Source organism: Capra hircus, chromosome 2, assembly GCF_001704415.2.
Source record: "Capra hircus breed San Clemente chromosome 2, ASM170441v1, whole genome shotgun sequence".
In the NCBI taxonomy this organism is placed as follows: Eukaryota; Metazoa; Chordata; class Mammalia; order Artiodactyla; family Bovidae; genus Capra; species Capra hircus.
The window spans coordinates 574,749-715,803 of NC_030809.1; the positions used below are offsets into that span (position 1 = coordinate 574,749).

The 141,055-nt window shown below is 53.2% G+C and overlaps 2 protein-coding genes across 3 annotated transcripts; both read right to left on the reverse strand.

Moving 5' to 3' along the window:
• On the reverse strand, positions 4,456-36,353 carry SDHB (succinate dehydrogenase complex iron sulfur subunit B). 2 transcript variants are annotated; one of them, XM_018054682.1, is made up of 9 exons: positions 36,084-36,353; positions 28,601-28,669; positions 22,800-22,927; positions 13,820-13,905; positions 11,444-11,580; positions 10,763-10,879; positions 8,279-8,380; positions 6,880-7,002; positions 4,456-4,677 (listed from the first exon to the last, which is right to left on the reverse strand). In XM_018054682.1, exons 1-9 carry the CDS (start codon positions 36,153-36,155, stop codon positions 4,600-4,602), a joined length of 912 nt encoding a protein of 303 aa, XP_017910171.1. In that variant the 5' UTR covers positions 36,156-36,353; the 3' UTR covers positions 4,456-4,599. The 2 variants fall into 2 exon arrangements, with proteins under 2 accessions (XP_017910171.1, XP_017910172.1); XM_018054683.1 differs by lacking the exon at positions 28,601-28,669.
• Positions 55,122-110,037, reverse strand: PADI2 (peptidyl arginine deiminase 2). The gene is made up of 16 exons (XM_018054662.1): positions 109,871-110,037; positions 92,823-93,006; positions 91,714-91,786; positions 83,250-83,311; positions 76,981-77,098; positions 76,137-76,262; positions 70,755-70,933; positions 68,533-68,636; positions 67,668-67,779; positions 67,058-67,165; positions 64,760-64,911; positions 63,223-63,367; positions 62,391-62,484; positions 60,684-60,769; positions 58,778-58,906; positions 55,122-58,155 (listed from the first exon to the last, which is right to left on the reverse strand). Exons 1-16 carry the CDS (start codon positions 109,960-109,962, stop codon positions 57,922-57,924), a joined length of 1,998 nt encoding a protein of 665 aa, XP_017910151.1. The 5' UTR covers positions 109,963-110,037; the 3' UTR covers positions 55,122-57,921.

The window sequence follows — 141,055 nt, forward strand, 5'->3', positions numbered from 1 at the left end:
ACCCAGTTGTCGGGACTGCTTTCCTCTAGAGCATTGCCAAACTTCTCAATTCCCCTGGTTTCACTACATCTTTGCAATAAAAGGGATTTTCTCAAACCCCGTGACAAAATGATGGCTGTCTAGACAGATCAGGCGGAGTTTCAGCAGTCAGTCTGGTAGTTTCCTGGGCAGGGAGGAGGCGGGTGTCAGTGGCACACTCTCCTGGCACCCAGCCGTCAGGGCGACGTGGGCGATGAGGAGGGAGTGTTGTTAGTCTTGCACAGACAGCCCGCCCTCTGCACAGGGGGTCTCCCACTCTGGCTACGTTGGAAATACACCAGCTGTGGCAGTCCTGAGGGGCTGGTGCCCAAATCTTGCAGGATCTCAGTTTCCGAATCCAGGGATCTAACCTGGGCCCTCTGCTGTGAAAGTGGCGTCCAAACCACTGAATTCCCAGGGAGTTAATCACCTTGGAAATGTGATTCAGTCTTCCACACAGTAGGTGTTTGAGACAAACCAGTTGCTTGAGTTTACAGAGCATTTGCTCAGCTGCAAGCTAGAAGCTTTCTTTACATTATTAGTTTTTAAACTCATATGTGTTAGGTATTTAATTTTGAAGTTTTTTTCAGCGTAACTAAGTGTAACTGAAAACAGTGTGAAATATTTAAAGTGTATGATGTGATGATTTGATATACATTGTGAAGGGGTTTTTCCCTCATCAATTCAGTGAACACATTCATACCTCACAAACGTTTTTGGGGGGATGGTAAGAACTCATATATTTATTCTTTTTTTAAAAGATGCTTATTTATCTGGTTTTGGCTGTACTGGGTCTTGTTGCTGGGCCAGGATTTCTCTGCTGTGGCGAGCAGCGGCCGCTCTCGAAGGCACACAGGCTCCCCTGCAGTGGGGTCTCTGGCCGTGGAGCACTGGCTCAGGGGGCTTCAGTGACTGCAGCTCACGGGCTCGAGAGCGCAGGCTCAGCGGTCGTGGTGCCCGGGGACCTGCGGCGTGCGGGCTCTTCCTGGACCAGGGACTGAACCAGCCTCCTTTGCATTGCAAGGCAGATTCTTAACCACTGGACCACTAGGGAAGCCCCCCATTTATTCTTATGGAGGCTTTACCCACAATTCTGAGAGGCGAATGCTCTTAATTCCCATTTTACAGATAGGAAAATAGAGGCTCAGAGGTTCAACAACTTGCCCAAAGATGGGGTAAGAAGAGGTGGCTGGCTTCAGCCCTTAGGGAAACTCAAAGCATTCCACAGGATGCCTTTCTGAGCATGAAAGCACATCGTCTGGACACAACTAGGGCACAGAAGTAGCACGAAGGACAAAACACCGTCCCTGTTCACGTCTGCAGCTTTACTAGAAAAGTCTTTGTGACTTAAAATAGAACATTCGCCTTCAGTCCAATTGAAGATTAGATAAGCAGTAAATTAAACAATCAGTTGATAACGTATTCTAATTTAGCTCAAGTTTAAATGGGGTGAGAGAGTGATCTATGCTTGTAAACTTGACGTCTGACAAAGCCGATTTGAAGTGGCAACTCCCCTGCTTCTCGTCAGTAGCTGGCTGGTGCAGAACTCATCTTTAAAGCCATTAAATTAGTCCCAAGAAAGCCCATCTTTCCCTACAGGTCTAGAGATTAGAAGCAAAATAAAATTACCCCGGAATGTGACCTCCCCCCGAGGCTGTCAGAAATCAGTTAAGTGTGAACAGATCTGGAAGGCAGTTTTTGCCCCACTGCCGCCCAGCCAGGGATACGGAGGGCTGTCTGAGGTTTTCCTAACTCTCACTTCCAAACCTGGGGCTTGAGCATCTGAAGACCGTGTACCGCGTGTTCTTACTGAGGTGGTCGACAATTCTGAGATGCGGATGTCGGGGCTTCCCTGGTGGCTTAGACGATAAAGAACCTGCCTGCAGTGCAGCAGGCCGGGGTTGATCCCTAGGTTGGCGAGATCCCCCGAGAAGGAAATGGCCACCCACTCCAGTATTCTTGCCTGGAAAATCCCGGACAGAGGAGCCTGGCGGGCGACAATCCATGGGGTCGCAGTTGAGTGTGAGGGCAGGGGGCGACAGAGGATGAGGTGGTTGGATGGTGTCACTGACTCAGTGGACCTGAGTGTGAGCAGGCTCCGGGAGACAGTCAAGGACAGAGGGGCCTGGCGCGCTGCCGTCCACGGGGGAGCAGATATGGGCACGAGCGAGTGAGTAACAGCAGCAAGTGGGGCGAGGACGGCGCTTCCTGAATCTCCAGTGATTGAAGGTTTGTTCCTTTTCTCTCCTAGGCAGGAGGGGACAAGCCTTGCCCCTCACCTCTTACCAGACGAGTGCCTTTGAACTGTCCCTTTTATTTATGGCCTGTGCTTTATTTATGGGCTTGGTCTTCGTGCTGCACATGGGTTTCCTCTAGTTGCAGGAGCCTGGGGCCTCCCTGTGGTGACGTTCCTGGTTGGGGGCGCAGGCTCTCGGGGAGCGGGCTCTCGAGCACAGGCTCAGTAGCTGTGGTGTTTGGGAGTGACTCCCCCTCGGTCTGTGGGATCTTCCTGGATCTGGGATTGAAATTGTGTTCCCTTCACCTGCAGGCGGTCTCTTTATTTCCTGCATGACATGTGGGGTCTTAGTTCCCCACCAGGGATCAAACCCATGCCCCCGCATTGCAAGTGCAGAGTCTTAACCACTAGACCCCAGGGACGTCCCACGGCTGGCTGACTATTAACCAGCGGACCACCAGCGGAGTCCAAACTGTCTATTAAAGCCAGAAATGCCCGTTAAGGTTCATTCTCAGTGACTTGGACATTTTTCTTAGCCTCTTGATACAAGAAGCCTTTGTTTCCAGGATCTCAGTGCTACAACTCGAAAAGCAGCCTTGGAGTATTCCTCAGAGTGAATGCTCCGGAAAGTGTGTTGGAAATGGTGGAAATGTAAATAAGTTACATCCTTGCCAAAGAGCAGAGAACCAGCGGGTAAATAAGCTGAAGTTGAAGGTAAATTTCACACACACACACACGCACACGCACACGCACACACACAGCTCTTTAAGAGCAGAGAACCAGCGGGTAAATAAGCTGAAGTTGAAGGTAAATTACACACACACACACACACACACGCACACACTCACACACACAGCTCTTTAAGAGCAGAGAACCAGCGGGTAAATAAGCTGAAGTTGAAGGTAAATTTCACACACACACACACGCACACGCACACGCACACACACAGCTCTTTAAGAGCAGAGAACCAGCGGGTAAATAAGCTGAAGTTGAAGGTAAATTACACACACACACACACACACACGCACACACTCACACACACAGCTCTTTAAGAGCAGAGAACCAGCGGGTAAATAAGCTGAAGTTGAAGGTAAATTTCACACACACACACACGCACACACTCACACTCACACACACACACACAGCTCTTTAGTAGCACCATGGACCTTATATGTCCTAAGGGTTAAAGTAGAAAGCTGCTGTTCACAGTAGCTAAAACGTGGAAGCAACCAAAACGTACATTAACAGATTGGATAAACAAAATGTGCTGTGTACATACAATGGGATTCTTCAGTCTTAGGAAGGGATTCTGACGCTCGCTGGAGTGTTCACAGGGGTCAGCCTGCAGAACTCTATGCTGACTGAAAGGTGTTACAAAGACAAACCCCGCCGAATGCCACTTCTGTAAGGTAGAGTAGTCGGAGTCACAGAAACACAAAGTCGAATGACGGTGGCTAGGCGCTATGGACGGAGAACTTTTAAGTGTTCAACAGGCAGAGTCTGAGCTTTTCAAGAGGAAAGTAGTTCTGGAGACAGAGGCTGTGCAGTAACGCGGATGCGCTTAATACCACTGAGCCGCCCACTGAGAAACGGCCGAGGTGGTCGGTTTGTTATGTGCGTGTTACCGCAAGGAGGAAAAACAATAGAAACTTGCTAATATTTTGTACCTCATTTTTGGAGGGAATGAAGAACTCCACACACCTGAGAGGACAAAGCTCTGGAGGAACAACGTGGACAGGCAGCAGGGGTGTGAAAGCCCTCGACAAGCTGCCACTTTCTTCTCAGCGTTGCCACTCGGGGCAGCAGAGCCAGGGCGGCCGCGGCGGGAATCCATGCTTCCCGCTGAGGCTGAGGGCTCTGGCGGGCCGCTGCGGAGCGGGAGCTCACAGCTGTGCCGGGGGACTCTGACGCTGTCTGCACGAGACAGAGACGTGGCTTTAAGTAACTCCAACACTGCGAGCTGCAGACGCCAGGACGCTGCGCCCCACGGGCCAGTGCTTGCCGAGCGCCCGCGCCTCCCGAGGGGGCCCTCCCAGATGGGCACACGGGGCAGCAGAGATGGGGAGCGAGCCCCCGGGCCCCGCGGCACCGGCTCTGCGCCTGTCCCCAGGCACTCCCCACGGTGGCTCAGCTCTGGAGCCGGGGCCCCTCCTCACGGCACCTGTGCCTCCCGCTGCAGCACGTGTAAGGAACAGGCCTGCTTTTTGTTAATAAACTAGAATAACGTTTATTTATTTCTTAGACCGTTTATTGTACATGCAGTATTTGTGGGAAAGCACGACCTCTGAAGGAGCTCGGAGGTGAACTGCATTCTGAGCTGGCTACAATCAGGTTGAGCACAGCAGTTAAGCAGAAGCCTGCTTCTCTTTATAGGTTGCCATCATCTTCTTGATTTCAGCAATAGCTTTCCCAGGATTCAGCCCCTTGAAAAAAGGAGAAGAGCATCAATATGAAACATTAAGTGAAACTGAACGAAGAGCCCAATGACCTTGGGTGAGACTCCCGCCGTTGCTGGTGCCAGGTCCAAGCCTCGTGACTGCAGACCCAGGCCTCTGACTCCTCGGGGCTGGCTGGGGCGGAGAGGCCCCCGTCCCCACTCCTGAGACGGCCGCTGTCTCTGCAGGAGCCGGTCTCACTGAACGCCTGCGAGTGAGGTTCCCTGTGGCTGGTCAGAACCCAGGAAGAGCTCCTCCTCCTGTGCCCACACTGTCAGAAGCAGGCAGGTGTCTCTAAAGGCTTCATATGATACTATCATCATTAAATCACCACCACCGAAAACCAGCATTTACAAGCCCTCAGAATGACGTGGGAGGAAGGACCCTGTTACCCCTTCCTGAGCCCCGTGAGTTAAGTGGCGGCGACCCTGGGACGAGCTGCAGCCTGGCCCGCGGCTGGTACAGCTGCCCTGTAGGAGGCACAGGAATGAAGGCCAGTGAGCGCCAGCCTCCCGAGACAGCGAGGGGCAGCCCAGCGCTTGGTGGAGCCAGACTCTCATCCGAGGCGAGCGGCGGGCTCCTCAGCTTACAAGGACAACTCTCGACTGTGAAACTGAAGCGTGTAGGAAAAAAGAGATCTTCAGAAAGAAAGAGAGGGAGAGAGAAGTCAGTCTTCAAAAGACTGGTCCCTGAAAGCTTATGGATCACAAGTGTATCCCTCTGAACTGATCCTTCAAAAGGAAGTTCCCTGGACTATCGCTACACAACATGAGAAGAGGCAGACACTGGCAGAGGAGCTGGCAGAGGGCACGCAATCACCGTGTGCAGCGGCCCCCACCCCGCAGGGCGCCCGGGAGCACGCATTCCCGGAGGGCTGGGGGAGGACCTCCCGCCGCTCTGACCCACCGAGCTGCGCATACCGCCTGCCCAAACGGTTGAGACTCGGACGGGCAGTAAGAGGGCCTGATGTGGCGCCAGGAAGGAGGGCAGCCCTGGGCTGGGAGGTGTGTGGCGGGCCTCTAGCCCTGCCCCAGCCCGACCGTGACTGTCGCGGGCTCAGCTTCCCCATGTGTAAGAGGGGTTGTGCTGGGCAGTTTTCAGGGACCATTCCAGCTCAATCACCCTGGGCCTGTGTGCAGCCTCAGAGCCCAGTGCCCGCCCCTCTTTACCAAGGGGCGGGCGGGACATGCAAGTCAGCCCCTGGCTGGTTCATCTGCTGCCCTCCGCAGCGCACAGGCTCACGCCCAGGAAGGCACCTCAGGAGGCTGTGTGGAACTTTTAGGAAAGGTGAGGACCCGAGCCAGGCCTCCTTGGGGCAGCTGGTTTCTGACTGACCGGCTCCAGCAGGGCCAGGATCTATTTTGTTCCAAATAACAGAAGGTCCCCTGTGCTGAGTGCTCACTCTGTGCCAGGCCCTGTCCTGAGAAGGTCAGCGGCGTGAGCTGCCTCCGGGCCACACGGCTCACTGGGTGGAGCCTGGGTAAGGGCTGGCAGCGCTGCCTGCGGCCGGCAGCACCCAGCTGCCCCGCTGACCCCCGGACCGACACCCGCCGGGCAGACAGCACCGTGGCCCAGTCTGGATTTCACGACTGCTGAGATATGGTGCCTTTTCTTTTTTAAGCGGCTAACTGGCTGGGTGTGAGTCTTCCATCTTGCTGCCTGTCCCCTAAAACAACACTGCTCCATCCACAGTCCTGCGCAGAGGGCGGTCCTGGTGGCTCCCCGCCCACGGGCCGGACCACAGCTGCTGGCCGACTCTGACGTGGGCTGTGCCAGGAGAGCTGAGCTGGGCCACAAGCCTCCCTCCAGGGAACGTAAGCCGAGAAATGAGGAGCCAGGCAGCTGCTGAGGCTGCGGCAGGGTGAGCCCAGGAGCAGCAGCAGAAAGAGGGGGTGAAAGCTGAGCAGAGCCCCGAGGCCGAGAACAGACACACAGAGCGCGCAAGCCTGCCCTGGGGCAGAGCGCGGCGGGAGGGGCCCTCGGGCCAGCGGGGCTGCAGCCCCCACGGCCGCCTGTGCTCGGGTGCTTCCGGCCCGTGGTTCCTGCAGCCAGAGCGAGCCCAGCGGATCCGAGGGCAGGAACCCGCGTCCGAGCCCACGGGACCCGCCTCACGCCCACACCCCCGGGCCCACGCTGAGGCGGCTGCGCGCTCTGCCCCCGGGGCCCACGCCGGCGGGCCGCGGGCCGTACCTTGGGGCAGGTCCGCGTGCAGTTCATGATGGTGTGGCAGCGGTAGAGAGAGAAGGGGTCCTGCAGCTTGGCCAGGCGCTCCTCCGTGAAGTCGTCTCTGGAGTCGATCATCCAGCGATAGGCCTGGGGGAGCGGGCACTGGTGAGCCAAACCGAGCCCTAACTGGCCGGAGCAGCCCTCTGACTGACCGCAAGGCTCCTGGCGTGCAGAGCGCCGCGCCCACCCAGCTTAGAGGTCGTCTCCACACCCTTTATTTCTCGTCCCCTTTCAGAGAAAGGCTTCCCACCCTTTCATAACATCTTCTGATCACCTTGACCAATGGTCCCCACAAACCTCTGAGCCACAGCACCTGGTCCCTGGTGCCTAGTTATACACCAAGGGCGTCGTGTCTTCAACTACTGATCTCACGCCCTCACTAGCCTCCTCCCTAGATCACCAAAGAGCAAAGGCAGGCATGCTGGGCTTGACTCTCTCAACTGCCTCCCCAGCACCTACTCACCGTCTCTGAGTAAACGGAGGACTTAACATTCAATCTACTTATTGATTCTCTTAATGAGCACGGCCATCTAGCACGCCTGAGCTCAGCCAGCTGAACACGGACTCAGCTCCTGAGCAGCAGGCTTGCTCCAGCAGTGTGGCCGGGAGGCCCTCTACGCTTCCCAACAACACAGATGCCGGTGTAAGTGCCAACTATGAACACACCTCACTATTCAGTCTTTAACTTGGCCAGCATCAGTACTGCAAACTGGTCACAGAACCACAGAACTTCTCTTTTTGTGGGAAAATGAAAACAAGAAGTTGTTTTTTGAGTTGCTTAAGGCTTTATGAAAAGCGCTGACCACAAATATAACTATGAGCTTTCTGGGAACAAAGACAGTGACTCTTGGCTGTGAACTACACACCCGGTCAGAGGCGACGGAAAGCAACACGCCTTTCTTTCTAAGCAACCTCTCAAGCCTGCACTGCAGGCTTTCATTAGCCGGGAAACAATCTCCAACATTTCACTGTTAACTGCCCCTCAGTGAAATTTCTCTCTGCCCTGCCTGCATGTTGAAAATCCCTGGAAGGGAGGTGGGGAGCTTTCTGACAGATGGAGTCAGGGAAAGCGGGCAAGTGGGCAGCGAAGAGCCAGCTACACAGGAAAACATCCGCACGGCACGGCCTGCCAACCTGCAGCCACCAGCCCCTGGTGTGGCCCTTGCCACACTGAAAGGAAGCATTCTGCAGATGGAGCCCCAGATTTACCGCAGCCAAGTGAAGGTGATGTGACCAATTACCCTGTTTGTCGCGGGTGCCAGGAAGGACACCACCCCTCAGAACAGCGAGTTTCCAGCACACTGTCCTTCTGGAGTCCTGCAAGCCCGTCTCGGCTTCCCTCCCGATAACGAAGGCGCCTCACCTGCATGAGGACCGCGGGGCCCAGGTACTTGTCTCCGTTCCACCAGTAGCTCGGGCAGCTGGTGCTGCAGCAGGCGCAGAGAATGCACTCATAGAGCCCGTCCTGTGGGGGGAAAGGTGGTCAGGAGCCCATCGCGCAGGAGGCAGCTGTGCCCTGAGCTGACCGAGCGTAACGTGTGGGACAAAGCGCACTGAGCTTTGCTGCGTTTCTGGCAAAATCCCAGCAGTGGCTGCAGAGATTCACCACGTTCATAAAAAGATCTTGGAACTGATCTTCAGACATGTGCTGGGTCAGAGCCCAAAGTTCTTAAGTCCAGACGTACTTATTCTTTAATAAATAACCCCTTGCTGCTGCTAAGTCACTTCAGTCGTGTCCGACTCTTCACGACCCCATGGACTGCAACCTACTAGGCTCCTCCACCCATGAGATTTTCCAGGCAAGAGTATTGGAGTGGATTGCCACTGCCTTCTCCAAAATAACCCCTTACTTATCTTAAAAAAAAAAAAAACCCACACACATGAAAAGAACTTACCACCTCAAATGCAGTCTAGCAGAAATTAAAAAGCCCCCAAGTGCTGAGGCATCCAGAGTCTACACCACCTTCTGCCCAGGGTCAGCAGGGATCTCAAGGTTTCCAGGGGGAACATTAACACTGTCCCAAATAGCCAACCCACACTGAGCACTGGGTGCCTTACTGACCTCACTGAAGTGGCACAATAACCCTGGGGTGTTACTAGATTCCCATGTTACAGGTGAGGCACAGGGGCTCCGAGGAGTCAGGTCCCTTGCCGAGCATCACACAGCTGCAACAAGAGAGCTGAGACGGGCCGCCGGGCGGCCTGCTTTGGAATCCCTCCTCTAACACTGCCGCACTCACAGGCTCAACCTGCCCAACAGGTTCTAACAAACCGGACTGATTTGGGGAACAACAGAAACTGCTTACAATAAGTGGCAAAACAGAAGGGTGTGCTGACTCTGCAGTGACAGCCACACGCAGATGGCAGAGCCGACGGTTGCCACCGTGAGCACAGGCCCCCAACAAAACCTGTGTTCTCAGCTGGTGAGCGTCCAAGCCGGCCCCACTGTCCAGAAGGCATGAGGTCACAGCTTTTACAACCTTTTATTTACATCAAAGCCTTAGTAAGAGTCGTATTATTTAGTCTACTTGATATGGTAGACTCCCTGGAGTTAGAAATTAGGGGTAGAGCCACGTCCGGAGAATAAGAAAGTCTTGAAGGAGAAGTTGGCTGCTTGCTCTGACTCACAGTATCACCATGCTGACCCTCAGCATCCCCACGGTGACAGAGCTGGGCATCCCTACCATGACTTTCTATTTGCTTTTTGAGCTGTACCATGTGGCACAGGGAATTTAGTTTCCTGACCAGGGATCGAACCCACGCCCCTCACAGGGAGCTTGGAGTCTTAACCACTAGACCACTGGGGAAGTCCCAAAGACTTTCCTTTCTTAATGTTTTCTGGGGAAGAGGAAGGTGTGAGTGTGGGCTCGGCTGCCTGACTCTACACGACCCCCTGGACTGCGGCCTGTCAGGCTCCTCTGTTGGTGGGATTTCCCAGGCAAGAATACGGAGCGGGTTTGCCACTTCCTTCTCCAACAGGGAAGAGAGGACATGCTACATATTCCCTAGGACCTAAAAAGGCAAAATGCATTTATTCACTCACACAACTGTATTTGCTGGTAAGACAGCTCACACCACGGGACCCGGAAAAGGCAGGGTGTGGCCCGCCGCCAAGGCGCACCTGGCCTGCTGGCGGGCTGCCCCGTAAATGAATGCGGCGGTGGCCCGAGGCAGCGTGAGTCCCTGCCTCACATAGGCAGCGCTGGCACCTGTCTGCTCTGGCCCCCTTCCCGCCTCTTCCTCTCCAGAGGAGCGTGCTGGGAGTGTGCAAGCCAGAGTCTCCTTAAAGGGGGTAAAAGTGTGCAAGGGAGAGAGACCAAAGCCTCAATAATGCCCCCTCACTCTCAGAGACTCCACAGCCTGTGCCCAGGCGTGGCACCTCCAAGAGTGAGCTGGCCCACACGGCGTCACCAGACGCGCGGCATCAGGAGAGCAGCAGGTGCTAGCCCTGGTTCTGCCATCACCTCTCACTCCCGTCTGTAACTAGAGCGGCGGCAGCCGGGCCGCAGCCGGCCAGCACATGCTTTACTGGCCTGCACTGTTAGCAACTGACGCAGCCCTCAGGCCTCTGGAGGCCCTGGCGCCGAGGCAGCGCCGCGCCACCCCAGGCAGGGCCCTCTAGCCCTTGGGCCTCTGGAGGCCCTCACTACCCGCCGGGCTCTGATAGGCTGGGTGACAACCCCGGACAGTTAGTTCTGAAGGTCCTTTCCGGAAGATGCTGAACGGTCCACATCGTCTCCTGCAGCCCCTGCCACCAGCCTCCCCATCCCCGCCCCAGCCCCAGCCCCCAGGGTAAACATCTCTGGCACAAAATCCTCAAGTCAGATAATAAACGGGGACTAATGACCAGTTTCTCACGGTCTTCTATGGACTGCAGATACTGCTCCTTGCCTCCCTGGGACTCATCCTTCTTCTTCAAGTAAGGCTCGATGGACTTGTACTGAGCATAGAAGTTGCTCAAATCCTGCGGTTAAGAGGAAGAGGAAGGAACGGGTCAGGCCACACTGTCACGCTGAGTGCCCTGATTCGCCCACTCTTGGACACTGCGCATCCCGCCCCGTGACAGGCAGCAGCCAGCCTCTCTTCCTTCGGACCAGACACATGCAAAGACCGTGAAAGGAGAAGTGGTCGATGCAAGCGTGCTCAGGAACTCTCTCCTTTGGCCACGTGAGAAACGTTCCCATCCTGCAGTACTTTCTCCTGATGCCCTTGAAAGCACCCAGTGAGGGAAAGGAAAGGCGGTCAGCTATCAGGGGGTAGAAATTAAAGCTTTCCCAACGGAGATTTTCCACATGAATTCTTTGATGTTAGGGCTAAATTCATTTCTGAAACTGTCCCAAGTCTAAAGTTCTGTGTCTTGTTATTCCCAGACAATCCTCCCCAAAGGAGTGGCTGGAGGTCCTCTAGGCCGTTTGTCTCCTGCCGCTCACATCCCTTAATTAAACTCAGGACAGGAAAGAGACCTGCCCTGAAGAACGACACCATCACACACACACCTCCCGACCCACTTAAAACACAGGGAACTTACAGGAACAAGGTCCTTTATCACATACATGTGTGGCAGGGGGTAGATTTTGGAAACTTTGCTGAGGTTGGTGTCGATCCTGCGGGTGCACGCCAGAGTGTTGCCTCCGTTGATGTTCATGGCACAGGAGCCGCAGATGCCTGGAGAGGGAACGGGGCGCCCCGACCCGCTGCGTCGGCTCCTTGCCAGGCCCCGACACGGACACTCCGTGCGGAGGCGCCCGCTGCCTTTGCCTCCCTTCCTTCCTGAACAGAGACGCTGAAAGCTGGAGACCCAAAACCCTGCTGTGAAACCAGGGGCGACCCTGAGGCTGGAAGGTGCCCGCCCAGGATGGCGCTGCCGGCGCCTGAGGGCCCCCCAACCCTAGCTCCTCGCTCCATGTCTTCTGAGAGGAAAAACAGCCTTTTCTGTGTGTGTGTTTTTAAAGTAACTGTTACTTGAATTATTCTGAAAAACTTAAAAAAAAAAAATCATTTATTTTTGATTGAAGGATAATTGCTTTACAGGGCTGTGTTGGCTCCTAATGAACTGAACTTTTTTTTTGGTTTGGCCATGCCACATTGCTTGTGGGATCTCAGTTCCTCAACCAGGGATTGAACCTGGACCCTTGGCAGCCTGGACTACATCGAACCTGGACTGCCTCGGAATACACTGGACTCAAGCCCTCAACAGATTAGGGCCCAACAAATCAGCACTGTCTTGGTCATCTTAAAGCTGAGGCCTGGACACGGGCGGCCCGGAGGTCGCCCTGATTCTCCTGTCTCCACAAAGCAGCTCGGTGCCTACACTCTGGACGTGAAGCCCACACGAGCTGCCTCAGCGCCGACTTCCCAAGGAGGATGAACTCATGGGAAACCAAAACAAGCACAAGAAGGCGCTGAGCAAGCACCTCGAAATGAGGCTTCCTTAGCTTGCACTCACTTCCCGCCTATGGAGTTTCCTAGGTATTTCAGGGTTACAAATGACTACCCGATCTAACCCCTGCTACCACGTTTCTAAAAAAAAAAAAAAAAACAATGAAACCTCCCTTAAAATGGCTCGCCTGGAAATTCTCTTTACAAACAAGGGAAACAGCGGCAGCCAAAGCTAATATCACTCTGCCTTTTTTATTTTTAGCTCACATGGGCCACGCCTGGTGTTTGGCTCAGAAAGGTTACTGAAAAGTGTCTTTACTTCCTGTGTGCTCAGGTTGGTATTTGATTACAGCAGGATGTTCCCTCAACAGCAGGATTCAGCCAAACTATCATATGTGTCAGCAGCATCGGCTACATTAAATCCAACCCTGTAAGATTAGCTGAATCAAAACAGACGTCTTAGCAGGACTGGAAACACCTGAGCCCACAGGACATGTGTGAAGTGCAGTGGGCCGGCAGCTCTGACGACCTTTCCTTGTACGGAAGGCATTTTAGGGACAAAGTCAACCACGGCCCGTGGTCTTGGCCCCAGCAACCCTGTTCTGGTTTCATCCCAGGCTGCCAAGCCAGGCTAAGCACGTGTACCGCCCGAGGGAACGACTCCAGAATCAGAATCCGAAAGCTCTGCCCGAGTCCTGGCTCCCAGCTCACCGGCTCCGGGTCCTCCCGGAAGCCCGGGCCCTCCCCGTGCCTCCGCCTCCGCACAAGCCCGCCGAGGGTGAATGGCAGCAGCGCCCGCCTGCCTCACGGGAAGCGCCCAGCACGGAGTGTGCGCAGCCTGCGCTCCACAGCCGGCAGGATCGTCAGCCCTCCCGGCACCCCGTGGTTTTCCCACACTGGAGAACTCTCTGGATGATTACTTAGGAGTTTTCTTTAAATCAGCTCCTTTTACTTAAATGCTTATTTAAAAAATCATTCCTATCACCGTCCCACTGCCGTAACTATTTTTTCCTATGAAAGTGAACAGTGTCGGTCTGCACAGCCTGGAGTCAGCAGCGCAACGCAGCAGTCGCTGTTCCCACCCAGAGCACCCCGCCGCCCACCTGGTCTGTGCATGCGTGGCGCTGGGAGCTGGCAGGGCGAGCCCACCCTGCTGGGCAAGTGGTGAGTGAGTGTCTAGACGTTCCCCACCACCGCCCGAGCGAAGGGGCTCTGTGGCCACCAGGCAGAGTATCTGAGCTGGTCCCCAAAGGGTGCAGCCGCTCACGGGGGCCACCAGACGCAGTAACCACACAAGTGAAAGCTCCTCAAAGGAAACGAACTCCGAAACCTGGATGTGTATCTGGAGTTCAAACTCCCAGCACCTCTGCCCAGGAAAAGCAAGTGTGACTCGTGGCGGGGCTACCTGGCGGAGCGCTGCAGCCACTGTCCAGGTCGCCCCAGACACAGCTCTGGCCAGCCCAGGCCTCTTTTGGGAACCAGGACAAAAGTGTCCGAGCCCAGCGACAGGGAGGCAGAGGCTCACCTTCTCTGCAGGATCTCCGGAAGGTCAGGGTGGAATCGATTTCATTCTTGATCTTGATTAAAGCATCCAGCACCATAGGACCACAGCTGACCGAGAGAAAAAAAAATCACAGAAATGACAGACCCAGCTGTGTTTATGTGACGCCCAATCTCCCTGCACGTCGCCATGACGTAGCCTCAGACAGCGGCAGAGGTCATCTGCTCTGCTTACCCATCTGGCCTCTCAGGCCACCTTCAACCTTTCCCCAGGTTTCACTGTGCGCACAGTAGAACACGCACACTCTTACACAGTTAAGGGCCCCTGGGCTCTGCTCTGACGCCCACACTGCGTGCACACGTCCCGGAAGCGCAGCGTACAGAAAGGGAGACGCGTTTAGATGAGGGAGCAACCTCCACACACTGGCGGCTTGTTTCTTCTGAAGCTCCCTGAAAAGTTTTCCCAAATAATCTATTTAAAATTTCAGGTTTATCTTTTTGGATGAAAACAGTAAGTAGCTTTAACTGGTTGGTTAACAGCTTCTCAGCTCTGAAGCACAGCGAGCAACGTCCACGTCACATAGGACTGCTGTAGGTGGGTCAGCACACAGGAAAATGGAACACGTGAGAGCGTGTCTGCCACACACATTCAGTCTAAGAGCGACTGCAGAGACTCTGATTCAGTGAGAATGGCCGATTCTCTGAGCCTCAGTTTCTTCATCTGTAAAATGGAATTAATATTTATATAAAATTATGAAGATTAAATAAAAACATGTAACAAGGTCCTACTGAACTATATTCAATATCCTGTAATAAGCCATAGTGGAAAAGAAATGAAAAATAATATGTGTAACTGAGTCATTTTGCTCTACAGAAATTAACACTGTAGATCAACCACACAGCACTTCAATTAAAAAGCAGTGCAGCTTTCAGAGTCCTGGCGCAGATACGTGCTTGGCAAGTCTGCTTCCTGGCTGACTCCTCCACCCTATTCTGAGCATTTCTCTACGCATGGGGTTTAATTGCCCCTCTCGATTCTCTATATGCTCCCTCTCCTCCCCCCGACCCAGCTCTGAGACTGCTGACAAACACTATAACCTTAGGGCACGCCACTGTTCAGTTGCTCAGCGTGTCCGACTCTGCGACCCCATGGACGGCAGCACGCCAAGCTTCCTGTCCTTCACCATCTCCCAAATTTGCTCAAACTCACGTCCATTGAGTCAGGGATGCTCTCTGACCATCTCATCCTCTGTCGTCCCTTCTCCTCTGCCTTCAATCCTGCCCAGCATCAGGGTCTTTTCTGGTGAGTCAGTTCTCTGCATCAGGCGGCCAAAGTATTGGAGCTTAAGCATCAGTCCTTTCAATGAATATTCAGGACTGATCTCCTTTAGGATTGACTGGTTTGACCTCTTTGTTGTCCAGGGGACTCTCAAGAGTCTTCTCCAACACCACAGTTCGAAAGCATCAATTCTTCAATGCTCAGCCTTCTCTATGGCCCAACTCTTATATCCAAACATGACTACTGGAAAAATCACAGCTTTGAGTAGATGGACCTTTGTTGGCAAAGTGATGTCTTTGCTTTCTAATACCGTCTAGGTTTGTCATAGCTTTCCTTCCAAGGAGTAAGCGTCTTTTAATTTCATGGCTATAGTCACCATTTGAATGATTTTGGAGCCCAAGAAAATAAAATCTGTCAGCTTCCACTTTTTCCCTTTCTTAAAGTGTTCAGTTCAGTCTTTCAGTCGTGTCCGACTCTTTGCAACCCCATGAACTGCAGCACGCCAGGCCTCCCTGTCTATCACCAACTTCCGGAGTTCACTCAGACTCACGTCCATCGAGTCCGTGATGCCATCCAGCCATCTCATCCTCTGTCGTCCCCTTCTCCTCCTGCCCCCAATCCCTCCCAGCATCAGAGTCTTTTCCAATGAGTCAACTCTTTGCATGAGGTGGCCAAAGTACTGGAGCTTCAGCTTTAGCATCATTCCTTCCAAAGAAATCCCAGGGTTGACCTCCTTCAGAATGGACTGGTTGGGTCTCCTTGCAGTCCAAGGGTCTCTCTAGAGTCTTCTCCAACACCACAGTTCAAACGCATCAATTCTTTGGCGCTCAGCCTTCTTCACAGTCCAACTCTCACGTCCATACACGAGCAAGGAAAAACCATAGCCTTGACTAGATGGACCTTCGTCGGCAAAGTAATGCCTCTGCTTTTGAACATGCTATCTAGGTTGGCCATAACTTTCCTTCCAAGGAGTCAGCGTCGTTTAATTTCATGGCTGCAGGCACCGTCTTAAAGTGTGTAACGTGATAATCTGATATCTAGTGGAAGGACTGCCGTGATACGGGTGGTTGGCTAACACATCTGCTCTCTCTGTAAGTGTCTCTACCAACAGTGTTGTACCCTTTCCACCGTACCTCTGCCGACACTGGGAATTGGAACCTTCACATCCATTACTTCTCGGAAGTCTGCTCTGCACCAGGCTCTGTTCTGGGTGTTAGGCACCCACCAGGGGACAGAGCAGACACAAACCCCTGCCCACAGGCAGCACGCACGCTAGTGGACTAAGCTCGCGGGCTCCGCCTCTCCATGCTCCTTGCCTCTGTGTGTACCGAAGTCTGGGGAATTTTCTTTGTTAAGGTCTCAACTACCACCTTCTGGAAGAGAAACTCTCCTGCTTTTGTCCACTGCTCCTCACTCCCAGGACCTCGCTTCCGGTCACCAACTGTGTGGGTGCTGCCTCCACGCCAAGCGACTCTGCAGCAGCAAGTGGGCGCCCCACAGCGGAACTCAGCGCTGACACTATCAGCTCGAGATCCTGAAGACCCCCTCCTCCAGTTTGCTAGAGTGGCTCTCAGAATTAAAAAAAGAAAAGTTCATTGATTAGAACACTGCTTATTATAGAAGGACACAGTCCTGCAACGGGCAGACAGGAGAGATGCACAGGGTAAAGGGATCTGGGAAGGGAGGAGGGCTTCCACACCCTCTCCTGAAGGCCTCTCTCTCCTCGCACCCCCGGGCTTTACCGAATCACACTCTCTGAACCCTGGAATCAAGGACTTTTATGGAGGTTTACCTATGCAGGGAAGACTGATTATATCACTGGTCACAGATAAGCGATTAAACCTGTAGCCCCGCTCCCCTCCTGGGAGACCTGGAAGTTCCAGCCCTCGACTCCTATGTTCTCCTAGCAACCAGCCCTAATCGAGTGGATTTAGGGGCTTTTAAGAAATCACTTAATATAAACCCAGGTGTGGTTGAAACGAGCTTGCTGTAACAAAAGATGCCCACTTCACCTCTATTATTTATCTGAAGCTATCTCAGGAACTGAGAAGGGAAACAAAACATCACAAAAGATGGCCCTATAGTTCTTTGGGATTACAAGCGTTTTAGAAGCCAGAAACCCAAGACCAAATACATACCTCAGTATCACCCATCTAATAAATCCGATCCTAATCCTGCTTCCACCCTCAACCAGCAACTGGCTATCTGACTTCTGATTTTGAAAGTCAAAATTTTGAAACATGCAAAAATTTTAAACGTTCACACTGTTAAAAGGCGACCACTTTTTCTTTTATGATACTGTCCCCTTTTAAGTCTAAAAACCCGGGCTCCTTCCTGAGGCCAGATGAGTATTTTGGGTTTTCTTCTATTCCTTAACATTTTCAAAGTGTGTGCGTGTGTGCAGTCGTTTCAGCCGTGTCCGACTCTCGCGACACGATGCACTGTGGCCCCCAGGCCCTCTGTTCATGAGCTTCTCCAGGCAGATTACTGGAATGGCTGCCACGCTCTGGTCCAGGGGAGCCTCCGACCCGGAGGTTGAACGGCGTCCCTTACGCCCGTGGTCGGCAGGTGGGTGCTTACCACTACCGCCACCTGGGAAGCCCTCGTTTCTGCCTTCCTTTAAGCAGTAGTTTTACATTAGTATTTTAAAAATTCCATTTTGATATATATTTAATTTATATATTCCAATTCCATTTTACCTATGTCTCTTGGCATTAGAAACAGTCGTCTGTGGGTGTGTTCAGTTACTAAGCTGTGTCCGACTCTGCAAGCCCATGGACTGCAGTGTACCACACTCGCCTCTCCTCCACCGCCTCCGGGAATTACTCTGATTCACGTCCACTGAGTCAGTGATGCTATCCAACCATCTCATCCTCTGCCGCCCCCTTCTTCTTTTGCCTTCAACCTTTCCCAGCATCAGGGTCTTTTCCAGTGAGCTGGCTCTTCACATCATGTGGCCAAAGTATTAGAGCTTAAGCATCAGTCTTCCCAATGAATAATCAGGGTTGATTTCCTTTAGAACTGACAGGCTTGACCTCTGTGCTGTCCAAGGGACTCTGAATAGTCCTCTTCAGCACCACAGTTTGAAACCATTGATTCTTTGGCGCTCAGCCTTCGAGGTCCAACTCTCACATCTCCATGACTACTGGAAAAACCGTGTGTGCGCCAAGAAGCTTCCGTCGTGTTCGGCTCTTTACGATCCTATGGACCACAGCCCACCAGGCTCCTCTGTCCATGGGATTCTCCAAGCAAAAATACTGGAGTAGGGTGCCCTCCTTCAGGATCTTACTGACCCAGGGATCGAACCCAGGTCTCTTGGGTCCCCTGCCTTGGCAGGCGGGCTCCTTACCACTAGCGCCACCTGGGAAGCCACCGCTTTGACTATACAGACCTTTGTGGGCAAAGTCTGCTTTTTATACGCTTTTCATTTTGTGGCTGCAGTCACCATCTGAACTGATTTTGGAGCCCAGGAAAACTAAACTCTGTCATGTGCCCACTTCTTCCCCTCTGTTTGAAGTGATGGGACAGGATGCCATGACCTTAGTTTTTGCATGCAGAGCTTTAAGCCAGCTTCACCACTCTCCTCTTTCACCTCTCTCTCCTCTTTCACCCTCATCAAGAGGCCCTTTAGTTCTTTGCTCTCTGCCATTAGAGTGATATCACCTCCATACCTGAGGCTGCTGTTACTTCTCCTGGCAATCTTCATTCCGACTTGTGACTCCCCCAGCCTGGCATTCTGCATGATGTACTCTGCATGTAAGTTAAATGAACAGAGTGACAATATACAGCCTTGTCATACTCCTTTCTCAGGTTTGAACCAGTTACTCTAAACTACACGTCCTTAACTTCTCAATGGATCGAGAGTTAATACTGTATCACTTCAGGTAACCACCTTCCAACTTCACAGGCGAACCTGCTCTCAGCTCCCGTGATGGCGATCAGTTGTCAGGACTCCCCCGTAGTTCAGCGCCGAGAGCCTGCCTGTCCCAGTGCAGGGGACGTGGGTCTGGGAAGACCCCACCTGCCGGGGACAACTAAGCCCGAGCGCCACGGCCCTGGAGCCTGTGCCCCACAGGGCCCAGGAGCCACAGCTGCTGACGCCTGTGCGCCCAGAGCCCGAGCTCTGGAGGGAGAAGCCCACGCACCAGGCGAGAGCACCCACCACCCGCGGCGACCGCAGCAGACGCAGCGCCGCCAGAAGCAAGGCGCCAGGGGCCCCGCAGCACGGCCGTGAGAGCCGCGCTGGTGCGACACGCTGCAGGCGGCTGCAGGGCCATCGTCTACGTTAACAGGCAAGAGGAGAAGGGGTCACAGTTATCGTAGCTGGTGCTCTTTATTATTTCCTGAGAAGTGAGATCCCACAAGGTAGTATTTTTCTTCAGCTTGAAAAACTTCCTCTCCCATGTGGCACAGGCCGCTGGCTATTACTCCTTTCACTTTTTGTTACCTGGAAATGTCTTGATTTCATCTTCATCCTGAAGGATCCTTTGCTGAATGCAGAATCCAGTTCACAGAGCTTTCCTTTCAGTAGGCTAGAGAAGGCACTCGCTGCGCTTCAGCCTCTGCCATTTCTGACGAGCAGTGAACAGTCATTCACATCTCTGCATGCAATGTCTGTTTTTTCTCATGGCTTTCAAGATTTTCTCTGAATTTTTATCTTTAGTAACTTGACCATGATGTGCTTGGTGGCTTTCTATGTATTACCCTGCTTGGAATTCATTAAGGTTCTTGAATATGTAAATCATGCTTTTCACAAGCCTGAGTAATTTTTGGCCATTACCTCTTCGGATATTTTTTGCTTCTTTTTCCACTGCACTTCTTCTGGGACTCCAATTACACGTGTGTTAGAGCTTCTAACTGTTCCATGCATCAGTGAAATGCTTCTTTAAAAAGCTCTTTTTTCCTTTTTGTCTTAAGAACAGACAATTTCTAGTATTTTTTAAAAAAATTTCTACTTTCAGGTTCACCAAAGCTTCCCACCGTCAGTTCCCACCTGCTCTTAAGCTAAGCCCATCCAGTGAATTCTCTGCTCCAGAGACTGTACTTTTCAGTTCCAGAGCTTCCACTGGTTCTTCAAGTTCCTAACTCTCTGCTGAGATTTCCTGTCCTACTGTGAGCATATCTTCCTTTATCTAAGAACACAATTACAACTGCTTAAAATCCCTTCTGCTAGTTCCCACAAGTGGGTTGCTTCAAGGCTGGTCTCTGTCGAGTGTCTTTTCCCTTGAGTATGTACCATGCTGCACTGCTTCTGTGTATGAGTAATTCTGCGCTGTATGTTGGACCATGTAAATAACACGACGCAGTAACGCTAGACTGTACTGTGCTTCTCAGAATAGTGATGATTTTTTGTTGTTGTTAAATCAACAATCAGTTTGACTGAACTCAAGATCTGGGCAGTTCATAAACCGAATCTGGGACTCCCCCCTGTACCTCGTTCCAGGACTTCCCCCTCAGTTCCTGGTTACCATGCTGGCTTCCAAATGCATATTCTGGTTATGTAAGCTAGCGACCACAGTGAGACTGTGGTTTTTTTAATTGAGTTTTAGCCCTTGCACTCCCACATCAATGGGGGCTTGCCTGCAGTTAAAGAACATGCAAAGAGAGTTTATTTTTGCAAGTAACATCCTGTCCTTCCAACTGCCAGCTCTCTCTGTCGGCCTGTGTCTGCCTGCCCGGATCCTCTCCTGCGCCTCTGGCCGCTGCTGCTGTTTTCTGGGTCTCTAGGGATCCCGCCTGTGCTGGCCCTTGGCTGCAGTGCACGGGCCTCTCGCGCACGGGCTCCCCTGCTGTGGGGCACAGGCTCGGGCACACGGGGTCAGTACTTGCAGCATGCAGGCTCTTCCCGAACCAGGGATCAAACCTGCCCCGTGTTGGCAGGCAGATTCTTAACCAGCAGACCCCCAGGGAAGCCCCACTGCTTCTTATGTGTATTTTATAAACCAGAGTGTACAGTTATCATTTGCGGAAGGGTTAGGGCTGCCCTCGTGGCTCTGATGGTAAAGAGTCTGCCTGCAATGCAGGAGACTCGGGTTCGATACCTGGGTCAGGAAGATCCCCCGGAGAAGGAAATGGCAACCCACTCCAGTGTTCCTGCCTGAAAAATCCCATGGGCAGAGGAGCCTGGCGGGCTACAGTTTATGCAGTTGCAAAGAGTCGGACACGACTGAGCGACTTTCAATTTCACTTTCAATCTAATGAAAGCTGTTCTGCCATTACTGGAAGTAAATGCAATTGATCTTTAAATTTTTTATCATTAAAAATGTTATAAATTCAACTCTTTCAGTTTTAATCACATCCTGCAGTTTTAATTTGCAAAGTTTTTATTAAGTATTTGATAACATTTTTATTATTCCTTAATCAAGTAGTTATTTTAAAAGAGTGCTTTTTTAATTTCCAAGTAATTATGGTTTTTTGCTCTTAATATGCATTTTTAGTTTTATTGTGTTATGGTCAGAAAGTGTGCTCTATACAATTTTCCTTTATTTGGATTTTATTAATAATTTTCAGCTGCTAAATATCTGATAATTTTGTCTGAGAAAATCATATATCAATTAACTCTATTAAAAGAGTTTATGGGTTGACAGAGTTAAAAAAAAAGCATTCAGAATACTAGTTGTTTTCAAACTTTTTTTTTGGTGCCATGGAAGCTTTTGTTCAAAGGAAATACTCACTTATAAATAAAACAGACCACAAAACAGAGCAGTGCTGGTGTTACTGGGGAGGCAGAGGTAGCCGGCAGCGGGAAGCTACAGCCCAGCTCGCTAGACTCGTCCTTCCTCCTGGCTCTCCGCGGAGCGCCTTTAAAGATGCCGGAGGAGTAGTTCAGAGACGCGACATGAGGGACTCGGCCTGCTGCTGCTGCTCTGAAGGCACGGGCTGGGAGCCGAGAGCTGTGCTGGCCTCTGAACGCTGGGTGTGGCCCTCAGCTGGCTTCTGCCAACAGCTTGAAGGGACAGAAGAGGCTCTCGTCTCCAGAAGGAACGCAGCCTGCGGACACCCTGAGCTTAGTCATGAGACCTTTACTGAACTGCTAACCTACAGAACTCCAAGAGAATAATTCGATGTTGCTCTAAGCCACTAAATTTGTGGCAATTACTACTACAGAAACAGAAAGCTAACAAGCAGGGATGCATCACTTTTAATATTTTAACTCCATCCCTGTCTTGGCCCATCACCATTCTGGACAAGTTTATAGTGTTACCATTACTGTAGAACACACAGGCCCCCATTCACAAATTAGCATAAAACAGTGAGTATGTTTAAGCTGTTAATGTGCTGATGACTTCAGATATATGCCTAAAACCGTCTCTACTGTTATGCTGTGAGATTCCTAGAAACAGTTACACTTTGATTTGGAAGAAGGGAAGGAATTTCATGAAAGCTGTTCTTGGTATTATCGTTTTTAAATCTAAAATCCCGGATGATTTTTTTAATTCAACTTTGACTGAAGGAGCATCGCAACGCTGTGTTGGTGTCCGCCCTGCATCAACACGGGTGAGCCGTAGGCATGCATATGTCCCCTTCCTCTCGAGCCTCTCTCCTGGTATCATCCTTTTGAATCAGGTATCTATGTCATTCTTGCTTTAAAATCAGATGATAAATCCCTCAGCCACTGGATACTCTCAGTTTTAAAACCGTCCAAGGATGGGAAAAATGTGTCCCTGAATCAGATCAAGAGCTCACCTTCATCTATCAAATACCTAGCTTTCACAGAGATACTCACTTATTCAAATCAATCTCGTAAGTTTGCATATGAGGTTTGTCTCCTGTCTTGTCTGGGTCCCATCGATAGATGGCAAACTTCTTGATTCGGGGTGCTGCGACTGCAGCTGTCTGGGCCCCACGGCAGGCCTGAAATTTAAAAAGTTCCCAAGAAGGGGAAAAAAAGAATCATTAAAAATGCAAGGTAAATCATTCTACTTAGTTGGCACTATAAACTGCAATACTGGATACAAACTCGCCTATTCCTGACACAGTCTTTCAAGATCCAACAGACGGCACCAAGCAACTGTGACATGCCAGCGATGGCACTGGGGGCTGGTGAAATGGCGCTGAATAAGCACACAGCCTTCGCCCTCACAGAAACCAGTGCGCAGCAAGCAAGACAAGAGACAGAACACTCATAATGGAACACAGCGAGGGAGGCCTGGCAGCGGAGATTCACACTGCTCTAAGTGGCCGGGGAGGCCTCCATAAAGGATACTTAGGCTGAGGCTTGATGACTAGGGGTGCAGGGCAGGGAGAAGGGGCATTGGAAGCTGAAGGAGCATGTGCAGAGGCCTGGGTGGGAGGGCACAGACTCCTGTGAGGACCGAGAGACGTCCACTGTGCAGAGGCTAACCTGAGACGGGATGAGACGGGGCAGGCTCCAGGAAGGCAAGAAAGACTTCTAAGTTTTGATCTTATCCTAACAGCAACGAGAAGCTAACAAAAATTTATCAGGTGGATGACATTTTATTTTTGAGAAGACCACCACTGGCTTACAAAGGAAGACTCGTCAGATGACATCTAGGGAAACCAGTTAGAAAGCGACTGCGGTGATCGAAGAGAGACGCTGGTGTTTCGGTTAGGCATTTTAGCCTGAGCCACTGTAAAAAACACACACACCGAAGACTAGGCGGCTAACACAGCAGACATTTACTTCTCATGGTTCTGGAGGCTAGAAGTCCAAGAGCCAGGTGTCAGCAGGTCTGCTTTGGTGTCCAAGTGAGGACAGAAGGCTGCATCCTGCTCCACTTCCACTTGCTGCAGAGACCTCAGGTCTCTCCTCTCCATAAGGGCAGTCACCCACCACACAGGTCCTGCCCTCATGACCTCATCTAACCCTAATTTCCTCTCAAAGGCCCCAGGTTCAGGTACCATCACACTGGGGATCAGGGGTCCTACGTATGAATTCTGGGGGAACACAAACAATCCGCCCGCAACAGGACGGCTATGTACAGCAGCAGAGGAAACCAGGTAACGCATACTGTATCTTAAAACAAGGTAAAGCCTGGGCACTAACAGCAGCAGAGACCTGCGCTCTGAACACAGCTCCTGGGCATCCACGGTCTGTGCCAGTCGGCCTCACACGCACCACGGGGCCCTGGAGCGCCGCCGGGGGCTGCTGGGAGACGACAATGGTAAGGGGGACCGGCTTCCCGCCCTCCTTCCAACAGAGCAGCCTCCCCACAAAAACGCATTTGCAAAAAGGGCGCTTTGCGCAGGAGTTTTCTGTTCAAATTTACCCTCATCTTAAAAGCCACTATTTATTACTGCCAGGCACTGTATTAAATGCTTTATATTAATGACTCCACTGGATCTTCATTTTTTAAAGACGAGCAAATGAGGCTCAGAGGTCAAGTGATGGGCCCACGATCAAGAGCTGGTGAGTGGAGCCAGGACTGGAACCCAGGTCTGGCTCCAGAGCCCACGTTCCCGAACACGGTTCTGTTCATCTGGGCGTCTTCTCAGGCCTCTTCTCGGTGCCGTTTCCTTCTCCTCACATCCTGACTCCTCCAGGGGATGTGTATCAGCCAGGCTCTCCAGAGAACCAGGACCAATGGTGTGTGCCCGCACACACACACACATGCGCGTGTGAAAAGAGGGTTACTATGCAGAACTGGCCCACGTGCCTATGGGGAACTGGCTCGTGTGGTTATGGGGATAACAACCCCCAAGATCCGCAACTGGCAAGCTGGAGAGCCGATGACGCAGCCCCAGTTCAAATGCCAGCACGCTCAAGACCCAGGAAGAGCTGTTACTTCAAGTCCAAAGGTGAGAAGAAGAATCAATATCCCAGCCTGACAGACAGGCTTCCTCTGATTTGAAGGAGGGCCAGTTTTTTGTTCTATCGGTATCTTCAATCGACCGGATACGGCCGCCCGTGTTAGAAAGCGCAATATGCTTCACTCAGTCTATCCTATTTTCTAAAACGTAATTAACAACTTTTAAACAATTTAAATTTTTTTAAAAAGTATATTTTCTGGCCACATTGTGCAGCTTGTAGGATCTTAGTTCCCTAACCAAGGGCTGAATCCGGGTCCTCAGCAGTGAAAGCCTTAAGTCTTAACCACTGGACCACCGAGAATTCCCCCAAATATTCTGATACAATCTTAAGGCTTACTTCGCATCTACAGTTATTACAAGAGACTGGCTACAGTCCCCGTGCTGTCCTGCGCCTCCCTGAGCCCATCTCCCGCCCAGCAGACTGTGCCCCCCGCCTGCCCGCCCCTCCCCCCGCTGGCAGCCATGTTTGTTCTGCTTCCTTTTTGGTTCTGTTCAGCATTTTGCTGTATTTTTAAGACTCCACATATAAATTGTATCATATAATAATTGTATTCCTCTGTCAATCTACCAATTAAAATGCTAAACTCATTCAAAAACACTCTCACTGAAACACCCAGAGAAACATCTGACCAAGGGTCTGGGCCCAGTCAAGTCGACACAGAGCGCGTGACAGCATGGAGCCCTACACGTCACGTCTCCCAGCAGACCTGGTCCAGGCCCCTGCATATAGCAGTTCAATGCATGGTTAGGAACGATTGAAGAAAAGAGCAAAACCTGAGCATTAGAATAATGCAAAAATGTGGTTTATTCTGAATGTACCTTAAAAGGCTGAACAGTGCAACCTACATCAAGCCATTAAGAAATAAAAGTACCCCTCTGTCTGTGGCATTCCCGTACAATGAATGCCAAGCCGCCGCCGCCCCCTCGTCCTTGAAGCCCTTTTGCATTTAGGCAGACAAAACAAGGCAGAGGCCACACAAGTCCTGCGGGCTTCTCCTGCGGCTGTGAGGAGGGGAGGGTCTCGCCAGTCCAGAGAGTACTTGGCAAGATTCAAGCTACATTCCAGGCCAGCTCATTCTCTTATAAACTGCTGAAGAAAGCAAAAACTCTTAAGGTTCACTCAGTAATTACAAGAAATGCACTGGAGTTTACTACTAGCTGGCGAAAACCAGCCCAAATTAAACAAAGCTGAAGATACCGACCCTCAGTGCGGGAAGAAAACCTATAAAGAAAATGAAGGTGAAGGTGAAGAGGAAAGCTGTATTTCATCAAATCACCAAGCTGTGAGGTCACTGAACAAGGAAAGTCACTTCTGCAAACGAACACTGTCCCACTAGAGACTCCATTTTGTGAAATGTCAGGAATGCTTGGCTAACGCCACCTTGTGGTGACTGAGAGGAGGTGAACAGACTCTTGAAGACATTTTTGGCGGTGTCCTGCCAGCGCGCAGGACCTCAGTAGCCCAGAACCTCTGCTCTCAGCAGTGAAAAGGGGCATCCTAACCACTAGACTGCAGAGAATTCCCGGTTGCAGGTGTTAGCTCCAGCAAGCTTTTGCTTGCTTAACTGCCCTACCCCCACCCTTTCTGGGGACTGCCCTGGTGGCTCAGACAGTAAAGCGTCTGGCTACAATGGGGGAGACCTGGGTTCGATCCCTGGTCAGGAAGATCCCCTGGAGAAGGAAATGGCAACCCACTCCAGTATCCTTGCCTGGAAAATCCCCTGGACGGAGGAACCTGGTGGGCTACAGTCCATGGGGTTGCAAAGAGTCGGACACGAATGAGCAACTTCACTTCACTTCTTCACTCTTTTTTGTGAGATTTAATGAGGTATATTCATTATAATTCACCAATTTTAAGTGCACAGTTTGACGAGTTTTGATGAAATTGTATAACCACTACCACAATCACAGCAGAACATCCCCATTAAGAAAGCCTGCTATTGTTTCTCTGCAGTCAGCGCCCTCTCCCTCCCCCCGCAACTGACTGGCTTTCTATCACTGCAGATCTATCTGCCTCTGACAGAACTCCATATAAACACCATGAGATCACACACTGTGGGCCTGGCTTCTCTTGCTCCACAAAATGCTTCTGAGATTCATTCATGTTGCTGCATATACTCATAGACTGCTGCTCTTTAAGTTAACACCTTTCATTTGGAAATAACTGTAGAATCCCATGCATTTATAAGAAATAATACTGAGCTCCCATCTGTCCTTTACTTGATTTCCCTCAGTGATGACAATGTACGAAACTACAGCACGATATAACCCCGATATAGTCAAGGTATGGCCTCCCTGTGGCTCAGCTGGTAAAGCATCTGCCTGCAATGCGGGAGACCTGGGTTCGATCCCTGCGTTGGGAAGATCCCCTGGAGAGGGGAACGGCTGCCCACTCCAGTATTCTGGCCTGGAGAATCCCATGGACTGTGTGGTCCACGGGGCCGCAGGGTCGGCCGCGAGTGCAGAGCATCGCATCTATCATCACAGGGACCTGCTCCTTTACAGTCACAGTCAGGCCCCGCAGCCCTCCCGTCCCCGCTCCTCCACCCCCGGCAATTACTAACCTGCTACATTTTTATAAGCCTGTCACTGAACAAAAGTTATATAATGTAATCATCTCTTCTCTAACTTGGGGGGGGGCGCTTCATTCAGCGTAGCTCTCTGGAGACTCAGCCACGTCAGACGCCTACACACATTCCTTCTTACTGCCCGGCAGCGCTCCCCGGTGCACCGCAGTTAAGCCACTCAACCACTAGAAGGCTGTTTCCACGTTGGAGGCTATTATGAATAAGGCTGTAATGAGCAGTTGTGGACAAATCTCTACATGAACAGAAGTCTCCATTTCTCAGGGGTAAATGCCCAGGAGTGGGACTGCTGGGTTTAGAAAACGCAGAGGAACCAGAGATCAATTCGCCAACATTCACTGGATCATAGAGAAAGCAAGGGAATTCCCGAAAAACATCTATCTCTGTTTGTTCGACTACGTTAAAGCTTTTGACTGTGTCGATCATAACAAACTGTGGCAAACTGTTAAAGAGATGGGAATACCAGACCACCTTACCTGCCTGAGAAACCTGTATGCAGGTCAAGAAGCAACAATTAGAACCAGACATGGGAACAATGGACTGGTTCAGGACAAAGAAAGGAGTATGAAAAGGCTGTTTGTTGTCACCCCGTTTATTTAACTTACACGCTGAGCACATCATGAGAAATGCCAGGCTGGATGAGTTACAAGCTGGTATCAAGCTTGGCAGGAGAAACATCAATAACCTCAGATATACGGATGATACCACTCTAACGGCAGAAAGTGAAGAGGAGCTCAAGAACCACTTGATGAGGGTGAGGAAGGAGAGTGAAAAGACAGCTTAAAACTCAACATTTAAAACACTAAGATCATAGCATCTGGTCCCGTCACTTCCTGGCAAGTCAAGGGGGAAACGGTGGGCGCGGCGGCAGCTTTCTTTCCCCTGGGCTCTGGAATCACGGCAGTGTCTACAGCAGTCATGGAACCAGAAGGCGATTGCTTTTTGGCAGGGAAGCTACAACAAACCCAGACTGTAATTAAAAGCAAAGACATCACCTTGCCAACAAAGGTCCATGCAGTGGAGACTACAGTCTTTCCAGCAGTCTCACACAGTTGTCAGAGGTGGAACATAAAGAAGCTGAGCGCTGAAGAACGGATGCCTTTGAACTGTGGTGCTGGAGAAGACTCTTGACAGTCCTTTGGACAGCAAGGAGATCAACCCTGAAACTCACCGGAAGGCCTGATGGTGAAACTGCTGTGAACAGCCAACTGCTGAGAGAAGAGCCTGATGCTGGGAAAGCCTGAGGGCAGAAGGAGAGGGGGAAGCGCTGGGTGAGACGGCTGGAGGGCATTCCCAGTGCACTGGACATGAATCTGGGCAAACTGCAGGAGCTGGTGGGGGACAGGAGGCCTGCTGTGCTGTAGTCCACCGGGTCTCAGAGAGTCAGACATGACTGGGCGACTGGACAACAGCAACAAGTGGTAGCAGACTGTTTACCTTTCACTAAGCTGTGCTCCAAAGTAGGGAGCTGCTGCGCCTGAGTCAGGTAGTAGGGGGAGAGGGACAAAATGCCTTTAAAAATTAACTTCTACAAATTCAAAACCATTGGTCAACCTTGGAATTTAAAAGAGTCTGGGACTCTGCGGCCGTCAGCTGGTTTCAAAGCCTGATTTAACAGTGCTGTCGATGGGCACAGGCATCTGGCTCTCCTAAGCTCAGTTTACCTCCCACAAAGGCCGGTCAAAAATGACCGTGGTTACGGCAATGAGCCCGCACTCGAACACCTCTAATACTTATGTATTTGCTTCCTGTCCACTTTACAAAGGGCCGAAGCTCTAAACTTGATCATGAAGATCGTCCCCAAAGAAACTGTGTTTGCTCAGAAATCATTAAAAACTCTCTCTTATCGTAAGGATGATGCAAGACAAACCAAAACAAGCGCGACTGCAATAGGCACAAGGCGGCGGCCCCGCCGAAGTTCTGACAACAGCACACTGGAGCCTCACAAGGCGGCGGCCCCGCCGAAGTTCTGAGGCACCCCAAGGTGTCGCTGATTTTTTTCCCCAAACAACGACTTTAAATTAATTTTGAGTTAAAACCATATTTTATACAACACTTGATACAGTAGGGGGGAGGCTAACAGGAACGAGGACAGAAGACACTGACATCAAAAAGAACAGAGCAGGTCGTGGCTCTGAAAGTGGAGGAGCTGTGCTCGTCTTGAGGACTGCGTAAGAGTTAATCCACAGGGTCATGGGGGAAGTGACTGGAAACACTCCCTGAAGGGAAATCTAAACATCTGTTCTGCAGGTGTTTGTTGCAGAAGTAAAAGTGAAAATAACAGCTTTCGTCATTGAGCCCTTTACCATGTGCCTGACACCATACTCAAGTATCTCTAATCTTTACATCTCTATCAGAAAAGCTTTTCCATTCTTAATTAAACAAAAAGAATAAGGTCATAAAACAAAAGAGCCAGGATTCAAACACAGGTCATCTAACCCCGAAGCCCACCCTGTAGCTGCTGTATACAGTGGTGAAAATGCAAATCCAGAACACAGCAGCTCAGAAAGAGGACCCCTTTCCCCAAACAACAGAAGATGTTTTACTCACATAATCAGCAAAACTTCAGGCAGCAGTTGGTCCAGATAGCCAAATTTGGCCTCAGAGTACAGAAGGAAGCAGGGCAAAGGCTAATAGAGTTTTGCCAAGAGAACGCACTGGCCACAGCAAACACCCTCTTCCAACAACACAAGAGAAGACTCTATACATAGACATCACCAGACGGTGAACACCGAAATCAGACTGATTATTTTCTTTGCAGCCAAAGATGGAGAAGCTCTATACAGTCAGCAAAAACAAGCCCGGGAGCTGACTGTGGCTCAGATCATGAACTTCTTATTGCCAAATTCAGACTTAAATTGAAGAAAGTGGGGAAAACCACTAGACCATTCAGGTATGACCTAAATCAAATCCCTTACGATTATACAATGGAAGTGAGAAATAGATTCAAGGGATTAGATAGAGTGTCTGAAGAACTATGGACAGAGGTTCGTGACACTGTACAGGAGACAGGGAGCAAGACCATCCCCAAGAAAAAGAAATGCAAAAAGGCAAAATGGCTGTCTGGAGAGGCCTTAAAATAGCTGGGAAAAGAAGAGAAGTGAAAAGCAAAGGAGAAAAGGAAAGACATGCTCATTTAAATGCAGAGTTTCAAAGAATAGCAAGGAGACAGAAAGCCTTCCTCAGCGATCAATGCAAAGAAATAGAGAAAAACAATAGAATGGGAAAAGACTAGAGATCTCTTCAAGAAAATTAGAGATACCAAGGGAACATTTCATGCAAAGATGGGCTCCATAAAGGACAGAAATGGTCTGGACCTAACAGAAGCAGAAGATATTAAGAAGAGGTGCCAACAATACACAAGAGAACTGTACAAAAAAGATCTTCACGACCCAGATAGTCACGATGGTGTGATCACTCACCTAGAGCCAGACATCCTGGAATGTGAAGTCAAGTGGGCCTTAGAAAGCATCACTATGAACAAAGCTAGTGGAGGTGATGGAATTCCAGTTGAGCTATTTCAAATCCTGAAAGATGATGCTGTGAAAGTGCTGCACTCAATATGCCAGCAAATTTGGAAAACTCAGCAGTGGCCACAGGACTGGAAAAGGTCAGTTTTCATTCCAATCACAAAGAAAGGCAATGCAAAAGAATGCTCAAACTACCACACAATTGCACTCATCTCACATGCTAGTAAAGTAATGCTCAAAATTCTCCAAGCCAGGCTTCAGCAATATGTGAACTGTGAACTTCTAGATGTTCAAGCTGGTTTTAGAAAAGGCAGAGGAACCAGAGATCAAAATCCCAACATCCGTTGGATCATGGAAAAAGCAAGACAGTTACAGAAAAGCATCTATTTCTACTTTGTTGACTATGCCAAAGCCTTTGTGTGGATCACAACAAACTGTGGAAAATTCTTAGAGATGGGAATACCAGACCACCTGACCTGCCTCCTGAGAAATCTGTATGCAGGTCAAGAAGCACCAGAAGTTAGAACTGAAAATGGAACAACAGACTGGTTCCAAATAGGAAAAGGAGTACGTCAAGGCTGTATATTGTCACCGTGCTTATTTAACTTATATGCAGAGTACATCATGAGAAACGCTGAGCTGGAAGAAGCATAAGCTGGAATCAAGATTGCCAGGAGAAATATCAATAACCTCAGATATGCAGATGACACCACCCTTATGGCAGAAAGTGAAGAAGAACTAAAGAGCCTCTTGATGAAAGTGAAAGAGTGAAAAAGTTGGCTGAAAACTCAACATTCAAAAAACTAAGATCATGGTATCTGGTCCCATCATTTCATGGCAAATAGACGGGGAAATAGTGGAAACAGTGACAGACTATTTTTTGGGGCACTAAAATCACTGCAGATGGTGACTGCAGCCATGAAATTAAAAGACGCTTGTTCCTGGGAAGAAAAGTTATGACCATCCTCAAAGTGAAAGTGAAGTCGCTCAGTCGTGTCCAACTCTTTGGGACCTCATGGACTGTGGTCTACCAGGTTTCTCCGTCCATGGGATCTTCCAGGCAAAAGTATTGGAGTGGGTTGCCATTTCCTTCTCCAGGGGATCTTCCCAACCCAGGGATCGAACCCGGGTGTCCCGCATTGCAGGCAGACGCTTTACCGGCTGAGCCAACAGGGAAGTCCTACCTACACAGCATATTAATAATAAAAGCAAAGACATTATTTTGCCAACAAAGGTCTGTCTAGTGAAAGGTATGATTTTTCCGGTAGTCATGTATGGATGTGAGAGTTGGACTATAAAGAAAGCTGAGCGCCGAAGAATCGATGCTATTGAACTGTGGTGTTGGAGTAGACTCTTGAGAGTCCCTTGGACTGCAAGGAGATCCAACGAGTCCATCCTAAAGGAGATCAGTCCTGGGTGTTCATTGGAAGGACTGATGTTGAAGCTTAAACTCTCAATACTTTGGCCACCTGATGTGAAGAGGCAACTCACTGGAAAAGACCCTGATGCTGGGAAAGATTGAAGGCAGGAGGAGAAAGGGATGACAGAGGATGAGATGGCTGGATGGCATCACTGACTCAATGGACATGAATCTGAGTAAACTCTGGGAGTTGCTGATGGACAGGGAGGCCTGGTGTGCTGCAGTCCACGGGGTCACAAAGAGTCGGACACGACTGAGTGACTGAACTGAAGCAACGTGAAGGATGGAGCTACCATCAGGTGAGACGGGAGGAGAAGGCTGGTGTGTGTGTCTCAGGGTTTTGGTTTTGTGCCAGCAAAGTTTATTAAACACCCATGTGGAAATTCTGAGAATATGGCTGAGTGGCCATCTGAGTCTGAAGATTTGGGGTGATGTCTTGGCTGGAGACATAAATTTAGGAGGCATCTAAAGCCGGAGTGTCTATAAAGACGAGACCTAAGGAGAGACTCCCTAGAGTTTGGGGCAATGAGAAGAAATCAGCAAGGGGAGAGAGAAAGGACTGTCAACACGAGAGGAGGACCACCTGGAGCCTGGCAGGCAGGCCAAAAACATGTTTTGAGGAGGGAGTTAACAGCATGCTTCAGGGAGCAAAGCCCCGTGAGAACTGACGTTGGAGCTAACAAAGCCACAGTGCCCGGTGGCCCTGACCCAAGTATCTCCCGTCAAGTGCTAAGGGTGAAAAGTCTGAGTGGAATAAGTTCCTGAGAAGATGTGGACAGACAACTGGTTGGTGAGTTCAGACACCTCCTGGGAAATTTTTCTATAAAGGTGAGTGGAGACCTGGGGTGGGGGCTGGACATGGCTTTTTCTGAGATGAGAAGAATACCGTGTTTGTGTGCGGCTGCTGATTGCGAGGGGAAGAGGAGAATCTCTGGAAAGCTGTCTTTCAACAAGCGATGGGGGGAGAGCAAGAGTGAAGGGTGGCTAGAGGAGCGCTGCCAGTTTTCTCACAGTAACAGGCAGAAGAGGGCAATATATGGGCAGACATGAAGAGGTGAGCAAATAGTTGAGGTTTTTTTTTTGTAGCCTACCGAGCAATTCATACTCCAAAGCCAAGAGCAAGGGCGGGGGGAGGTCCTTCAAAAGCATTTCTACCTCAATGTACAAAATTAAAGAGTGTTCAAGGCTGAGTGCACCTTTGCAGGACATCTTAGACAAGATGAAATCCAGTTTATAATTTAAGGGGAGAAGCAAGATCACCACCAACTGGGCTGAAATGGAACTGAGGATAAGAAGGGTGGATCCTCCATCATGCTGAAGGCAGCCTGTTTGTTCTCTAGGAAAGCTTCCTTAAGGGGCAGGTTTGGAGCTAGATGGAGACAGGTTTGACCCTGATGCTGGGAAAGATTGAGGGCAGGAAGAGAAGGGGACGACAGAGGATGAGATGGCTGGATGGCATCACCAACTCGATGGACATGGGTTTGGGTAGACTCTGGGAGTTGGTGATGGACAGGGAGGCCTGGCATCCCGTGGTTCATGGGGTCGCACAGTCGGACACGACTGAGCGACTGGACTGAACTGAGAGGCAGGTTTGGAGGTGGGACAGGAAGGTGAGAGATGGAGGGGAGGAAGGCAGGGAGGCCCCTGCAAGCCTGGGAAGAACAAGAGGTCAGGCTTGCTTCTGAAATGTGTGAGCGGCACTGCCGCAAATCACAGCTCTACCACTTGAGAGCTGAATGTTCTTCGGCAAATTACACAACCTTTCTGATTTTAGCTCCTCTTTTGTAAGAAGGTGGGGAGTATTAACACCTGCCTTAGAGGATTAAGTGGAAGGCCAAGCTCCTAGAATTGTTCAGAAAATAATTTCTGCTTTTCAATATTGTCAACCGTATCAGTTCCTGTTTTATTTTGATTGGCAGACAGATGCCCTAACCCTGCCAGTGCTGGGAGCAAAGATACACAAATAGAAGTAGGCAGTAACTGCCCTCAAGGAATACATAGTCTAGACGAGAAAACGAAGCAACATCACAGGCAACAATACATTACAGTTAAATACTTACAGGCAGAACTGTGGTTCGGTGGTGCAAACTAAAGTATAAAGGGAATTCAGAAGAGAAATCCCACCATGTTCTAGACCCCTAGAATCTGAATAAGCCCAAACGTAATACACCACACTCATTAGTTTTCAGGTGGCTTTTGAGGGTATGAATGCATATTCCTAGAAAACGGTAAGCGAGAGGGTGGAATCTTCTATTCTCTGCCCTCAGGGCCCTAGGATGGCCTCACCAGGAATTACAACACTGACCTATGAAACCAGCCCTCTCTATAATTCATTCTTGGAAGAGGGACCTGAGCTTTAGAACTCACTCTCATTGGCGGGGCTCTCACAACTTGACTGCTTGCTCAGCAACTATAAAAGGAACTGGTAAACAAGGTCATTATCAATCACCAATTTAATGCTCAGAGGGCACCAGCTTGAGGCTCTGGTAGGCAGGCCTCACTCCCATCCCTGCTTCTCAGAATGACTGTAAAATGACTTGTCCAAGTTCACGGACAGCATATTGGAAAGAATTAGCATTAGAAGATGGGCCATAGGCACCGCGTTGTAAAACCACAGCAATTCCTTAATACTAGATGTATTTTCACATGAGTGCAAGAAGAGGAGAGAGACGAATATATGTTGTACACCTATCACGTGTCTTGATCTGTGCTACGAGTTTTCCACACATTATGTTCAAAACAGTGAGTTTAAGCCCTAGATCAACTGGTTCTTGGCTGTGATATTTTGGGCAAGTGAAAAAAAATCTTTTGGGGCAGGGGGCTCAGTTTTCAAAGGAAGAAAATGGCAACCCACTCAAGTGCTCTTGCTTGGAGAATCCCAGGGACAGAGGAGCCTGGTGGGCTGCTGTCTATGGGGTCGCACAGAGTCGGACACGACTGAAGCGACTTAGCAGCTGCACCAGTTTTCAAATCTCTAAAAAGGAGGTTAGAATTCCTGCTCACCCACCTCACGGGACTTTTTTCCCAGAGGGAAAGGATTCGAAAGCGATGTGTAAAGCCTTAGTCTTGGATGTACACAGACTGCGATGGCAGTTTCCCTTCCCCTTCTCCATGTTCCCATTTTCCTGACAATACAAGGGATGTGGAGAAAAACTATCAACGCACCCTGAACGATACGAATAGGAGCAGCGCCAACCTCCAGATCCGATCCGGGGCCAACCTGTGAGGTCGGTACTGCGACACCGAGGAGACCACGGTGTTTCGCGGGCGCCCGGGTCCCCCCGGGGGCTGAGCGGACCCCCCGCCTCGCCCTTCTCCTGCGCTTTCCGTCCTGCCCGAGTTCCCAACCGTGCGCCCGGCAGGGCTGCCTCCCCGGCCCTGCCCTTCACGGCCCGGCGGGTCTGTCTGTCCCAGGGGTGACGGTGTGCGGGCGGCACAAGGACCTGGCGTCCGAACGCTCGGATTCGCGCTCCGCTTGCACCAGGCAGTCGTCACCCGCTCGCCATGTGACCTTGGACGGTCCAGGCGCCCTCCCTATCCTTTTCCCCCCTGTGTCTAAAAGTGCCCCTCCGCCCTGACCACCTCGCAGGTGGCGGGGAGGAGCAGCAAGAAACCGGCATCAGGACGCCGCGCGGCGGGAGCGGGTCGCGCTCCTCCCCGGGCCCGCGCCGCCGCCCCTCAACCTCCGCCGCCGCCCCCTCGCGTGCAGGCCGTCTCCGCGACCTTCAAGCCAGCGCTGACCCCCGCCCCGCGCCGCGGCGCACCTGCAGGCGGGCCCCGCCGAGGGCGGCGGCCGGGAACCCGCGCCTCAAGGAGAGAGCGACCACCGCCGCCATCTTGGCTCCTGACGTCGAGCCCCGCCCCTCGAGCCCGAGGTCGCGCTCCGCCGGCGTCCCGCCGAGCACCGCGGCGCGGCGCCAGGGCCCACCGAGGCCCCGCGAGCTGCGCAGGCGCCGCCGAGTGGGCGGGGCTTCCGGCCCCCGAGGGGGCGGAGGGAAGGCGGGGGAACCAACGCGAGCGCCGCAGGGCCAAGGGCCGGCGCAGGCCCACTCGGCTTCCCGGGGTGGAAGGTGACCTTCCCAGAGGAAGGGGGCGGGGCTTTAGGGTGGGCCGCGGGAAGGGGCGGGGCTACGTGCGCGAGGGGCGGGGCCGTCCGATCCAAGTCCTGTCCCGGTTTTAACCCCTTCTTTCTGATCACTTTAGTTCAGTTCGGTCGCTCAGTCGTGTCCAGTTCTTTGCGACCCCATGGACTGCAGCACGCCAGGCCTCCCTGTCCATCACCAACTCCTGGAATTTACTCAAACTCATGTCCATCTAGTTGGTGATGCCATCCATCCATCTCATCCTCTGTCGTCCCCTCTTCTCCCGCTTTCAATCTTTCCCAGCATCAGCGTCTTTTCAAATGAGTCAGTTCTTCGCATCAGGTGGCCAAAGGATTGCAGTGTCGGCTCAGCATCAGTCCTTCCAATGAATACTCAGGACTGATTTCCTTTAGGATGGACTGTTTGGATCTCCTTGCAGCCCAAGGGACTCTCGAGAGTCTTCTCCAGCACTGCAGTTCTTTCTTGTAAAGTTTATCAATCATAACACCGTCTGAGTCATTTCTGTGAGACACAGTGCAGTTTGCCTGAGACTTTCCAGGTTTCAGCACTCCTGGGTTCCGAGAAACTCCTCGTGCCTGCTAAGTCGCTCAGTCCTGTGTGACTCTTTGTGACCCTGTGGACTGTGGCGTGCCAGGCTCCTCTGTCCATGGGATTCTCCAGGCAAGAATACTGGAGTAGGTGCCATTTCCTCCTCCAGGGGATCAGTTCCAGGCAAATCAGGAGAGCTGATGAATGAACCAAGGGGACTTAAGGACGGTGGGCAAAGGTGTAATTTATTCACTCATTATTCATTTTTTCGTCATTTGTTCAAAAATATGTATGGGGCGCCTACTATGTGCCAGGCGCTAGGATGCTACAATGAGTGAGCGAGCCAGGTGAGGTTGTGCCCTCACTGATTTTACTTTCAAATCGGCAAGTAACTGGACAATTGCAATACAGTCAGCTCTGCTCTGTAAAAGTGGGCCACGAGGGACACCGGCCCTCCACAGTTTAGTCATCTAGTGTCAGCAACCATTATTTGAACTCCTGCTCTGTACCGTGCGCTATGATCTATCATCTTAATCTACTTTTGTTGTAACTTTTTTGCTGGCGTAGCGTTGCTTCAGACGCTGTGTTAGTCTCTGCTGTGTAGCAAAGTGAATCGGCTGTGCGTGTATGTATGTTCACTCTTTCAGATTTCTTTCCTGGTTAGGTCACCAGAGAGAGTCTCCTGTGCTGTACAACAGGCTGTGCGAGTGTGTTTTGAGTTCCGTTCCAGTTGCCTCAGCGGCCTTTCCAGACCCCTGTCCCATTTCAGACCTGGGACCTGGGACCCTTTGCTGCAGCGTTTGCATGGAGACAAACACCTTCTGGAGCAATAGAATACAAAGAATTGTCCAGGCAAGAATACTGGCGTGGGTTGCCATTTTCTCCTCCAGGGGATATTCCTGACTCAGGGATCCGGAACTGGGTCTCCTGCATGGCAGGCAGATTGTTTACCAACTGAGCTACCAGGGAAGCCCCAAAGAAACTGTACGGGACTAAAAATGACTCCATGCATGCTGCAGTTGGGGCAAATTATGGACAACATGATACAAAAAGACCAAAAACCCAACTGCCACTCCTGCGGAGCAATACCAGGGTATTGGGAGCAACAGCAGGGTTCCGTGCGTGCCCCTGCACATAACACCGCCAAAGGGTGGGCAGACCACCTGAGCCACCCCCCTGGGCACACCTGTGCCCTCTCCACTGGTAAGGAACCAGCTCAGCGAACCCTGCCCTCCGACCCCTCCCCCACCAGGAGTGAGCAAGGCTCGCCGGGTCTCACTCTGTCACTTGCTCTCACTCCGCCTGCTGCGGCAGGATCCCCAGTAACGCCTTGCCTGAACTTCTTGTCTGGCCTCTTGTCAATTTCTGTACCGGTTCCAGTGGCTTGATTACGCTGGGCAGGTGTGGCCTGTGTCCTCCAAGTCCCTTGGTCTCGTCAGTCACCTCTGGCAGTCTATGTGCGTAGCTAACTTTACAGGTACCTGTGTTTCCCAGAATAATTCCTTCCTTCTCTGCCTACTTGTTTTTTGACACATGAAAGCCACCTTTTTAAAACACGGGCTTCCCTTGTGGCTCAGCTGGTGAAGAATCTGCCTGCAATGTGGGAGACCTGGGCTCGATCCCCTGGAGAAGGGAAAGGCTACCCACTGCAGTATTCTGGCCTGGAGAATTCCATGGACTGTAGAGACCGTGGGGTTGCTTAAGAGTCGGACATGACTGAGCAACGTTCACATTTCACTTTTTAAAACCCTGACGGAGCTCCCTGGTGGCCTAGTGGTCAGGATTTGGTACTTTCACCACAGAGGCTGAGCTTCAGCCCCTGTCGCCGCGGAGGCCGGCCTCGGCCCCTGGTCAGGGAGCTGAAATCCTGCAAGCTGCATGGTGCTGCCAAAAGAAAAAAAAATTGAAGTTTTAGTTTATTATATAAGTTTCGGTGTATGATTCACAAAATCTAAAGGTTAGGTTTCATTTACAGTTATTATAAAATATTGGGTATGTTCCCTCTGCTGCACTACATATCTTATGTTTTTCACTTAGTAGTTCGTACCTCTTAATCCCTTACCCTTGTGAAAGGCACCATTTTATAGGCTTTGGCTTCCTCGTTCGCATAATTTAAATGCTACTGGAGAAATTAAGATGGTCAAATGAATTGGTGGATGAGGCTTAGTTTGTGGAGTCCTGGGCTTCCCGGGCGGTGCTAGTGGTAAAGAACTCGCCTGCCAATTCGGGAGATGTAAGAGACGTGAGTTCAATCCCTGGGTCAGGAAGATCCCCTGGAGGCGGGCACGGCAATCCATCCCACTATTCTTGCCTGGAGAATCTCATGGACAGAGGAGCCTGGCAGGCTGTGGTCCATAGGGTTGCAAAAAGTCAGATACAACTGAAGCCACTTAGCAGAGCAGCTCAGGCTAGAACTACCACACGGCCTCATTAGAGGAGGCGTGTAGTGAGGTCACAAGGAATAACCGGGACCCCTGGTCTAACCTTGACTCTTACCCTGGAGGCTGCGTGACCTTGGACTAGTCTTCCCGCCCCCATCTCTGGCCTCCCTTGCCTGTATCATCGGCGTGTTGGGCAAGCTGATTTAGGATTCTGTGAGTCACATGGCTGCCTCGGGGGGCTGCTTTGAGGAGCTGGCCTAGGGTAACAGGTGACAGGGCTGAGGTCACTTTGACTTTTCACTGGGGCTGACCCAGCATTGAAATAGAACTCCTCCATGTCTGTCCCAAGGGGCTGCCCAAATTGGATGCAATTGTGGAAAGACTGTCACTTTCCCTTGAAGTCTTCCTAGCTGCCTTACCTTCTGAGACGAAGGAAGAGTGACCTCTCCCTCCTAGGGATATGTTTCTAGGAAACTGACCCTATAGGCATTTTTAGGTTCTCTCATCTCGAATGCAGATGCTACTCCTAGGTTAGCGACTACCCTTTTGCTTTGTCCAGGTCACCTTGGACAGAGCAGTCTGAGGCCAACGGCAGTGAGACCTTGATTTATGGAGGGGCTCTTGGTGCCAATGGACCCACGTGCCCTGCAGTCACATCATTCCTGGGCTTCATAGGGATTTGGGGAGCTCAAATTTATGGAGAAATAAATTCCTGGGTGGCTGTACCTCCGCCCTGAACTTTAGGATTCCAGAGAGGCACAGCTGCAGGAGAGATTTTCATGGCCTGCTCCTGACGTATCTTCCGAAGGTGTGTTTGTTATAAGACCCAAAGTTTCTTGGCCTGTTTCCATTTGTCTAGCTAGTGAAGTATTGCTTTTCGCCAGTCAGCTAGATGCTTTATGCTTATCCTGAATCTTATCACTCACAAATATGTTTACATAAGCAGTCTCCTTTCCTCCTCATAACAACCCTTTGGGGTTGGCATGACTAACTCCAGTTTACAGACTTTAGTCTTTGGATAATGAAAAAGCTTGAGCAATCTTGGGTGTGAATCTTGCTTTAGGACCTCTTTCTTCTCCAAGGGCTAAAAATTAAAAATTTAAACCGAGAAGCCTAGAATCAATTGTCTTTTGTAAACTCAACTATATTTTGAGTGTCCTGTGATTTAGAACAACCTGACTGCCCACCCCGCCAGGCAGAGGCTCAGGCAGGTTGGATTTAGCGGGGAAAAGCTTGATGATTTTACCGCCTGGGAGATCTGTCTGCCTCAGAGAGAACCTCACTTCACCCCAGTAGACCCCTGTGGTGGGACTCAGGGGTCTTCTCATCGAAAATTCAGGGTTTTCTTTGCCTTTGACCGATCGGCCTTTGTCTTCCGTCTGTCTGGAGGATGCTTTCCCATTTCCAGCCATCTTCCGAACATCTCCATGGGGGTCCAGTGGCCGCCGAGACGGCCCTCTCCTGCCTCATCCCTCTGATAAAACCAGCTCTGTCCCCTCCTTGCCCCTCGCCTCCACGTCTTCGCTCACATCTGTGCTGGGATCGGAGTGATTGTTCTTCCTTTTCCACGTGGCCAGTTTAAGGTTCAGCTTCAGCTGTCTCCTCTCTAGGAAATCACCTCTCCACCACCCCCGTCAAAGCATCCCTTGCATCTGCCATCCAGGCACATCACTCCTGGTTTCACAATTACCCCCTTAGATGTCTGTCTCCCCAAACTGTGGGCATCTTGAGGGCCTGGATCTTTCCCTTTTTTTTCTTTGTAGCACTGATTGCTATCTGCAAGTTTGTTTTTAATTCTTTTGAATATATTTTTCATCTCAGCTTCTCATGCCAGGGGTCAAGAACCACGTCTTTCTTGTTCACTGTTCTCTGTCCCCAGAGTCTGGCACAGTGGCTGGTACCCAAATGGTGGCCAGTAAGCACTTAGTGAATGAACAAATTTGTCTTTGTTTCTGAAGTGCCTGGCTTGGGACCTAGGGCACAGTAGGTATATAGTCGATATTGGTTGAATGGAATAAATAAAAACAGCATGAGCTGTTCCTGTTCTTCATAGAAGGTGGAAAGAGAGGCTGGGGTTGAGGGTGGGTGGCTGGGGGAGGAGGGAGCCCCCCGGAGACCTAGGCAGCTTTTATCTCTGGGGCAGGACTCGGGCAAAGTGAGTGCATGGCATTTAAGGTGGTAAAACAAAACAACTCAGTCATTAAGATATATTTTAATGCACTATTAAAAATGCCAAAATGTCATGACTGAAACATCAACATGTTAAGTGCAGACAGCGTTCTTCAAGAAAAACCAGTAACTGAGTCAGTCAAGGGAGCTGGGAGCGGTTCACCCTGGCTCCTTTTTGCCCTGGTGAAGACCAGAACCCACGCTTTCTCGACTTATTTTCAGTAACGTCTCCATCGTGTCTTAGTCTTGCTGACCCCTGTTTGTTTCCTTGTGGTTAGCATCAGAGAACTTTTAGGATGCATCAAGGCGGTTGGGTGCTTTTTCAGGGGCCAGGGTGAAGGAAGGAGTGGGCCTGGGTGGGCAGGAATGGGGGCAGAAAGTGGTGGTGGCCATCACAGCCCAGGCCTTCAGCTGGACCAGCTGTCTCGTCTACAGGGGTCTGCTGGGTCCCCGGGGACGGCAGGACAGCCTTACAGAGAGGCTGGGGGCTGAGATGGTAGGAGAGTGTTGCCGTCATTCCCTTCAGCTGAGGAAGGGGTCCCTCCCGCGGAGCCCCGCGAGCAGGTCTGCCACCACTGAGATTTGCAAACATCTGGGCTCCTCCAAGTATACCCCAGCTCTCTGCCCGGGCTCTTTTTCTTCCAGGAAGCAGCTTGATTTGTCACTGTGGGGCTATGAGGAGAAGAAGAGGCAAAAACTGTCCCCCAGAAGTGGAACAGACGTAGCAGGGAAAACAAAATGCCATCGGGGGGACTTCCCCAGCGGTCCAGTGGTTCAGGACCTGCCTTTCAGTGCGGGGGATGCGGAGCCACCTCTTGTTGGGGGACTGAGATCCCAGGCGCCCGGAGCAGCTAAGCCTGAGCGCCGCAACTGCTGAGCCCGCGCGCCGCAGCGGAGACTCAACGCAGACAGGCAGACGACTAAAAATTTAAAAATAAAGTTAGAAAGGATTATGATTCGCTGAAGGCTCAGATGATGGTTAACGTTAAAGAAAATGCTATTGGCCACCTGGCCCTGGTCTCCGGCCCCTGCCCCTGCCTGCCTGCGCTTACTCTCCGAGGAGCCCTTCTCTCTCCGCCAGCTCACTCAGGGGTCATCCTCACTGCCGCTGAGGATGCCAGGGACGGCGATGAGGGGGCTGCTGCTGCCGCCGCTGCTGACCGTCGCTGCTGCAGAGGACACGGACCTTTATAGAGCAGTTCAGGTGCGTTCTCTCTCTTTGATCATGAAGTAGGGATTTTTTGTCCTAAACAGTTGAGGCAGCTGAATCCCAGAGAGGGTCACCAACTCACCCTGAGTCATACAGCTGGGAGGCGAGCACAGTTGTTGGGAGCTGGGTGGGCTGTGGACGTGCCCCCGCGGCCCTCGGGAGCCCAGCGGTTGCAGCCCTCTGATTGACCTGCAGAGGGCGCTCTTGTCACACAGGCCGGCCCCGGGCTCCCCCCAGCCCCTTCCAGTCTGCCCTTAGAAAGGGCTCATCTCAGCCCTCTTCCCTTCAACCCTCACGGTGTAATTAGCCTTCTCAGAATATTCTCTCTGAGTGGGATGGGGACAATCATATGCTACAGACTTCTCCAGTTTCATGAGCAGACTCTACGGAACTCCCGGAGCAAAAGTCACAGCCACCCCCACTCCAGATGGGGCTGTTTTGCACAGCTGAAGTCAGCTCAGCTGCTGGACTTAGCAAGTGGCCCGAGGGCTTCTGGGGACTGTCACGTTGTGGGGTCCTGCTGCACCACACGTGTGCACGCGCACGGGCACACACGCGCACAGGCACACACACGCACAGGCGCGCGCACACAATGAGAGCTCGTTCACTCTGCTACCTCGGTCTGGCTCTCATCTGCCTGCCATATCACCAGCATACTCTCAGATTAGCCGTGAACTTGATCCTCTGGATGTGTGTGCCTGCGTGCTTTTTAAACGTGGTATATGATGAAACTCCCTTTCCAGCTGATTCTGAATTTTGAACACCCCTCACGTGGCGCAGAGACAGCGCCGAGTAATTGAAACGCAAAGGAGGAGCGGTGATGAACCGGGGTTTGCTGTGGCTGAAGACCGGCTCGCTGAAAGCAGATCGAGTCGGGAGAGCGCAGAATGTCAAACGCAAGTCGAGCGAATCCCTGGCCGTCCAGTGGTTAAGACTCTGCTCCCGATGCAGGGGTGTGGGCTTGGTCCCTGGTGGTGGAGCTGCCCACATGCTGTGCGATGTGGCCAGAAAAAAGAAAAGGCAAGAAAAGCAGGAAGGCCGCCGGTGACATGGTCATGTGTGAGGCCTTTGGGAGATTCAGCTCCTGTTGTGTCAGGCATCACTATGTGACCTTCAGCAGGTCACCTGACCTCTCTGTGCAGTCGTTTCCTATAGTGCAAAATGGGGGTAAGAATAATACTCTCCTCTCAGGGCGGAGAGTAAGTGAATTAGTACCAGTAAGGAGCCATCAGTCTTAAACTGGTGGGGCAGAAAAAAGTAAAAGGGAACTGGGAATTATTAGGGGGAAGACATTGCTAGTCAGGATGGGAAGATTTCAGCATAAACAAGATGCCAAGGGTTTTAGGCAGCTTTAAAAATATTTTTAAATACCTGTGTAGTTAAATTCTCACTATGTAAGAATTTCAAGCAACATGAAGTTTCAATCCCCTCTGCCACACTTCTTTTTCCCAAAAGTGAAGACGATTGTCAGTTTCACGTGATTGCTCCCATATCTTTTCCTTTGCATGTGTATACACATGTATGTTTCTACAGAAATCATGGCTTTGCTTGACTTTGAAGAAACATATCTATGTGTTTATTTTTGCCTGGGCTTGGTCTTCGTTGCTGTGTATGCACTTTCTCCAGATGTGGCGAGCGGCAACCACTGTCCAGTCATGGTGTGCGGGCTGCTCACTGCCGTGGCTCCATCTTTGCTCCTTTTTTCCTTTTGCAGAACACGGCCTCTAGGTCGCGTGGCTGAGGCGCCCAGGCTTACCTGCCGTGCGGCACGTCGGATCTTAGTTCCAGACCAGGGATCAATCCTGTGTCCCCTGCGTTGGCAGGTGGATACTCAACCCCTGGGCCACCACGAAAGTCCCAGACCTTTTTTTTTTTAAATACCAACATCAAGTGTTCTGTCTTGGAGCTCTTTCCTTGTTAGTACGCATAGTACTCATTTTAAGTGCTGCGAAATATGTAAATGTGGGGATGTACAATGGTTTAATCATTCCTCAGGAAGTTTCTTAATAGCAACGAAGATATATATGTTACTGTATTCTTCATGGAATACAGAATCGGTCTAGTGACCGCAGCTGCCCCAAAGCTTCAGGGGGCTCCCATCGCTCAAAGCCTAGTATTTCCAGGGTGACTTCAGTCTACATCTCGGCCGTTCTCTGTGATCACCGCTTCTTAACCTGTCATCCCTCCACCTTTGTGTTCCTGTTCAGCTTGGCGGCCTCCCCTTCCTGCCCTGCCCAGTCATTCCTCCCTACAATCACGGATTCAGCTCAGGTGAGTGTCAGGGCTGCCCTCGGTCACTCCCCCAGTTGGAAATGATTGTGAGTGAGTGCGAGTGTGTATGTGTGTGTGAGAGTGTGAGTGTGAGTGTGTGTGTGTGAGTGTGTGTGTGTGTGAGAGTGTGTCTGTGAGTGTGACTGTGTGTGACTGTGTCTGTTGTGTGACTGTGTGTGTGTCTGAGTGTGTGTGAGTGTGAGTGTGTGTGAGTGTGTGTGAGTGTGTGTGAGTGAGAGTGTGTGTGTGAGAGTGTGTGAGTGTGTGTGAGCGTGAGTGTGTGTGTGAGTGTGTGAGTGTGTGTGAGTGTGATTGTGTGTGTGTGAGTGTGATTGTGTGTGTGTGAGTGTGTGTGTGTGAGTGTGAGTGTGTGTGTGTGTGAGTGTGAGTGTGTGTGAGTGTGTGAGTGAGTGTGAGTGTGTGAGTGTGAGTGTGTGAGTGTGTGTGTGTGAGTGTGTGTGTGTGTGATTCCGCAGCCTTTGCGCCTTGGTCATTCCTCCATTCAGCAAGTACCTATCACGTGTCTACTTTACCATTTGTCTCTTTGCTCTGCTGTCTCCGCTGACTCTGTCAGCTCCCTGAGGGATGAGATCATGTCTCAGACACAGGGTTTCCAGGGGGAACAGACATTCTGGTTTGCTCAGCATGGTTCCAATTTTCGCCTGTTAAACTGGTAGGACTATTATGTTGTTGTTGTTCAGTGGCTACCTCGTGTGTAATTCTTTGCCACCCCGCAGACTGCAGCCCACCAGCCTCCTCTTTCCTCCGCTGTCTCCTGGAATTTGCTCAAATCCATGTCCACTGAGTCAGCAATGCTATCTAACCATCTCATCCTCTGCCGCCCCCTTCTCCTTTTGCCTTCAGTCTTTCCCAGCACCAGGGTCTTTTCCAATGAGTCCACTCTTTGAATCAGGCAGTCAAAGTATTGGAGCTTCAGCTTCAGCCACAGATCTCCCAGTGAATACTCAGGATTGACTGGTTTGATCTCCTTTCAGTCCAAGGGATTCTCAAGCGTCTTCTCCAGCACCCCAGTTTGAAAGCCTCAATTCTTCAGCGCGTGGTACTCTTTACGGTCCAGCTGTCATTCTGGTTTAGGTGAAAATCGTCTGGTCACTCTAGTCTACACACACTGGATGCATACGGTCAACAGCAACAAAGAAATGAAAGAGTGGGTGAATGGGTACAGTTTGTTTTCCGTGATGTTGAGGTGCCGCTCGGCCGAGTGGAAGACTCGAGAGCACGTTCTCTATCGTCAGTCTCCCAGCTGTCATTGCGACCCCGTGGACCGCAGCGCCAGGCCTCTCTGTCCCTCCCCATCTCCCAGAGTTTGCCCAAGTTCATGTCCATTGCATCGGTGATGCCGTCCAACCATCTCATCCTCTTACGCCCTCTTCTCCTTCTGCCCTTGATCTTTCCCAGCATCAGGGGCTTTTCCGCTGAGTCAGCTGCTTCCATCAGCTGATCAAAATGTTAGAGTTTCAGCTTCAGCATCGTCCTTCCAACGAGTATGCAGGGTTGATTTCCCTTAAGATTGACCGGTTGGATCTCCTTGCAGTCCAAGGGACTCTCAGGAGTCGTTTCCAGCACCACAGTCCAAAGGCATCAGTTCTTCGGTGCTCTCCCAACTGTATGTGACCACTGGGAAGACCGTGGCCTTGACGACATGGGCCATGACCCATCCTGTGTTATATAGAGGTTGTTTCACCCCCGACTCTACTGTCTTTGAAGGGGTTCTGTTGTTGTCCAGTCGCTCAGTCGTGTCCAACTCTTTGCCACCCCATGCACTGCAGCACGCCAGGCTTCCCTGTCCATCACCAGCTCCCGGAGCTCGCTCAAACTCATGTCCATGGAGTCAGTGATGCCATCTAGGAGTCCTATTATCTGCAGACACTTGTTTGCAGGTGTTCTTGTTATAAGATTCTAATAGTTTCTCTAGTATGCTGAAAAATGACGGGTGCAAAGGCAACCTTTATTAATTAAAAGGATGGTGACGCTACTGAGTGAAGTAAGCCAGAGAGAGGAGGAGAAATATTGTAAGACACCGCTTAGGTGGCATCCAAAAAGAAACGAGGCAGATGAACTTACTAAACAGAAACAGACTCACAGGCTTAGAGAAGGAACTTATGGTTGTCAGGGTGTGGGAAGGGATAGTTAGGGAGTTAGTGATGGTCCCGTACACACTGCTATATCTACAGTGGATCACCCACAAGGACCTGCTGAACAGCACATGGAACTCGGCTCAGTGTGATGTGGCAGCCGGGATGGGAGGGGCGTCTGCGGAGAAATGGATACATGTGTATGTATGGCTGCTGCCGCTGCTGAGTCGCTTCAGTCGTGCCCGACTCTGTGCGGCCCCAGAGACAGCAGCCCACCAGGCTCCCCGTCCCTGGGATTCTCCAGGCAATAGCACCGGAGTGGGCTGCCATTTCCTTCTCCAGTGCATGAAAGTGAAAAGTGAAAGTGAAGTCGCTCAGTCGTGTCCGACTCCTAGCAACCCCATGGACTGCAGCCCACCAGGCTCCTCCACCCGTGGGATTTTCCAGGCAAGAGCACTGGAGTGGGGCGCCACTGCCTTCTCCAATATGTATGGCAGAATCCCTTAACTGTTTACTTGAAATTATCACAGCATTGTTAATAGGTTCTTCCCCAATACAAAATTAAAAAGTTTTTTTTTTTTTTTTAAAGAATGACTCATTGAACTTCAGTTAGAAAGTTGTTCCTAAGATGCGAGAGGCAAGTGCAGCGGTTCAGCCTGTGGGCTCTGGAGTCAGACACCTGAGTGCGTCAGGGTTCAGCTGCTTCCTGCTGTGTAGACTGGAACAAGCCACTTCTTCGCTGAGCCTCAGTTTCCTCGTCTATAAAGTGGGGATAATAACCTTGCTGCAGCACAAATAGAAATGAGACTTTTCTTTAAATGAGGAAACAATGAACCAGCTGGGGAACAGCATGAACAGGCCCGAGAGTCAGGCGATCTGGGTTACTGTTCAGCTGCTGCTGCCAACAGGAGATCGGCCAGCCCGTCCTGAAGGAGAGCAGTCCTGAGTGCTCACTGGAAGGGCTGATGCTGAAGCTGAAGCTCCGGTTCTTTGGCCTCCCGATGCAAAGAGCCAGCCGCTCGGAAAAGACCCTCATGCTGGGAAAGACTGAAGGCAAGGGAGAAGGGGGCCTCAGAGGATGAGATGGTTGGGTGACTTCATCAACTTAATGAACACGAGTTTGAGCAAATTCCAGGAGATAGTGAAGGACAGGGAAGCCTGCTGCGCTGCAGTCCATGGGGTCACATGGAGCTGGGCATGAGTGAATGACCGCACAGCAGCAACTAACAAGCGCTTCCTGCTGGACTCGCCCCTCCCAAAGCTGATTACTCTGACCCCACCTGAGTGGAGCTCTGCACCTGACATTCTTCTCGGCCTGCACTCTCTTGCAGCAGGCTTCATTTCAGAAAGACCACAGGCCGCTAACTTCAGAAAAGACCAGCTCCAGTTACCAAGCTGCCCGATGCCAACCATGGCTGTTTTGAAATTTTGCAAAAGAAAAAAAATGCAAGACCTTCATGAGGATATGAAACCAGGGAGTGGGGGCAGAGTCGTTGAGGTGCGAGCCGGCTGTGTTTCCCTTTTGCCTGGAAAAGAATAAAGTTGCTACTCTTCTTTTCTCCAAACTCCATCTCTGTGTTTCTGTTTGGCATCGGTGGACAGTGAACCAAGATTCTGGCATCAACCTCACAGCTTTGTTGTGAGAATTAGACGAGGTAATGAATGTGAACTATTAGGCTGACCCGTATGAAACCATCTCTATTTGACCCTTATCAGCTTTAAAATGGCATGTCACATAGTTTAACATGGCGGGTACCTGGCAGGCAATCAGCATGTGAGAAATGGTGGCTAATACCGCGAGCCTGGGACCTGGGACCCTTTACTGTAAAGCTTGCACCTGGACACACCTCTCTTCCAGTTATAAAAAACAAAGCAACGGGATGGAACTAAAAATTGTGTGCGCGTGCAGCTGGGGGAAATTCTGTACCAAAAGATACAAAACCCCCCAAAAAACCCAGCTGCCATTCCTGAAGAACAAGGAACAGAAGCTGAGTGTCGGGAACCAAAGCAGGATTCCGAGCATGCCCCCAACTCAGCGCCACAAAGGGGTGGGCGAGCCACCTGAGCTGCGCCCCAGGCCCACCCCTGGACACACCCAGCCCTCACACCACTGTGCAAGGAAGAGCTCGGCCCCTCGGGGGGCAAGGAAGGCGCTTCTGTTCACTCCCTGTTGCAGTCAGCACCCGCGTCGCAGTAAAGCCTTGCCTGCATTTCTCCTCTGACTTCTATCGATTGGAAAAGGCCAAGAACCCTGGTCGTTATCAATCTGATTGGACTGATATTTCGGCTTCCGTGGCCTAACTGAACAGGCATTTCAGTCTTTCATTCAAAACATTTTCTGAGCACTGACTATTAAGAGACACTTGCTCCTTGGAAGAAAAGCTCTGACAAACCTAGACAGCATATTAAAAAGCAGAGACGTCACTTTGCTGACAAAGGTCCATCTAGTCAAAGCTATGGGTTTTCCAGTGGTCATGTATGGATGTGAATCAATGCCTAGGCAGGTTGATAAGAAGTCCGGGGTCCCCAAGGAGGCGAAAGGGGTCTGTGGTTCTCTAGGAGGAGATAGGGGTCTGGAATTCTCAAGGAGGAGGAAAGGAGAAACTCTTTTTTTCTCTACATTCCTTAGTCTTAGCCACATAAAACCTTTTTTTTTTCATTAAGCCTGAAACTGATGATTACACACTTGGTTTAAACTCTGTGCTAGGGATTATACAACAATGCTTGAGGACAGTCTCTCCTTCCTGAAAGCCTTAGACTAATCCTGTTGTCTTAGAATGTATATTATGGGAGTGGGTCTGGTAGGATCTTTCTGTTGTCAAGTTCTAATCCTGTTATCCTAAAATGTAAATTGTGGGAGTGGGTCTCGTAAAATTTTTACAGACTTGAAACATTCTTTTGATTTATCGTGATAACTAATTTAAAAGTATACAGCTCGCTTGCTAACACTAGTGAGGGGGGCACTCTCCATCCCCCCTCTGATGTCTGTGTCAGAAGCTTCCTCTGTCCATTTTCTTACTTTAATAAAACTCTGCTACACAAAAGCTCTTGAGTGATCAAACCGCGGGTCCCTGGTCCCAAACAGTGGGTCCCTGGTCCCAAAGCTGAATCTTCTTTGGAGGTCACGGGTCGGCCACCGTCCACCGTAAGCTGTCCTCTGGGGGCTCGTCCAGGACCTTCAGGACAAGGTGAACACTCAGAGCTCTAGCCTCTTTGCCTTCTCAGTGCACACATGGTCTGCTCTACTTGTTAGCTCTTCGGTGTCCTTGTGTGAATGAATGGCACGCCCTGTGTGAAGCAGGTGATGAGCCCTGCTCTGCGCTTTTGTGGTGCCTCATAATGACTGAAGGCAGCTCCCAAAGGGGAGCCTTGTCGGGGGTTTGTGCCAACCTGCCAAGGCCAAGAGACACCCAAGGTCCCTGCGAGGGGAGCGGCCAGAGATGGGCAAAGCGTGTGCACCGAACTCTCCTTTCTCGGTCAGCCTTTCCTGGTCTCTTTGACCACTTTGTAATTGCGTGGGGAATTAGAACTATTAACCTAATCTGTCGGACCACAGACTCTCTCGGGACTTGTGATCCGCGCTGTTACTGCGCACGTTTACTCGGACTCCACGTACGGAAGCGCCCGGCCTTGCTAGGAGCCGCAAGTTGCAGGTGCACGTATGGAGCGAGGAGGAGCTCCGGCTCCTGGAACCTCTCTCAGCCTAGATGTCACCCTCCGGACTGCCTGCCCCGGGGGCCAGAGGCCTGAGAGGGAGTCTTTGTCGCGGCCGAGTCTCCTGCCTGTGTGGAGAGAAGCACCACTGGCGACCATGAGGCTTTTGAGGACACAGCTCGGGAACTGCAGGGTCTGGTCAGGCTGGAAGTGCAATGGGCTTCCTCCTTCGGTAGCGCTAGCTCTTAGTGGGCCGGGGGAGGCTCTGTGACGGCTTTTGTCTCGACTCCTTAGATAGTCCTTTTGTGGAATCTGTGAAAATGAACTGGAAGGATTAGCCCTAATAGTTCGAAAACAAAAATCGCTTTTCCCTTGCTGGCCAGTCCTGCATCACCTCTTTGCTCTCACGTACGCTGGCGTGGTGACACTCAGGAGGGACATCCTGGCTGTTGTGCGTCCCTTTACGACTCACACGCCTCCCCTAGGAGTCCTAGCTTGGGAAACGTTCTGGGAAAGCTACTCTGCTCCACCCCGGGAGGCATCAGAAGAAAAGGGCAAATCAAACCAAGGTCTTGGTGTTATGGAACTCAGTCCGTCTGGGTTGCCATCAGGGCTACCCCGGGGGCATCTCCACCCCGCCTCGGAGGTAGAACTGGGAGGGCAGACAGAATGAAAACCACAGTCACAGAAAATTAACCAATCTCATCACATGGACCACAGCCTTCTCTAACAGTGAAACTATGAGCCATGCCGTGTAGGGCCACCCTCTGATGGAGCAGGATAAGAGGCTTACGGAAGCTTCCTGATGGGAGAGACTGACTGAGGGGGAAACTGGGTCTTGTTCTGATGGGCGGGGCCGTGCCCAGTAAATCTTTAATCCGATTTTCTGCTGATGGGCGGGGCTGTGTTCCCTCCCTGTTATTTACCTGAGGCCAAACTATGGGCTTTCCTGGTGGCTCAGAGGTTAAAGCGTCTGCCTCCAATGCGGGAGACCTGGGTTTGATCCCTGGGTCGGGAAGATCCCCTGGAGAAGGAAATGGCAACCCACTCCAGTATTCTTGCCTGGAGAATCCCTTGGGGGGAGGAGCCTGGTAGGCTACAGTCCACGGGGTCGCAAAGAGTTGGACACGACTGAGCGACTTCACGTTTCAAACTATGGTGGAGACAATGAAGACACTGGCGACTCCTTCAGAAGGTCCCACGGAGGCACTGCAGTGCTCAGTGCCCCCGACCCTGCAGCAGCCACCGTCACCCACGCCTCCGCCGGAGACTCCTGGGCACTCCTGGGCAAGCCTGGGTCAGTCTCTTGCGGGGTCACTGCTCCTTTCTCCTGGGTCCTGGTGCACACAGGGTTCTGTTCGTGCCCTCTAAGAGTCTGTGTCCCCAGTCCTGTGTAAGTTCTGGCGGCTCTATGGTGGGGTTTCTGGCGACGACAAGAGGGCTTATGCCACGCCCAGGTCTGCTGTGCCCAGGGCCCCTGCCCCTGCAGCAGGCTACTGCTGACCCGCACCTCCTCAGGAGACACTCACACTCAGTTCTGGCTCAGTCTCTGTGGGGTCTCTGGGTCCTGGTGCGCACAAGGTCAGGGCTGAACAGGAACCCAGCTGGCTGGGGAGTGAGCCACAGGTGAAAACCACATTGCTCACATCATCCAGGCTTGAGAGAAGGCTGCAGAGCTGGGCTTTCTGCCTGAATATGTCTTTTATCTGGTTGTCCAGCTGGAGGAGAGATACCACATGCTATCATTTGGTATCACCTTTCACAATGTATTGAATTATCAGTAACATTGCCATCAGCCCCTTGGAGCTGATGCCCCTTGGACGAGGATCCTGGATAAGTCCTCCTGGGCAGGCGGAGTTTATCCCTGGCTGCTCTTTCACTTGGGGAGGAGGGATTCCACTTCCACAGGCTTCTGGCTATGCCAGGGTATGGATCAGATCCCATCTGGAATGAAGAGGCTGATATAATGAGGACCCCAATGCCCCTTACCTGGGAACAGAAGACATATTAAAATGCAGAATCAAGTTGTATCCCAGGGAATGGTGACAGGAAGGAGGCTGGAGGTGAGGGAGTTCTGTTTTCCCTTTCCATGGTGCCGATGGGGATTCTCTTCCTGAAGTGAGCAGAGGGGACTTGGCCAAAGGCACTCCCTTTGCCAAGAGGCCAGTCCTGGCAACGCGGCGGCAGCCACGACTCGGGCAAGAGAGCCTCTGGAGGGGCGAGGTGCTGCACATCAGGGCCGAGGAGGGGGACAGCTACCCCCTCTTCCTCCTTTCGGTGTTATGCAGTCGACTTTTGTCAGCCATTGCCGTCAGTCTAGCTGGATTCTGAGGGTGTAAGGAGTGCACCTATTTCTACAGCTGGGACTCAGCCTGGTAGAGAGGACTCGATAACTCTGCCATCCTGTGTGGTGGCTGTGCCCAAGTTTGTTCTCCGTCACCTCAGTCATGTACGACCCTTTGCAAACCTATGGACTGTAGCCCACCACGCTCCTCTATCCATGGGATTTTCCTGGCAAGAATAATGGAGTGGGTTGCCATGCCCTCCTCCAGGGATCTTCCCCACCTAGGGATCAAATCCGCATCTCTTGCATTGCAGGCAGACTCTTTATCCCCAGCTACCAAGGAAGCCCAATATGGTAGCCACTTGTGGCTACTGAATGCTTAAAATGTGGCTAGTCTTAAGAGATGTGATTTAAATATAAAATATATATCAGCTTTCAAGGACTTACTACCAAAAAAGAGAATGTGAAATATTAATATTTTAAAATTTTGATTACTTATTGAAGTAATAATTTGGATATACTGCTATAAAGAAGACATCATTAAGTTAACTGCACCTGTTTTTCACTTTTAAAAGTGTGGCTACCAGGAAATTTAAAATTACATATGTGGCTTGCACTGTGTTTCTATTGGAAGGTGCTGTTCCAGAAGCGTCTGGATAACTTTCAGAAATTCTGAGGTGAGTGAGTGGCCAAGATGTGAAAACACCAGCAGGATGGATTCAGCACACTAGTGTCCCTTGGGAAGTTCCAGACATAGGTGAGTCGGGAAACCCCCACCAAGGATGGGCTCAGGCCATGTTAGTTGGGTATAAAAGGGAAGAATGACCTCAGAGGGCTGGACTTGTGGGTAAAGTCCAGGAGTAAGAGAACTGGAGATTTTAATTTTGCACCAGAACAGCTGTCCAGAAACCCAAGATGGGGCTGAGAGGTAAGAAACTCCCAGGTGCATCCCAAAGAGCTTGAAAGTGGCTTCTAGTTTCAGCAACCGACCAGGTGATTCTATTTTAGGGCCTTAGGAGCTTATTCACAAAGACCTTGTTGATCACGGCTATGGATTTTATGTGTGTGCTTAGTTGCTCAGTCATGTCTGACTCTGCGACTCCACAGACTGTAGCCTGCCAGGCTCCTCTGTTCATGGGATTCTTCAGGCAAGAATACTGGAGTGGGTGGCCGTGCCCTCCTCCAGGGGATCTTCCCGACCCAGGGATCGAACCCAGGCCTCCCCCATTGCAGGAAGATTCTTTACCATCTGAGTCACCAGGGAAGCCTATGGGTTTTATGCCACGGGTTAAATCATACATCCCGTGCGGCAGCTCCACGCTATGAGAAGATGCTATCACTCAGAGCAGTGGGCACACCGGTGCTTTGCCCAGATCCCTTTCTGGTTCTGGGAACCCATTCCCCAGCTCCCGGGACTCTTCTGCTAATAAGCACAAGCTGCGGGGAATTCCCTGGCCATCCAGGGTTTGGGACCCTATGCTTTTACAGCCACTGGGGCTGCGGGTTCAATCTCTGGTCAGGGAACTAAGATCCCACAAGCCGAGAGGACGGCCAAACACAGAGCTACAGCTGTGATCCCTTTAGACGATGCCTGTGGGTTACAGGTATCCCTTGCCTGTTCAGAGTTCAAGTCCCCACAGCCAGCGACTGGCTGCTGCAGGTCATGAGACTTGGCCCCAGACGGAATGGCTGAGCTGCCACTTCTGCTCAGAGCGCTCCTGCGACCAGGCTGAGGCCGCGTCTGAAATCACACTCTTGAGCTTCTTCCCTTTTCTGGTCCTGCTCCCTGCACTCCCTTCCTGGTTTCTCCTGGAGCCACTTCCTTAAATAAGTCACTTGTTCCCAAAAGCTCACCTTCGGTTTTCCTTCTAGAGAACCCCACCAGAAAACAGTCAGGCTTTATTGTGGCTGTTGGTCTTGACCCTGGGCGGTGGCCAGGTAATGCACATCCATTGACTGTGTGGGATTCCACACCCTCTTGCTGAGAGCCCCGGTTGTGTGTGCAGAAGGGCAGGGACTGCAGGGCCAGGAGAGGGCCTCTCTGTGGCCTGCCTCACTCCAGGCCATGGCTCTGAAGCAACCATGAACACCACACCAACAGCCACATGACTTCCCTCCGACCTTTTATTTTGTCGCTGTTTAACAGGCTCTTTCCCAAACATGTTGTGATCTCCAGCATTGCTTCTCGCCCAGAAAGTTGAAACCATGCCCCGCTTCTCGTCGTCTTCACAATACCCTCTGCTCTCTTATTTAAAATATTTCATAGTAAAGATCGAAACAGGACCTTGGCTGAGTTTTGCAACACGGAAGTGTATTCTAGGCCTACGTTTATAGAAAGTGGTGGGTGGGAAAGAATGATGAGTCCAGGGATACTGGGGGGATATCCACGGCAAGGGTAGTCACATGGGTGGGCGAGCAAGATGGGGAAGGCTGTCTGAGGCCTGGGGGCTTCAGAATCATCAGAAACTGCTGACTTATTGATGGAGAGAGCCTTAGAAAATTATAGAAATACACACCATCTCCACATGGGAAGTGCTCACTTCCCCTTAAGGCAGACTAAAAAAAAAAAAAAGAAAAAATGAAAGAAAGCCCCCAAACACACATTAGCCAAGCACAAAAGCACACAGCAAACTCTAAGCCTCCAGATGAACATTCACAAAGAGGCACTTGGTGTCTTCAGCTCTGGGGTTGGAGAAACCTGGGGCTTGGGTCCCCAAAGGCAGGAGCCGCTGTTCCCAAAGCGGGAACAGCAGCTTCTGAAGGCACTGGGGTCCCATCTGCTGGGGGGCACTGGCCCAGCTGGACGGGCAGGAGGCTTCTTTAAAGAAGACCCACCCCCCTCATCTCACTGCGACAGCGACTTGTGAAGCTCTGCACCCTGTGCATTCCCTGAATATAGTGAACTGGTATTTCTAAAGAGTGCATCCCCAAAAGGGCCAACGCTGGCCATTTAAATACGGGTGGCTGCCTCCTGGAGGCAAGGGCAAGGGCCAGACCCCATTTGCTACTGGGCCCTGTACCCTCAGAGCCCACCACCGTGGCTGGCAGTCAGGCACACAAGGCAGGTTTGTTGAATGAGTGAATAACCCAAGATCATCTCATTCTTCAGGAATCCAAACTTACAAACTTTTCATTGGTTATAAATCAGTTCCTTTTTAACCCTCGAAGTGCAATTATAATTCACTTATTCTCTGAAGTCAGCTGCCCTTAAAGGAAATTTTAAAGCTGAAACTCTTTTCAGTGGGAGCCAGAGAATGAATCTGATTATGTCCAAATGAGAGGATTTTCAGCAAATGTACTAAGAAACTTCGGTGGGGCTCATCGGTCCATCTCTAAGGCCAGCAGCTGGCCCAGAACTGGCTGTTGGGGCTGGAGGTTAAGGCAGGGTCTTTATGTCTTGTGCCTGACTTCTGGAGAGGAGAGGTGGGTCTTAATTGTGTCCTGCAGCGGGGAGGTCTGAGTGTGGCTGGTGGGGAAGAAGTCCTTGTCTAGCTGCCTGGAGAGATGGCACCAGAGCAGGAAGTAGAGGCCGTTGAGAGGAGAGGGGTCGGGGCAGCCAGAGAATCGAGAACCCGGCAGAGAAGATGGATAACACAGCTCACCCTGGGGCATCTTTGCACACGGAACTCTCGGGTCACAAGGATGCTGGTGTGTGTGTGGGGGGGACTCCCGAACATCTGGGAGAGCCTGGGTCCACAAGAAAGATGAGGCAGAAGGAGCATCTCAGAAGTGGAGATGGGTGTGCTGATAAAATCTGCTGCCAGCGAAGCGTCTAAGCTCAATGACTGGACCCTCAGGGAGCGGGGAGCCGCCAGTGCTGTCTACACTGCAGGGGGCAAGCCAAGGGGCTCTGCGGCAGGCTGGAGAGGAATGGATAAATGGCGAGGCCCCCTGGACAAAGGGCAGTGAATTTCAAAGGATGAAGGCAGTTCTAGGTACACCTGGAGCCCAGAATTCCCCTCCATGCCGGCTGCCTTGACCCTCGGGGCATTGCTACTGGGCAAACTGATCATCCCAGAGCCTCCTTCCCGTCCCCTCTCTTTCCGTTTTGGACAACAGACTAAAGCCTTTGGGGGAAGGTTCTGGGTCCTGGGGTTTTGTTTTGCTTCTACCATCAGGGCTATACAGACTCTGGCCAAATGTTCAGCTATTTTCAGGGAGGGCAGCGTGGAGGCTCACAGAGGGAGGTGACACTGTGGATGCTGAGGCCCTTCTGAGGGAGGGCAAGGCACGGATACCCCACATCCCTCCCCAGTGCTTGGAGGCCCTCAGTGGTGGCCCGCAGTCCAGTTCAGGCAGCGGGGTGCTCTGGGGGTACAGAGAGTCTGGAGAAGTCAGGGAGGGAGGGAGGCACCCAGGCCCCTGTGGTGTCAGCCCCGACAGCTGGGTTTTCTCCTTTTTGTTATACAAGCGCCTGACTCAGCTTTGGTTGCTGAGCACTCACTTCAAACATGGCGACTGAGTAAATACAGTGCCAGCTATGCAACTCGGTAAGGGGCCAGGCCGCCTCCCCTCACTGAGGCCCTTTCTTCTAGAGATCTTAGTTGATTCTGATAACTGACAATTGGGGCCACCTCTCCCTCCCCCTTCCCTTGCTTTAAATTTCCACTCTTCCATTTAAAATTCATCAAGGAAGAGAAAGCCCTCGAAAAACCAGACCCCCCCCCCACCCTCCGCCAACTCCCATACAAGCAGAGGCCCAGTTTCCTGGGTTCTCTCTCTCTTCCTGACCTCGCTGTGTGGCCCAGGTGTGCCAGGCAACTTCCAGGTCCTGTAAGTAAAAGTAAAATTGAAAGTAGAAACGTTTTTCCCCAAGCTTCCTGATGGCTATGGCTGAAGGGCCCCCTGCAACCACACTAAGAACCGCAGAGGCTGGCCCGGCCCCAGCACGGCAGCCCCGGGCGGCTCAGGGCTCCATGTGCCACCACTTGAAGGCGAAGGGCTGCCGGCGCACGTTGGTGCCGCAGTGCACCTCGCCCAGAAACTTGTGGTAGGCGGAGATGTCGTCCACGAAGGTGCAGCAGAGGCCCAGGGGCTCCAGCAGGGAGCGGACGTGCGTCTCCAGGCAGCACACCTCCTCCACCTGGGGCCCGAACGGCTTGGGGATGCCCAGGTCCTTGTCGAGCACAATCATGTTCACCTGGGACAGGCAGGCGGGGCCGCAGTTACCTTTACTGAGCGCCCGCTCTGCCCGCCCTGTTCCAAACCCTCCAACCGCCCTGCGATCTAGCGACTGCGACTATCCCCACTTTACAGATGAGGAAACTGAGGCTCAGAGGGGGCTAAGCACTCCACACACGGCAGAGCTAAGCAGAAAACCTAGCAACCCGCCCCGTATGTATGTGTGTGGACACACACGTGCACGCAGCTGTGTACGCATGCATCGGGGTGCGCACTGCACGCACGCACGTCCATGTGTTTTCATGTGCGCATATACTCATCTATGTTTCTTGTATGTGTTCTGTCCTCTTTCTAGCTCATAGGAGGCTCTCCTCTGTAACAAGAATCTCTCCTGTCTCTAACGGCCTTTTGAATTTACAAAGCACTTTCCACTGTGTTAAGGTGAAGGCTCCCCCAGGATCCCAGGGGGCAACCAGGATGAGCAGTTCTCCTGGCAGGGTGAGCGCCGGGGTGGGAGGCCGCATGGCAGCTGGGCCCGCGGCCTGGGCCTCCCGCTCGGCCAGCTTCAGCTGAGGGGCCCCTCCGGGTCTGGCCCGCCCCCCTGATGGTCTGGGTGAGGCCCAGAGCCCAGAACGCCTCACCATGTTTGGGAAGAAGGCCCTGGCCTGGCGGCTCTTGTCCATCTGGAACAGGGCAGGCAGGTCGATGATGTCCTGTTCCGCCAGCCCCAGCTCCTTCTTGAGGATGTCGCGGTTCCAGTCCAGGCAGCGCTGGGCGACACGGAAGAAGGGAGGGCGGGAGAGTGAGGGGCACCCCGACACCTCTGCCCACCTCACCCCTGCCTGAGGCATCAGACCTGGGCCCAGCACCCCAGGGAGCTGGCAGGGCCCCTCCCGTGCGGGGCCGCCTCTCCCGTGCCCTCCCACCCGCACTGGAGTATCAGAGAGTGAGGGAGAAAGGGACAGGACCCCTGCCAGAAGCTCACAGAAATGATGCCCATGCTCACTCACTGACCACCAACTACGAGTCAGACCCCAGGTGCTCGCCATGCAGCGCCCCACCGAATCCTCAGGCCGCCCCGGTGGGAGCAATATCAGTGACACTTTATTAATAATAATGAAAGCTAATATGTACGAGTACCCTGCGTGTGTGGTTCTGAGTGCTGGACGTACGTTCCTTGCTTCAACCTCAACCTCATGAGGTGGACACTCGGTGTCCCCTTATTAGAGACCAGGGGGCTCGGTGGTAAAGCACCTGCCTAACAAGGCAGGAGACTTGCGTTCAGTCTCCAGGTCGGGAAGATCCCCTGGAGAAGGAAATGGCAACCTACTCCGGCACTCTTGCCTGGGAAATCGCATGGACGGAGAAGCCGTTGGACCAGTCCACGGGGTCACAAAAGAGCCGAACACGGCTGAGCAGACACGTCTTGAGTATCAGAGACGAGGGAAGCTAAGACAGAGTCCTTAGTGAGTGGCCCAAAGCCCCAGTGCGGAAAGCGAGGGGTCACGGTCTGACCTCTGATCTACCTGACGCCAAAAAGTGAAACAGAGAGGAGTCGTGATAAAGTCAACTTTCAACCAGCCATGAGACGGTCGGGGAACTCGGGGGAACTCGGGGTTGCTTCTCCAGCATCCACTCCACTCCTCCCCCTGAAATGCAGCAGCCAGTTGCGGGGCTGAGCTGTCACCTCCTGGAGACAGCCGGTGCCACTGCCTCTTTGATCCAGGGGTCAGTTCAGGGGTGGGCAACAGACCAGGATTAAGGCAGTCAGCATATGAAATTCCTCTGGCTACAAGAATTGGCTCAGTTTGGCACAATCAGAGTGAAATGCAAGGCTTTAATTGGTGGTGGCATGTAAGACCTCTCTGTGGATGGTATGGGGGGGTAGATGGAAGACCTTGAGCTGTTGCAACTAAGCTCCTGCCATGAGGGTGCCTGCAGAGCCCAAGAAGCGCAGAGATGGAGCCAGAGCCCGGACTGGCCTATGCCTGGAATCCACGCCTCTGCTGAACCTTCCACTTTACGAGCCAGTCATGCCCTTTTGTTTAAATATGTCTGGTTTTTTTTTTTTTTTTTTTAAACTTGGTGCTTTAAATATGCCCATGCAAACAAAGAGAGATCTAATTCAACTAAATAGGACCCTGTTGACTGGTTTCTACTTCTGGATATAACTTTGAGATTTAGGGATTCAGAAAGTAGGATTCATCCATAGATAGAAAACTTCAGGAAGCTGTGACCGCTAAAAAATAGAACTTCAGGGCTTATCTTCATGGAAGAGTTTTCCTGGAAGAAGGTCTGTAGTTTTCATATTTTGGTGTCTGTGGGTCTCCCCCAAATGTTGCAGGCTCTAGCCTTACAGGAACTTCGGCTCTTGAGCACCGCTTGATACATCTTCCTTCCCAGGTCTGTCTGCTTCCAGCCTCTGCTGGCCTGCACGTCCCCCACTGTCACACCGTTCAGCTTCCAGTACAGGAGTAAGTCAGGAAGGCCGGGCCGCCATCCCCCAGGGCGCAGCCTCCTCCCTCCCAGGAGGCCCGGCCTGCTCACCTGGAAGTACTGGTTCTCCTGCACGAGGCTCTCATTGGACAGAATCTTGTTGATGGTGATACGCTTGCTGCTCATCCCGCCCAGGCCTGTGGGGGTCAGAGGACAAGGGATGGTCTATGTCCAGCCTGGTGCTCCTCTTTGCCAAGACTCTCGGCTTCTGGGCTGCCTCTCAGAACGAGGCCGCTGGAGCAGGGACAGGCAGGAGCGTGGGAGGGCAGCCCGCGCGGACGCTCCTTTCCCCAGGGCTGGTCATGTCACCGGGGCCAGGGAAGCGGGGGGCCACTGCCTCACTCTCTCTCTGCCCGGAGGGTGGGGTCGCACAGGAGGCCTGCTTCCAAGGACGAGCAGCGGGCCAGGGGGAGGGTGGCAGAAGCAGGGGGCCAGGCGGCGACACCCTCCTGCTTCAGGCCCGCCTCACGCCCGGCCCCCGTGCCGTGCTGGGCCTGCATCTACCCCGTGCCCTCACGCTGGCCCGTGTGGCTTCTGACTGGTGACCCCCAGCGCTGAGGGAGCACCCGCTATGTAGCAGGAGTCTCCTGGAAATTCACTGCGTTAGCTCAGTAGTCTCTCCCCTTTTCTATCAGGTAGCTTCCAGCATCAAAGACGAAGGAGCGGAGGCGCAGAGAAGCTCCCTGACTCACCCGAGGCCTTACAGCTGGTGGCTGAGCCCGTAAGCAGACCGGGAAGTCAGACTCCAGAGCCTAGCTGTTACCTCTTCCTCCGTGTCTGATGCTGGTCCATTGTGCTTCCTAGTTTTGCAGCTTTTTAGTGGCAAACAGATGGGGGCTGTCGCTGAGCTGGCTCCAACCCTTTGGACGTATTTGTACAAAGACAATAGCTCCTGTACCCTATGAGTAGCTTTGAGGGGTTAATAAAGAAAGACACTTTCAGAAAGTTGAGACTCATGCCTGCCAACCTAAAAAATTCCTATCGGTGGGAATTAAAAAAGGATAGCGGTCTTAAGTTTATCTTGTCCGTCCCAGACACTGGTCACTATCAGGAACACTGCCTTTGGACATGGAGGGTGGTCATGTATGTAAGTATCAACCAGTCTGAGGGAGTCAGACTCCTGGGATTAGGTGGATTAGAGATGCCAACCTGAAAAGTGACAAAAACTGATTTACAAAAAACACTTAAGAAATTGTCACACATCTCTAACGTGGGTCACTGAATCCTCCTGATCAGCTTCCTTTGTTTCCATGATTCATTTAAGAGCAAAGCTCCTCCCAGTCTGTCTGTCTGAATTAAGGGTCTGAATTCAGCAGACGGTTTCTCGCTCCAGGACTAGCGGGGAAGCCGTCTTGCGTCGCGTCATCAGGTCCTGCTTCCTCCTGCCCCTAAACTGCAGTGCGTGAGCTCTTCTCTAGCTTCGTTTGCAAAACGCAAGGTCCCCGAGTGCAGATCGCACCTCAGTTTTGAACCATTTAACTCTCCTCGGGGCTGGAGATGTCTGAAGTGTCGCACACCAGGTCCCGCAGAGCCACGGGTCGATGATCATAAGGGGCGGTGGGCGGCTAGAGGTGCGGGTGACCACCGCGAGGCCCACAGAGGCCGGGGCCCCCTCCCACCAGGGTGACCCCACGGCTTTGGAGTGGGCTGGACGACCGGAAGTGGAGCTGGGTGTCCGGGACAAAGCGCTCACCGGCCCCGTCCTTCCACAGGCCCCCTGGGGGCCCGGCTCGCTGCCAGGGCCCCGTGGGCACTCACCTTTGAACATGATGGCCTCCCCATGGCCCTCCTTCTGCTTCTCTCGGAAGAGCTTGTAGCAGGCTGAGGTGCTGGCCATGAGCATCCGGAATTTCTGCAAGAGACCGTCCAGCCGGCCGGTCAGCAGAGGGCAGGTGGCTGAGCCGCGTGGGGGGCTCCTGCCCTGAGGACCCGGGGCCCTGTCTCGGCCACCCACGCTGAGCGGCAAAGGCTGCCTGGCAGGATTTCTCTATTTCAGAGGACTATTTCTCACCCTTCCTGCCACAGAAATTTTCCTGCCTCAGCAATGCCGTCGAGTTGAAGCTCAGAGTAAAAGGTGACCTTGGACAGAGAGGGAGAGCTTCTCCAAGGGGCCCAAGAAGCCTGGCCATTTGCTCCAGATTTCCAGGGTTATTAAGTTGCAGACATTTCTTTGCACTTCAGAAAATGAAAGAATCTCTCTAGGGCCCCAGGCCCATACGCCATTGCGCTCTAGGGCGTGACAGCCAGTACGGTGGCCACTAGCCCTGGGGGGTTGGTGGACACTTGAACTCTGGCTGGTCTTGGTGGAGATGTGTGAAGAACAAAGCATACGCCAGATTCTGAACGCTTAGTATGAAAAAAGAATGTAAAACCTCTCATTGTCAATTTTTATAACGATTACATGTTGAAATGCTAAAATTTCAGATTTACTGGGTTAAACATTTACTGGCCACAGCAACGACATACAAACCAGCTTCAGCCTACTTCCTTCTTCCTCTCCTTCCACTAGATAACCCCCCCTGCTGACAAGAGCTGGTAGTACAGGGGTTCCACACTAGCCTCTTCCCTCCAGCCTCAGGGGGCCGCTCACCTTGGTGCCTGGGATGGGGACGAAGGTCATGAATTCATCCACGTGGCCCACAGTCAGCCAGTCAGAGTAGAGCTCCACGGGTGCCTGCACCTGCTGGGCCTGCAGGAAGTCCCTCACCACCTTGGTCATCCTCCGACCACCAGACCTGGGTGGGGTTGGGAGGGGGCAGTTCTTCAGAAGGTTGCCGTGGCGCCTGTCTCGCCAGAGGGCTTGCAGGAGCTTAGTCCCTGGAACCCTGCCAGGACCCAGCGTGGTATCAGCAGAAAAGTCATGAGAAGGAGCCTGAGTTGCAGAGACACTGGCCCAGGCAGAAAGGCACTTGAGTCCAGAGGGAAGAAGGAAGTGTCAGCTGCAGCCACGGTCTGTGTGAAGGGCACGGAGCCCGGCCTTTAGGCCCTGAGGGTGTCAGTGGGCAGAGGGAGGCCAGCTTCTGTGCCCAGGGGTCCTTCTTGGACTGCTGGAGGGGGCTAAGGCTCAGGCAGAGGTCCAAAATCTGCCCCTGCCTATGTCCCTCTTTGCTAGTAACTTCTCAGTTTCAATCTTCAATCAAGTGACGCCTCTTCCAGGAAGCCCTTCTTGACTTCTGCACTCCCTAGGTCTTCAATCTCCCTGTTACCTTCACACTATAACCTGAGACCTTCACAGTGGCTGGAAAATTTGCTTCTGATCTGGCCCCTGCCCATCTCTCCTACTTCATCTTACTCCTCCTTGTCCTGTCTGTGCCAGCAGGTGCTGAGCTCGTTACCACTTGAAGGTTCTGCCCCGGCTGTCCCCTTTATGCGGAACCCTCTTCCCCTTTGATCTTTCCATGGCTGCTGCTTTCTCATCATTCAAGCCTCAGTTTCAGAGGCATTTCCTCAGAACCACAAAAGCCAGAGTGCCCCGGCCCACGCCTCTTTACCAGGCGCCTACTCCAACTTCCTCACTGCACCTATCAGCTCCCGGAAGGGCCTCACTCAGCTGCTCGCCTCCATGTGTGTTTTCCGTATTGCCGACACCCCTGCTCATCTTCTCTCAGAACTGTTCCTCCTCTCACTCCTGCACCCCTTCCCTGCCTTATTTATAATCTCATTATTTACCCTCCCATTTGGGGAAGAGGGTCATTTACTTAGTTTCACTTCCCTGGTGGCTCAGACGGTAAAGCGTCTGCCTACCAGGCGGGAGACCTGGGTTTGATTCCTGGGTCAGGAAGATCTCCTGGAGAAGGAAATGGCCCCCCACTCCAGTACTCTTGCCTGGAAAATCCCATGGACAGAGGAGCCTGGTAGGCTACAGTCCATGGGGTCGCAAAGAGTCAGACACGACTGAGCGACTTCACTTCACTTCACTTCATGCTAGATCCTAATTCATACTAAGATGTAAGGGTTAACTTGATTTTCTTTCCAAGAATGTCTGTATCTTGTCAGTCATGGGCAGGTTAATTCTCCCAGCCAATCACTCCATGTCTGAGCAACCCAGTCTGCTCCAACAGAAACATCAGCTACCCCCACAAACCCCCCCACCCTCCCCCTTCTCCAGCCCCTCCCTGGCTTCTTACAGAGGAAAGCTGCTCCCGATGAGGATCCGGCCCAGGGGGTATGTCTTGCCATTCACGGTCACTGGCGGACTGACCTCCAGGTTTCCAAAGGAATCAAGGCTGGTGACAGGCTCAAAGAGCGGCTCCCGGGTCACATAGCCAAAATCTGGGCCCTGGGCAGGGGGCACACGCCTGTGGTTAGTCCCCCGCGGCCAGGAGCCCTTAGTCCCAGCCCAGCCCCCCTCTGAGGACCACTTTTCACCACCTTTGGTCTGGCCCTATGAGCACTTAGCTTCTGGGGGTTGCCCATTTGCTTCTTGCTCCCGCTGAAGCGTAGAACTCGGCACGGGGAGGCTGTCTGTGAGCACGTCGGTAAGAGTGTGAGTGTGTGTGTGTGTGTGCACACGCACATCTGAGTCTGCATCCGTCTCTATTTCTTAAACACAGAGACATACTGGTGATTTCATGGTCGGTCCTTGTTTTGTGCCATTGACATCTCTGTTCCTCCGTTAATGTGAGCAAGAAACAGACGGACCTTTGCTGATGTTAGCTATTGACGGATGGGGGCTGTTTGTTACTAGTCTTATCAAGTGAAAGCTGACCAATACATGCAAGAACGTCAGATAAGTAACATATATACAATTTCAGCCCAGCCCCAACCAACCATACTTGTGCACTGAGCCCAGACGCAGCCTCAGACTCCTTCTTAGCACAGAGCTCTAACAGACTGCAGTCACATGACACAACCCCCGTAATGAGTGTGGTAAAGCCCCTGTGGCTCCCTGAATTTTAAGTTTCCTTTCATGATTTTTGTTTTTCGTAAAAAGGTAGGGATCTTGCTTGAGAGCTTGCACTGGGGCTGGAATGAGGCTTGTCTGACAAACATCCTTGCTAATAAAAATCATAGAGTGAGAAGACGTGGCTTATCCTGGCCCAGCTCAGAGGCTCAAGGGACAGCTGTGCCCAGAGGGGCAAATGGTTGCAGCTTAGCGCTTTCTCTCCTGGGAGCCCCAGATGGCAAGGCGTGATCTGCCAGAGGCTGGGGCAGCTGGGGTTTTATAGCCTCACACCAGCGGGCAGGCACGCAGCACAGAGCCGGGCTTGGCCCGGGCCTCCAGGAACAATGCAGCCCAGGGCACTGGTACCAGGCCAGCCTGGAACAATGCAGGCAGGTGGTGACCCGGGAAGAAAGTGAGAACAGGATCCGAGAGGCCTCGGTTCTCAGGCCTGTGGCAACTGCTGACTGGTTTGACTGCCCCTGGACAGTCCATACGAGGACCGTGTCCAGGGCTGGGGAATGAGAACCAGGACAACGGCTAGTAATAGCCCTTGTGTCGGGAGCAGCTCGGGTGTCTTAGATCACGCCTTCAATCTTCACAAGTCTGTGAGATGGATACCATTGTGATCCTCGTTTCACAGATGAGCATACTGAGGCTTGAGGAGGTCAAGTTGCTTGCCCAAGGTCGCACTGCTGCTAAGGGGTGGAACTGGGACTCGAGGCCAGCTCCATCTGGCGTTCCGGAGCTGTGTGCTCACAGCGCTGGCTCTGCCATCTCCCCGCGATGCGGGGACGAGGTTAGTGACTGCTCTCAAGCGGCAGGTGCAGACTTGGAAAGGGCCGCCTCTGAGCAGCTCTGATGTCTCGTGGGAGGCCGTCCTGCATGTTACTTTGGGAAAGATCCCCAACCTACCTTTTATGCTCCATCCAAGCTCTCCCTGCCTGTTCAGGGCAGAAGGTCAGTACAAAGAAGACTGATTTTGGTTCTGTCCTCATTCAATTGGTTGTTGAGGGTATAAAAAGAGAGTGGTAATGACCTCTAGGATCAAGGGTTAGATTGCTTTTTTAAAAAACTCATGAACTGAAAAATTGCAGCCTTAATGAGCTTTGAAGTTGGAACCATGCTTTCCAACAACGGCTTGTAAGTTTCCTCCTTGAAATGTAATTTGCTGCAAGTTGGGGGTGGGGGCGGGGCAGGGGCAGGCCCCTGCCGCCCGCAGTGTCAGTGATGAGAGCAGGAAGGGATGTCGGAGGCTACTATTCCAATGACCCATGCTGCAGATGAGAAGACGGAAGCAGCGGACTAACTGGCCAAGGGGCTTCCCAGGTGTCTCAGACGGTAAAGAGTCTGCCTGCAACGCAGGAGACCCGGGTTCGATCCCTGGGTCGGGAAGATCCCCTGGACAAGGAACGGCAACCCGCTCCGGGGTTCTTCCTGAGACTCCCGGGGACAGAGGGGTGCCCGAGGCCTCACTGCTCTGCCCTGCAGCCCCAGGGCTGTGCCCCGACCCCATCCTGCAAGACGGCCCTCAGCCTCTCACCAGGAGCTGCTTCACCGGGAAGTCCTTCAGGTTTCCGTCTCTGGGGGAGTCCAGCACCACGGGGAAGCCTTTGTGCGGGGCCTCGATGTAGCCAAACTCGATTTCATCCTGTGGGGACAGCGGGAAGAGCCATCCAGTGCGCCCAGGGGGCCTCCGGGGCCTCCCGCCACCTCCCCCGTCCCCGCGCACACAAGGCTTCCTTCCCATACAGCCTTCCTCAGTCTCTGCACGTCCCCAGCGGGCCTGCACTCACACTGACCCCGCTTTAAACACCGGCAACATCCTGCGTACACCTCCCTGCGAGGAGCGCCTGAACCTGAGAGCCGTGCTGTATTCACAGACTGGCTCCTTCCTGGCTGCTGTGGGGCGCTCCACAGAGAGGCCGCCGGCCACGCGGTCGCCCCTCCCCACGGGCGGACGTCCCGGCTGCTCCAGCTGTCCGCTCCTCTGAGAGGCTGCAGCGGGCCGCCTGGCGCGGCGAGGTCCCGGTGCACACGCACACGTGGCCTGACAGGAGTCGCCCGCGCGGAGCAGCTGCCGCCGGGGTGCAGGCCCTCAGCCGCCTCTGCCGAGTCCTGAGCCGCGCCCTCCCGGCCCCGGGGGGCCTCACCTGGACCCAGCGGTCTCCCCGGTTCATGTACTGGAAGCAGACCTTCAGCTCGCAGTTGGTTTTTTCCACCAGGTTCTTCACCTCTTTCAGGAACAGGTAGTTGTCCTTCATGCTGAGAAGCGCGGGCAAGAGGGAGAGAGCACGGGGGCACAGGCGTGAGGAGGCACAGGCCCGCCACGGCGGAGGCGCGGCAGCAGGCCCCGGGGCCCGGTGTGCTGGGCAGCTGAAGCCCCCGTGTGTTCACCTGTGCAGAGCCTGCTGAGTCAAGGGCCGCGCACACTCAGCCCTTCCTGCAGTGTCTGCCAGTCATGAACAAACAAAGCCAGGAGGGGAATTCTCACCCTGCCTCCCCCAAGCCTGCCACCTCTGACTCCCGAGTTTCCAAGGAAGAGCTAACCTAACCTGGAGGCAGGGGATGGGCTCAGGACACAGGGGCCTGTGGCCAGCATCGCCTGCAGGCACTTCTTTCGCCTGCCTCTCGTCACACGGGGGCTCTCTAGCACATAACACGCTCAGTGAAAAGCTGCTGGGTGAATAAGATGTACTGAATATCCATCACAGAGGAAGGTTCCCAAGTATGTGGTAAGGGCCCAAGGCACGGGAAAGAAAACGCAGCTATCTATCATTTTTAAGAGCACAAAAAACTCTGCACCAGGCCCTTCATGAATGCTTTGCCTGCTTCATCCCACTTAACCCTCGCAGAGACTCTGGGATGTCACCATCTCAGAGAAACAGAGGCACCGAGAAGTCAAGCTCGTTGCTCCAGGTCACACGGCTGAGAAGGAACAAGCATGAGCCCAGGCCTGTCCGCGCCCGAAGCCGCAGCCCTAGCCTCTTTGCCGCGTGCACTGTGCCCTCCGCTTACCAGCACACATACACCGACACAGGGGGCAGGATGTTGGGGGTCATGATCCACGGGGCGACGCGGAACGCCACGGTGTCCGTGAAGATGGGCGTCAGAGGGATCCCCTGGGCGTGGGAGAGAAGAGATCAGGAGGTCCTGTCAGGGTGCTCCTCACTCCTGTCTAACAAGTAGGTGAGACCAGCAACTGCTGTCCACTCGCTCAGTCGTGTCCGACTCTGCGACCCCATGAACCGCAGCACGCCGGGCCCCCTGTCCATCACCAACTCCCGGAGTTCACTCACACTCACGTCCATCGAGTCAGCGATGCCATCCACCATCTCATCCTCTGCTTCCCCTTCTCCTCCTGCCCCCAATCTTTCCCAGTAGTAGTACATTATTGAGCACTTACCGTATGCCAGGTCCTGTTTTGACAGGTGAGATTTCACTTCTGCCATACTCAGGGGTACATACTATTTTAATCTTTATTTTGTAGATGGGAAAACCGAATCATAGACCTCTGATTCACAAACTGTACATAGCTGTCCAAGGTCAAGCGATCAGTAAGTGGGTGAGCCTGTATTTAAACCGGGACAGTCTGGCTGTTGAGCCCCATCTCAACCGCTATCTGATCCTGTTGCATTAGAGTTCTTTTCCTGAAATCGGCTCACACGATGACCGAGTCAGACCCGGCCTTCCTCGGTTTTTGCTCTGGGTACCTTGCTCTTCTCTACATGTGAACATTTTAACGTTACTGGGAAAAATTTTGCTCTGTCCAGATTTTTCTTTAAGGAGAGGTCCGGGAAGCCTGTCCGGAACCTGAGGGGAGGTGAGAGGTTTCTTTGCGTGGCTGGCTTTGGAGAGCTACAGGAAGCCGTGTCCTGCCCTTGGTGGGGAGCACGGAGGTGGCCCTTCCCGCACGGTCTGCCTTCTGCTGGTGTCCGTTGGAGGGGCCGCTCCGAGACCCTGATGGCCAGGCCGCTGTAGGCACTGGGGTTGCAGGAGCAGCCACTCCCCGCCCCGTCTCGTTATCTCCGTTTTTCTGCCTTTCCCTCCTCCCAGGGACTCGAGAGCACGTTGTGAGTGAGTTCCTACAAGCACGGACGCTCACAATGACGCCAGGAAGCAGAGGCATTTGTCATTTCTACTTTCCAGGCGGGGAAACCAAGGCACACGGGGTCAGTTCAGTTGCCCAGTGTCTCGTGGGCTCAGACCCGGGCAGTCTGACTTGAGCTCCTTCTCATAACCCTGAGGCCCAGCTTCACCTGCGGCGGAGCCCGCATGTCTCGCCTTGAAGTGGTCTAGAGGTGAAGCAGAGGAGCAAGCCCGTGTCTGAGGGGGCAGCCGAGCCCTCCCTCTATCTGACTGAAGGGGGCCTGAGAGCCAGGGCTCCGGGACTGCAGTTTTGGTGAGACGGCCTTACGAGTGGGACGCAGCCTTGGCTGGGGGCACCGCTCCCCTAGGGGGCGGGTACTCGCCTCCTTGCTCAGTTTCTGCAAACCAGGAGTGCACGTGCGCGAGACATCTGGCTGCAGCGGGGGGACGTGGGTCGGGACTGGGATTCAGGGTTTGGCAGCTCCCATGGCGAGGGTGCAGGGCCCGTTAGGGAGGGAAGAGCAGGGCACATGCGTGAGGCTTAGTTTGCTCCTCATGCCAACCAGTGGGTGCCTAAACTACACCCACCCTGGACAGGGACGGGGGCTTCCCAGTGGCTCAGTGGTAGAGCCCGCCTGCCAACTTAGGAGCCGCAAGCTGGATCCCTGGGTCAGGAAGATCCCCTGGAGAAGGAAATGGTAACCCACTCCAGATATTCTTGTCTGGGAGATCACACAGACAGAGGAGCCTGGCTCCTTAACTAACGTCTGATCTCGTTGCATCGAAGTTTTCTTCCTGAAGGCAGCTCACATGATAATCGAGCCAGACTCAGCCTTCCTGTTCCTGCTCTGGGCACCTTGCTACAGTCCACGGGGTCGCAAAGAGCCAGACACAACTGAGTGACTGAGCACACTCACACACACACACACACACTCTCCAGGGAGCAGGCAGACCTGGGGACAGGCGTGAGGTCAGAGGAACACCCGAAGAGCATCCTGGGGAAGAGGTACAGTGAGGAGGACCCCCAGGGTGGGGCTCGGAGGCCCTGGCGGATGCGTGCGGGTGGTGGGAGCACTTAGGTCTCCAAACCTGGACTTCCTCCAAGGGGAGCCCCTCCGGCCCCCGGAGCCCCTCCCGGCGGAGGCCCCCACCTCGGCCATGTACTCCAGCAGGCTGACGTGGATGGAGACCAGGCCCGAGAAGCCCTCGTCGGGAAAACGCAGGCCTTCCACGAAGAACAGCAGCTCCGCGGAGCCGCCTGTGTACTTGACCACGTGGTAGAGCTTCCGCCGGCCCAGGATGTGGACGTAACGCTGGCCAAAAAAGGGGTCTGGAAGAAGAAGGACCCCGGTCAGGCCCCACTCCCCCAGCCGACCGTGGGGCGGGCTCGCCGATGGGGGCGCAACAGCAGAGTCCTTGTCCTCTGGACACAGGGACAGCACAAGCGGCAAACGCTGCCGGAAGGGCCGCGGCCTGGTCACCGTCCCAGCCCTGCTGGGCCCTAGCCCTGTGGCCCCGGGCCAGACGCCCTCCCTGGCTTCCCGCTGCCTCGGCTATAAAGTGAGTGAGCTCTCCCCAGGAAGGAGACAGATGAGAAGCTGAGCCAGTGATGGCGAAGAAGGGAGTTACTGTTCCCATTTTACAGAGGAGGAGACAGTCCCAGAAGGGACAATGGCTTGTCTGGTGTCATATAGCCAGTACGTAGCTGAGCTGGGACTCAAATCCCTAATTCTGAACCCCAACCTCTCCTCCCCTTTATATAAAGAAAACACCCACTTATGCCCTAAGTTCCCCTCCGTACAGTGGAAGTCGTATCAGCATGTGGGTCTCTCGCTGTGCATTTTTCTTTCCTGGTTGCACACGTTTGCGGCTGGGAGGAAAGGCCGGTTTCCCCGCACTCCTAGCCCACTGAGATCTCCTGGCTCCTCGCAGCACTGTTCCCTCTGCTCAGAAGGCTTGTCTCCCTCCTTCAGGCTTCTGCACTGCGCCCAGATCCCCAGAGACCAAGCCAGGCGTCTGTCTGCAGCGTCTGCACCCCCGTCCTCCCTCGTCCCAGCCGTTAAACGGGCATGACCTCAGTGTTCAGCTGTTGGCCCCCAGAGCCTGTCACTTGCATGATGGCTAAGACAGGCCCGGCTGGGCCCAGCGCAGGTTGTGTTTGATAAAATCTGCCGAATGCACCATGCTCCCATGTCACTCCGTATGGGAGCACTTTCAGGCCAATTCAGAGCACATATACAGAGTTACTGCTCTCTGACATGGGCAAGGACCTCTGGGGGAGACAGAGAGGGTCAAGAAGTGGCCCCTCGCAAGGCGCAGCTGATGATAAGATCGCACAGATGAGGGGAGCATCACAGGAGAGCTCTGCGGTGAGTGAGCTGGAGGGGTTACTGGGAGGCAGAGGAAGGGAGCAGGGTGGGAGGCGTCTGAGCGGAGAAAGGCAGCCTTTGAGATGCCCTTGGGGGTGGCAGAGGTGGGCAGCGAGGAGACGCGATACTTGCATTGCCAAACGCGCGGAGGTAGGACCCTGTGCAGTCCCAGGAGAAGCTTCTTTATGCCCTGCAGAGCTGGAAGGGCAGAGTCAGGCTCAGCTTAGGACTGTCGTCGACAACAAAGGGAACGGTTAATGAGCAGGCGCCCGAGGGCTGCAGCGTGTAGCTAGAACAGCATGGACTGGGTGCTCGATCGAAAGTCACAAAGTGACCCGAGGAGCCAGTGAGGCTGGGGCTCAGGATGGCGCCTCACACAAGACACGGCGCTCGGTCAGGTCTCGGTTATAAACTCAGCTCTCTGAGGGCGGGTTGCCTTAGTGGTTACGACTTCCAGGGTCAGAGATGCGGGTTCAAGCACCTCTCTGGCTTTCAAGCTGCAAAACCCCAGGGAATTCACTTAACCTTCCTGAGTCTCAGTTTATTCATCTGTTAAATGGGAGGCAATAACACTTATGCCATAAGGTGCTTGCAAGATAAAATCAGGAACTGAGGTAAGCTTGGTAACCAAGGGTAATGACTGGTAACACAGCTGGGACCCGCTGGTATTACTGTTATGAGAACTTGTGAATGTATCGGCAGACCCTATCGTGAAAAACTCACGACCTTCTCGTTGAATGGTTTAGGAATAGAAGGCAAAGAACAAACACCTCACCTCCCTTTCTGTGGGTGGGCCCAAGAAATGAGGGAGGTAGACCGAGACTGCGTGTCCCAAGGGGTTTGTCACAGGTCAGTGCAAAAGGCGGCACCCTTCTCACGCGGAAAAGACACGCGCCCTGTGTCCCAACCACCGAGGAGGTCCAGAGGGCTCTGCCTCATTAAAAAGACTCTCCCCCAGGGACCCAGGGCCTCCCATGACCACGAGTCCCAGGCTGCGCTTGAACTGATGCTGGGAAAGCGGTCTCAGGCCACGAAGCTGACTTGTCTTTCCAGAAAGCTCCAGAAATTTCCCACGGCTCAGGGCTGCGTGTGGGCTCCCCCGGGGCCTGGGAGGGTGGGGCTCTGGCAGGGGAGCCGGGTGGGGTACACGGACGCGTTCTGGCCCACCTGAGTGTAGTCTTTCCTGTCTGTGGCCCACAGTATCTCAGGCCAGCTCGGGGCAGATCGATCGCTCGGTGGGAACAATCAGCCGCTGTCCCCGGAGTCTCCTTCCCCCGTCTCCCATCCCCAGCTGGACACAGGCCTGCCTCCGCGTGGCCAGCTCCCCCTGCAGGAACCAACAATGCCCCTCTATGGCGCGGCCCACGCACCTCGGGCTGGCCCCGCCAGCCACCCTGACCTCTCCTTAGCCCCAGGAGGGGCTGGCACGTGGCATCACCCTTCCGGTCAGTGCGGAGTCATTCCACCTCCAAGGAGACTCTGATAGTGTGATCAACTGTCCTGGTTTGCCCGAGATTGAGGGGCTTTCCAGAATGAGGGATTTTTAGTGCAAAAACCAGGAAAGTCGTGGGCAAACTGGGACAAGCTGGTCACTGCAGCCCTGTAGACAAAGGTGAGGTGCTGACCTCTGAGATCCAAGGGCAGAATCTAAGGCTGGGGTACACATTCCTGGGTCTTCCTAACAGCATTGGGCACGCCTGTCCACGTCAATGACTATAATTAACGATCACAATAACTGCCCCCTGAAAGAAGCAGTTGTCATCCACAGAGAGCGTTCCATGGACCGGCTGCTGAGTGCTGACATGTTTCTTATTTGATCTCTGTTGCCAAGGGGACAGTCAGGCCTCTCCTTAGCCACGAGTGACATCCCACACGAGGTACCCAAGGCCTGGCCTGCTGAGGAGACTTGCCCACACCTGGGATCTGAACCCCCTGGGCTCCAGAACGGCCTCTCAGGGTCTCTGAGCCCCCAGCCCGGCCCCTGGCCGTTGGGTACATGAGTGACACGTGACATTTGTGTAACACCGCACAGCCTCATCCACGGCGCACTTGGTGTTTGACAGAGACCTCAAGGTGTCGCACAAAAGGAAGAAAAGGAAGCCGTGCCACCGATGAATCCCTCTCAGCCTGCTCCTCGGTGCCGAGTGTTCACCTGGGGCTTCGGTTCTGGGGGAGACGGACTCTCCTGGGCTCATCGCTGCGTCAGTGAGGCCGTGCCCCTCTGCAGGATGGCAACCTGATAACACAGCCTGGGGATGGTGGCGCAGCAAAGCGCTCCCAGTGGCGGCTCCTGTCTGCTCGGGGCCCAGCTCGGAAGGCTGGGCAGGGGACGGACGTAATTACGAGCCAGACCTCAGCCTACCGCCACCCTTGGAAAGGCCTCCAGGTCAAGGCCGGGGGCCACCGGTAGCAGCAGGCTGAGTGTCACAATGTGACCTCGGGGGCTGCCCGTACCCCTGCTGCCCGGCCAGCAGCCCCACCCACTGTGGTAACCCTGGCCTGGATGGGGTAAATAGCAACGGCTCGGGCCCCCTGGGGCAGTGGAGCCGGCCTGACTGGGACCTTCCAGCCTGCGGCGGTCACTGCCCGATCCCGGGGCGGATCAGCAGGAGGACGGGCTTCAGGTGGCAGCTGTCCACTGCGGTCCTGGCGGAACCCCTCCTGGAGGTGAGGGCTCAGGGTCATCGGGACCTGCCCCGGTTCTGAGTGGGCCTGTTCCGTGAGGTGGGTTCCAGAGCTAGGAGACCCCAGGCTCCCGGAGAGACAGGCACGAAGGGCAGCTCCACCCCACACCATGGCAAATCACGGACTATTTTGCTGAGAGAGCTTTTTAACACATAAATCAGAGCCTGACAGTAGCTTGCTTAAAAGCCTCTAATGGCTTTCGGCTGCACTTAGAGTCAATCCAAGCCCTCTCTCTGCCCTGGCCCCTGCCCAGTCCGCTGACCTTGACTCCAGCACAACCCTTGCTGCGGTCTGCTGTCTGCTCCCCCAGCGCTCCAGACCGGTTCCCTCTGCTTGTAACACTCCTCCCTAGGCTCAGGGATGGCTGATTCTTTCTCATTGTCGGGAGACCTGGGCTCACTCCCTGGGTTGGGAAGATCCCCTGGAGGAGGGCATGGTAAACCTCTCCAGTATTGTTGCCTGGGAAATCCCCATGGACGGAGGAGCCTGGTGGGCTGCAGTCCACGGGGTTGCAGACAGCTGGACACGACTGAGCATTCAGCACTTCTCATGGCTGGTTTGGGTCTCGACTCAGACGTCGCCCGCTTGGAGATGCCCCCCAACCCTTGAGGCCGGTGGCTCCCGCCTCTACCTGCTGTCCCCTACTACTTGCTCTGTGTCCTTGCCTCGTCAAGCTCCCTGTGACGTCTCCCTCACAGACTGTCCCCTCCCTGAGGGCAGGGTGCTGACCCAGGGATCCCACGGAGGGGCTCAACAGCCAACCACAGAAGGCATGAGACAGAGTGGGCAGCTGCGGGCATTAGCCCCTCGCAGAAGCATGTTTCCCACACAGGGGGGGCCCCAGACGTCCTGTCTCCTTGGCAAAAGGAGCAGGGGTCTACTCCTCGAGGGTGCGCACAGCATCATCAGGGGCTCTTTCAAAGTCGGGGTGGCGGGTCCAGTGGCTGAGACTCCACGCCCTCACTGCAGGGGCCCGGGATTGATCCCTGGTCAGGGAACCAGAGGCCACATGAGCCCACGTGAGCCCACGAGCCCACGTGCTGCAACTAACGATCCCCCATGCTGCAATGAAGACCTGGCTCGCCAAAAAAAAAAAGGGGCAGTTTTTAATTTTTAGAAAGTCCGAGAAACACCTGGCCGGGGAGAGGGTGGGTCCCTGCCTCAGGCGTCATGAAAGTGACAGGAGTCTGCGAAGGATGACTTACAAAGCCCTTCCTGCCCAGGCTCACGCTGTGCGCCTCCAGCCCTGTGACTGTCACGGCTGACTCCTTGAGGGCAGAGAGGTCGCGCCCTTGGGGCCCTGACTTCACAGGGCTGCGGTGACCCTGGATGATGGTTGGCCCATTACCAAGAGGCCAGTCCTGGACTGCTCAAGCCACCTGCCCCCGTGACGACTAGGAGGGTCCTGGGGGGCCTTAGAGGGTGAAGCATGCTCCCCGAGGGGCAGCAGCTGCTGGAGGGCGGGCTGGGGACACTCACTCTCCACGCAGAACACGCCCACTTTGTCCGAGTCCGACATGGAGATGTAGAGGACGGTCTCGTAGCCGGCGGGGAGGTGCTCGGGGCCTCTGGTCCGCAGGATCATCTGGGACATGTCCTTCAGGTCTGGGGGCGGAGGCAAGAGGAGGTTGGGACTGAGAGGACCGCTCTGGGGCGCGGGGGGACCGGATGGCGGTACTCGGGAGGGAACAACACGACATCTCACAGACACTGCTGCATGTCTCACATGAAGGTTGGTGAGAGAGTCAATCCTAAGAGGGCTCCTCTCGAGAATTTTTTTTCTATTTCTTTAACTGTGTACCTATATGAGATGATGGATGTTTACTAAACTTTTTGTGATACTCACTTCATGATGTATGGGAATCAAATCACTATGCTGTGTGCCTTAAACTCACATACTGCTTATGTCAATCATATCTCAATTCAAAAAGAAAAACAAAGGAGAACGGTGGCTGGAACGTTGGCCTGTTACTTTCGTAAGTAGGACAAAGCAAACCCCAAACGTATATACTGTGGAAACTATAGTGAAGTGTAAAAAGCAGTTGCTCTCTCCAACACCACAGATGACCTCCCGCAACACTTTTGGAACATCCTTCTGCTCCGTTTTTTAACACATGTGCAGCTTCGTAAAAAGCGTGGTTCCAATCCAACTGAACAGTGATGATAGTTTCGCCAGCTGTTCTTAGCAAGAGTGGATACCTGAGTCCAATCCTCAGGAGAGCCAAGGTCACACTGCCCTCCCGCTTTGCCCAAGACTTGGCGTGAATGTCCCCACTGCCCCTCCCTGCCCCTCCTCGCAGCCCCGAGTGCAGCCCCCACACACCTTCTTTGCTGTAGACCTTCTCATCACTGCAGTCCTCCTGGGGCAACCAGGGTGTGTCTCGGTCACAGTTTACCAGCAGGATGGCGCCCTGGCCCTCAGGGCCCCAGGTCCAGGATGCCTGCGTTGGCGAGGAGAGAGGGCAACGCTGTGGTCTCTACATCTGCAGATGTTCCCGACCTCAGTGCAGACCCCGCAGGACACTGGGGAGACGGCCCAGGGTGAGATTCAAGAGCAGCCACGGGGGCAGCTGTGACCTGGCAAACATGAGTCCTATGTCTGATGCCTGGAGAGAGCCAGGGTTAGCACCAAAGGCAGGTCCAGGGTGGGGATGGACAGCGGCAGAGAGACAGACACAGAAGGCTGACTCAGCAGTATGAGCCCCCCATCTGGCGTGCCTGGAGTCGGGTGGGGGAGGCAGGGTGCAGAGAAATGGACAGGCGGACATCTTATGACAGGCTCTAAGGTAGAGGAACGGCAACACAAGGCCTGACTGCAGACCACACCACGAAGCTACGGTGATCAGGCCAGCACAGCGAGCGCACACAGACAGACACACAGACGACCGGAGCAGAGCAGAGAGCCGGAAATGAGGTCACACTCACACGGGCCACCCGTCCACAACAAGGGAGGCAAGACTGCAGAGGGGAAATGACAGCTTCCTCAACCCGGAAATGAGGTCAGACTTACACGGGTCACCCGTCCACAGCAAGGGAGGCAAGACTGCACAGGGGAAATGACAGCTTCTTCAACAGATCGTGTCGGGCAAACCTGGACAGCTACGTGCAAAAGAATCAAACTGGGCTTCTTTCTTACAAATACCACACACAGCAATAAATGTAGAATAAAGACTTAAACTTCTAGAAGAAAACACAAGCAGTGTGCTCTTTGACATCAGTCTTAGTAACAGTGTTTCTGGATCTATCTCCTCAGGCAAGTGCAACACAAGCAGAAACAAACAGGATCACATCAAACGAAAAAGCTTGTGCTCAACAAAGGAAACTGTCAGCAAAACAAGAGAGCTGCTTGCTGAATTCGAAAAGGTATTTGCAACAGATATATCCGATCAGGGGTTAATACCCAAAATACACAAAGAACTCATACAACTCAAGGTCAAAAAACAACCTGATTTTAAAAATGGACAGCGAAGCTGAGTAGACATTCTTTCCAAAGAAGATATACAAAGGGGGACAGATACGTGAAAAGACACTCAACATCTCTAATCACCCGGCAAATACAAATCAAAACCACAATGAAATGCCTCACATCTGTCAGAACGGCTATCACAAAAAAAGACAACAAACAATAACCCTGACGAGGCTGTGGAATAAAGGGAACTGGGCACTGTCCCCTGCGCACCGCTGGTAGCAATATACATTGGTGCAGCTGCTACAGGGAAACGTATGGCGATTCCTCCAAAGAATTAAAAATAGAACTTCCATATGATCCAGAAATTCCACTCTTGGGTCTTTATCAGAAGAAAATAAAAACACAAATTAGAAGAGATATATGTGTTCCTGTGTTTGCACTGTTATTTGCAACAGCCCAGATATGGAAGGAATTTAAGTGCCCATCAATAATGAACGGATGATGACGATGCGATACACACTCAGTGGAACAGTACTCGGCTACAAAAAAAATGAAGTCTTGCCATTTGCAACAACGTGGATGAACCTAAGTGAAATAAGTCAGAGACAAATACTGCTATATATTATAAATGAAAGCTGTGAAGAGAGTAAATCTTAAGTGTTCTCATCAGAAGGAAAACTTTCTTGTTTTCTATTTCCAAAGACTGAGGGCAGGAGGAGAAGGGGGCGACAGAGTATGAGCTGGTTGGACGGCATCATCCACACAATGGACATGCGTTTGAGGAAACTCCAGGAGTTGGTGAAGGACAGGGAGGCCTGGCGTGCTGCAGCTCATGGGGTCGCAAAGAGTCGGGCAGGGCTGAGTGACGGAGCAGCAGCAATTCTGTATCTACATGAGAGGATGGATTCACACTGAACTGAGTGCGGTGACCCTTTCATGATGTATGTGAGTCCAATCACTAGGCTGTGTGCCACAGAGCAACTACTGAGCCCGCGCACGCAGCTGGAGAGTCCACGCGCTGTAACGAAAGATCCCACATGGTGTAACGGAGATCCCGAGTGCTGCCACTAAGGCTCGACGCTGCCTAAACAAATAACTAAAGCCATTCTGCTGCATACCTTAAACATACACGCTGATATACGTCAATTATACCTCAACAGCACTGGAGGGAAAAAGAGGCACCCAGCCGGGCTCAGGGCTCTTGGGTGAACGGATACCCGGCCACTTCCAAACTTGCTCTGAGTGCTCCAAGAGGGACCTGTAAGGTGATCCCTTTTCAAGACTGCAGCCAGAGCGGTATTAGGACAAACTCCAACCGGATCGCGTTGCTTCCCTGCTTCACGCCCTGTCAGGGGCCCCCTGTTGACTCGGGATGAGGCTCCCGGCCCTCACCGCGGGCTGAGGGGCCCCGTGAGACCTGCCCACCTCGGCCTCTCTTTCCGTCTGCCTCCCCCTCGCCGGCCGCCTCCCGGCTCCCAGAAGACTCCAAGCTCGGGCCTTCGCGCGCTGCTCCCTCTGCCTGGAAAGCGGCCCTGTCTCGCTTCTCCTGGCCAAGCCCACCCCTCCTTCCGGTCCCAGAGCATAACCCCTCCTTCCTCCTGGAAGCCTCTCTGATATTCCAGACCCCGGCAGCTTTCCCTGGGTTCACACTTACGACACCGTAAGCATTCCTTCTGGGGCGGACCCAGGACAACCGTGCTGAAACGGCCGCCAGTCGCCCTTCCTTCACCGTGCCCCCATCGCCCCTGGACTGCAGGCGCCCGAGGGCAGGGGCTGCTGTCTCTCCTGCTCCGGCCTCCCCCAGGCCTGACCCAGTCCTGACACATGAGATGCTGAAAAAATACTTATGGGACGAACCAGAACAACAACGAGGTACCTCACGCTGGTTAGAACGGCCATCATTAAAAAGCCTGCGAATAATAAATGCAGGAGAGGGTGTGGATGAAGGGGAACTGTTGGCGGGAATGAAAACTTTTCTCCACTGTGGAGAAAAGTGCGGAGGTTCCTCAAATAACTAGAAGTAGAGTCGCCGCATGATCCAGCAATCCCGTACTTGGAGACATTCCCAGACAAAACCATAATATGAAAAGATATACGCTCCACCATGTTCACAGCAGCACTAGTCACAGTCGCCAAGACACGGAAAGAACCTCCGTGTCCATCAACGACGAATGGAGACGGTGCGGAGCGTGCGCGCGCGACGGAATACGGGTGCGGTGCGTGCGCGCGACGGAATACGGGAGCGGAGCGTGCGCAGCGCGACGGAATATGGGAGCAGAGCGTGCGCGCGAGGGAATATAGGTGCCGTGCGTGCGCGCGACAATACGGGAGCGGAGCGCGCGCGCGACGGAACACGGGAGCAGAGCGCGCGCGCGACGGAACACGGGAGCGGAGCGTGCGCACGACGGAATACGGGAGCGGAGCGTGCGCGCGACGGAATATGGGAGCAGAGCGTGCGCGCGAGGGAATATAGGTGCCGTGCATGCGCGCGACAATACGGGAGCGGAGCGCGCGCGCGACGGAACACGGGAGTGGAGCGTGCGCGCGACGGAATACGGGAGCGGAGCGTGCGCGCGACGGAATATGGGAGCAGAGCGTGCGCGCGAGGGAATATAGGTGCCGTGCGTGCGTGCGACAATACGGGAGCGGAGCGCGCGCGCGACGGAACACGGGAGCGGAGCGCGCGCGCGACGGAACACGGGAGCGGAGCGTGCGCGCGACGGAATACGGGAGCGGAGCGTGCGCGCGACGGAACACGTGAGCGGAGCGTGCGCGCGACGGAATACGGGAGCAGAGCGTGCGCGCGAGGGAATTCGGGAGCGGAGCGTGCGCGCGACGGAATACGGGAGCAGAGCGTGCGCGCGAGGGAATATAGGTGCGGTGCGTGTGCGCGACAGAATACGGGCGTGGAGCGTGCGCGCGACGGAATATAGGTGCCGTGCGTGCGCACGACAATACGGGAGTGGAGCGTGCGCGCGACGGAATATGTGTGCGGTGCGTGCGCGCGACGGAATATGGGTGTAAAGCGTGCGCGCGACAGAACACGGGAAAGGAGCGTGCACGCGACGGAGTACGCGTGCGGTGCGCGCGCGCGATGGAATACGGGAGCGGAGCGTGCGCGCGACAGACTACGGGTGCGGTGCGTGCGCGCGACGGAATATGACTCAGCCACCAAAAAGAATGGCAGTAACATGGATGACTTAGGAAGTGTCATACGAAGGGAAGTAAGTCAGAAACAGAAAGACAACAGTGACACTATTTACATGTGGAATCTAAACTACGGCACAAGTGAACACATCTACAAAACAAAGCCAGACTCCCAGATACAGAGAGCGACTTGTGGCTGCCCAGGTGGTGGGGAGGGAAGGACCGGGAGTCGGATTCGCAAACGTAAGCTGGTATATACAGGACGGCTAAACAGAAGACAAGGGCCTGCTGTTTAGCACAGGGAGCTGTGTTCATATCCTGTGATAAGCTGTAATGGAAAAGAACATGAAAAAGAAGATGTAGGTAGATCTGAGTTACTTCGCTGTGTAGCAGAAATTAACACGATACTGTAAATCAACCATACTTCAATAAAGGTGAAAAATATTTAGGAGATGAATGAAGAACACGTTAAACTGCTCTGGCCCAGATGAAGGAAGTCAGGGCAAGTCCAGGCCCACAGGGGCTGGGTGAGCCCCCAGCTCCTCGGGGAAGCAGGACGCCTCGGGCTGCCCTGGGGCCTGCCGTCGTGTGGCTGCAGACACTGAGCACAGATCTGTGGGGCTGACTCGGCCTCAGGGAGGCAGGGCTGGGCGGACGCCCCTCCCAAGCAGGAACCTTAGGGAGCGAGCTCGCCTACAGCCCCGAGGAACCCCCAGAGGCGCATGGAGAGTTTGGAGCTGGCTGCCAGGGCCCAGGCTTCTCACTGGGCTGTATTTACTTACTTTTTAAAGTATTCATCTCCATATAATTTAAACCAGCATACAGGTTGTTATTATAAGAGTAGTGTATGCCCATGGCAAACATCTAAGTGCGCTAGAAGAGCAGAAAATAGAAACTAGAAGCCAGGATGTGCACAGAGCGAGACCAGCGGAACTTTAAAATGGGGTTGAGAGTCACACTACCACGTATAAACTAGACAGCCAGTGGGGCTTTGCTGTATGACTCAGGGAACTCACACCAGGGCTAGAGAGGTGGGATGGGGTGGGGGGGTGGGAGGTGGGAGGGAGGTTCAAGAGGGAGGGGATATATCTATACCTGTGGCTGACTCGTGCTGATGCATGGCAGAAGCCAACACGTTACTGTAAAGCCATTATCCTTCAATTAAAAATAGATTAAAAACAAAGCAAAACGGGGGCGAGGACAACGACGTGGAGAACACAGTGCCGTCTGCACAAGTTAAAAATACACACACCCTAACCACACCGCATGTTTCGCAAGAATCACAAGAACAGAAAGTGACACATTAAAACCGTTCGAGCGGTCCTTTGCCGGGGAGCAGAACGGGAGCGAGGAGTGTAGGCTCGAGGAGAGGAAATGATGAGTGGACGAGTGTGCTCAGTCGTGTCCGACTCTGTGACCCCTTGACTGGAGCCCGCCAGGCTCCTTTGTCCATGGGATTCTCCAGGCAAGAATACTGGCGTGGGTTGCATGCTCTCCTCCAGGGGATCTTCCCAACCCAGGGATCGAACCCAGGTCTCCCGCATGGCAGGCGGATTCTTTACCGTCTGAGCCACAGGGAAGCCCGAATGGACAAATACGTGATACACAAAACCGGGAAGAGGGTGTGCGTGCATCATTAGCAAGGACGCGCCTGGAATTGGGAATGATTACTGGAATCTTCTGCTCCCGATGGTGAAAAAGACCCCCAAAAGGCCAAACAATCAGAGCGAATGCTTTGGCGGCACTTGCTCTGTGGCAGAACGTTCCTCCTTCACACCACCTGCATGAACTGGGTGTCCCCACCCTCTGGATGGGCCACTGAGACTTGGGGACCAGCTCCGTGGCTGTTCCTCTAAGGAGCTTGCTCCCGGCTGGGCTCTGTCAATGGTGTGTGTGTCTGGGAACTTGTCTTCTCATCTGTAAAGTGCGAGTTGTTGGAGTTTGCTGGGAGGACCATGGCTGCCTGCAGGCCCCAGCCTGGGGCTCTGGCCCCGGAAGCCCCCCATTCAGGGCCGCCTGCCCTGCGGGTGACGTACCTTTCTTGGGTTGTTCTTCTCCACCACGCCGTCACGGTCTGCGTCCACATCCAGGGAGATCTCTGGGGACAGACATGTGGGTGAGCTGCTGGGCTGGCCAGAGAGGGTGGGGTGGGGGCAGGAGGGGGACCTATGGGGTTAGGGTGCAGCTCACCCGAGGGAAGAGCTGTGCTGAGGTCACCTTAGCCAACCCCCTGCCTCAACACCGCACTGCAGGATGGAGTCACGAGCGGACACCATGCAGACTGCGAAACTCAGGAAGGGGCTGTCAGGTGGGTCTGGGGTCTCCTGCCCCCTCGCTGCTCCTCTGTAGCTCTGGGTGGTGGGTGGGGTGAGCCGCACCAGATCTCGGAGTTCAGAGAGGTCAAGGCGTGTGCCCGGGGCGCAAGGTCACAGGGTCACACCAGGAGATCTGAAGCATACACCGCGCTTGGTGTGAATCAACGCTCAGATGTTGGAAACTTTCACGGGACTCCCTACCTGCCTTCCTGTCCTGTCCTGGTGGGTGTACACATGTGCATTTGTGGGTTTCTCTTCCAGAACTCCCGGGGGTCTAGACTCCACCTCTAAGGACTGAGGGTTTTACTTTGGGTGGGAAACTGGATCGTCAGCTCCTCTTGATCTGACTGTGCCCAAGAGGCCAAGCTGCCAGACAGAGGATCCAGGATGGGGTCCTCGCTGTCTCTCCTCTGGAGGAGGGACCTTCTCTGTTCGTAGGCTGTGGGGACTACGTGGGGCAGTGAAATGAGCTCAAAGTTCAGCATCAGACAGGACTGAGCTTGAACTGTGGTTCCACCTTGTAAGCTGTGTGGTGCTGGGCAGCTTAGACAGCTTCTCTGAGCCCCGGTCACTCGACCTGAAAAGTGAGGCGCTCTCCCATTAGATGAGTTGCCCTAATCGCAGCAGTGGGCACTGCTGGCGCTTTGAGCCAGATTGCTGCTGCTGCTGTGGGTCTGCCCTGTGCACTGCAGGCTGTGGGCCACATCGCTGGCTTCTACCCCCCGGAAGCCCGTAACATCCCCCCAGCTGAGACAACCAAAAGGTCTCCAGATATTGCCAAAGGTCCCCCGGGGGCAACATGGCCCCCTGAGTTGGAGATGAAGAGGGTGAGGCAGGGGAATTGTTGGGAAGGAGGTGGGAGCGACATGCGGAGTGAGGCGAGCTGGGTCCAGGTTGTGGACAGCCCGTGGGCTCGGCCTTAGGCTGAGCACGACTTGGACGGAGGTCGGAGCTGGGTGAGAACAACCGGGTTTCTGGTTGGTCCTGCTGGCAGCCGAGCTGTCTCCCTGGAGGGGCAGCGTGCCTCCTCTCTCTTAGGTCAGGGATTATATGGAGGGCCTCCCTTTGCCCACAGCCCGATTCCCTCCTCACCCTGAATGCGGCTCTTCCAGGTCTGGAAGGAGGTAGGAAGGGGGTTCTAAGGGCACCAAGTCCTTGGGAGAGGGAGGCAGTCTCCCTGCTTCTGCAGCCCCACGTTAGGTGCTGTAGGAAATAATTATATAAACTCCCATTGATGCCATCCACACACCAAATCACTACTGAGAATTGACTGGGCTCTAGGCCTCACACATGGGGAGCAGCGTGGGCAATCGGCTCCCAGTGCCTGCTCCCAAGGAGCCCTCAGTCTCATGTGTGTGTGGTTAGTTCATTCGTGTCCAACTCTGCGACCCCATGGACTGTACACCACAGCCTCCTCTGTCCATGGGATTCTCCAGGCAAGAATACTGGAGTGGGTAGCCTATCCCTTCTCCAGGGGATCTTCCTGACCCAGAGATCAAACCTGGATTGACAGGTGGATTCTTTACCATCTGAGCAACCAGGGGAAGTCCTATGAGATAAATATGACTGTTTCCACCTTATAAGCTAGCAAACTCAGACTCGGAGATGTTACTGGTCGGCACACTGATGATCTGAGGGGCTGGTTCGGGGTAAGACTTCTAGGGAGAAAGCCGAGAAGGCGGCCCCTCCAGCTACTGTTGGAGATGGAAAGCTCAGAAGGACCAATATTGATACTGGCTCCCAGACAGCCACGGACTTTCCAGCGGGACACTCCCAGGGAATGCTGCTGCTTGGGGAGGTAGCCTTCCTGAAGCTTCTCCCAGGGGACCTGCTGCAGACCCAGCCCCCTCCAGGAATCACTCTTTGCTTTTCTCTCCTGGGTGTACAGTTCTTTGTGGACAGAGCACCTCCCATGGGTGTTTTCCCTTCAGTCACCACCCTCCCAGCCATCCTGCCATAAATAGGAGGAAGCGAGGCACCCAGCAGGGCAGTAACCATGAAGAGCCCAGACCTTGCAGAGCCAGGGGTCGCCCTCGGGTCTCAGACTCCAGACCCCTGCCCTTGGCTGTTTCCTCCACAGTCTCAGGCTGACCTCCATCCTGGGTTGTTTCCAAAACCAAAGCCCGCCTTCCACGACCCACGACTCCCTTCTCTAGAGGTCATTCCCAGAGGAGGGGCCAACTCCCCACCCTGGCGACCCTGTGGCTTTGGTCTCTAGGCTGCAAGGCGCCACCGCACCGCGGCTCCTGTGGTCCATGAGAGCAGCGGCCACAGGAGAGAAATCAGGAGCATTTCCCTGTGCTCTGTTATGGACTTTTTGTTATTCTGGGCTGCACCACGTGGCTTGCGAGCTCTTAGTTCCCTGACCAGGGACGGAACCTGCGCTGTGCGCCAAGTCCTAACCACCAGAACGCCAGGGAACTCCCCATTATGAATTTCTTACATTAAATTTTTGTTATCAATTTTATCAAAAAGAGTACCAAACAGCTTCTAAAAAAACCCAGGGCTTCTTTGTTTAGCCTGTCCCCTCACCGCCTGAGGCAAGCCCTATAATACCGAATAATATGCCTATTATTGTTTCTTCGGTTTATTCAACTGGGACAAATTTCACTGACTTCCCATAAAATCACATAATCGGGCTCCCTTTTCATCCACCTCCTGACATCCCACGGTGCTTGACACCTTCTCTCTTGTGACTCTTGACAAAACTTCATGGTCAGTTGGAACGGCCTCTTTACCCCTCCGCCCTCCCTCGGAAACTCCCCCAAATTACAAGCCATTCCTCGAGGACTTCTCCCTTTCAAAGCTTCCCTCAAGGTCCAGTTTAACTGGATTCCAATGGGATGCTCCCAAGGGAATGGGAACAGGCTTGCGGCCCGCCCAGGGCTCTGCCTCCTGAAGCACCTCTGTCTTTCCTGAAGAGGGGGAGGTGGCATCTGTTTCAGGGCCTCTGGGCTCCAGACATTTCCCGGAGGCTACAAATCCTGTCTCAGCTCCCCAGAATAGCCCCAAGGTGTCAGGTGGCACCCAGGGTGTGGGGCAGATTAAGTGGAAATGTCACCAGGACTGGGCTCAAGGCAGCCTGTCCCGGGGAATCAAGACACCAGCCGCAGCTTCCGCACGAGCGCTTTGGCGGCCGCCAGCCCCTGGACGGTGGCGGGGCGCCAGGCCTTCTTGGCTGACGGGGCAGCTTGGGGTGTGGCAGGGAGGGGACTGTCCCCGACAGTCACCGAGGGTGGTTATCCTGGGTCTGGGAGGGGGTGCAAGGAACGAGGGCCTTAGGTTGATGCAAAAAATCCTCCAGGGTCACGTCCACATGCTCCTCCCTTTGCAGGACCTCGGCAAAGAGGGTGAAGCTATGCCTCTCTCCGCCATCTTCCCCTCGAATCCCCTTAACAGCGAGGACGTTGCAAATCAGCCCTACCCAGGGGCTCGGAGGATCTCCGGGATCAATGAGCTCGAAACTCACTTTATAGCCTCGAAAAAGTGAGGTCCAGGGGACTCCCTGGTGGGCCAGTGATAGGACTCTGTGCTTTCACGACCAAGGGCCTGGATTTGATCCCTGGTTGGGGAACTAAAGCCCCACAAGCCAAGTGGCACAGTCCCCCCTCCCCCCCCAAAAAAAGTGAGGTCTATAGGGAGAGGGCATATCACAGGTTTTTGGCGAGACTGGGACCGAGAACCACAGCCTGATTTGACCAAGGGCATCATGATTTTGTTCTCAATACCAGGAGGAAGACTGAGGCACCATAAGGTTCTTCAGCACCACACAGGCAGAGAGAAAATGGGCTGCCCCATGCCCCAAGAGGAAGGGACAAAAGCAAAGAGCATTACCTGAGCACCTAGCCCCCGCCAGGCCTGGGGATGCCCCATCCCACTGAACCCCTATAAGCACTGTGCAACAGTACACTGGAAACCCATTCTACAGAAGAGGAAACTGAGGCTTAGCAGAATGGCGGTCATAATGTGGCTGGAGGGGGGAGAGCCAGAACTTAGACCTATTGTATTTCTGTCCACTCTGAGGCCAAGGTTCTTTCTACCCAGTGTGGACTCAGGACAGAGGTAGGGTGAGATGGACACTAAAACATCCCTGGGGGACAGTCCCACCATCCTGGGTCATTAAAAGCATTCTTGCCTCTGAGCCACCACCCCCAAATGATCCTGGGGCAGATCTCTGAGGGAAGACAAGACCTGGATGGGTCAGATAGACCAGTGGATGGGTCTCAAGGGAAACCTAGTTTTTACCAGGCTCCCTAATGAAACATAAGTTCAGTTGGGGTGAGTTTTTCATAAAGTTTTATTTCTGCATGTGAATGACTGTCTTCTGTTTTGAGATTCAGTTCAGTTCAGTCGCGTCTGAACTCTTTGCGACCCCATGAATTGCAGCACGCCAGGCCTCCCTGTCCATCACCAACTCCAGAGTTTACTCAAACTCATGTCCATCGAGTCCATGATGCCATCCAGCCATCTCATCCTCTGTCGTCCCCTTCTCCTACTGCCCCCAATCCCTCCTGGCATCAGGGTCTTTTCCAATGAGTCAGCTCTTCCCATCTGGTGACCAAAGTACTGGAGTTTCAGCTTTAGCATCATTCCTTCCAAAGAAATCCCAGGGCTGATCTCCTTCAGAATGGACTGGTTGGACCTCCTTGCAGTCCAAGGGACTCTCAAGAGTCTTCTCCAACACCACAGTTCAAAAGCATCAATTCTTCGGTGCTCAGCCTTCTTCACAGTCCAACTCTCACATCCATACATGACCACAGGAAAAACCATAGCCTTGACTAGACGGACCTTAGTCAGCAAAGTAATGTCTCTGCTTTTTAATATGCTATCTAGGTTGGTCATAACTTTTCTTCCAAGAAGTTAGCATCTTTTAATTTCATGGCCGCAGTCACCATCTGCAGTGATTTTGGAGCCCCCCAAAATAAAGTCTGACACTGTTTCCACTGCTTCCCCATCTATTTCCCATGAAGTGATGGGACCAGATGCCATGATCTTCGTTTTCTGAATGTTGAGCTTTAAGCCAGCTTTTTCACTCTCCTCTTTCACTTGCATCAAGAGGCTTTTTAGCTACTCTTCACTCTTTGCCATAAGGGTGGTGTCATCAGCATATCTGAGGTGATTGATATTTCTCCCGGCAATCTTGATTCCAGCTTGTGTTTCTTCCAGTCCAGCATTTCTCATGATGTACTCTGCATAGAAGTTAAATAAGCAGGGTGACAATATACAGCCTTGATGTACTCCTTTTCCTATTTGAAACCAATCTGTTGTTCCATGTCCAGTTCTAACTGTTGCTTCCTGACCTGCATACAGATTTCTCAAGAGGCAGGTCAGGTGGTCTGATATTCCCATCTCTTGCAGGATTTTCCACAGTTTATTGTGATCCACACAAAGGCTTTGGCATAGTCAATAAAGCAGAAATAGATGTTTTTCTGGAATTCTCTTGCTTTTTCCATGATCCAGCGGATGTTGGCAATTTGATCTCTGATTCCTCTCCCTTTTTTAAAAAGCTTAAACATCTGGAAGTTCCCGGTTCAGGTATTGCTGAAGCCTGGCTTGGAGACTTTTGAGCATTACTTTATTAGCGTGTGAGATGAGTGCAATTGTGCGGTAGTTTGAGATTACACCTTGCCTACTTTTTAGGTGCTAACATGTTAACAAGATGGTGATAATTGATGGTAAATTGCTTTATTAATGTCTTTTTTTCTTTTTGACCAACCTTCAAAACCGTTTACTAATTTGGTGGGGAAAGGAGGGGCCTTTATTACTGACCCATGGAGCCTAAATATCTGGAACTTGCGGCAGTTAAAGAACTCTCTCTTCAGTGAGAGCGTCAGCACCCCGGAAGGACGAGCCTGGTCATTCATCACGTACTCGGTATCTTTTGCCCAGTCTCAGCCCTATGGCACCCTCGCTTGCCTCGTGGCTCTTGTTGTTCAGTCGCTACGTCAGGTCCAACTCTGTGACACCACGGACTGTAGTCTGCCAGCCTCCTCTCTCCGTGGGTTTCCCAGGCAAGCATACTGGAGTGGGTTGCCATTTCCTCCTCCCGGCGATCTTCCCAACAACCCAGGGACTGAACGCATGTCAACTGCATCGGCAGACAGACTCTGTCCCTGAAGGACCAGGGAAGCCACGCCGGCCCCCTCACAGCGTCACTACACCATCGTCCTGGGCCCGACCCTGCGTCCTCAGTGTCACTGCGCCGCCCGTCCTGGGCCTGATCCTGCGTCCTCACAGTGTTAATGCGCCGGCCGTCCTGTGCCCACGCCGACCTCCTCACAGTGTCACTGCGCCGCCCGTCCTGGGTCTGCTTCTGCCTCTTAACAGTGTTACTACACCATCCGTCCTGCGCCCGCGCCGGCCTCCTCACAGCGTCACTGCGCCGCCTGTCCTGGGCCCGACCCTGCGTCCTCACAGCGTTAATGCGCCGGCCGTCCTGTGCCTGCACAGGCCTCCTCACAGTGTCACTCTGCCATCAGTCCTGGGCCCGCGCTGGCCCCCTCACAGTGTCACTCTGCCATCAGTCCTGGGCCCGCGCCGGCCCCCTCACAGTGTCACTACACCATCGTCCTGGGCCCGCGCCGGCCCCCTCACAGTGTCACTCTGCCATCAGTCCTGGGCCCGCGCCGGCCCCCTCACAGTGTCACTACACCATCGTCCTGGGCCCGCGCCGGCCCCCTCACAGTGTCACTCTGCCATCAGTCCTGGGCCCGCGCCGGCCTCCTCACAGCGTCACTGCGCCGCCCGTCCGGGGCCACTGTGTTTTGTGGGAGTCTCGTCAGTGGCATCGTCAGCCCCCTGGCAGCTCCCTCCTCTGCCAGGCTTGGGGCTGCTGCCCGTCCCGCTAATGTCCTTAAGTGTCCTTGCCTCTGTGGGGTTGGGTTTCGTAGGGACGGTCACCTGAGACACTGGGGCACCGTGTACCCGTGAGGCTCACACGTGCCAGCCCTCAGCTGCAGCGCTGGAAGCTTTGGTTTCATCTCCCGAGGCCCCCTCCCCGCCACGTAGTCCTGAGGACCAGCCGGGCACTCACTCCCTCAATGTGGAAAGAGGGGCAGGTGACCCGCAGTCAAGCCCATTTGGGAATCAGCTCAGAAGTGGGAGAGCAATGCTACTGAGCCTGACTGGGGCTAAAAGCGCAGGGTTGGAGAAGGGCTGGCTTGGGAATTAGTTGTTTTGTGGGGGGATTTCTGAGCCCCTCCCCTAGGAGAATATGGCATAATTGAAACGGCCGGGTGTCCTGTAGACCACGCTAACCTTGGTTTTCTCATCTGTAAAATGGGGACTATAATAGCATGCCCTCTTGGAATAGATGTGAGAACTGAGCTCATGATAGCTAGGCCACCTCGCGCTGGAGCCCGGTGGTGCTCAGTAAACACCACCTCGGCGCCAAAGTCCTGGACACAGAGCAGCTGTTCAGCAGATAGACATCGCTGTTATTTTCAACGCCCTCAGGACATGGCTGAGGCTCAGGAACAGGCAGCTCACCTTCCCCTGGCCTGTCGCCACTCTGTCAGTGCTGAACTAAGGACTCACTGAAATGTCGCCCTGGCTTGATCATTATAGGGGCTAGAATGAAAAGATAAGTAACGCCTCCACTGCAGAAGACCCAGGGAGTGCAGCCCCAGAGCCTCGAAGCCAGGGGAGGGCAGTTCTGCACAGATGGGAAGAACCCGCAAAGGAACGAGCCTGAGCTCTGGACCCAACCGGCACTGCGTTGCTGTGTGACTTTGAACCAGGTCCCCAGCCTCTCTGGGCCTCAATGTCTGGGCTAGGACGAGGTGGTTTAAGGACCCAGGCTGCATCTTTGCACCCTGAGGGGCTGGGTCCGGGGAAGGTAGGGGTGTAGCTGGGGCTGGGAAGGACAGTGCAGGCTTTGTAGACAGGCCATTCTCCTTTCTACAAGCGAGCTCTTCTCCGGGCTGCAGGGCAGAGACGGGGGAGGAGCACCCTTGGCTCTTTCTCCCCACAGTCCACAGAGCCTGCGACGGGGACTGTGACAGCCAGCTGAGTTGCTGAAGGACCAAGGCATGCCTCCCCCCGCAGCACCCCCCAGACCTGCATTATTAGAGGAAGCTCCGAGCGCCAGGCGGGCAGCACCGAGAACAGCCCAAGCGCCTGGGAAGAGCAGCAGTGCCAGCCCCTGGGGAACAAAGGCACCCAGGCCAGAGCCACGCAGACTCACCGATGGCCGTGAGGAAGAGCCCAGCCTGGTCGACGGGCGTGATCCCCTCCTCCTCATAGTAGCTGACGGTGACCTTGACGGGGTGGGGGCGGCACACAGGGAGGGAGAGAACAGAAGTCACAGGTCACAGGCAGGAAGACCTGCAGGGACCACCTCACAGTCTGTCAAGCCGATCGGCTCTAACCAGATGAACCCTCTCCTCCAGGAAGTGCTCTTGGCTTGGTGGGCTCTCTCAGAACATCCAACTAGACAGGGGGCTCCCCTCTCTCAGAGGGCATCCAGGGTGTCGTCTGCTACTTGCCCCCTGGTGCGTCCTGCTGCCGGTCCCCACTTCTACCAGGGTGTGTATCTAGCTCCCACTCGGCAACGATGGAGCTTAGGCTGTCCTCACTGGACAACGCCCAGTGCCGTCACTGACAGAGGACATACGTGACGTTCATGTTAATAACTAGAGAGCCCAGGGAGAAAGGGCCTAGTCTCGGCTCTACCTCTTGCGCCTGGGCGCCCAGCATCCCATTTGATACACGATGAAACCAAGGGCGTTCGTGGCCGTTGCGTCCAGGAGTCTAAGAGTCTGTGCTAAGAGTCCCGAGATGTTAGCCTGCCATGAATTCCCCCTTCTGTGGCCGCAGCCATGAGCCGATTTACGGAGCACGTGAAAAGTGGCTAGTTTGAACTGAGATGGGCTACAGCTGTGAAACGCACAGAAGATTTAGACTCGGCGTGGAAAAAACCTTGGTCTTGTTTTTTACACTGATATCACGTTGAAATGACAGTATCTGGATATATGGAGTTAAGTAAAAAATATCATCAAAATTAAGCCCATCTATTTCTTTTTGCTCTTTTACTTACTTATTGGCCATGCCACCCAGTATAGGGGAACCTTATTAACAGTTCCCTGACGAGGGATCGCACCCATGAGCCTGCAGAGACCGTGTGGAGTCCTAACCACTGGCCCACCGGGCAGGTCTCGCTTTTCGCTCTTTTAATGTGGTTGTGGAAAAACGGAAACCTGCGTGCGTGGCCCATGCTTGGCTTTTCCTGCCCACGCGGATCCGGCCCGTCCTGATACCGGCCTGGCCCCCGGCCCCCAGGCCCGTGCACGGTACCTTGTCGCTGCTGGCTTCAGGGCTCGCCTGGCTCATGGTGAGCCGCAGCGTGGTGCTGGGCGACAGGGGCCAGCGCTGCTTGCCGTTGGTGGCCACCTCCTCAGCCTGCCCATCGCGCACCACCTCCACCCGCACGCGCTCCGAGTGCTTCAGGCTGAAGGTCTGGGCCCCCGCAGGGGCCGCGCTGCAGGGAGAGAGGAGGCCGCGTCACAGGGACTCCTGGGTGGGCGGGACGAGGGCCTTCAGGAAGAGACCCCTGGGGGGCAAGGCTGCAGGGCTCCCAGAGGAGCAGTGAGGAGGGCACTGGCTAAAAATACAGATTCCTTCAGTGTGGGAGGGATAAATTAGGAGGTTGGGATGGACCGATGCAGACTACTACACACAAAACAGGAAAGCAACAAGGACCTACTGAAGAGCACAGGGGGCAATAATGACCTATAACGGAAACCCAGCATCCGCTGGATCGTCGAAAAAGCAAGAGAGCTCCAGAAAAACATCTATTGCTGCTTTATTGCCTATGCCAAAGCCTTTGACTGTGTGGATCACAATAAACTGTGGAAAATTCTGCAAGAGATGGGAATACCTGACCACCTGACCTGCCTCTTGAGAAACCTATATGCAGGTCAGGAAGCAACAGTTAGAACTGGACATGGAACAACAGACTGGTTCCAAATAGGAAAAGGAGTATATCAAAGCTGTATATTGTCACCCTGCTTATTTGACTTATATGCAGAGTACATCATGAGAAATGCTGGGCTAGAAGAAGCACAAGCTGGAATCAAGATTTCCGGGAGAAATATCAATAACCTCAGATATGCAGATGGCACCACCCTTATGGCAGAAAGTGAAGAATAACTCAAAAGCCTCTTGATGCAAGTGAAAGAGGAGAGTGAAAAAGTTGGCTTAAAGCTCAACGTTCAGAAAACAAAGATCATGGCATCTGGTCCCATCACTTCATGGGAAATAGATGGGGAAACAGTGGAAACAGTGGCAGACTTTATTTTTCTGGGCTCCAAAATTACTGCAGATGGTGATCAACCATGAAATTAAAAGACGCTTACTCCCTGGAAGGAAAGTTATGAACCTAGACAGCATATTGAAAAGCAGAGACATTATTTTGTCAACAAAGGTCCGTCTAGTCAAGGCTATGGTTTTTCCAGTGGTCATGTACGGATGTGAGAGTTGGACTGTGAAGAAGGCTGAGCCCTGAAGAATTGATGCTTTTGAACTGTGGTGTCGGAGAAGACTCTTGAGAGTCCCTCGGACTGCAAGGAGATCCAACCAGTCCATCCTAAAGGAAATCAGTCCTGAATATTCATTGGAGGAACTGATGCAGAAGCTTAAACTCCAGTATTTTGGCCACCTGATGCGAAGTGCTGACTCATTGGAAAAGACCCTGATGCTGGGAAAGATTGAGGGCAGGAGGAGAAGGGGACAACAGAGGATGAGATGGTTGGATGGCATCACCAACTCAATGGACTTGGGTTTGGGTAGACTCCAGGAGTTGGTGATGGACAGGGAGGCCTGGCGTGCTGCAATTCATGGGGTCGCAGAGTTGGACACGACTGAGAGACTGAACTGAATGGAAAAGAATCTGAAAAAGAGTGTACATGTATATGGCTTCCCAGGTGGTGCTAGTGGTGACGAGTCCACCTTCCAGGGCAGGAGACGTGGACTCGACCCCTGATCTGGGAAGACCTCACATGCCAAGGAGGGACTAAGGCCGTGCACCGCGGCTGCTGAGCCCAGGCTCCAGAACCTGGAGCCAAGCTCCCGAGCCCTCGTGCCCAGGGCCCGCGCTCCACAGCAGGAGAAGCACCACAGTGAGAAGCCCACGCGCCTCGGCGGAGCGTGGCCCCACTCGCTGCAGCCAGAGAAGAACCCAAGCAGCAGCGAGGACCCGTCACTGCCAAAGATAAATAAGTGAAAAGAAACATACAGATTCCCTGGGCTAATCTTGCACCCACTGACTCAGAATGATCCAGGTTGGGGCCTGGGGAATCTGCTTTTATTTTTTAAAATAGTAGGCTTTGTTTTTAAAGCAGTATTAGGTTTACAGAACAGTTGATCGCATAGTACAGAGAGCTCCCATATACCCCTTCTCTTCTATGTAGTTCCCCATATTATGAATATCTTGCCTTCCTGTGATACATTTGTGACAATTAATGAAGCAATATTGATGTACTATTATTAACTAGAGTCCATAGTTTACTCTGTATTGCAGTCTTACGAGCTTTGTCAAATGCACAGGGTCAAGTGTGCATGTTTATAGTGCAGTACAAAATAGTTTCTCCGCCTTAAAAAGGCCCTGTGCTCCACCTAGTCATCCCTCCTGGGGACCTGAATCCTTAACAAGATTCCTTGTATTTCTGATGGGCAACCAGCTTGGAAGCCACCTGCTACTGTAAGGGTAGAGGTCTGAGGCTCAGACAGAAGACCGAGTTTGCAGCAAAGACAGAGTTTGCTGGGCCTAGAACTCTCGTCTCCCAAGCCCTGTTCAGTGTCTGAGCTGAAGACCAGGGGAGCTCGGCTGCCAGTGAGGAGGCAGGCTTCCAGGTGCTGGGTTTGCACACAGACGGAGCCGTGAACCAGGAGCTTACCGGGCAGGGGTGGGCTCTTCACAAAGACGCCTCCTTTTCGCCGCAGCTTTCACAGCTTGGAATTCTCTTCGAGAGTCATTGCTTGGGGTTCTGGAGGAGTTTTCTACTGAATGGGAAATAGTCTTAGAATTCTTGAGAAGCCATCAAGGTTTCAAGGTGGGAAAATAACTGGTTTGAGCTGGTTGCTGTGGACTAAATGTTTGAGTCTTAAGCCCTAACCCCCAATGTGATTGTTGTTGAACATTAGATGAAGTCAGGAGAGCAAGGTCTAAGTGATAGGGTTTGTCTCCTCGTAAGAAGAGGCAGAGAGAGTGCGGTCTCCCTTCGCGGGCACCGAGGATGGGCCGCATGAGCCCACAGCTGGAAGGCCCTCGGTGCAGACCTGGGTGACAGCCAGGCTGGTGCTCTGACCTCAGACTCTAGCCGAGGGACCTGGGAGAGAGAAACGTTTGTTTTTAAGCCACTGAGCCCATGGCATTTTGTGGACTTGGGAGAGAGAAACGTTTGTTTTTAAGCCACTGAGCCCATGGTATTTTGTTCCGGCAGCTCAAGCAGATTAAGACTCAGACCTCCAGGGTGATAACAGGAAGGACTGGGAGACAGAGGAGGAAGGCGCCAGGGCTGACGGTTTTGCTAAATCTCCAGCCCACGGTCTGAAGGTTCCCAAAAGCTCAAGAGGGCTCAGAGGGATTCAAGCGGATTCTCGTGGGGTTCAGGATGAAGATAGAGGTGCAAGTGTCTGCCTCAGAGGCACAGCTGCTGTCTCGAAGGCCTGGTGCTCTCAGGCTCCCAAAGAGTTCTCCACTACGATTGGGCGTCAGGATCATCAGCGGGTACTGTTTAAACCTTTGCTTTCTTTTTTTAAACGGCTACAGATTTGTGGGTGCCATTCTCAGAGAGTCCGGCTGGCATGACGGAAGTGCGCCTGGGGCAGTGGCCGGGGCAAATGAGAGCTTCGGAACAGCGGTCCTCCGCATTCAGGAGCAGCAGCTGCAGCAGCAGAGCCTTTACCTGGAGGGCTCGTCAGAGCATGGGGTGTCTGGCCCCTTCTCAGCATTTTTGATTCTGGTTTTCAAAGAGGCAGAGGAACCAGAGATCAAATTGCCAACATTCACTGGATCGTGGAGAAAGCAAGGAATTTCCAGAAAAACATCTACATCTGCCTCACTGACTATATGAAAGCCTTTACCTGCATGGCTCACAGTAAACTGCGGAAAATCTTAAAAAGATGGGAATGCCAGCCCATCCTATCTGTCTCCTGAGAAACCTGTATGCAGGTCAAGAAGCAGGTAGAACTGGACGTGGAACAACAAATTGGTTCAAAATTGGGAAAGAAGCCTCTATACTGTCACTCTGCAGATTTAACTTCTATGCAGAGTACATCATGCAAAATGCCAGATTGGAGGAAGCACAAGCTGGAATCAAGATTACAGGGAGAAATGTCAACAACCTCAGATATGCAGATGACACCACTCTCACTGCAAAAAGTGAAGAGGAACTAAAGAGCCTCTTGATGAGGGTGAAAGAGGAGAGTGAAAATGTTGGCTTAAAACTCAACATTCAAAAAACGAAGATCATGGCACCTGGTTCCATCACTTCACGGCAAATAGAAGAAGAAACAGTGGATGACAGGACAGACATTATTTTCTGGGCCCCCAAATCACTGCAGATGGCGACTGCAGCCGTGAAATCCAAAGATGCTTGCTTCTGGGAAGGAAGGCTATGATGAACCTAGACAGCATATTAAACCAGAGATGTCACTTTGCTGACAAAGGTCTGTCTAGTCAAGGCTATGGATTTTCCAGCAGTCATGTATGGATGTGAGAGCTGGACCATAAAGAAAGCTGAGTGCTGAAGGATTGATGCTTTTGAGCTATGTTGCTGGAGAAGACTCTTGAGAGCCCCTTGGGCAGCAAGGAGATCAAACCAGTCTATCCTAAGGGAAATCAACCCTGAATATTCACTGGAGGGACTGATGCTGAAGCTGAAATTCCAGTCCTTTGGCCACCTGATGCGAAGAGCTGACTGACTGGAAAAGACCCTGATGCTGGGAAAGACTGAGGGCGGGAGGAGAAGGGGACGACAGAGGATGAGATGGGTAGATTGTAGCACTGACTCAGTGGAATTTGAGCAAATTCTGGGAGGTAGCGAAGGACAGAGAGGTACAGCGTGCAGCAGCCCAGATCGCAGGGACTCGACACAGGGTAGTAACTGAACACGAGGCCTGAAGTGGGGCCTGAGAATCTGCATTTCACCATGTTTCTAGGAGCTGTTGGTACTGCTGGTCCACGGACCACAGCTCGAGAACTACTGGTCTAGACGTGCAACAGTGCACTCTGGCGCTTAGGGTCCCGGGACAGGATGGCCAAGGCCGTGAGTGGGAGTTTGCAGAGACCACCAGGCAGGGCCTCGCTGAGCCAGGCCGCAGGCTGTGAGAGTTACCGGCGAAGACTACTGTGATCCCGGGCACTGTCAGGAGAGAGCACCAAGGGCTGGGCAGCCCCATGCCCAGGGCTGGAAAAGGAGAGAGTGAGAAAAAGTTCCAGAATCACTGTTTCTTGTCTGTCTTCTTCCAAACCACTCAGCCCATCATGGGGACACTTGGCTGTGGTCTGCTGCGGCACAGAGTCTGGGCAGAAGGCAGAAACCCTGGCTTGGGGGGATATGTGCCAAAAATCTGGGTTCAACCCCTTTTGCCACTGACGTGCTGAGGGGGACTTGAGTGTGTCCCTTGCACCTTCTGAGCATCCACTTGTCAACCCATAAGATGAAGGATGACCACCCATCCCTCCTGTCCCACAGGCATGTCTTTCCCTCCTCGGAGCGGGGTGCGTCTCCTGTTGCCATGGGATGTCTGTCTCCTCTGGATTGTAAGACCCCGAGGGCAAGGTCTGCTCTCCTCCAGAGCCTAGCACAGGGCTGAGCACATCACACCCACTCAGCAGAGGGGGTGGAGCTGAGCAGGACACACTTCCCTGGTCACTCAGACGGTAAAGAATCTGCCTGCAATGCAGGAGATCTGGGTTTGATCCCTGGGTCAGGAAGATCCCCTGGCGAAGGAAATGGCAACCCTCTCCAGTATCCTTGCCTGGAAAATTCCATGGAGAGAGGAACCTGGTGGGCTACAGTCCATGGGGTCACAAAGAGTTGGACGTGACTGAGTGACTAACATTTTCACACGTTCTGAGCAGTGAACCTTTAAGATGTGCCAGGCTGGAAATCCCCAAAGGAGGTGTGGGTACCCATGAGATACTTTTAGATGGCACATGGATGCATAATTTAAAAGACAGGTATTCATTTAACGTGCTATCTTTTACGGAAACTGATAAAGGCTTGGCGTTTATGGTAATGATATAAGATCTCCACTTAAAGTTATAAGAAAAATAAGAGATGGTTTAAAGATAAATTTTAAGTCAATGATACGAGAGTTAGAATATGCTTTTGGTAAAAATAATGGGAGTCTGGGGAACTGTGCGCTCAGGTCTAGCAAATATCACCCTAGCGCAAGCCCTGGGTTTGACCATAAACCTGCTGGGTGGCCTTGGGTGAAGCGCTTGTCCTCTCTGTTTCATCAAGAGTAAAGTGAAAGAATGGGACCAGGACAAGGTTGGCTGGAGTCTGGGGAGCTCAGAGGGGCAGGCCTGGACAAAGGGGTGGCGAGGGAGGTGCTGACGAGCCAGGGGTCTCTCTGCTAGACGCCCACCCCCTTAACCAGAGCCACTATTGTCTCACCTTGTCCTGTATACTGGGCTTCTGCATACAGCTCTACAGAAAAACTGCCCTGTAAACTCACAGGGCGGGATGATCTTTCAGGGCCCAGTTCTGATGATGGTTGCTCTGAGTGATGCTCCCCACCTCCTTCGTCCCTCTGAGCCAGTGAGAAACTAGAGGAGGCCCCAGAGGCTTGGGGGTTAACACCCCACCTACACTGGAGCTCTAGAGCCCCACACCCTCCCGTCCCAGCCCTGCTCTGAGCTGAGCAAACAGCTATTCTTGGAGTGGCCCTGGCAGAAGCAACAAAGGCACCCATTGTTCCCTGTGGAGCCTGCTGGCTGCCTCCCTCCCCAGGAAGAACCTCTTAGAATCCCCTGCAGAAACCCAAGAGCCAGGGGCTGTGGGCATGTCACTTCTCCCTGGAGGCTGCAGGGCGGAGCACGGGGGTTATGGGGGGGCCAGAGCAGGGGTCGCGGTGGCCATGCCCTCCGGCTTACGGGAAAGAGGCTAAAGCCACGTGGACAGAAGGACAGGCGGGGGCCACGTCGGCACTGCCCATCATATCCCAGCACCCAGGGCACGGTCACGCTCGATGTATATATATTTCAGAAGTAAATGAATGAATGGACCCACCCTTCTTGGTTTTCCAAATTGTATTATCAGAGTGATTAAAAAAAACGGAAAGAAATCAGGTTACTTGTCTGCTGGAAAATACTCAGTGGCTCTTCAGTGACCACCAAACAGCAAAATTCAAACTCCGGTGCCTGGTACTCACCCAGTGGTACTCAGCCACTGCGTCTCAAACTGACTCCCCGCCTCACTGCCTGCACCGTCCCCACCGCCCCAGCTCCCGGCACTGTCTCGTCCCACTACGCGCTTTGCTCGCGCTGGTCCTTCTACCTGTAAATCTTTCCCCCGACTTCTCTGCCTGGCAGCTCAGCCTTCCTGGATGACTCAACTCAACTGATTTGGCTCCATCCATGTTTATTTTCCCTGGTGGCAGCTCACCTTCTTGGAGGCAGAGAGTGTATTTTCTTTCACTTTCAGCACCTAGCTTAGCACAGGCACACGGTAAGGGACTGTTCGCCCCAGGAAGGGCTGGAAGAGGGGACTTGCGTATGTGGCCATTCACGTGACAGTATTTATTGAGGACTTTTTATGTGTCAGGCGTGCGCTAGGTCCTGGGATAGAGCAAAATAGAAACTATGGTCCTGGGGCCATGGGGCAAATACTCTAGTGGAAAAGAAAAAGGCTCTTGACGGATTGCACAGTTATGATCACAGCTGTGAAAGCTGCTCTAAAGGAAAGTACGGGGCTCCACGAGGTCCTGGTCTGGAGGTCGAGAAAGGATTCCTGGAAGACGTGGCATTTGAGTTGAAGTTTTAATTTTACACTCTAAATTATAGCTTAGTTTGTTAGATCAGTGGTTCTTACATTTGAATCGCACTGGCCCCACATGAAAGGCCTGTTAAAATACAGATTGTCAGGCTACCCCCAGAGTTTCTGACTCAGCAGATTGGGGAAGGTGCCTGGGAACGTGCATTTCTTCCCCGCAACTTTACTGGAGAACTGACAGATAGAATTGCATACATTTAAAGAGTATAATCGGAAGATGTGATACACATACACTGTGTGAGGCAACTACATTGCTAACAAACTCCCAGGTGAAGCTGCTGGTCCAGGGACCAGCGTGGGAACCGCTCAATTTGCCCAAAGCGACGAGAGGAAGAGGAGCAGAGATTTCCAAGCAGCAAGGACAGCGTGGGTGCTGGCCTGAGGCGGACGTGAGCCCAGCATGTTTGAGAAGCTGGAAGGAGGTTAACGAGGCTGGGGTCTGTGAGCACGACAGGGGGAGAGCAGTGGGGAGAGGACCCAGGCCACGGTGAGGGGCCGGCTGCTCCCCTGCAGGCCCCGAGGCCGCTGTGCAGGGAAAAGCGAGCGCCTTGCCTGCAGACAGCTCCTCCAGGGCACAGGGTGGGAGGCAGAGTCAGGAGAGGGGTGGGCGGGGGGACCAGTGGGGAGGTGGCCGCAGCTGTCCACGGGAGCGGTGGTGGTGGCGCGGGGCGGGGTGTCGGCCGGGGAAATGGAGGGACACGGCCAGTCAGCAGGCATCAGACAAAGGAACTTGGAGCAGGACTGGAAAGCAGTGTCAGGTGTAGGAGAGGCGTGCTCACTGTGCCTGGCCCAAGGGGATTCTGGGTGCTGCAGCCTAGCATCTGCTCAGCCCCACAGATGCTGTGTGACCTCAAGGGAGCCATCAGCCTCTCTGGTCCTCCCTTAGTCAGTGGGGACGGCCAGCTTGACCTCGCAGGGCTGGGACACTGCCTCCGCCCCAGACTCGAGGGCAGGACGTGCCTGCGGCTCACTGGCAACTGGCTCTCCTGGCTTGTCCACCTGCCCTGGGCCTCGTTAACACCAGTGGGGCTGACTCCGCTGTGAACCCAGCTCCTGGCAGCCTGGGTGTGACATCCTGTCCCCAGGTCTTTGCAGGGATCTGAGGGGCTCTGTGGGTGCCAGCCTGGTGTGCAGCCCCACGGTGAGCCCCCTCCCGGAGCCTTCTGGAGGGGAGGCAGCTGGAGCCCGGGAGTGGGCAGCTGGTCTGGACTGGGCTCCGTGAAGACAGACCGCGCCTCTTGCTCTTAGCCAGCCCTCTTCTGTGCCCGGTGGGCTCAGCAGCCTCTCTCACTAGGCACTGGGGCCTCCAGTTGCCCAGGGGCCCTCTCCTTAGGGAAGAAACAATCTAATCCACGATCACTCCCTCCCCAGACACCTGCAACGACTCACTGCAGAACAAAGTTTAATGCCTGATCCCAGCGTTCAAAGCCCAGGTTCAAGCGAATCCACTCTCTAGGCTTACACTCCAGGCTACAGAAACTATGCCCTTTCTGCCCCCCAGGGCCCCTACCTTCCTGCCAGGCACCTTGCTCCCGCATGGCCTGTCCGGGTCACACTGTGAACCCCCGTCCACCCTCCAGCTGGGTTGCCACCCTCTCCAGGAAGTCTTCCCAGATCTTATCCGCCAGGACCCCTCCCCCTCCCCGTGCTGGTGCTTGAAACAGTACTTAACGCGTCGTCGGCATTTCTCTCCTGTGAACATGCTAAACTGTTTGAGGCCACAGTCCATTATTACCTGTTTTAATAATCTCATAATAAACCCAGTGGGCTTCCCAGGCGGCGGCAGTGGTAATGAACCTGCCTGCCAATTCTGCAGACACAGGAGACACAGGTTCCGTCCCTGGCGGAGGAAGACGCCCTGGAGGAGGACACAGCAGCCCCCTCCAGTGTTCTTGCCTGGAGAATCCCATGGCCAGAGGAGCCTGGTGGGCTGCAGTCCACAGGGTCACAAAGAGTCGGACACGACTGAAGCGATTCAGCACGCACAAAACCCAATACTAATTCACGAAAACTACTGACTATGTGCGGGATACTGTTTCCAGTCCTAAGCCCATGTAATCTCAGTCTATCCTTTTGATGACCCCATGAGGCTCGTGTTAATGTCATCCTAATTTACAGATGCGCACGCTGAGGCCCACAGAGGGCAAGCATTTGCTCTGAGTCTCATGGATAGACCGAGACAGGCAGGATGTGAGGGAAACTGAAGCTCTCTGAGCTCCAGGCCTGGCTCTCCCGTCCTGGGAGGGATCCAGGGGTTCCAGTCCTCCCTAAAGATCCTCTGGGTAGGGACACCGGGCGAAGGAGGGGGAGTCCAGGCCTGGGTCAGAAAAGGATCAAACAAGAAGCCTCCACTTATTTTGCAGGTGGGCATCAGTCCAGAGAGGGGACACCAAAGGCTGGCATCCTACCCTGGCTCTTCGGATAAGTGACCAAGACAAGCCGTCAGTGTCCTGCGCATGGGGCTGGGCATGGTTGGGCAGAACAGAGCTGCCACCAAAAACTGGCCTCCCCCGAAGCTGAACCACGTGCCTGTCCAGCTGGGGGTGGGCACTGGGGTGAGCCCTTGCCTCTGCGCTCCCACCCGACTCAGGCCCTGTGGGTCGGGACAGAAGATCTGGGGGACCCCAGCTGTGCAGGGGGCGGTGGGCTCGACCGCAGGGAGCTGCCACTCCCCGGGGACTAGCCTGGCACCAGCGCCTTTCCTTGTTTTTAAGAGTTGAGGGTCCTGGGTGTTGTTCTAATTTATGAGGCCACCTGGCCTGGCCTGAATTCCACCTCTGTCATTCCCTCAGGGGCAACGCTGCCCTGGCCAAGCTCGGCCACACGCCCTTGGCCTTCCGCTGCTCTGTCCAGCGGTGCCCATCCCTGAGGCTGGTGGTGGAGCCTGGTGACAATCCAGTCCCTGGCCACATCCATCCAGCCAGCCAGCCAACCAAGGAGACATCAGTGACCTGAGGGCAGGAGGCTCACGGGAACGAGGAAGACATCGGGCAGGGGGAGGACACGCCTACAACACCTGCCCCAGAAGACAGCTTGGCAGGGCGGCCAAAGGTGGCTCTGCAACACCACCATCTAGCGGCTGCGCCATCATGGGCAAGCTCCCCACGCGCTTCCCCGTCACAGTGCCTACTCACTAAGCGCCACCATCTAGCAGCCGCGCCATCGTGGGCAAGCTCCCCACGCGCTTCCCCGTAACAGGACCTACTCACTAAGTGCCACCATCTAGCAGCCGCGCCATCGTGGGCAAGCTCCCCCACGCGCTTCCCCGAAACGGTGCCTGCTCACTAAGCGCCACCTTCTAGCGGCTGCGCCATCATGGTCAGGCTCTCCACGCGCTTCCCCGTAACGGTGCCTGCTCACTAAGCGCCAGCTCCCCACGCGCTTCCCCGAAACGGTGCCGACTCACTAAGCTACTGCCAGTTTCGAAGTTGCTTTTAGTCACTAAGTCATCCCGACTCTTCGCGACCCCAGGGACTGTCGCCCACCAGGCTCCTCTGTCCATGGGACCTCCCAGGCAAGAATACAGGAGTGAGTTGCCACTTCCTTCTCCAGGGGAATCTTCCCAACCCAGGCATCCAACCTGTGTCTCCAGCATGGGCAGGTGGATTCTTTACCATTGAGCTACCTGGGAAGCCGGCTGTGAGGTTTAAAAACAAATAAGTTATCAAATCCCTGGAGTAGGAAATGGCACCCCACTCCAGTATTTCTGCCTGGGCAGAGTCTATGAGGCTGCAAAAACCAGACACGACTAAGCAACTGAACTCAGATTATTAAACACATATGTCATGAGTGTACAAAGTGCCCATAAGGCTGCCTGGTACAGAGTAAGTTAGCTAGCAATGTTAAGTAAATAATAAGATGTACAAAGAAAAGCAACAGTCCTGAGGCGGGGAGTGCCTGGGGCTTGGGGTCGGCACTGTGGAATGCCGGGTGGGTGGGGAGGAGTTCAGAAAGCTGCTTGGAGGAGGTGACAGGAGCTGAGACTTGCCTGGCTTGCAGAGGTCAGGGGGCCACGTGCCAGACAAAGGGAACAGCACCTGCAGGGGCCCCGAAGCAGGGAGGAGGAGGTGCAGTCAGGGGCCAAGAGCAGCGTCCACAAAACCAGCCAGGCTGCAGGTGGGTCAGCAGGAGGTGGGGGCCTGACACCCGGTGGCAGGGCGCTCAGGCACTGTAGGCCCTAGCACTTCGATTGGATCCTAAGGATACACTGTAAAGCACTCACACCGACAAAGAGTCAGAGAGGGTGATCTGAGTTGAGTTGAGGGAGTGACGTGGGGTTGGATTCAGATTTGGCAGGCTCTCCTCCAAGGCTGGGGGCTTCCCAGGTGGCTCGGCGGTAAACAATCAGCCTAACCCCTGGAGGAGGGCATGGCAGCCCACCCCAGTATTCCTGCTTGGAGAACCCCAGGGACAGAGAGGCCTGGCGGGTTGCAGTCTGTGGGGTCACACAGAGTTGGACCCGCCTGAGCGACTGAGCGCGCAGGGCCCCCAGGCAGGGTGCGCGATGGCCTGTGCCCTGCTTGCCCGGTGTCTCACTGCGCTGATGCCTGGGACCCCTTCCTGGCACCCCCGTTCCTATCTTCTGTCCGAGGGTGATGGGCCAGGCTCTCCTGGAGAAATGGCTGGCCAGCCTCTGCCTTGGGGAATCAGAGGAAGGTGCATAGATCACCTCTACTTCCAACCTCACGGGCTCATCAAGAGGTCAAATGCAGCCAGGAGAAAGCCCTACAGAGGCAAGAGGTGACCGATAACATTATCTCTGCCCTGAAGCTCCTGCAGACCTCAGGAAACGGATATGGAGAGAGCTCGCAACCCAGTCAAGAACTCTTCCCCTCCCGGTCAGATGCATGAACCCAGGGCTTGTGGGTCAGGGGGCGAGTCAGGCAGAACGCAACCACCCTGTCGCCTTATCCCAAGGCTGCTCGCTCCCCAGGCTCCCAGGGGATCTGGCTGAGGCGAGCGGCAAGATGAAATTGACATGGGGGTGCCACTCACTCAGCGCTTTCTCTCCAGCAAGTCAGAATCAGATGTGGACTCAGGCCAGCCCACTGAAGCAGCAGCTGTGGGTTGAAGGGACCGTTGGTGGAAACCGCGCAGAGGAGGCCCGTGCGCAGAGGAGGCCAGCGCGCCAGACCTCAGATAAGCGCGCTGCGTGGGAGGCAGGGAGGGGAGAGGAAACAGCAAGTATCTTTAACAAGGATCCCGAAGTAAATCTCCACAGAAACATTTCCTACTTCCTTCTTTCTGTGCATCTGTTTTTAGCTTGCTGCAGGCCAGCCCTCAGAATGTCGCTGGGTCAGGTCATCATCCCCAAAGGACCGGTTTTGCTGGGAGAGGATGGGTGACCCTCAGGACCAGCCGAGGAAGGGGCAGGCGAGGCCCCTGCCTTGTGTCTGGAGGTGAAGGAGGTCTGTGCACATCTCAGGAGAGGGGACCCAGAGCCCTTGGGAAAGCGGGTGGGTGTTGTGGTCTGTTCACTCATCTTTGTGATTCAGGACTGAGGGGTCAAGACACCACTCCCTCACTGACTGGGCCTAAGGCCCACCACCTTGCCCCTCAGTGTCTCCTTGGAGACTGGAGACCCTGGGGCATCACGTGGGGGTCGAGTCAGGACTTGTGTCTGGGTGGGGAGGGAAACAGAAGGTCAGCTGGGGGCGGGTGAAGTCTCCTGGGGCAGTGTCTCATGGCCCTGGAGGGGGCTGGGAGGGACACGGGCTAAGAGGGTCATCTAATTCAATCTGGACTGGAGGTTAGAGGAGCCTCCCCAGAGGCTCAGTGATAAAGAATCTGCCTGCAGTGCAGGAGACCCAAGAGATGCGAGTTGTATCCCTGGGTTCAGAAAATCCCCTGGAGAAGGAAATGGCTACCCACTCCAGTATTCTTGCCTGGAGAATTCCATGGACAGAGGAGCCTGGCAAGCTACAGCCCACGGGGTCGCAGAGAGTCGTACACAACTGAAGTGGCTGAGGACACAGAGCTTAGAGAGGAGATTAAGGGCATGAGTTCTGAGCCAGACAGGGCTAGACCTGAGTCCTGCATGACATCAGGCAAATGGCTTCACCTCTCCGAGCCTCACTTTCCTCATCTACAAAATGAGATGATCCAAGCACAATCTCCAAGGTCTGCAGGGAGGAAAAAAGGAGGTAACGCACTTGGTAAGTTGTTGTTTGGTCACTAAGTGGTGTCCGACTCTTTGCGACCCCATGGACTGCAGCACACCAGACTCCTCTGGCCTCCACAATCTCCCCCAGTTTGCTCAGATTCAGGGCCCTTGAGTTGGTGATGCTGTCTGAGCATCGTATCCTCTGCTACGTTGACAGATGTTCTTATCATTACAGCTATCAGGACTGACAGCAGCTCAGTCTTGGTATCGGGAGGGGCTTCCTTCCACTGGACCAGTGGTTCTTAGCTGGAGGCGACTCGGCCCACCAGGGACGGCTGGGTTATCTAGAGACATTTCTAGGTGTCACAGTTGGGGGTTGCAATTGGACATGGAACAATAGACTGGTTCCAAATAGGAAAAGGAGTACGTCAAGGCTGTATATTGTCACCCTGCTTATTTAACTTATATGCAGAGTACATCAGGAGAAACGCTAGGCTGGAAGAAACACAAGTTGGAATCAAGATTGCCGGGAGAAATATCAATCACCTCAGATATGCAGATGACACCACCCTTATGGCAGAGAGTGAAGAGGAACTAAAAAGCCTCTTGATGAGAGTGAAAGAGGAGAGTGAAAAAGTTGACTTAAAACTCAACATTCAGAAAACAAAGATCATACATGGCATCTGGTCCCATCACTTCATGGGAAATAGATGGGAAACAGTGGCAGACTTTATTTTTTTGGGCTCCAAAATCACTGCAGATGGTGTTGCAGCCATGAAATTAAAACATGTTTACTCCTTGGAAGGAAAGTGATGACCAACCTAGATAGCATATTAAAAAGCAGAGACATTACTTTGTCAACAAAGGTCTGTCTAGTCAAGGCTATGGTTTTTCCAGTGGTCATGTGTGGATGTGAGAGTTGGACTGTGAAGAAAGCTGAGCACTGAAGAATTGATGCTTTTGAACTGTGGTGCTGGAGAAGACTCCTGAGAGTCCCTTGGACTGCAAGGAGATCCAACCAGTCCATCCTAAAGGAGATCAGCCCTGGGATTTCTTTGGAAGGAATGATGCTAAAGCTGAAACTCCAGTACTTTGGTCACCAGATGGGAAGAGCTGACTCATTGGAAAAGACCCTGATGCCAGGAGGGATTGGGGGCAGGAGAAGAAGGGGACGACAGAGGATGAGATGGCTGGATGGCATCACCGACTCAATGGACATGAGTATGAGTAAACTCCAGGAGTTGGTGATGGACAGGGAGGCCTGGAGTGCTGCAATTCATGGGGTTGCAAAGAGTCAGACAAGATTGAAGCGACGTAACACGCACGCATGTATTATTATAATTAATTTTACCTGCCTATTTTAACCTTAAGGCTCTCTTTGTGGCTTGCACTCTGTCTCCACTGGACAGCAGGGGTCCAGAGCGTACTGCTTCTCTGCGGGGGGTGTGAGAGGGTCTCAGGCCACATGCAGCTAGGAGGTGAGGGTCACAGGGGCTGTGACTGGCTTCTTGAGAAAGGACAGAGGGGACTGTCGCACCTCTGCGCTCTGCTAGAGGGGGGATGAGTCCCCCTTCCCTCCACCTCTGTCAGGACAGAGGGTGGGCCTGAGCCTGACCCCTCCTCGACTCCCCACCCCCCAACAGAGGCATCGTGCCAGCCTCTCAGGCTGCACTGAGTGCCCCAGTGACAAACAGGCGGGTCTGGTGACAGCTGAGGCTTAGAGGCCTGAGCGTCCTGGCTCCCGGCCCACTTGCTGGCAGTGCCCAGTTAGGACGGGGGTGAGGAAGGGAGGGGAGCGCCCCCAGGGCCACTGAGGCCTGGGCCACACTGCACTTCTGAGTTGTGACCCTGAGGTTCACACACGGAAACTGAAGGCAGGGGCCGCGGGTGGACAGGGCTCCAGGTCTGCACGGTGACCGCCTCTTTCCCCTCGGGGTCGGCCAGTGCCTGCTGAGGAGGAAGGGGGCAGGGGACTGGCCTGGCAGGGCTGGCGGGGCCACTGGAGGTGACCGAGGGAATGGGCTGGGAGAGTGTAGGGGAAGACACAGGGATGGAGTGTCGGAGGGGCTGGGAGAGACAGGGTGCCTAATGACAGAGTGATTTGGGAGCAGTCAGCCACTCAAGGCACAGAGCAGATCGGGGGACTTGTCCATGGGCATCAGCATGGGGGCCCCACCCTGAGTCCTCCACGCTCCCTCCTCTCAGCACCAACCCCTCCCGTGCCAGCAATGCTGGCACTTCAAGGACCTGGAGCAGGGGGCTGCAGGGTCCCACCTGGGACTCTCCACCGCTTCCTCCGCACCAGTCTGGGACTTGGCCGCTTCCTGGGCAGGAGCGGTAGGGTGCTTACTTCCATTCCCCCATCCCACGGCTGCGGTCTCAGAAATCCTGCACTCCACCAGAGTTTGAGGACGGGAGGACGGGGCCCATGGGAACAGGGTTCTGAACGAGGAGAGCTCTTCTGACAAAGACCCCCACGTCCACACCCTCCCTCTGGAGGAACAAGGCCCCTCCCTGACTCCAGGGTGAAGTCAGGGGAAGGCATTTGGGAACAGGGTGCTCCTGGCCAGTGCTTGGGGACAGACAATCACCCAGAGCCCCCACAGGGCGAAATTGGAGCCTAGGCCACCCCTTGGCCAGATTCCCGCTGGCTATGCCCCAGGTGGATCCAGGGGGAAGTTCAGCTGGTCTGGGAGTCTGGGGAGGGTCTGGGCTGCGGTGGGAGGTGAGCCAGAGAGTCTGGGGGCTTCAGGGAGCTGCTGAGGGCAGAGCAGGGAGGGGAACGAGAAGAGGCGGGGGAAGCCGAGGGGTGCCGGGGTCTACCCGGGGGAGGTGCTGGAGAGGGGTGCCCAGGTCTTCCCGGGGGAGGTGCTGGAGAGGGGTGCCCAGGTCTTCCCGGGGGAGGTGCTGGAGAGGGGTGCCCAGGTCTTCCCGGAGGAGGTGCTGGAGAGGGTCGGGGGTGGGAAGGCTGGGGAGAAGTGGCGGGGGTTCTTGGTAAGGGGTAGTGGGGGTGCCCATGCTGTGTCTGCATATCTGGGGGGTCTCTAGATGTGGGGGAGTCTGACAAGGTTTGGGTGCTGGTTCTCAGGATTTCTGGGGGCGGGGGCCTCGGACAAGGGGCGACTCGGGCTGGAGGCAGCCTATTCGTTTCCCCGAGTCCGGCGAGGATCTCGGGTTTTCTGGGCCCAGATTTCGGGCCCAGCCCGCAGGCGGAGGGGAACGGCGGCCCGGCTCACCTGTAGACGTCGGTCCAGAGGTGCGTGCCCAGCACGTACACCGCCTCGACGCGGCTGCCGTACTGCAGCCGCACCGTCCGCTCGCGCAGCATCCTCGCGCAGCGCCCGGCCCCGTGCGCGTCCTCGCCCGGCCGCTCCGCGTAGCACCTGCCGCAGGTGAGCCCCTCGCAGCTGTCCGCCCGCGGCCCGCGCCCCGCCTTTATCGGGCCGCCGGTGGGCGGGGCAGCCCGCGGCCTCCTCGCGCAGTGGGCCGCGGGCCCGCCCGTCAAGCGTGGCCACGCCCCCCGCTTGGTCTGGGTGACGTCAGCAGTTGAGTTGGTCATTCTTTCATTCAACAGACTTTCCGCCCGCCCCCAGCTGCCCGGCGCCAGGACGCAGGGCCAGCCGCCCCTCTGGGCGCCCCTAGCCCCGCGGGCAGATAATGCAAACCACAGGGGCGGGGACAGAGCGAGTGGATGCGCTGACCCAGTCCGGGCTGGGGGGTGAGCCTTCTTAAAGGAGGGGTTTGCATTTCTCGAATAACGAGCGACGTTGAGCATCTGTTCTTGTTTCTTAGCCATCTGGGTGTCTTCTTTGGAGAACCGTCTGTTCAGGTCTTCTGCCCGAACCAGGGCAAGTTTGCTGTGCGGAGCAGGGCACCAAAGCCCGTGCTCCGTGATGACCTGGAGGAGCAGGGTGGGGAGGGACGCGGGAGGGGGGCTCAGGATGGAGGGGACACACGCGCACCTATGGCTGATTCATACTCATGTATGGCAAAATCCATCACAGTATTTAAAGTGATTATCCTCCAATTAAAATAAATTTTAAAAAAAGAGGGGTTTGCAGACTGAGGGGAAGGGCAGAGAGGGAGCTTCCTGACCAAATGGGGAAGCCAGATACAGCCTAACTGCCCCTCTAAAGCCCCCAACAATCAGGTCAATATTACACAGGGGAAGTGGGGAGGGGGGTGGCAGTGGGACTGGAATGTCAAGCCAAGGTGTTGACTGATGGGTGGGCAATGAGCCCTGGCACGGGTGGAGTGAGGAGTGGCTGGGGGCGGAATTGAAGGAAGCCCTTCTGGCTGTCCTGGATGGATGCCAGGAGGTGTCTTGGGCAGGGTCGATGAAGACCCCCACTGGGCTGCTGAGAGCTCTGAAGAGAAGGGGATTATCTGACCAGTGTTTGTGGACTGAAATATTGATGTTCCCATGCAAAGGACAGTGAGGGATCACTGGGGCCCTGGGCAAAAGAGGGTGCCCCTGCAGAGCTCAGCCTGTGACTTGTGGGCCCGTTGGAGGTGCAGGACGGCATTGGGTGGGATCTCCATCCCAGACCCTTCCAGCTCTGAAGCCAAGCCAGATAATTCACAAAGGGCTGATTGGCCCTTGGTAGAAGGGGCCAGAAGTGAGGCGTTTCTGAGAGGGCAGAGGTTGCAGGCTGGAGGGGATGCTTACACGGGAAGCGGGTAAGTCTGCTGGGGGATGGGAGCCGTGGGACGGGGTGAGTCTGACTAAGAGGGTTCAGGCTCACAACTGCTCAGAGCGGAGACACACCCAGATGCCTGACCCCAGTGGCCTCCTTGAGGGAGCCCACATTAGGAGACGGCCAAGAGCCCAGCTGCTCCTGGGTAGCTGAGATGGAGGAGGCACGCAGCTGGGGAAGGGGGAAGGCCTGAGTCGGGCTGGGTGGGGGGTGCCTCTGCCCCCAAGGTGCACACACCTAGGAAGACCTGGTAACTTCTGATAGGCTCCTGCAGTTGCTGAGTGCACCCTCCAGTCAGAAGGCAGGGTGGCCTCCTGCCAAAATGGTGGAGTATTCATGCAGCTCAGAACTAACCCCGAGGCCCCCAGAGGGGACTCTTGTCTGGGCATTCCTTTACCAAAATTAGTTTCGATCCCCTACTATGTGGCAGATATGGGGCATATGCCAGGGGACCCACCTTCCTGGGGATCATGGAATCCAGCACCCTCACGTCACCCGCTGGGGCCCAGAATCGGGGGGAAGTATCGCACCCCCACCGAAGCTGGACGGGTCATCACAGGTGCAGGGGAGAGAGAAAACCGGGCAAAGGGGGCGGCTGCCAGGAGACGGGGGACAGCGGGCCCTGAGCGCGCTCCTGCGTGCTGGGCGCTGCTCCGGCGGCACTTCTCATGTGTTAGGATGAGATCATTATACCCTCCCAATCACCCCGCCCTTTACAGATGAAGAAACTGAGCCACAGAAACGGTCAAGTGTTTGCCCTTGGTCGGTCTCATAGCGGCTAAGAGCACAGGAGAGGAGCTTGTGCGGGTGTGTGGGGGTGAGGTGGGGGTCGGGGCAAGGGGGGTGAGAGCAGGGAGGGATGCTGTCCGCTGCCTGGGGGTGGGGAAGCCCAAGTTCTAATCCCAGTCGTGCTTCTGTGGGACCTAGGACATCATTTTCCTCATTTACCTGATCTGTGAACAAAGTGATCTCTCAGCCTAGATAAGGATGACTTGATATGAGGCAATGTACAGAAAACATCAGCACAGTCTCTGGTACAAGGCGAGTGCTCAAGAAATCAAATTCCCTCTTAAAAAAAAATCCCACCCAGGCCTGGCAGACCCACGTTCAGGGCTCCCATCCCTGGCTGGGGGCCTGTGATGCTGGGTCAGAGCGCGTGGTTGGTGGAACAGGAGCCTCCGGGTGCCCAAGGGTTTAAAATAGCTGAAGTGGTCACAGCTGTTGGTGGATTCAGGGCCGGAGGTCTCACCCATCACCCTGCTCCCCTGGGGCCAGGAAGAGCCACAGGGCACCTCGTTGTGCCTTTTGGGGAAGGCCAATAAAGGGCAGGCTTAGCTGGGGCCAGTTCTGGCTCCGACCTGCACCCCACACCCCCGACTCACTCTGGCTCCTGCCGCGCAAGTGGCCGGAGAGGCTGGGCTGGGAGAAGCCTGTCTGAGCTGCTCCCTGCTGGGACCCTACACGGGGGCGGTCTGTGCCAGGCCTTGAGAGGAGCTGGGAGATGACCCAGATATCTCACAGGCCTGCCTTGTCCTCAAGTTCACTTAGGGCATCACGCAGGCAAGAATTTAGGAAGAAACACATAAGTAATACGTATTTCTTATTATATGCCTCAGTCAAATATTTTTTTGACTATGCCTTGCCACTTTGAGGATCTTAGTTTCCCAACCAGGGATTGAACTGGTGCCCCCTGCCCTGGAAGCTTGCAGTTCTAACCGCTGGACTGCCAGGGAATTCTCCTACCTGATCATTTTGCAAAAAAGTTTTGTAAAAGGTCCCCCATGACCCCAGGACAGGGATGACTGCTGTGAACATTTTGGGGGGTGATCTCACAGGGCCCACACAGAGGCAGTGCGAAGCTGCTGTATGCAATCACCCTTACTGAGACCTCAGGCTGTGCCAGGAACTTCTCTAAGGGCTTGACACCTCTTAGCTCATTTAATCCTCGCAACAACCTTATGAGCTGGGAGCTAATAATATCCCTAATTTGCACAGAGGCACCAATCAGCCTGGAGGTGAAAGCATGCGTGGCTTTTGGACTTGGCAAACCTGGGGTCAAGTCCAGTTCAGCGCCTCAGTAGCTGGGGGACCTCTCTGGGCCTTGGTTTCTTCCTCTGTACAGGAGCTACTAGCAGGACCCAGCCCACAGGGTTGTAAGGAATAACCAGCTGATACCGAGCAAAATGCTTAGCACATCAGGACCACAGACTCAAGTTTCAGTAGATGGTAATTATTTTCTACGCCTGCACATAGTTAAGTTTTTATAAAAACTGGCTTCGAGCTGTACATGTTACTTGATTACACACTTCGGAAACCTCTGCAGCGCGTCACAGCGTGCACTCATTCTGTTGCAGCAAACGCAGAAGTGTGACTTTTCTTAAACAAAAATGAAACTTTTCTGACTTTGTTTAGTCGCTAGGTTGCTGACTCTTTTTCAACGCCATGGACTGTAGTCTGCCCAGCTCCCCCAGTCGATGGGATTTCCCAGGCAAGAATATTGGAGTGGGTTGCCATTTCCTTCATCACGGAATTTTCCAGACCCAGGGATCTAATGCATTGCATCAAGCCCGCATGTCCTCCATTGCAGGTGGATTTCTTACCACTGAGCCCCCTGGGAAGCCCTTCTTTTCTAATAAAGAAGGAAAACAGGGAAATGATGAACAGGCTAGGCAAACAATAGCAACAGGCCCGGGAGAGGTAAGCAACCTTGGTTATTTGGGCTTCTCTGGTGGCTCAGCAGTAAAGAAGCCCCCAGGTTCGCTGCCTGCTTGGGAAGATCCCCTGAAGGAAATGGTAACTCACTCCAGTACTTCTGCCCGGGGAATCTCATGAACAGAGAAGCCGGGCGGGCTACAGTCCATGGGGTCACAGAGAGCTGGACACGGCTCAGTGACTAGACAACAGCAACAATAACAACAGCAGCGACTAAGACGACAGCAACAACTGACGAGTAGCTGGACTCGCCCTTCACCAGGACAACGACTCTGACTCCCCTGAGTTACACTCTGCACCCGGCCTCTTCACCCCCTGCAGTCCCTCACAGCGTTCTTCATTTCAGAAAGAAGGTCATGGGCTGATAACTTCAGAATAGACCAACCCCATTTAACCGAGTTACCTGATGCCAGCTCTGGCTGGTTTGAAGTTCTGTAAAGGGAAAAAAAAAAAGGCAAGACCTTCATGAGGATATGAAGTCTCCCCTATTCCCCAGGGAGGAGGGTGCATTTCTTGAGGCTCCAGCAAGCTGGTGTCCCCTTTGCCTGGCAAAGAATGAAACTACTCTTCCTTTCTTATTTTCCCTCCAATCTGTCTCCGTATTTCTTTTCGGCATCAGTGAACAGGGAACCAAGATTTTGGCATCAGTCTCCGTTCACATTGTCTAGGACTTCGTAGCTTGCAAATCAAAGCAGCGTTCTAATAAGCTGAGGAGACTCAGAGAAGATAAGGATGGGTGCAGGGTGTCCCAGCCACACTGCAGATGGAGCGGCCCAGGGTAGGGAGCAGCGGGCATGATTCAGTGAAGCCCTGTATGCCAGGCTGTCCCGGGTACCAGCTGGTCCGAGAGCTGGTACAGCAGCCACCGTACAGCTGTGGTCTCGCGGGAGGGGAGGGCAGGGGTGGGGGGCCCTGTGGTCATCTTCAGGCCCCCCGAAGCCACCCAAGCAGGTGGCTGTGTCTAAAACCCTTAAATATGGAAGCTCTGGAGGGGCCACAGAGCAGGGCCCCAGGGGCCCCGAGGAGGGGACGCAGGCTGCCGTGCAGACCAAGGCCGTGGAGCTGGCGGCCCCGGAGGGGTGGGCTGACCGTGGGGAGGGGAAGGCGGGAAAGGCTGTTGGTGCCAGAGGGAAGCACACACGGAAGGGCCCGGGGAGCTCCATCTCCCAGGCTGGGGGTGGGGCGAGGCTGGCCTGCCAGGGCCATGTCACACCATGTAGGGAACGAGGCACAAGGAAGCTTGAGAAGTGCGTGCACACGAGACTCTCAACCAGGGCTGAACATTCTTGCAGACGAGATGTTCAGCTAAGAATCCTCCGTTTGTTCCCGTGGGAAAAGAACATTTCTTGCACACAAGGATGTTTCTCTGATTCCTCAAAAGGAACAGACCCAGGGACAAAATGGATTCTAAGTTGATAAGGAAGTTCCCCAAAACAAAGTCTTAGCTGCAGTAAATAAGTTAAGGTAAAGGTTATCTCGCCCTGCACCTGCGCGATGTATAGTTGCTGAATTATGGTGTTTGGCAATTTGCCCTGTAGACTGTGGTGCAAAAGATATAAAGTAAAGCAGCTGTAAAAAGTGAGGAGTTAAAGTAAAAAGACTCAAACCACTCTGCAATGTTGGTGTTTCATTCCGTCGCCAGCATCTGGCGCCCAACGTGGGGCACGACGGAACCAAAAGGGTGAGCACCCCGGGGCACAACGCTGAAAGGGGGACTTTCGAGAAAAAGAAAAATAAGAGAAAAAGAGCAGAAAAAAGAGAAAAGAAAAAGGAAAAACTATGGGAATTCCCCGTCTTTAAAGTCACAATATATGGAGCTGGTTAAGGGGCTCCTGCGTTCTATAGGAATTAAAACGTCTCCTCGCCGCTTGAGTGAGTTGTTGTGTCTTATAGAGCAGCATTGCTATTGGTTTCAACATCAAACAGAAGCACAGCTGAATTTGAAGGAATGGAAAGTGGTGCAGGAGTTAAGAAGGCAGCATCAAAAAGGAAACGTGATTCCTTTAAGGCTGTGGACTCTATGTAGCGCTATAACGCAGGCTTTAAAATTAATGGCTGCTGACAGTGAGGCCGCCTCATGTTCTCTTAAGAAGGAAGATCCCCTGTATGAGGATGTGCCTATGAGTGAGGAGAAGGAAGATGAAGGTGAGAAGGGGGCTTCACCTCAGCCTCCGCCCAAACCCCCAGATGATAGTAAAGATTCATCCACTGAGCCAGATAGAGATGTGAGTTCTGGGGAAGATTCAGATTCTGTAGAGGCAATGACTGCTGCCTTTTGAAAGCTTTTATTAAATAGAAAACGAACTTCCAAGGCTGTTAACCCTTCTGCACCACCTTACGCATCCCTATTTCTGGTAGCTGCTGACAAGGCTGAGTTAGGGAGAGAGAGTTAGTGGTTTTGAAAGTACGGGACAAAGTATATTTTGGGAAATGCTTATTAATGACTCTCGTCCTTTAATGTCACTGATTATTGAAGATAAACAGTTTGAAGGATTAGTAGATACAGGAGCAGATGTTTCGGTTATTTCTCTCCAGCAGTGGCCTAATGACTAAAAAAAAGAAAAAAGTCCTCTTGTTTTAACAGGCTTAGGATCTATAGCAGATGTGTGGAGAAGCGCTCAACCTTTGTCATGCCAATTGTCTAATGGAAAAAAAGTATATTTCTTTTTACATTGTTAATATACCTATTAATATCTGGGGAAGGGATCTTCTATTTTTTTTTAGGAACAATGCTTACCATCTCGTCAGAAAACTTGTAGCCACTGCTCAGATTCCTCGAGCTCTCCCATTGAAATGGCTAACTGATGTCCCTAAATGGGTTGAGCAGCGGCCGCTTCCAAAAGTGAAGCTCGAGGCTTTAGAACAATTAGTAGAAAAAGAGCTTCAGTCTGGCTATATTGAACCTTCCACGCCTCCTTGGAATTCCCATTTTTGTCATTTAGAAAAAATCTGGTAAATAAAAAATGTTGACTGATTTAAGGGAAGTTAACAAATGTATAGAACCTATGGGAGCTTTGCAATTAGGTCTCCCTTCTCCTGCCTTGATTCCACATAATTGGTCTTTGATGGTTTTAGATTTGAAAGATTGCTTTTTTAAATATTCCTTTGCAAATAAAAGAAATAAATTTGCTTTTACTATTCCAGTGTATAATCATGGGCAGTGTCAGGTAACCTAACTATATGGATGGGAAATTTTACTTTGAATATTAATGATCCTAAGGGGCCATTTCAAGTTCATTTGCATATTAATAGATCTTACTCTGCTATGGCATGTGTGAAATTTCCTTATTCTTTACTGTATGGGCAATGGATTTGGAATGCGATTTTGGGAGTTATATCATGTTCTGATTGTAACTTGGCTCAATGTATAAACCGTTCCTGGTAGGAAAATGTTGAAAACAAGATGGTCCATTCCAGTAATTACTCTTTGGTCATTGTGAAAGCACGGACTGAACTTTGGTTGCCTGTTAATCTTACTCGGCCTTGGTCAGACCCTTTCGCTGCCACTCCTCTTGTGAATGCTGTGCAAACTCTTCTCCATCGATCCCGAAGAATGCTTGGCGTCGTCATCGCATCAGTTCTCGCCGTGGCTTCAGTAACAGCAACTGCCACTGCAGCAGGTCTTGCTTTGCACCAGGGCATACAGACTGCTGATTTTGTCAGGGAATGGCATAAAGATGCTCATTTATTGTGGCAACAGCAGCATGATTTGGACGCTCAATTGGCTACTGATGTACTGAATTTACAACACACAGTTTCCTGGTTAGGAGATCAAGTGACTGTGTTAGCTACAAAGAGTGTGTTAAAATGTGATTGGAACTCATCTCACCTATGTGTAACCCCTGTTCCCTTTAATATGAGTGAGGGTTGGGAAAAGGCGAAAAGGTCTTTAGTGGGACACCAGAATTTAACTGTTGAAATTATGGAATTGGAACAAGCTATATTGTCAACTTTTAGTAAGACGCTGCCTGATATTCTTGGTTCTGATATACTGAAGAGTCTTCAAGAAGGATTAGATAACCTTAATCCTTCAGGGCATGTATCTACATTGTTAACAACATCCTTTGTGAATGCTTCGTTAATTGTTGCTTTATGTTTTATTGCTTTTATAGTCTACCTGCGCTGGCGAAAAGGGAAACAATTGAAAGAAGAAGCTTTGCGTATTCCAGCGCTTATTCAGCATCTACAAGAAAAGAAAGGGGCAGATGTAGGGAACAAGGTATAAAGAAGGTTGAGAAGTGCTTGCAAACGAGACTCTCAACCAGGGCTGAACATTCTTGCAAACGAGATGTTCAGTTAAGAATCCTCTGTTTGTTCCCGTGGGAAAAGAACATTTCTTGCACACAAGGATGTTTGTCTGATTCCTCAAAAGGAACAGACCCAGGGACAAAACGGATCCTAAGTTGATAAAGAAGTTCCCCAAAACAAAGTCTTAGCTGCAGTAACTAAGTTAAGGTAAAGGTTATCTCGCCCTGCGCCTGCGCACTGTATAGTCGCTGAATTACGGTGTTTGGCAACTTGCCCTGTAGACTGTGGTGCAAAAGATATAAAGTAAAGCAGCTGTAAAAAGTGAGGAGTTGAAGTAAAAAGATTCAAACCACTCTGCAGTGTTGGTGTTTCATTCCGTCGCCAGCAACACCAGGCCGTATCCTATGTCACGTAGAGGACTTTCGACTTTATCTCAAGGTCACAGGAAAGCTGGGGAAGGACCTTGAAACGTGGCAATGACCTGATGGGTGATTTAGGAAAATCACGGTGGTTGCCCTGTGAGCCGAAGTTCTGATGCGAGGCCAGCCAGAGCAGTGAGGTGATGGGCCTGGGCCGTCACAGGAGAGCCCAGGAAGGACCCAGAAACATGGCAATAACGTGGTGGATGCTTTAGGAAGAGCACTGTGCCTGCCACGCAGGGCTGAACTCAACAGGAGTTCTGACAAGAGGCCAGGGTGGTGAGGCAATGGGGCCTGGGTCATTGTCCCCGAGGCAGCTTCTCTGGGCCAGGGACCTCCTCCACCCTCACCTCTGCCCTCAAGAGCAGCTCCCCGCATCCCGGGTCTCTCTTTGGGCCCTCATAGCCCCTTCCCCGGCCGAGCCCACCCTCGCACCCCACCCCTCGGAAGGGGCCCCTGGCCAGCCGGTGAAGGGCGGGCTCTGCGACGGGGGAGTCATTCTCCTTCTGCCCCAGCCCTCGCTCTCGCTGGATCTTCCAGCTGCGGGAGAGCAGGGCTGGGGCTTCCCTGGTGCGTCAGGTGGTCAGGAATCGGCCCGCAGTGCAGGAAATCCAGGCTCGATTCCTGAGTTAGAAAGCTCCCCTGGAGAAGGGAATGGCTACCCCCTCCACTATTCTTGCCTGGAAAGTTCCACGGGCAGAGGAGCCTGGCGGGCTACGTCCGTGGGGTCACAAAGAGTCAGACAGGACTGAGCAACTAACTCAGTTCCAGTTCCAGGGCTGGGCGTTCCACTGCTACATTCATGCCAGAGGCTGGAGCAAGGCTGTTCTCAGCCGCTAATACCACAGGTATTCAGAATGAGGGACACGCGTCCTGCTCTATACGCGACCCTTCAAAGCCTTCCGGGGCTACTGTCACCTACAGACATTTATTTTAAGGAACTGCTTCATGCCATTGTTGGGCTGGCCATTCTGAAGTTTGTTGAGTAGGCAGGCTGGCTGGCAGTTTGGGGAGAGTTGATGCTGAAGTCTTGAGTCTGAAACCTGCAGGCTGGAAATTCAGGCGGGATTTCCATGATGTATTCTTCTTTTTTAATTAATTAATTAATTTGGCTGCGTTGGGTCTGAGTTGCTGTGGCACATGGGTGCTTTCATTCACGAGCACAGGCTTCTCTCTAGCTGTGGCCTGGGCTCAGCAGTGTGCAGTGAGGGCTTAGAAGCCCCGTGACATGTGAGCCCTACCAGGGCTCAGACCCGTGTGCCTGGCACTGGGAGGCGGACTCTGAATCACGGAACCTCCAGGAAGTCCCCCTTTAAAGATATTTCTTTGGCTTCACTGGATCTTAGCTGCAGTATGAGGGATCTTCAGCTGTCATGTGTGGGATCTAGTTCCCAGGCCAGGGGTCGTACCCGGCGCCCCTGCACTGGGGACATGGGGGTCTTAGCCAGGGGCCGCCAGGGAAGCCCCTGTCTGATGTATTCTGGAGGCAGAGTTTCCTCTTCTTCCGGAAAGCTCCGTCTTGGCTCATAAGGCCTTCAACGGGTTGGATGGAGCGCATCCGCAGTATGAGGTGGTGGTGGGGAGGGCAACCTGCTTTACACAGAATCTATGGACTTAAACGTAACCACATCTGAAAAAGACCTTCACAGCAACACCTCGTCTGTGTCTGACTAGACAACGGGGGAGCCAGAGCCGAGCCACAGTGGCATGTAACATTAGCCATCGTTGACCATGCCAGAGGGCTTCCCAGGGGGCACTAGTGGTAAGGGACCCGCCTGCCAGTGTAGGAGACCCAAGGGACGTGGGTTAGACCCCTGGGTCGGGAAGATCCCCTGGAGGAGGAACGGGCAACCCACGCCAGGATTCCTGCCTGGAGAATCCCATGGACAGAGGAGCCTGGTGGGCTACAGTCCCTGAGGGCGCAAAGAGTCGGACACGACTGAAGTGACTTAGCACGCATGCCCGCAACCATGCCAAAAAGTGGCTAAGGCTCTGATGCCGAGGTCACCATCCCAGTTATGGGTCGTGTTCTTCTGGCCAGGCCTTCTTGCTACCACCCCAGAGGCAGCCTCCTTTCACATTTCAAAGGGTGAAATCACTTGCACGTGGTCCTGTCCCAAAGTTCTGAGATTCAGACCCAGCTCAGTGGGAAGAAGGAACCTGGCTTCTTACCCCTTCCAAGCCTCTAAAGCAAGGCTACAAATGTAGACCCTGAAGAGGACGCGATGGGTCGAATCTCTGAGGAGCTGCCAAGGGCCAGAGGAGGCTGACTGGTCTGAGCTGTGCTGTCCAGCGTGGTAGGTGGCTGCTGACATCCAGGGCCACTGAGCACTTGAACTTCAGCCAGTCCAAACTGAGATGCTCTGTGAACGTAACATGCACAGATTTCAAACAGTTTGTAAGGAAAAAGGTAACTGAAAACATATTGACTACATGTTGAAATGATAGTATTTTGGGTGCATTGGATTACATAAAATAGTATTCAAATTAATGTCACCCATCACTTCTGAAATGTGGCTACTAGAAAATTTAGAAGTACACGAGGCATGAACTTGTGAGTTTCTTTATACTTCTGGAAGTGCTGGTCCAGACGCTTCTGAACTGTTAGGCAGGAACTGTTGGTACCTTGTCTGTGATCATCACTCCTGGGTTAAGCCCTGGTGCCTGGGCACAGTAGGGACATATTTGGTGAGGAGAGTGGGATTGCTCTGGAGTTCCCGAGGGCATCAGTGGAGTGTATGTTAAGAAGATGCGGACGAGAAAAGGTGGAGGTTGGAAGAGGTGGTGCCCACGGGGTGGCGCCAGATCCCCACTTTAGAAGCAGGAAGGAGGGAGGTGTTTTGTTTTTTCTTCCTCACCTAGCCTGCAAGAAGCTGATCCGGCAAGGATGCCTCCTGCCTTGGCCCAGCCTCACTCAGCTCCTTTCTCTAGCTTTCGGGACCCTATCTCCCACAGGGGGTTGGGGCCAGGGTTCAGGGATTCGGTGCGAATCCTCAGAGGGGGGCCCTCCCCCTGGACAGAGGGGCAGCTGAGGGTGGAGCCCACATCTGCCTGCGTCTCCTGCATTGCCGGCAAGTTCTTTACCCACTGAGCCGCCCCGGGAGCCCGGAGGAGGGGGAGCGAGGCTGGAAGGGCGGCAGGGGCCTGCCCAAGCCTATCGAGAGACGAGCAGGTCCCTTGAGCTTCACCCTCTCCACAGCTCTTCTTGTCGTAATGCCTTGGGCCTGTGGGCCTTGGTTGTTGATTCACTCTGACAAGCACTTAACAAATAATCACTGAGATAAACAGTCACTGAGTATGTGCCACGCGTTGGGCTGGGCAGGAGAAGGTGCATCCACACACACCCTCTTATGAGAACAGGCGTTTCTAACTGCCTGGACCCAGGTGCTATAATTATTCCTGCTCCACCTCATGAGAGGGTTAAATGCCCCATCTCTGGAGGCAGTCCTCTTGGATTTAAGCCTCAGCTCTGACACTTGCTGGGTTTCGAGATCTTGGAAAAGCCATTTTACTTGAGTTTTGGTTTTTCTCGTCTGTGAAATGGGATAACCATGATCGCTGCTTCCCAGGTTGTCATGAGGTTTAAATGAAATAATACATAGATAGGGCTAAGAAGAAGTAGAAAGTGTTGGATTCATCTTGCCTGTGATTAAAACAAATTTTTTAAAATATATTTATTTGTTTGACTTGACTGTGTTGGGTCTTACTTAGTTGGCATGTGGGATCCAGTTCCCTGACCAGGGATGGAACCCCGGCCCCCTGCATTGGGAGCGCAGGAGTCTTAACCACCAGGGAAGGAAGTCACTTGCCTGTGGCTTTAATGGACGGCACACAAGGCCCCTGCTGAGCAGGGCTGCTGCAGAGGCATCAGCTAAGCACCAGAATGGGGATGCGCAGACGGCCTAGCTCCTAGAGAGGGGTCCCTGGGAAGCACATCCTGTGGCAGGAACTCAGCACAAGTTGTTTGTCTGAGAGGCAGTGCCAGGAAACACCAGTAGGAGAATGGGAAATGAGTGCATGAGGGTTGAGGAGCTGGCGCGGGCGGCAGCTTACCTTGGTCTGCCTTGGCGCACTGCTGTAGCGTGTGGGGCAGTACACCAGGTGGACATGAGCTTGAGCAAACTGGGAAGTGGTGAAGGACGGGGAGGCCTGCGTGCTGCAGGCCACGGGGTCGCAGAGAGTCGGACACGGCTGAGCGGCTGAGAAACAGCTCAGTTATTCCAGCGAGGGGTGAGGGAGCTGGGGAGTTCATCCTCCACCCTCCAACTGAATCACAGGTAGAGGGCTGTGTCTGGGTGGGGGCTGGAGTAGTTCCCAGCACTCCTGGTCTGTTGTCTGCTCAAAAAGAAAACCTCCAGGCAGAGATACAAGTGCTGTTAGGAGTCTGACTGGTATGTACAGCCTCTTCTTCAACAGAGAAAGGAAAAGTTAATTCAAGCTAAGGAAAGAAGGGAAGGCTTCCTGGAAGAGGTGGCCTTTGTGCTCACCTGTGAAGGTTGGGTAGGAGTTTGACAAGCAGAGGTGGGGGAGGGGCATTTCTGTCAGGAGGCCGAGCACAGCCAAGAAAGGGGTAGGAGGAAGCTCCGGGTCAACTATGGGGGGATGTTTCGGGGACGAGGCCAGGAAGACCGTCCGGGGCTGAGCTATGGAGGCCTCGAGTGCCAGGCCAGAGAGAATTCTGGCTGGATTCTCTGGGCAGTGGGAAGCCATAGAAAGTAGAACTCTCTGCTGCAGGTGGTGGTAGGTAGGAGGGACTCCCAAGAGCAGGTGGGAGGCTGTGCTCCAAGTGGCAAGGGATGGGCATCTAGGTGGGACAGTGGAGCTGACCTCGGGGGCAGGTTGGAGGGCGAAAGACTTTCCGGGGTGAGTTCTAGAAGCCGTGGGGCTTGGGGATCTTTCTGTCCCTCTCGTGGGTAGAAATCTCAGACACGCATCTTTCTGAGCAGCTGTGAACGGCTGTGCCATATGCCCAGCTTCCAGCAGGGGCCCCAAGCACACAAAACCCTCAGCCTCCTAGTGCTTCCGAGGCAGTTACTGGAGGGGCTGCTGTCTTCAGGGGGAGCTGGCCGTGGCGCAGCCGGGAGAGCCCAGGAGTCAGCCACCTGGCTTGGACGCTAGCGCTGCTTTGCCTGTGTCTTGGCCTTTCCATGTTGCCACCTGAAAATGCAGACGATTGAAAATAACCTTCTTCACGTTTGTCATAAGGATGAGAGGAGATAAGTCACCTAAAGCCCCCGGCCCAGAGTCGCTGCGGCTGCCACTGGTGGGCGGGACTGGACAGGGCATTGCCCAGCAGGGCTGAGGCCCGGAGGACCGTCGTCTGTAGGAGGCGGCTGAGCATCCGGAGACCCGGGCCTTGCTGAGGGGCCCAGTCCCTCCGGACAGCCTGGGGACCTCCGACAGCCATTGGGCCTGATTTTAATTTTAATTTCCATAGCTATTGCTACATGAATGTCAGTGTGAGTTTTGGTGCCCTCGAGGGTAGCTTTTTTGAATAGAAAAATGTCTTCGGACACCCCTTTCCTGTAAAAAAAAATTATTAGTTTATGACGTTCAATTTACTATACTTATAAATCCAACACTCTCATGTTTGGCCTTTGAGTTAGGTTAAAAAGCTTCTTTTATGAATATAGCAACTTTGAAAATAATTTTAAGGGGACATTAGATGAGTGTTTATAATTAATTATGAAAATAATTAATGGCTAATTAAATATGCTTAAACATCTTAAACTACACGTAAATTTAATACACTGTTTCTCTTTAAAACACTTCACTTGCTTTACTGACAAAACTCACTCAAGCACTTAAATAGATTTCAGAAATCTAATAATTATATTTATAAATAGGGCGAATTCAAATTCTTATAGCTATTCTAGTACTGTTGACAAATTTAGTAAGATTTTGACTTGAAAATCAGAAGTCTAAATCAACCAATGATTCATTTATGCATGTTAAATTAGAAACTTGAGCCTAATCTGTTATTCCCATAGAGCGTATTCTTTTAAATGTTACAAATATTGAAGATTTCAAGCATGCACCTCTTTTTATTTTTTAATCTTGGACATTATCTGTCTTTGTTTTATTTGATTTCATTATGAGTCTTTAAAAATTTTTTGCCTCTAAGATTGGAAAGCAATGTAGCATTCTAATTATATTCATGTATGGCCATGATTTTTGTTTTCTTAGGAACTTGAGCAATTTAACATGAAGTTAAAAGAAGTTTCTAAGAGCGTTCAGATGCCCTTCCCGTGTCTAATATACTTTGGTACCCATTATTCTTTTAAAAAATATTTATTTATTTTTATTTACTTATTTGGCTGAGCTGGGTCTTAGGTGCGGCACGAGGGACCTTTCAGATTGGGGCATGTGGGATCTAGTTCCCTGACCAGGAATCGAACCAGGGCCTCCTTCATTGAGAGCACACAGTCTTAGCCCCTGGGTCACCAGGGAAGTGCCAGCACCTGTAATTTCTTAACGCAAATATGTAACTACTATATTTTTGATTCTCTCTCCTTTTTTGAAAAACTCAATTCTTATCATGCTTAAGGGATGTGGGCTCATACGTTGAGGATTTTGCCACCCCAAGCAAATTGTGGGGTTGACTTCCCAAGCCATTCTGGGGTAATCATCTCCTCTAAGATTCTTTCATGTCCACAGAAACCTCAGGCTGAGATATAGGCTTTTGCCCGTGACCTTGCTGGGACATGAGTCCACTTATAATCTCTTGAACAAGATTTCCCATCATCCAAATGTGAGTGGTTATGTAGCCTGGCTCCTGTGGGTTCAGTTTCTGTAGTCCCCATTTCTCAAGTCAGATTTGAGTTGCAGTGTTTGGGTTTGGGTTCAGCTGATGAATTTACTGCTTGATTCTGTTCTTTACTTTGTTCAAAGATTCTCTTTGGGGGCCACCCTGTTACAGATGTTACTGAGTCTCTCTGCTTTTGCCTGGCTCCTGGGAAGAGCTCTAAGGGTTTTAATCAGGTTTGGCTGCGCTGGTGGTTCCCGCGTGCAGCCTCCCCAGCGCAGTGCTCCTGGTTCCCGCGTGCAGCCTCCCCCCAGTGCAGTGCTCCCGGTTCCTGCGTGCAGGCTCTTCCCACTGCAGTGCTCCTTGTTCCCACGTGCAGCCTCCCCAGTGCAGTGCTCCTGGTTCCTGCGTGCAGCCTCCCCAGTGCAGTGCTCTCCGTTCCCGCGTGCAGCCTCCCCAGTGCAGTGCTCCTGGTTCCTGCGTGCAGCCTCCCCACTGCACTGCTCTCCGTTCCCGCGTGCAGCCTCCCCAGTGCAGTGCTCAGGATTCTCGTTGCAGTAGCTTCTCTTGTTGCAGTTCACGAGCTCTAGATCCTGAACCAGGGCTCGAACCCCCGTCTCCTGCATTGGCAGGTGAATTCTTAACTACTGGACCACCAGGGAGCTCCCCAGGATTCCTCTTTTAATAGCGATAGTGAGTCTAACCTTCAGAAGCCAGGATGCAGCTGAAGAAATGAAGAAATCGGAGGTGAATGGGTTAGAGGTGGAGTCGGGTGGGGGCCTCCCCCCTAATTCAGGTTTCAGCTCCCTGACAACCTGGCTAAAGCAGACCCCAGCCCCCAGCACTCCGAACCACAAAAGTCACACTAGCTTAGTTTCCTCAGATTGTTACTGAGAATATGTAGGCATGTAAAAACCCAAGGCACGCACTTAGATTTGAATTTCAGGCCAACATGGCTAATGACCCCAGAATATTGCCTGGGACGTGGAAAATTATTCACTGTCTTTCTGAAGCTCAACCGGGTGTCCTGCGGCTTATCTGGCACGCTGCTGCTTTGTGCCGATAACTGTCCGCCCTGCGCCCCTCCCCCACCACACTGTGACCCTGGAGGGCCAGCCTCTGTCTCGCTCACTGCTGTGCTCCTGGTCCCAGGAGAGGACGCAACTCATGCTGGGTGCTGAATGAATGAATGAGCGGCTTGACGAAGGCAGAGTCGAGAGGGGTATGGTGACTGAGCAGGGCCCTGCTGTGTCCCCTGCCTCCTGTTTGTAGAAAAGCTTTGGCCTCCTAGGCCTTCTCTGAGCTCCAAAGAGCAAATTTAATCAGAGAAATGAAAAAAAAAAAAAGTAGAATCAAAGAAAAATAGTCAAACAAGGAAAAATAATAGTTTAGAAATAAAACAAACTCAGGATCTTCAGTTCTACCCTATGGGCTATATATATAATATTCTGAGCCATGTCCTTTGAGCTGTTTTGTAGATACTGAAAGCCCTACCGAGTGGAAGAGGTTAACTGCTCTCTCTTTTTGGCGGTGCCATGCAGCATGCAGGATCTTCGTACCCAAAAAGAAAGAAAGAAATCCCCTCCCATCTTCTTTCAGAAAATGGTTTGCTGTGCAGAACCCCACTCACCCGTGTGTGTGTGCGCGCGCGTGTTTGTGTGTGTGCGCTTGTGTGTGTGTGTGTGCGTGTTTGTGTGTGTGTTTGTGTGCCTGTGTGTGTGCGTGCGTTCGTGTGTGTGCACGCGCGCGTTTGTGTGTGTTTTCGTGTATGCGTTTGTGTGTGTGTGTTTGTGTGCCTGTGTGCGCGCGCGTGTCTGTGTGTGTTTGCGTGTGCGTGCACGTGTGTGTGCGTGTTTGTGCACATGTGTTTGTGTGTGCGTGTGTGCGTTTGTGTGTGTGTGTTTGTGTGCCTGTGTGTGTGCGTGCGTTCGTGTGTGTGCGCGCGCTTGTCTGTGTGTGTTTGCGTGTGTGCGTGTTTGTACACATGTGTTTGTGTGTGCGTGTGTGTGTTTGTGTGTGCGTGTTTGTGCACATGTGTTTGTGTGTGTGCGTGTGTGTGTGTGTGTGTGTGTGTGTCAGTGTGTGTGTGTGCTGTGCTCAGTCGCTTCAGTCATGTCCGACTCTTTGTGGCCCCACGGGCTGCAGCCCTCCGGGCTCCCCTGTGCATGGGGTTCTCCAGGCAAGAAGGCGAGCGGGTTGCCAGGCCCTCCTCCAGCGGGTCTTCCCCACCCAGGGATGGCATCTGCGTCTCTGACGTCACGGACACTGGCAGGCGGGCCCCTCACCACCAGCGCCACCCGGGAAGCCCTCCTCTCACCTGCATGGCACACTGACGAATGCCCCTGGTTTCTCCGTGACAAGGCCCGACGCAGACCCTCGGAACTCCCATTCTTTGCTGCATAAATGATGAGCTGAATAGCTTGTCTCTGCTGATCAATCAGAACAAAATGCTTGTTACCCAAACTTGAGCTTCTTTCCTCTGTCCAGGCCCGTGACCTGTGGCCCCCATCCCTCCTGAGGACAGGCCGGCCTCGGGATAGAATAGTCTCAGACCCTCCTTCCTGCCCCCCAGCCTTTTATTCACTTTCCCACACCTGATCCTTGCAGCCTTGTTTGCTCCTCACTATAAAAGAAAACCTCATTTTGCCCAGTTCTCGAGAGGCTCACAGCATTTACAGCCAGCGCATTTTCCCGGGTGCCAGAGGCCCCACCATGCGCACTGCAGGGGCGTCTGCCTGCGACAGTCTTCTTCTTTGAAGGCTCTCCTTAGTCTGGATTTGTTGGGTTTTACTGGACAAAGGGAACATTTCATGCAAAGATGGGCTCAATAAAGGACAGATATGGTAGGGACCTAACAGAAGCAGAAGATATTAAGAAGAGGTAGCAAGAATACACAGAACTGTACAAAAAAGATCTTCATTACCCAGATAATCATGATGGTGTGATCACTCACCTAGAGCCAGATATCCTGGAATGTGAAGTCAAGTGGGCCTTAGGAAGCATCACTATAAACAAAGCTAGTGGAGGTGATGGAACTCCAGTTGAGCTATTTCAAATCTTGGAAGATGATGCTGTGAAAGTGCTGCACTCAATATGTCAGCAAATTTGGAAAACTCAGTGGTGGCCACAGGACTGGAAAAGGTCAGTTTTCATTCCAATCCCAAAGAAAGGCAATGCCAAAGAATGCTCAAACTACCGCACAATTGCACTCATCTCACACGCTAGTAAAGTAATGCTCAAAATTCTCCAAGCCAGGCTTCAGCATACCTGAACTGTGAACTTCCAGATGTTCAAGCTGATTTTAGAAAAGGCAGAGGAACCAGAGATCAAATTGCCAACATCCGCTGGATCATGGGAAAGCAAGAGATTTCCAGAAAAACATCTATTTCTGCTTTATTGACTATGCCAAAGCCTTTGACTGTGTGGATCACAATAAACTGTGGAAAATTCTGAAAGAGATGGGAATACCAGACCACCTGACCTTCCTCTTCAGAAATCTGTATGCAGGTCAGGAAGCAAAAATTAGAACTGGACATGGAACAACAGACTGGTTCCAAATAGGAAAAGGAGTATGTCAAGGCTGTATATTGTCACCCTGCTTATTTAACTTATATGCAGAGTACATCATGAGAAACGCTGGGCTGGAGGAAGCACAAGCTGGAATCAAGATTGCCAGAAGAAATATCAATCACCTCAGATATGCAGATGACACCACCCTTATGGCAGAAAGTGAAGAGGAACTAAAAAGCCTCTTGATGAAAGTGAAAGAGGAGAGTGAAAAAGTTGGCTTAAAACTCAACATTCAGAAAACAAAGATCATGGCATCCGGTCCCATCACTTCTTGGGAAATAGATGGGGAAGCAGTAGAAACAGCGTCAGACTTCATTTGGGGGGGGCTCCAAAATCACTGCAGATGGTGACTGCAGCCATGAAATTAAAAGACACTCCTTGGAAGGAAAGTTATGACCAACCTAGATAGCATATTCAAAAGCAGAGACATTACTTTGTCAACAAAGCTCCGTCTAGTCAAGGCTATGGTTTTTCCAGTATTTGTGTGTGGATGTGAGAGTTGGACTATGAAGAAAGCTGAGCGCCGAAGAATTGATGCTTTTGAACTGTGGTGTTGGAGAAGTCTCTTGAGAGTCCCTTGGACTGCAAGGAGATCCAACCAGGTCACCCTAAAGGAGATCAGCCCTGGGTGTTCATTGGTAGGACTGATGTTGAAGCTGAAACTCCAATACTTTGGCCACCTGATGCAAAGAGCTGACTCATTTGAAAAGACCCTGAGGCTGGGAAAGATTGAAGGTGGGAGGAGAAGGGGAGGACAGAGGATGAGATGGCTGGGTGGCATCACTAACTCAATGGACATGGGTTTGGGTGGACTCTGGGAGTTGGTGATGGACAGGGAGACCTGGCGTGCTGCGGTTCATGGGGTCGCAAAGAGTCAGACAGGACTGAGGGACTGAACTGAACTGAACTGAACTGGACAAAACTTAAGCAAAGTCAGACAGCAAGTGGCAGGGCTGGAGCTCAGACCCAGGCCTTCTGCCCGGGAAGCTCTGCTAACCCGTCTGTTGGGGCCCCTACCGCCTACACGACTCCAGGGAGAGAGACACACAGGCTCACACACATGCACAAAACATGCGTGAGGAACCCGTGTCCTGGAACGAGGGCTCGCGCGTTCCCGCCAGCACCGCCCCTGGCCTCAAGCCTCGTCCCGGGCGTGAGCGCGCCCTGTCCCGGTGCACCTGCTCGCCCCACTGCCCCGCCCCCTGCACGTGCTCGCCCCGCCCACCACCCACGTGCACGCGCTCGCCCGTCCCACCCCGTGCACATGCTCACGCTCACCCAGCACGCCAGGCGCTGCGAGTCACACTGTTTTGTGCCAGGAAGGGGGCGGAGTCTAAGGAAAAGCTTGCGGTAGCTGTGACTGTGGCTCCCCGTCCTCCCTCCGCCATTTGCGGGGTTCTCTCGACCCCCCTGCCCTCCCAGGAGGGGGCAGTGGCCGCCGGTCTCTCTCGAGGTTGTGGTTCAGGCCCCAAGCCGAGTCAATGGAACGTGGGCTCCAGCCCGCAGGATCCTGCCCCTGAGCTTGGAAAGAAGGCCGAGCTAGAACAGCGCCGTCTGTGGCACCGAGTCTACCCCGCTGGCTGCAGAGAGGAGAGGGCTCGCCTCTGGGTTAGCCCTTTCCTTCCGCTGCCTGCCAGCCTGGTGAGCTTGGGCTAGTCACTTAACGTCTCTGAGCCTCCTATTGCATGTTGCTGTTGGCCCGTCGCTCAGTCGTGGCCGACTCTTTGCGACCCCACGGACTGCAGCACGCCAGGCCTCCCTGCCCATCACCAACTCCCGGAGCTTGCTCAAACTCAAGTCTATTTAGTCGGTGATGCCATCCAACCATCTCACCCTCTGTCGTCCCCTTCTCCTCCTGCCTTGATCTTTCCCAGTGAGTCAGTTCTTCATGTCAGGTGGCCAAAGGATTGGAGTTTCAGTTTCAGCATCAGTCCTTCCAATGAATATTCAGGATTGATTTCTTTTAGGGTTGACTGGTTTGATCTCCTTGCTGTCCAGGGGACTTTAAAGAGTTCTTCAGCGCCTGCCCAGTGTCACACAGCCATGAAGCCGCAGAGATGGGATTTGAACCCAGATGCCCTGGCTCTCCTGCTACACTTTGAATCTCATGCTGGGACTTGGTGAGGACCAACCCAGCCATGTCAAGTGTCCAGCGCAGCACCAGGCACACGCTGTGCGTGCTAAGCCGCTCAGGCGTGTCTGACTCTGCAGCCCCATGGGCCGTAGCGCGCCAGGCTCCTCTGTCCATGAGATTCTCCAGGCAAGAATCCTGGGTGGGTTGCCATGCCTCCTCCGGGGATCTCCCCCAGCCAGCGATCGATTTTAAGCTTTTTAGGTCTCCTGGCTTGGCAGGCGGGCTCCTGACCACTAGCGCCACCTGGGACGCCCAGGCCCACAGCAGGTGCTCAGTAAGGACGCTGCTCCTTTCCTTGCTTGCCAGGTGAGTCCTCTCAGAGCTGAAACTTTAACCCCTGCCCAGCAGGCTCATGACGGACTCCCCGCTTCGTCCCTCCGCCCCTCCCTGTGACCGGTCAGCCACCTCGGCGCAGGCTGACCTCACATGCTGACCTCACCCCACCCTTGCCCCTCATCCTCCGCCATCGTCTAAATGGAGCCAGTTAAGGGTAATCCACCCGCTGGCCGCACCTCCCTGCCAGGAGCACACCCCCCTTCTTTCTGGGCTCCAGTTCAACACCACAATCAAATGGTTTTGCTCGTGCCCCCCGGCAGCCATGTGCCTGGAGCCTTCAGCAAGGGCCCTGGAGCCGGAGCGCCCTCCCCCGCCGCCTGGAGCGCCTCGGCTCGCGCCGGCGCTGGGCTCAGCATTTCCTGCGTGCTCTGATTTCACCCCACAGCAACGCTTTGAGAGGGGGCTCTTTTCCCCACCCCCATTTTCTAGATGGGAAACTGAAGCTCTGAGAATTAAAGTGACTTGTAGTCTGGAAGTGAACCTGAGGATAGAGGGGTCTGTGGCCTCTGCCCAGGGGAATGATGGGGTGCACACCAGTGGGGTGGCGTTTGGGGAGATCCGTGAGTGGTCAGTCTGTCAACAGGGAGAGGTAGGGAGGTGGGGAGAGAGGGGATGGGCAAGCTGGGCAGGGGAGGCCATGTGGTCAGGGCTTGGACGTTTCAGGGTTTTTATTTTACTTTTAAAAATGATTTATTTGTGGGCTGTGCTGGGTCCTCACTGCAGCCTGGCCTTTTCTCTGGTTGCGCTGAGTGGGGGCTCCTCTCGGGTTGCGGTGGGCAGGCTCCTTATTCTGGTGGCTTCTCTGGTTGCTGACCGCAGGCTCTGGGGCCCCGGGCTTCAGTCGTAGCGGCTCCTGGGCTCCAGAGCACAGTCTCAGTACTTGGGGCGCATGGGTGTAGTAGCTCTGAAGCTTGTGGGACCTTCCAGGGCCAGGGATCGAACCTGTGCCTCCCGCATAGTAGGTGGATTATTTACCACTGAGCCACCATGGAGCCCAGTGCTTTTTTATTCTTTAACAATTTAGCATATTAAGATTCCGCAACCCTAACATTTTACTGGTCTAAGGTCCTGTATTTCTTCCATTCTCAACTTCTATTAACCCAAGAGCTAGGAAACTCAGCAGTTCTGTGACTCACACGTACTGAGGGGCCCTGTGTCTCAGATCCTGTAATTTGCAGACTGTATGATTAATTTCAGGAAGATGGTGGGTGTGTGGGTGGGGAAGGCCGGAACAGTTCTGGTCCATAAGCAGCACTCCCCCCACCCCACCCCCACCCCTCCCTTCCCCAAGTGTCGGCTTCCCCAGGGCTGGGCGCAACAGAGGAATCAGGAAACACAGAAGTGACTGACGTCTGGGTGAGAAAGAGCAGGGCTGGCTGGGGGTGGGGTCGGGGGCTGGGGATGGTTTTGGGCCAGGTACAGGGCTTGTGTTGGCACAGCTGAGAGGAAAGAGTCAAATGCATTTGTGGGAAACCCGTACAAAGTTGTGGACAAAGAGCTTGAGCACCTGAGCCTGTATTTGAAATGGGAACCATGCAGCACTGGCGTGCAATGGAATCCTACATGCAGGAACGCCCCGGGGCTGCTGTGAAGCCAGGGTAAACGAGACAAGGGCCAGCCAGTCTCTGTATAGATGACTAATAGTAAATACCTTAGGCACAGTGGACCAGGACATACACTGCATTCTCTTAGCGCAGAAGCAGCGTCACTGCACAGTCCAGACAACGCTGTGCCATCTCATTGCACTAGAAAGGACACAGCCCACTGGACCTTGAAAGCGCACCGCTTGCGCACCAGTGGGTGCGTGGATGGGCTAAATGTGATTCGCTCATGCAACAGAGTGTTCTTTAAAAGGAAGGAGGGTGGCCCTGGTCCAGGGGTTACGGATCCCTCTCGCGGTGCAGGGGACGCCAGTTCAACCCCTGACCGGGGAAGTGCCCACATGCTGCAGGACAGCTGAGCCCGTGCGCCCCAGCTACTAAGTCTGTGCTCTGGAGACCACGAGGCGCATCTCCTGAGCCCACTTGCAGCGACTGCTGAAGCCCGTGCGCCCTAGAGCCCGTGCTCCGTAACGAGAGAGGGAACAACAGTGCGATGAGAAGCCCGCACGCCCACCTAGAGACAGCCCCCGCTCTCCGCAGCCGAGCAAGGCCCCCGTGCACAGCAGCAAAGACCCAGAGCCGCCAAAAGCAAATAAGTGTGCAAACAGGGAAGGGGTTCCGACACGTGGTGCAGCACGGATGGATCTCGAGAACATTAAGTGAAAGAAGCCAGTCGTGGAAGGTAGCTGAGGAGACTCCCCTGGGGTCCCGTGGCTGAGACTCTGGGCTCCCAGTGCGGGGGGACTGGGCTCGACCCCTGGTCAGGGAACTGGATCCCACGTGTCGCAACTAAGACATGGCACTGCCAAATACATAAATAAATAAATATATTTTTAAAAAGTCCTTAGAGTAGTCAGATTCATAGATACAGAAAGTAGAATAGTGGTTGCCAGGGGCTGGAAGCTGGGGAACAGGGAGTTTTTGCTCAATGGGGCAGAGTTTCGGTTCTGCAAGATGAAGCGTTCTGGAGGTGGGTGGGGGCGATGGCCGCCCAGCGTGGGGCTGTGCTTAATGCCCCTGAACCGTTCACTTAGCAGTGGTTGCAATGGCAACTTTCATAGTTTGTGTATTTTACCACAATAAAAGGGCTTCCCTTGTGGCTCAGCCGGTAAAGAATTTGTCTGCAATGCGGGAGACCTGGGTTCAATCCCTGGGCTGGGAAGATCCCCTGGAGAAGGGAAAGGCTCCCCACTCCAGTATTCTGGCCTGGAGAATTCCATGGACTATATAATCCCTGGGGTCACAAAGAGTCGGACACGATAAAAAAGGTGCGACAGTCAGTGTCCTGTTTTCTTGTTTTGACATGATGGCTGGGCACTGGAAATAGTAAAAAGCTGTGTGACGGTGATACGCAGCTTGTCAAGGTGTAGCTGGGCCAGTGACCCGTCGAGCTCCGAGCAGCCAGGCAAAGGGCTGAGAGGACGAGCGTGTGTCATAACGCCTCAGTTACAGGGTGAAGGGCCACACAGAACGCAATGGGCAGGTGTGGTCGTGTTCCAGTGAGCCCTTATCTGTGGACAAGGGATCTGTGAAAACTGAGTTTCGTTCAGTTTCCAAGTGTCGTGGACTAGGCTTTTGCTCCCGTCCCCACCGGTTAAAAATGGTACAGCCATTCTCAGCTCACGTCATTGTAGAAAAATGACAGGCAGGCCCCACATTTGGCCTGTGAACTGCAGTTCGCCAAGCCCCAGGAGCGTCAGACAAACCTGAACCAAGGGACGTTCTATGAAAAAAAAATTGCCTGGACTCTTCAAAAACGTCAGTTTCGTGAAATACAAAGGTCTGAGGAACGGCTCCAGATTAAAGGGCCCTAAGGAGATACCAGTGGCTGGGCGTGGCACAGGATCTTGGATTCTCTTTTGCTGAAATGGATGTTATTTCGACAGTTGGTGAGATTGCCATGAGATCCATGGGTTAGAGCAGAGTGTTGTATCAATGTATTAATTTCCTGATTTTGATAATTGTATTGTAGTTATAGAAGGGAATTCCATACTTTCAGGAAACGCATACTTAAGTGTTTACAGAAAAAGAACATCATGCCTGCAACTCACTACTACGTGGTTTGGGAAACAAACAAACATGTACTACGTGGGCTGTAAACACCCAGTATATGAGTGTATATAGACTGTAAATAAATGCACACGGTGGGAGAGGGGCAGCACCAAGGTAGTAAGACGGTATCATTTGTGGGCTCCGGGCGATCTGGAGCAGGGCACCTGCAAACTCTTTGTTCTTTTCTGTTTATTGTTCTTTACACTTTGTTGGCCATGCTGTGTATGTGTGGCTTGCAGGACCTCATTTCCTAGGCCAGGGACTGAACCTGGGCCCTTAGCACTAAAAGCGTGGAGTCCTAACCGCTGGACCACCAGGAAATTCCCTCCTTGTTTTATTCTCGCAACTTTTCTGCAATTCTTAAATTATGTCAATAAAGCAATTTTAGGACAAAGCAGAGGACAGATCATTCTCTTCTGTTTTATGTGTCTGCAGATAGCTATTGCAAAACTGCCGTCCACAAAAGGTCCCATTTATCTTTCTCACCGGCGGTGAATGGAAGTGCCCATTTCCCCACATCCACACTGACACTGAGTATTATTCATCTTTTGAGTCTTTGACATTGTGATAAATTGAAAATATATCCCATTTGTTTTATTGGACATTTCTTTTTGTTACAGCTGGGGCTGATCACATTTTTCTGTGTGTGCTAGCCATGTCTATTTTCCCTTTTGTGTGAGTAGGAAGTGAAGGGAACCCAGACCCTGGGCCCTCGTGTTTTACTTGTTAACAATTACGTGTTTGTTTATTTGGCTGCACCAGGTCTCGGGTGCGGCTTGTGGACTCTAGTTGCGCCGTTGTGGACTCTTGTCACGGCGTGTGGGATCTAGTTCCCTGACCAGGGATGGAACCCGAGCCCCCTGCATTGGGAGTGTGGAGTCTTAGCCACTGGACCCCCAGGACAGTCCCTTTTGGGTCCTTTTAACATTCAGAGGAGGAACAGAGGAGCTGAGGAAAGTCAAGATACCAACAAAGGTCCATGTAGTCAAAGCTACGGTTTTTCCACTAATCACGGACAGATGTTAGAGTTAGACCCTAAAGATGGCTGAGTGCTGAAGAATTGATGCTTTTGAGCTGTGGTGTTGGAGAAAACTCTTGAAAGTTCCTTGGACTGCAAGGAGATCCAACCGGTCCATCCTAAAGGAAATCAGTCCCGAATATTCATTGGAAGGACTGATGCTGAAGCTGAAGCTCCAATACCTTGGCCACCTGATGCGAAGAACTTACTCATTGGAAAAGACCCTGATGCTGGGAAAGATTGAAGGCAAAAGAAGGGGGCGACAGAGAATGAGATGGTTGGATGGCATCCCTGGCTCAGTGGACATGAGTTTGAGCAAGTTCTGGGAGATGGTGAAGGACAGGGAAGCCTGGTCGCAAAGAGTCAGACACAACTTCGCAACTTTTTAAAAAACAACAACAAAAGATGGCCAGGAAAGAAGGTGCTTCAAGAGGGAGGGAGGCCGAGTGTGTCCAAGGCTGCTGAGAGGGCCAGTGAGGCGGGGACAGGGGGGTGACCGGTGGGCTCAGTTGGCACGGAGGCCGGGAGTTAGAGGACGGCAGGGAGCAGGGGAGGTGAGGTTTGCAAGAGACAGCCTGTGCCAGCTGTTTCAGGAGCGCTGCTGTGAAGGGGAGTGGAGAAACGGGGTGGGAGCTGGAGGGGAGTGAGATACAGGGAGGGTGGCGTTGCCTGTGGCTGCTCACGGGGACGATCCAGAAAAGAGAGAAACTGGCGACTCAGGAGACAAGAGCGATACCAGGAGGAATGATGTTCTTCAGAAGAAAAGTGGGGGTTCCCGGGTGGCCTAGTAGTTAGGATTCGGGGCTTTCACTGCTGTAGCCTAGGCTCAGGCCCTGGTCGGAGAACTGACCTGCAAGGCGGGCAGCAGTGGGACGCCTCCCCCAGTCCATGGGGTCAGCCCCACTGAGACACCAGTGACGACCAACTGCAATGCGCTCGTCACCCTACCTGCTCCTGCGAACCGCAGGCACGTCCACGCCCCCGACTCCAAGGTGTCTCGCCGCAGATGGCCACCTGGCCAAAGAGGGGCGTAGCTCGTCCGGGCCTCTGTTTTCCTCAGCTTTGAGTTGGGGGTGGTGGCTGAATTCATAGGGTCTCAGCTGTGAGTTGGGGGTGGTGGCTGAATTCATAGGATTTCATCTGTAATAAGTTGGAGGTGGTGGCTGAATTCATAGGGTCTCATCTGTAAGTTGGGGGTGGTGGCTGAATTCATAAGATTTCATCTGTAAGTTGGGGGTGGTGGCTGAATTCATCTGTAATAAGTTGGGGGTGGTGGCTGAATTCACAGGGTGCTTGCAAGGATTAGCTGAGAGAATCTGTGAAGAGCAGCGTCTGCTGTCAGGAGTGGTTTTACCCCAGGGAGTCAGTAGGCAATGTCTGGAGACGGTTTTGATTTTCCAGCTGAGTGTGTGTGTGTGTGTGTGTGTGTGTGTGTGTGCACAAGGCTACTGGCATCCAGTGGGCAGAGGCCAGGGATGCCGCTAAACACCCTACAGGGTCCAAGACCGCCCCGGGACAAAGAACTATCTGGCCTCAAACCCGTGATGGAAGTGCCAGGCACACGGGAACAGCTCAGCTGACGTCAGCGAATGTCACTGCTTCAGAGCTCCCGGGGGCCTCCCTGGCTGTCCAGTGGTTAGGACCCCATGCTTCTAGTGCAGTGGGCACAGGTTCGATCCCTGATTGGGAAACTAAGATCCAAACCTCTGTCTGAACCAGCTCCTTCCCTCCCACTTCCTCCCATATTTCCCATCCAAGAGGAAGTACCACCGTCTACCCCAGGCAAGATACATACAGTATCCTCGACTCCCCTTTCCCCCTCACCCCCAAATCCAGTCCATCATCAGCAAATCCTGGGACTTACTCCCCCAGACATCCTGAATCTTTACACTCCCACCCCAGGCACGCCCTCAGTCCAAGTCCTCGTCACGCCTGTGCTGGATGGATGAGGTGCCTCCTGACTGCACTCCCTACTTCCCTCTGGCCCCTCTTTTGTGGACTTCCATTCAGCAGCCAAAGTGATGAAAAAATGCAGCCAGATCGTGTCCTTCTCCTGCTTCTGGTGGTTCCTGCCTCTCTCACGTCTCAACTCTCCCAGCTCACTGAGCCCTGTGCGCTGGGCCCTCCTGTCCACTCGCCCTCCGCACCCCTCCTCTCTGGCCACACACCCCTCCTTGCCCCTCCTCTCTGGCCACACTCACCTTCCTTTGGCTTCTTGGCAGTGTGAGCTCCTTCCTCCCCAGAGAGCTTGTCCTGCCTCGCCGGCCCCTCCTCAGGAGTGGTTCTGTCATTCAGATATCAGCACTTGCTTTTTTTTTACCCATTAAAAAATTATAGCTGATCTACAGTGTCATGTTATATAGCAAAGTGACTCAGTCATATACACATATATACCTGTGCGTGTGTATATGTGGGCTTCCCTGCTGGCTCAGTAGTCAAGAATCCGCCTGCGTCGTAGGAGCCGCAGAAGACTGGGGTTCAATCCCTGGGTCAGGAAGATCCCCTAGAGAAGGGCATGGCAACCCACGCCAGTGTTCTTGTCTGGAGAATCCACCGACAGAGGAGCCTGGCGGGCTGTAATCCACAGGTTCGCAAAGAGCTGGGCACGACTGGAGCGGCTGAGCACGCATGTGTGTGTGTGCAGGCACGCCTTCCTCCCAGATTGTCTCCCCTCGTGGGTTATCACAAGATACGGCTATGGACCTGTGATGCGCAGCAGGCCCTCGCTGCTCACCCCGTACACAGCGCCGTGCGACTGCTAGGCCCAGAGTCCTCCCCGTCCGCCTGGGTGAGCACGCCTGGCTTGTTTCCTGTGTCTGTCAATCTGGGTTTTTCTTTTCAGCTGTGCTGCGTGACTTGAGGGGCCTCGGCCCCCTGACCAGAGGCTGAACCTCACCCCCTGTAGTGGGAGCGTGGAGTACTAACCACTGACGGGGCAGGGAATTCCCAGTCTGTTCCCGTTTTGCGAGTAAGTTCATTTGCATCAGTTTTTAGACTCCAAATGTAAGTTATATCATGTGTGTTACTGCACTCAGTACCACCACTGAATACCTTGGTAATCGCTATGCCCGCCCATGTTGCTGCAGATGGCATTATTTCACCCTCTTTTATGGCTAAGCAGTATTCCAGGCTGTATTGGGTTGGCCGAAAAGTTCATTCGGGTTCGCCATGAAGATGGTATAAAGCGGAATGAACTTTTTGGCCAGCCCAATAAGCACACCGCATCTTTGCCCACGTGTCTGTTCTGCTGGTGCACACTGTGGTTGCTCGAATGTCTTCACCATTGTAAGCCGTCCAGTGCCTTCTTGAGGCGTCTTTCCTGACCCTCCTGCCTACCCTAGCTCTGGCACTCTGCTACGCAGAACTGAGAGCTTGCAGTGAACTGGGTGAGATTCGCGATCACCGAAGGAGAAGACTTAGCTTCGGGACCAGGCACGAGGCTTGATCACTCAAGAGCTTTTGTGTAGCAGAGTTTTATTAAAGTAAGAAAAGGGACAGAGAAAGTTTCTGACGTAGACTCGGAAGGGGGACGGAGAGCGTCCCTCTCGCTAGTGTTAGCAAGGGAGTTAAATACTTTTTAAATTAGTTACTACAATAAATCAAAAGAATGTCTCAAGGTTGTAAAGCTCTCACTAGACCCACTCCCATAGTTTACATTTTAAGATAACAGGATTAGCCCAAAGGTTTTCAAGAAGGAGAAACTGTCCTCAAGCAGGACACACTGTTGTTCTATAATCCTTAGAACAGAGTTTAAACTGAGTTGTTTGTTATGTAATCACCAATTAAAGAAAAAGACGTTTTAAGTGACCAAGAGGAAGGAACGTAGAGAAAACGAGATGTTTGTCTTCCTCCTCCTTGGGAACTCCAGACCCCTCTCTCCTCGGGGACCTCCGGACGCCTAGGAACTGACTCGATACATACGCCGCCTTCTGCATGAGACACACCTGTTCATTCTTTAATCATGTCTGCCCCCTTCTCGCGAGGCTGCTCCACGAGAGCAGGGCCTCGTCCCGCTCAGTGCACCTGCAGCGTCTGGAATAGTGCCTCACGCGTAGTAGTTGCTCAGTGAATGCTCACTGAATTATTTAAAACTCTGTGGCTTGCCTGTCCGTGACTTTTATCTGTTTTCTACTGAGCTTTTACTTTTATTTACTTGTAAGAGCTCTTTGTTTATCAAGGATGTTAACACTTTTGTTTTGATTTCTTAAAAAGCATTTGCCGAAACAGAGGCTGCAGCCTTCCGACAATGGTAGCTCCTCCCGCTTGGAGGGACGGCTCCAGCCTCAGCATATAAACAGTGGAAAAACACGAGTGGATGCTCAGGGTTGGTCCGCTCTTACGCAGCACCAAAAGGAGAGACCACTTCCCCCCCTTGGAATGTTGGCGAGCTTGGGCATCCAGATCCTTGCCCTGACTTAGCTAGTGGCGTGAGCGGACGACATTTTGGCATGCCTCTTGACCTGAGTGAGTCAACTTGCAAATTGGGGATAATGGTACTTGTTCCTGGTTCATTAGCTTGAGATAGTTTAAACGTCTCAGGGGGCAGGGCTTGGGGTTGGATCCGTATTTAGTGAGTTTGTGCTCTGTGCCAAGTCCTTGACTGAATGAGATGTAGTTCTGCCTTCAAGGAGTTTACAGTCTAAAGAGAGTAGGCAAGGAAGCAACTCCACTCCAGTGACCTCGAGAAAGAAGTGTGTAGGCAATACGCAGACGGCATACCCAAGAAGAAGTGGGGGACTGCCGGGAGGGGAGGCGAGGAAGGCTTTCCAGAGGAGAGGATATCTGAGTAGGGTTTCAAGCAGTGAGCAGGAGCTCATCGGGCCGACAAAGGGGCAGAGCGGTCAGCGTAGAGGGAGCTGCGCATGCGAAAGCTTGGGGGTGTGGATATG

What these genes read in the sequence shown, in the direction of transcription:
- PADI2 (XM_018054662.1), bottom strand. Translation starts at nt 109,962, where the DNA reads ATGCTGCGCGAGCGGACGGTGCGGCTGCAGTACGGCAGCCGCGTCGAG. An exon ending in TCCCCATCCCAGGCACCAAG is followed by an intron (nt 62,485 to 63,222) that starts GTGAGCGGCCCC and finishes GGTCTCTTGCAG; the next exon opens with AAATTCCGGATGCTCATGGC. An exon ending in AGGAGAACCAGTACTTCCAG is followed by an intron (nt 58,907 to 60,683) that starts GTGAGCAGGCCG and finishes CGTGTCGCCCAG; the next exon opens with CGCTGCCTGGACTGGAACCG.
- SDHB (XM_018054682.1), bottom strand. Translation starts at nt 36,155, where the DNA reads ATGGCGGCGGTGGTCGCTCTCTCCTTGAGGCGCGGGTTCCCGGCCGCC. An exon ending in CCGGAGATCCTGCAGAGAAG is followed by an intron (nt 11,581 to 13,819) that starts GTGAGCCTCTGC and finishes TTCCCTCTCCAG; the next exon opens with GCATCTGCGGCTCCTGTGCC. An exon ending in TAGAAGACCGTGAGAAACTG is followed by an intron (nt 8,381 to 10,762) that starts GTCATTAGTCCC and finishes TTCCCCCCACAG; the next exon opens with GACGGGCTCTATGAGTGCAT.